General features: G+C 45.2%; 7 protein-coding genes, 1 long non-coding RNA gene and 1 other non-coding gene across 9 annotated transcripts; 5 read left to right on the top strand and 4 right to left on the bottom strand.

The window, feature by feature from the left end:
* Nucleotides 1–36,347: 36,347 nt before the first annotated feature.
* LOC144328481 (lens fiber membrane intrinsic protein-like) lies at nucleotides 36,348–42,768 on the top strand. The gene is made up of 4 exons (XM_077932142.1): nucleotides 36,348–36,582; nucleotides 37,514–37,654; nucleotides 40,294–40,416; nucleotides 41,216–42,768. Exons 1-4 carry the CDS (start codon nucleotides 36,402–36,404, stop codon nucleotides 41,368–41,370), a joined length of 600 nt encoding a protein of 199 aa, XP_077788268.1. The 5' UTR covers nucleotides 36,348–36,401; the 3' UTR covers nucleotides 41,371–42,768.
* A 1,838-nt stretch (nucleotides 42,769–44,606) lies between these two features.
* Nucleotides 44,607–52,297, top strand: LOC144328483 (uncharacterized). Its single transcript, XM_077932145.1, has 4 exons — nucleotides 44,607–45,063; nucleotides 47,545–47,685; nucleotides 49,715–49,837; nucleotides 50,492–52,297. Exons 1-4 carry the CDS (start codon nucleotides 44,880–44,882, stop codon nucleotides 50,611–50,613), a joined length of 570 nt encoding a protein of 189 aa, XP_077788271.1. The 5' UTR covers nucleotides 44,607–44,879; the 3' UTR covers nucleotides 50,614–52,297.
* Nucleotides 52,298–52,357: 60 nt separating this feature from the next.
* LOC144328482 (uncharacterized) lies at nucleotides 52,358–62,939 on the top strand. Its single transcript, XM_077932144.1, has 4 exons — nucleotides 52,358–54,554; nucleotides 56,220–56,372; nucleotides 57,878–58,006; nucleotides 62,439–62,939. The coding sequence occupies exons 1-4, from the start codon at nucleotides 54,377–54,379 to the stop codon at nucleotides 62,570–62,572; spliced, it is 594 nt and encodes a 197-aa protein (XP_077788270.1). The 5' UTR covers nucleotides 52,358–54,376; the 3' UTR covers nucleotides 62,573–62,939.
* A 2,673-nt stretch (nucleotides 62,940–65,612) lies between these two features.
* LOC114603496 (uncharacterized) lies at nucleotides 65,613–71,738 on the top strand. The gene is made up of 4 exons (XM_077932610.1): nucleotides 65,613–65,822; nucleotides 67,651–67,803; nucleotides 70,459–70,587; nucleotides 71,257–71,738. The coding sequence occupies exons 1-4, from the start codon at nucleotides 65,627–65,629 to the stop codon at nucleotides 71,349–71,351; spliced, it is 573 nt and encodes a 190-aa protein (XP_077788736.1). The 5' UTR covers nucleotides 65,613–65,626; the 3' UTR covers nucleotides 71,352–71,738.
* Nucleotides 71,739–73,276: 1,538 nt separating this feature from the next.
* LOC144328605 (uncharacterized) lies at nucleotides 73,277–78,950 on the top strand. The gene is made up of 4 exons (XM_077932611.1): nucleotides 73,277–73,625; nucleotides 74,711–74,863; nucleotides 75,676–75,810; nucleotides 77,822–78,950. Exons 1-4 carry the CDS (start codon nucleotides 73,448–73,450, stop codon nucleotides 77,899–77,901), a joined length of 546 nt encoding a protein of 181 aa, XP_077788737.1. The 5' UTR covers nucleotides 73,277–73,447; the 3' UTR covers nucleotides 77,902–78,950.
* Nucleotides 78,951–79,088: 138 nt separating this feature from the next.
* Nucleotides 79,089–86,472, bottom strand: LOC144328606 (uncharacterized). The gene is made up of 4 exons (XM_077932612.1): nucleotides 86,376–86,472; nucleotides 81,742–81,888; nucleotides 79,917–80,051; nucleotides 79,089–79,740 (listed from the first exon to the last, which is right to left on the bottom strand). The coding sequence occupies exons 1-4, from the start codon at nucleotides 86,431–86,433 to the stop codon at nucleotides 79,652–79,654; spliced, it is 429 nt and encodes a 142-aa protein (XP_077788738.1). The 5' UTR covers nucleotides 86,434–86,472; the 3' UTR covers nucleotides 79,089–79,651.
* On the bottom strand, nucleotides 85,895–85,968 carry TRNAE-CUC (transfer RNA glutamic acid (anticodon CUC)). The gene has a single exon. It is a non-coding gene; the product is annotated as a tRNA-Glu (tRNA).
* Nucleotides 86,473–93,504: 7,032 nt separating the features above from the next.
* Nucleotides 93,505–98,464, bottom strand: LOC114603495 (uncharacterized). Its single transcript, XM_028742532.2, has 5 exons — nucleotides 98,427–98,464; nucleotides 97,846–98,035; nucleotides 96,287–96,433; nucleotides 94,650–94,781; nucleotides 93,505–93,995 (listed from the first exon to the last, which is right to left on the bottom strand). Exons 1-5 carry the CDS (start codon nucleotides 98,448–98,450, stop codon nucleotides 93,907–93,909), a joined length of 582 nt encoding a protein of 193 aa, XP_028598365.2. The 5' UTR covers nucleotides 98,451–98,464; the 3' UTR covers nucleotides 93,505–93,906.
* Nucleotides 98,465–113,960: 15,496 nt separating this feature from the next.
* On the bottom strand, nucleotides 113,961–116,714 carry LOC114602646 (uncharacterized). The gene is made up of 3 exons (XR_013393832.1): nucleotides 116,563–116,714; nucleotides 115,335–115,536; nucleotides 113,961–114,100 (listed from the first exon to the last, which is right to left on the bottom strand). It is a non-coding gene; the product is annotated as an uncharacterized LOC114602646 (long non-coding RNA).
* Between the last annotated feature and the right edge of the window lie 3,654 nt (nucleotides 116,715–120,368).

Consider the following 120,368-nt stretch of genomic DNA (forward strand, 5'->3'; position numbering starts at 1 on the left):
TCTAATTACAGACAATTTTAAGCAAGGACTGGAGAACTAAGGCGGAGAGGTATCCCTTTTTTTTACAAAAGAATCTAACTTCCGCGATTTAACAAAAGAAGTGTTGTACTGGAGAGGAGATTGGAAGTTGGGGAATGTTTTCGTGAAATCCCCCCCCCTGACCAGGGGGAGTCCCGAGTTTGAGCCTGCTGGAGAGGAAAAAGGAGTTTGACAGCTGTCAAAAGAGCTGTCAAAGGGACAGATCAAATTAAAAGTGCATGATATCTCCCTGGAATAAAAGTGTTATAAATTGAAACAAAGTATTGGAAATTCGAAAGAAAGAAACAAAAAAGATTTGGACTGGTGGAAAAGTATACAAAGTAACTAGAATCCCTCTAGGGGGACTCTTGAGTCATTACAATGGCTGCAGAGGGAAAATTACTGGCAGAGATAGACAGGATGTTCTTTCTCGTGGGAATATTGCAGGAGCAGAGTTCGACTATGAACAAACTTACGACCTTGACCTCTGGAATAAGCAACTCTGCTGAATGCATGAAAGACCTAACAGGAAAGGAATCTGCAGCTGGAACAGAAGGGACATTTCAAGAATTGGAGGAAAGAGAGCAAACAGAGGACAAACCACAGATGGAAAATACTAATCAAAAGTCTACAATGGAGGAATACAAGGAAAAAGATTTCGGGAATACATGGATTACAACTCTGCAAAAGATGTTAAAGATGAAGGAGGGGGCCCCTGAAATACTTGGAATACAGGAACTATCAGGAAACAAGAAATATGATTGGGGCTCCCCCTTGGAATATGAAAGACTGGTTGGTTTGTGGCAGCAGTTGTTACCAAGTATCCTGGTGGGAAGAAAAATTGGAGTGATGGAGATTGGACTGACTCGAGATCTGATGACCAATAAAAGAGATTTCCAACAAAACCGACGGAGAGGAACGGAAAGGGACTTAAAGGCCTCGGATATCAGAAACCCAGGCTAAAAACTATTGCTGACTTTTATTTGGAAAGGGACCAGAACTGGGGCGGGGGGAGGGGGAAGCAGAATGGTAGGAATGTTTATGAACTGTGGGTTGTGTTAATAAGGCCTATACTTAATATAAAATTGGGGAATCTGTGGAAGGGAAATTGGGCCGACCTTAGGAAAGAATCTAAATGTTTATAAGAGATGGGGTTAAGAGAAACGGGGCTAATTAGGAGGAGTCACATTAAAAAATATATATATGTTAATTCAAGGAGGAGGAATTTGAACTTGCTGAGCCAATTATGGAAATAGGGATGTATGAAGGGGGGTGGGGGGGAGTCCAGGGAACAAGGTTAAGGAAAAAAGGTTTCTGTGTTTATTTTGTTTCTGATGTATCTTTGTTCGTAAAAAATGTGAAAATCTAATAAAAATTATATTAAAAAAAAATGTATGCTGCTATTACCAGTTAATAATGGTGATGAACATTATTATTATTATTATTATTATTATTATTATTATTATTATTATTATTATCATGTAAATTTATTTATTTGGTTTTTTAAATTAAAATTTTACAATAACATGTCAATATACAATATAGAAATAAGATTCCATATATAAAAGGGTTTGGATTTAGAATCAAGAAGTCTAATTTTGCTCCCAGCAGACTTCCCTGCAAAGTCATGGGAAGCAATGGAACCTCTCTCTTCTCCATCCCTTGATATGTGGCTCTTTCTCTCCCCCATGCAAGTTTTGGGAGAAAAGCAGTTGTTCGTGGATGTGACTTTCTCTTTGCGTGGACAGGCGGAGTCCCCAGATCCCGCGCGGTCCCCCCGTCATGTGGAATAACGACTCAAGACAACGTGCTATGGGATTAAATTGGCCACAACTTTATTAAATTTCAAATGTGGGTAGACCTTGGCTCAGGCATTGGCCGTTCTCCCTCCCCAGTCCCCCAGCCGGGGACCTAGGGAGCTTCAGGGTTATCCAGTGTGTGTGTGTGTGGGGGGGATGGGCCAGCTCTGGAGAACATATGTTCAAGCAGAGATAGCCGCCCCCGTAACGCCGCCGCCGCAGGGGAGAGCAATGATGACCTTTCGGCGTACGGTCAAAGCCTCCCTTCAGAAAACCCCTTTAACGGGGAACCCTGGTATCACCACCGCAAATTGGAAGATGGACAAATGGATTCCGCCCAAGGCCTGATACCGCCAAAGTTGTGACGTTTTGCTACGGGAAAGGCGAAACCTGCCAATGCAGGGAAATTCCTTTCCGGCCCTTTAACAGCGACCTTAACGTAGCAGCGCCCGCATACCTGTGAAGAAAAGTTAACCTGCAAAACCTGTGAAGAAAAGTTAACCTGCAAAATAAGACATTAACTGAGGGTGGGTAGGGTGGGAGAAGCTCTGGAGCCAAGTGAGGATTCCCGGTAAGATCCTCCCTCTATTGTGTGGGCAGGTAATCCCTCCCCTACCTGGCCTGGTCTCCTTGGCAACGCTTCCCCCAGGTGGGATTGGGCAAATGACTGAGGTAGGCGGAGACCTCCAGGTATCCCACCTGAGGGAAGGCAAGGCCAAGCCTATGCTGTTGGAGCCGCTCCAGATCTAGGGGCTGCACGCGTCCACGCAAAGGGCGCCCCCCGTTTTAAGCGGGGAGCGGTCATTAACAGAAGGTTCCCACACACAGCCTATTTATTCCTCCCAATATACTTGCAGAAAACTTATGCGGAAGTTAGATCATTCAACATCCATCCTGATCTTTTCTTGGGGAGTCATATTACAATAAGCATTCATCCTGCCTTTGCCCTGATTTGTTTGTCAGGTGTTTACATGTGTTCCCAGTAATAATTCACTCATTTCTCACTTGTCAATGCATTTCCCGGCACTCCTCCCCAATCACACAAAGTCTGGGTTATACCCCACTGAATTCCATTCAGAGTAGATTCATCGAAATTAATGAGCCTACGTTAGTAGGTTAACATTGGCTATAACCCTGACCCCTATATTTTTTAAAAAAAATATGGATTTGTTGTCCAAGGGGAATAGATGGCTTTAACCCACATTATTTATGTGCAACCCCAAATTTAGGGTACACTGTCTGGAGGCAGCTTGAGTAAGCTTTCTAAATTTACCTCACATGGAAGTATTTGAAAAAACAAATATCCACCATGCATATTGACGCTACCAATTTTGTATAAATAGAGTTTTTAAAAAATGCTTATTTTTTCTCTCAGTGACTGCTGTGTGCAAAATGGTTTTAAAAATAAATGAAATAAAAACAACATCCAAATACTCTCAGAGTTTCAAGGTAAAGGCAAAGGGACCCCTGACCATTAGGTCCAGTCGTGACCGACTCTGGGGTTGTGGCGCTCATCTCGCTTTATTGGCCGAGGGTGCCAGCGTACAGCTTCTGGGTCATGTGGCCAGCATGACTATGCTGCTTCTGGCAAACCAGAGCAGCGCACGGAAATGCCGTGTACCTTCCCGCCGGAGCGGTACCTATTCATCTACTTGCACTTTGACGTGCTTTCAAACTGCTAGGTTGGCAGGAGCAGGGACCGAGCAACGGGAGCTCACCACCGACCTTCTGATCGGCAAGTCTTAGGCTCTGTGGTTTAACCCTCAGGGCCACCCACATCCCCAGAGTTTCATGAGTTGCTCTCAGATGGGGGCAGGAAACCTGTGTTTGGCAGATTCTTCTGTTCATTTAACAAGGGTTGGCACCATGAAGCTTACAGTATCTGAATTATAGATAAGTGGAGAGACAGGATTGTGATCCGTCTCTAGACCAGGGTTTCCGAAACTTTGGTCTCCAGCTGTTGTTGAACTACAACTCCCATCATCCCTAAGTAGCAGGTCCAGTGGTCAGGGATGGTGGGAATTGTAATCCAACAACAGCTGGAGACCCAAGTTTGGTAAACACTGGACTAGACAATCGATTAGATGTTACAACAAAAACCAACCTGATACAAAGAGAATTGGGAAACACTGCTGTAGACCAAGATGGAGTGGGGGTGGGGTGGGGCTTCTTCAGTCCCATGGCCACAATCTCTTCTTTGGCAACCTTTTTGGGGGGCCGTGCCACTCTTACTTTCATAGAACAGACCACATTCCACCCATGCAAAAGGCAGAGGTTTCTACACTGCTAGAATCACACATGTTGTTGTTGTTGTTTAGTCATTTAGTCGTATCCGACTCTTCGTGACCCCATGGACCAGAGCACGCCAGGCACCTCTGTCCTCCACTACCTCCCGCAGTTTGGTCAAACTCATGCTGGTAACCTCGAAAACACTATCCAACCATCTTGTCCTCTGTCGCCCCCTTCTCCTTGTGCCCTCCATCTTTCCCAGCATCAGGGTCTTCTCCAGGGAGTCTTCTCTTCTCATGAGGTGGCCAAAGTATTGGAGCCTCAGCTTCACGATCTGTCCTTCCAGTGAGCACTCAGGGCTGATTTCCTTAAGAATGGATGCGTTTGATCTTCTTGCAGTCCATGGGACTCTCAAGAGTCTTCTCCAGCACCATAATTCAGAATCACACATGCATGGAGCTTATCACACATGCATGGAGCTTATTTCTCACTTGTTACTCAACATACAGTGGTACCTTGGGTTCAGGTTACAGACGCTTCAGGTTACAGACTCCGCTAACCCAGAAATAGTACCTCGGGTTAAGAACTTTGCTTCAGGATGAGAACAGAAATCCTGCTCCGGCGGAGCGGCGGCAGCGGGAGGCCCCATTAGCTAAAGTGGTGCTTCAGGTTAAGAACAGTTTCAGGTTAAGAACAGACCTCCAGAACGAATTAAGTTCTTAACCCGAGGTACCACTGTATTCAGGTAAGGGCTGTAGCTCAGAGGCAGAACAACAACTCTGCATGCAGGAGGACTCAGGTTCAGCCCCAGGTATCTCCAGGTAGGGATGGGAAGGGATGGGAAAGACCCATGCCACAAATTCTGGAAGACTACTGGTAGTAGACAATACTGAGCTTGATGGCAGTGGGTGTGTGGCCTAGCTGTTCTGCTTATCTCCCCATCTTCCTCTCTTGCACAGATACCATGAAAATTTAAGGACTGCCTTTTTACAAATACTTAGTATATAACTAAATTGAAAATGGGTCCCTGCTGTCACAGTCATTTCTCTGATGGGAGAAATGTTGTGTGGCGCCCTGGAAAAGAGGAGACTGAGAGGATATATGATAGCCATCTTCTAATATCTCAAAGGCTGTCACATGGAAGATGGTGCAAGCTTGTTTTCTCCAGCTCTGGAGGGTAGGACTTGAACCAATGGTTACATGAAAGGAGATCCTGACTGAACATCAGGAAGAACTTTCTGACAGTAAGAGTTGTTTGACAGTGGAAGGGTCTCTTCCGGGAGGTTGCGGACTCTCCTTCCTTGGAGGTTTTTAAGCAGAGGTGGGATGGCCATACGTCATGGATGCTTTAAGTTAGAATCCTACATTGCAGGGGTTCGGACTAAATGACCATCGGGATCCCTTCCAACTATTCAATTTCATGATTCTTATTCTTATTCTTATTGTTATTTTAATCATACGAGCTGACTTGATGTACTTCCCTTGCAAACCATCCAGAGAACCCAGAGTAGAGTCGTATCTTGGTTGTCAAACAGCTTAGTTCCCAAACGTTTTGGCTCCCAAAGTTAATGCCGTAAACCCAGAAGTGACTGTTCCGGTTTGCCAACTATTTTTGGAAGCTGAATGTCCGATGGGGCTTCTGCATCTTCTGATTGGCTGCAGGAGTTTCCTGCAGCCTATCAGAAGTCGCGCTTTGGTTTTCAAACGTTTTGGAAGTCTAACGGACTTCTGGAACAGATTTCATTCGACTTCCAAGGTATGACTGTATATGAACATTGGATGTATTTTTTAAACAACAAGAGACCATAATAATAAATACATTTAGGCTGAGTTCTGAATTACAACTCCCAAGATCTCTCACTGAGGCTGTACTATAGTCAGGGGCACCAACTATAGAGGGCTGAAGCCCCTTCAATATTTGAGGGCAGGGGGTGAGGCCCTCCCAGAATTAAGGGGGCTCCAAACAAATCAGCCTCTTGCCTGCACCCTCTGCGCTCCCCATCCCCTGCCACTGGCGGGTAATTGGTGGCACACCAGAGAGGAGCAGGATGCATGTAGGGTGATCTTTACTTTCCTTGCTTTGTAGCCCCGCCACTGTCAGGGCGCAGTGGGGATTTCTGCAAGGGGGGGAGCCTGAGTGTCGTCCCCCCACTGCATACCCGAGGCAACAGACCCCTGGCACCCTCCACCTGGTGCATGATGTTGTGTGTATGATGTCACACAATGCTGGACCCCCTCGATGTTGGCGCCCCTGGCTGTAGTTCAACGACATCTGGAAAGCGGAAGGTCTAGCGCCTGGGCCTAGCACAGAGCACACTGCCTGATGACATAATCTGTTTGTGACAGCACAATATTCAGAATGCATCACGTCGCACGTGCGACTTCGGAGCAGTGGCAGTTGGCCATTGGCTGGGCAAGCGGCACTTCAGCAGGGCAGCGCACACCCATGCTCAGTCAGCAGCACGCCTGAAGTAACGTGAAAACCTCCCTTCCCTGGGCTCATCATCCTGAATCCGCTTTGCAGTCGCAAACCCAGCGTTTCCATCAATGTGCAGCCTGGAGGTTATCACAGAGATTTTTGCTGCCCTCTGCTTTGTGCTTCATATCGCTGCTCTGTCCACAGAGCACTGGCTATCGAACGTCAATGAGCACATGGGGCTGTGGAAAGGTTGCCATGGAACACAGTGTGTGTTGTTTGGGGTACAAGTTCCACGTAAGTTCGTCTTTGCCTTGGGCTATGAGTACTGGAGATGTGGTACCCTGAAGTGGCTTAGAGCTGTTCTTATTATTTATTAGGTAAAGGTAAAGGGACCCCTGACCATTAGGTCCAGTCATGACCGACTCTGGGGTTGCGGCGCTCATCTCGCTTTATTGGCCAAGAGAGCCGGCGTGCAGCTTCCGGGTCATGTGGTCAGCATGACTAAGCCGCTTCTGGCAAACCAGAATAGTGCACAGAAATGCCGTTTACCTTCCCGCCAGAGCGGTACCTATTTATCTACTTGCACTTTGACGTGCTTTCGAACTGCTAGGTTGGCAGGAGCAGGGACCAAGCAACGGGAGCTCACCCCGTCGCGGGGATTCAAACCGCCGACCTTCTGATCGGCAAGTCCTAGGCTCTGTGGTTTAACCCACAGCGCCACCCACGTCCTATTATTTATTACCCCAGTGCTATTTTTCTAGAAGAGGAGATGCCACAGCTCCCCACGAATGCCTGCCTTGGTCTCTTATGATGTCAATGGTGCCCACCTGAGAGGTGCTGGAACTGAGTTCTGGCTGAAAAAAAAGCCCTGACTTACGCTATGTATGTGCTGCTCTTCAGACGGGCCTTACAAAGCGCTTTTCATAAGTTTATTACAAGAAGCATCACTTTACAAAATATTAATGTTACAATAGAGTGACTAAGACAACTTGTTTGCTTGCAAAAAGCTGCTTCTTTTCCTTCCCCTCAGAGCAAGATGGTCCTTCAGATACTTCTGTGGGAGCTGGGTGGTGACAGTTCCTAAAGCTTCTTTCCTCAGTCCTCTTCATTTTGAACGTTTCCTGCAGTTTGGTCCTTCAGTCTGCTGATAGTTCAGAGTGGCTAGGGATAATGCTACACAGACACACACACAGTGCCAGATGAAACCCAGTGAAGGCCCCTGGGCAGTTGAAATCAGGAGGGACCATAATTTATCTTGTGCGCTCTAGTGGGATAACATTGAGGGAGCTGATAAAAACTGACCTCTCTGTCCCTGGAGGGAAATATTGCATGGGAAGTCGGCTGCACTATCGTCTAGTCCCATTGATACATTTAACCCCTGTTCTCTCTTTCCTCCGTCTAGCATACATGCAGGCTACCCGAACCTTGATGTTGCTGGCGTTGTTAGCTGGAAGCTTCTCTTTGCTTAGCATTACTTCCATCCTCTTCCAGTGCCCCTTTGGCTGCATCTCCAAACCAAGGATCTCAACAATATTCAGCACCATCGCAGGTATGGTGGGGGTGTCATAAGCATTTGCTTCCACAGTCAGCCAAGCTGTAGCTCAGGGCTAGAGCATCTGTTCTGCATGGAGAAGGTGTCAGCTTCGGTCCTCAGCATCTCCATGTGGGGCCAGAGGAGACCCCTGGCCTCAATCCCCCAGAGCTGCTGCATGCCACTGTAGGCAGTACTGGGTGAGATAGGCCAATGGTTCGGACTCAGCATAAGGCAGCTTCCTGTGTTCCTTCGAGTTTGGTAACTAACTCAAAGCCAACCCTTGACTTGGAGAAATAAAACAAAATAACGCCCCACTCCCCAGATCCTATGCCAAGAAGGCTTGAGCTGAAATGGAAAGCTGAAATCAATACACATGGCAAACTTAAGTCCATTGAATACAAGGCGTCCCCTCTGATTAGGGCTGGTACCACCTGAAATCCAGCAAAAATAAATCTTAGATGGCCTTAAAGATGTGCACAGGATTACAACCCCTAAGGTGGCTTGAAAGGGGAATCCTGCAAATTCATGGACGATAAGGCTACCACAGGGTTGCAACAGGTTTGGCAGCCTCCGGGATTGGGACTGGAAAAAGAAGAACAAGAAATTTATTTACGATATCCCACTTCTTTCTCCAATTTGGATCACCCTCACAACAACCCTGCAGGCTGAGAGACTTTGACTAGATCAAGGTCACCCAGTGAGCTTCATGGTGGAGGGGAATCTGAAACCTGGTTTCCCGGGTCCTAGTCTAACATTCCAACAACTATGCCATACTGGCTGTCAAGCAAGCATAGAGCTGTTCTTATTATTTATTAGGTAAAGGTAAAGGGACCCCTGACCATTAGGTCCAGTCGTGGCCGACTCTGGAGTTGCGGCGCTCATCTTGCTTTATTGGCCAAGGGAGCTGGCGTACAGCTTCCAGGGTCATGTGGCCAGCATGACTAAGCCGCTTCAGGCGAACCAGAGAAGCGCACGGAAATGCCGTTTACCTTCCCGCCGGAGCGGTACCTATTTATCTACTTGCACTTTGACATGCTTTCAAACTGCTAGGTTGGCAGGAGCAGGGACTGAGCAACGGGAGCTCACCCCGTCGTGGGGATTCGAACCGCCGACCTTCTGATCGGCAAGTCCTAGGCTCTGTGGTTTAACCCACAGCGCCACCCGCGTCCCTCAACTATGCCATACTGGCTGTCAAACAAGCATAGGGGGTTACTATTACTGAGCTCAAAATAGGAAGCTTTATATTGAATCAGCCCAGTACTCACACCCTCCAAGTGTCCCTATTTCCCAGGGACGGTGCCAGAATGATGAAAGCTATCCCGACTTCTGATTTGATCCTGGAATGTCCTTATTTCCTCCCCTAGTCCTGTTGCCACTGAGCTTGGGGAGAAGGAAGAGCTGGTGCTTGCCCTGAGCAGCAGTGGTGGCTGAAAGGGAGCACCCCATTCCTCTCCATGGAGATTGCCGACCTCCTCCCTTTGACGGCTCTTAGCAGCTGTTGGAGAGAGGGCAAAGTGGAGGAGAGGCTGCTGCCACTGAGGCCCAGCTAATGCACCAGCTCTGAGGTGCAGGCAGAGGGCAGGGCTGCCCTGGGCAGGAAGAAAGAGGGGGAAGAGTGGAACGCAAAGAGCCTAGAATTTGTTTTTATAAATGCCTCGTGCATCCACATCTAATCTTGCCCCTTTCTAAAAGTTATGTACTGGTATGTGCCAAAGAATACAGTAAACTTGGGATTAAGGAGTTTTCTCAGGACAGCAGAGGGTGTGTCAGAGACCAGGCTGAGGAGAGCTACTCTGATGAGGAATGGTGTTCAGGATGCAGATGCCCAGGAGCAGTGGAGCATTATAGATTTGGAGCAGTGGTTTGCAGAGGGAACTAGTTTGGAAGACAACAGCTGGGCAGAACTCAGTGGGGAACAGCTAGGAGGAGAAGAACAGGGAGAGAGAGAATTAACAGACTCCCTTTCGCTGGAAAGTGTCCAAGTGCTCAGTCCAAGGTCAAGGGGAGCAGATAAGGTAGCTACACAGAAAACCAAATGGTTGTGAGATCAGGTTGCCAGATGAGGAAGTGATGGGGGTGGCTTGGGGGGAAGTGGGTGGAAACTTTAATTGGGAGCACCTTTCTTCCAAGAATAGAGACTTTGTTCTTTCACTGTGAACATTAAATTCTCTTTAACTGATAAGAGACTATTTTCACTTTGTTCTGCTTATCCATGGCCAAACGGAGGGAGGAAGCCGCTTCCTCGAAGCCTGACAGGGTTGTGTCCTGGTGGTGTAGTGTGGGTGGGGAAACAAAAATTGGGGAGGTTGAGGACGGTCAGTTGGGTGAGTGAGAAATGTCCCTATTTTCATCTGAGGACTGTTGGAGGGTATGAGTACTGTCTACACTGACAGGTAGCAGTTCTCCAGGGATTCAGGCAGGAAACATTTCCAGCTTGGATGAGCCCAGGATTGAACCAGTTGCTCTGCCTTACACATCAACTATACGTGTTTCTCAGAGGAATCAGATCGACACTGGGGGAAAGGTGAGCCTGGGATATGAGGCTCTAAGGAGTTTTATTTGCTCCTAGGCTTATTTGTTCTGGTTTCGGTATGCGTCTTCACCAGCCATATGCGACCAACTGATAATTCGGGGTGGTCCCTGTACTTGGCCTGGGCCTCGATTCCTCTGTGCCTTGTAACTGGTGAGTATGCGTGGCATGGGACATACTGAAATGTATTCACAGAATCTGAAATATACTCGGAGTCGAGTGTGGATTTCATGCTCTTTATTCAGCTCATAGTAGTGAAGAATGGAAGTTCCCCCGAAATGTCTGCTTTATATACATTATTTACACAATGGGCCCCACGTGGTTGGCTAATTCTGGGATTCTCCTGAAGGCCAATCAGGTTGAGGATTCACTTCCACCTGGAAGTTGGATTGGGTGGCTCCTGCAGACCAATCAGACTGCTGCATTCTGGATCCTATTGTTCTAGGACCAATCAGACTGCTGCATTTTATCATATTCAACTCAGTACATAACAGAATCGTGGAGCTGGAAGGAACCACAAGGGCCAGGGCCGTTTTTACCCAGAGGTGCAAGGGGTGCGGGGTACCCTAGCGTCGAATTCTGGGGGGCGCCAGGTGCCCGCCCCTGAAGCCGCTGAAGCTCTTAACTGTCTACCTGTGATGAAATAATTAGAGGCATCTTGTGTGAAGGCGTCACTGGGCTGGGAAGGGGTGTGCGCCGATGGCGGTAGCTGGGCTGTGGCCACGCGGCTGCACCCAGGGGACCCTGGCCCTCCTGTTGGCTTGAAGGAGGTGCTTCCCAGAAGCGCTTGTCCGCAGCTGAGTCCCTTCTTCTGTGCTGAGGCGCCGATGCTGAGGTAGGGGCATGAGCAAGTGGGCAGGAGCAGGTCACAGAGTACGGCTGGAGGAGCTGCAACTTGGTGAGCGTGAGGTGCAGCAGTGGCGGAGCAGCGCTCGCCCCACTGCCAGTGCCGCGCACCCTTCGGCTGGCATCGTGCGGGTAGCACTGAGTCAGCCCCACGCCTCGAAGGCTGCTTGCTGCTCCCCCTGGCTTGGCCCAGCCCCCACCCACAACCGGCGGGGGGAGAAAGAGGCACCTCCAGAACAAAGAAGGGGCAGCAACGTGTGCTTCCTCCTGCTTCGCCGCCTTCAAGGCCCTGCTTCCCTCCTCCGGCCCCGCCATCATATTAACAGGCCTCTCCCTGACACTTTCATGGGCCATAGATTATTTAATAGCCATAGGCCTAAGTAAAGAGGAATGTTTTTGCCTGGCGCCTAAAGACATGTAATGAGGGCGCCAGGCGAGCCTCTCTGGAGAGAGCATTCCGCAATCAAAGAGCCACCACAGAAAAGGCCCGTTCTCTTGTTGCCATGCTCGGGACGCCTTGTGAAGAAGGCACATGAAGAAGGGCCTCACCCATCCCTAGACACTTCCAGTTACCGTACTTTTCTGTCTATAAGACGCCCCCTTGTATAAGACTATTTTGGGGGACTAAAAATTTCAAAAATGGTGGTGGGGAGATTCCCCAAAGTTGTTGAGCTTTACCCGCAGTGGTTGCAGAGGGGTCTTTGCAGCCCACGCTTTGATCCTCTCGCTGTGCCGCTGTTGCTGCGCCCTCCTTTTCCCCCTCCTGTCTCGGTCCAGCCTCAGACTCACCAGGACTGTAAAAGCTATTGCAAGGCAACCTGCTCGCAAACCCTGTGCAAACACTGCATGTGGGAGACTTCTACCTGCACATCCAAACGTGCTTCCCGCTCCCCTTCTCCTCCACAGGGCTGGGGGAAATGCGCTAATTAGGGGGTTGTCATTAAAAACAGGGGAAAGAAAAGCCCTCCCCCCCCCCGTGCGTTTCCCAGGGAGATCAGGCCCCGGGTCTGCCCCAATCTTGAGTGCAGGTCTTTGCAAATGCTCCCTACCCACCAGAAGGGAGTAGTTTTCAGCACAGGAGGCCGGCTAATTAATCAGCCGTTTGCCTCAGTGCCTTGCGTATACTTGGCATGCTCGAATGGCCACACAAAAGCTTCAGTTAGATTTATTTTTAATTGCACAACTCCATCCATAGAAATGCACCAAGGCTATCCGCTGCTGCCGGCATTGCAAAAGCCACCTATCCTCTGTCCCCTCGCTGAAAAAAGCAGCAAAAGGCCGACCAATTGCCGCAATGACAGCCAATCAATACCAGCCCTTGACACAGCCACCAGTAACATTCTCTGACTCGTGGCAGCAACCAATCCCACAATGCACTACCCATGTATAAGACTACCCCCAATTTTCAACATGATTTTTGAAGGAAAAAACCTCTTATACCTTCTACGGTATATCCAGGACTAGCAGCTTGTAGAAGGATCAAAATGCACCAACTATGCAGAAGAGAATAGTCCTATCCAAAGATATTCTACTTGGAGATGCCAACATCTTTAAGTTGGACTAGCACTAGATTGGACTAGCACTATTGGGTTGCATTTTGGCCTGTCAGAATGGTAGAGTGTGGAGGATCAGAGCATGATCCTACCTGCGAGCCAGAGAAAGATTGCTGGGGTCACAGATCCACATGTCTCAGATGGTGTATCATTCTGCTCCACCTATTGCCTCAAATAACCCCTTTTCTCTCCTGACAGGTGGTTCTGCTTTGGTATTGGATACTGCGATGTTAGACTGAGCAAGACGATGTGACTGTTCTGCCATTTCCCATGACGTCTGAAGCTACATTGATAAGGTGTGGTGCAAAGATAGCCTGCACTGGGGGCGAGCTGGACCTGGAAGAAGCGGCTGTATTTTCCCCTTAGTGGCAGAATTGATGCATTATTTGCCCCCCCCCAATTATAATATTATTGGTATATATTTTGGAAAGTGGTTTGTCCCTTTGTCCTCTGTGAGTTTGAACGCTTCTAATGATATTGTCACCAAAAAGCAGAAGCCAGTTTTTGTCTGTCAGGATACCGCTGGGCACCATTTTCAATCCCGATAGTAGAGCACAATGGTCCAAACCGAAGAAGATGTTGCCAGATGTGCCACAGTGATTTCCAGGAATGAGGCGCTGTTTTTGGTCAATGTTTGGAAACTGCCACCTGCCATTTTTAATTCAAGATGGCACGCTGAAATGCTCCCAACTGCACTGGTTATATAATTTATAATAATAATTTATTATTTATACCCCACCCATCTGGCTGGGTTTCCCCAGGCACTCTGGGCGGCTCCCAACCAAATATTAAAAACACAATACAGCATTAAACATTAAAAACTTCCCTAAACTTACCTCTGGAGATATCATCGCCCAATTTCATATGGCAGTTCCTAAGATGGAAGAATGGGTTTTGGTTTATGTTTGGATACTGTTAGATGTTATTTTTGACCAAAGTGTTTCAAACTGCCCTGACTTGGGCACCTCTCAAGATATCAGGGCCCAATTTTGTGTGGATGTTCCTGAGACCAAGAAAGAGATTTTGGTCTATATTTGGATACCATTGCATTCCAATTTGAATCCAGATAGTAGACTGCAGTCATTTTAATCAGATTTGGAAGAAATACCTAATACGGTTGTGCACTGGACTTGCGTAAACTACAAATCTCAAAAAGAATTGGGCTAATTCGGACAGAACTGGGTTTCAACTAAGTCAGGTTAAGGCAGCCCTGGTTCACCCGAGGTTGGGCCTCCTGGAGCTAACCGAGGCTCTCTGGCAGAGGAACAGGGGAGCAGGTGGCGCACCATGCCCACGGGATGCACGCCAGCCATGCCCCCCCTGCTCTCTGCCCACTCCCCGCCAGAGCTTGAAGCTCCACCACTACTGAGGCTATAAGGGTTGAGATCTTGGGTTGGAAGAATGAGAGGCAAGTAACAACTGCAAAGTGGTGTTGTTGTAGTTGTTGTTTAGTCGTTTAGTCGTGTCTGACTCTTCGTGACCCCATGGACCAGAGCACGCCAGGCACTCCTGTCTTCCACTGCCTCAAACTCATGCTGGTAGCTTCGAGAACACTGTTCAACCATCTCGTCCACTGTCGTCCCCTTCTCCTTGTGCCCTCCATCTCTCCCAACATCAGGGTCTTTTCCAGGGAGTCTTCTCTTCTCATGAGGTGGCCAAAGTATTGGAGCCTCTGCTTCAGGATCTGTCCTTCCAGTGAGCACTCAGGGCTGATTTCCTTAAGAATGGATGCATTTGATCTTCTTGCAGTCCATGGGACTCTCAAGAGTCTCCTCCAGCACCATAATTCAAAAGCATCAATTCTTCGGCAATCAGCCTTATTTATGGTCCAGCTCTCACTTCCATACATCACTACTGGGAAAACTATAGCTTTAACTATACGGACCTTTGTTGGCAAGGTGATGTGTAACACTGTTCAAAAGAGGCCTTTGAAAGAGCCCCACATTGTTCTTTGGCTATGCCTGTTCTTGGGCACATGCACAACACATACATGCAGTCAAGCCAGTGAGCAGAAGGTACAATCCTGCTGGCTGAAGGGGTCTACATCACCAGCATGCCACCCACAGGGAACAAGGCTAGACAACCATACCACAGCGGGGTTGAAAAGGGGATGGCCAAGTCCACAGAGGTCCCAAGGAAGGAACAGTGGCCTAAGGGAAGAGGAGAAAATAACTGTGCTGGTCAGTCTCCCACTGTTAGTTATGGCTCTCATGGTGATGGCTGGTGCAGGAGTCAATTTGGGTAGGTGACTTAGGAGTGTAGGATCCAGCAGACTGAGTGGACGAGACCAACAAAGGGGGTTACTAGTTACTGTACGTTACTTAGCCTTACAAGGTGGCCAAAGGTTCTCATTTGTTCCCTTTGCTTTTTTAAATTTAAGTTTTAAAAAGAGTCCCCATGCTGACTTCCGGAGGCGGCGCGAAATGGTAATGGCGGTCCTCTTCAGTTTCTGAAGAGGGGCTCCGCAGAAAAGGGTCGTACGCTGCGGCACAGCGACGACCCATCAAGAAAAACCACGGGCAGAGCGAGCCCATGGCCGTGGTACTCGGCGGGCACCTAAAGCCCCCCCAGAAACGAAGAAGGAACCCCGTAAGGGGCTCCAGAACGTAGAAGGGGGAGCGGTGCTGTGAGTTCATCGCTCTTTCTGCGGAAGCGAAGCCGTGCGGCTGTTACTGATGAGCGCCGACCTTTCTTTCTGAAACATCTGGCTACAAGCAACATACCCGTGAGTAAGGGGCATTAAGATTTGAGACCAAATTGTTAAATTCGGCAGAAAACGGGAGACGAGAAACAGGAAGTGAGTCTTCCGGTTTTGCTTACAAGATCAAAGCAAAGACACTGAGAAGCGGGAAGCGCTTTAAAAGAAATTGTAAAAAGTTGGAACTATCGTGCATTTACCTAACTGGCTTTTAAAAGAAAAAGAGGATTTTTTCTAAATTAGTGGGATTTTTAAGTTGGAGTTATCCCCCTGACTGTGGGTTTTAAAGATCAAAGGAACCAAATCGGTGAGCTGCCAGACGTAAGAGACTTGTCAAACTGCGGGAACTGATACATGACTTTAAACTGTTTCTGTGGAGCACTACCGATTGGATACTGTTGCAGGCACCTTTCTGGAGACTTTGTTTAATTTAAAGAAGAGCTCTGGAGGTCCTTCCTTTTGTATTGGAATTATAGGAGCTTTGTTTGAAATTGCAGGAACTTTAATGGCGGAAAAGACTCCTTCTTTCTGTTAAACTTTTGTGGCACTCCCCCTAGAGGAGCTTGGACTTACAAGGGCTTGGGAAATACATTTTATTTTGACTTCTCGGTATTGGATTGTTCATACTTTGGACTTGTCTTTCCCATGGAACAATAGACAATTTGACCTTGAACAGAGGCTGGTGTGGAATGAGTGACACAGGGAAAACAAGAGCAGCTAAAGCAGCAAAGGCGGCTAAAGCAAAACAAACCACACAACTTGTCCAAACAACGTTGACCCAAGCACATAGATCATCTGTCCCAGCTGTGCTGGTAGCACAGGAGGTGGAAGCTGAACAATCCGCAGCAGAGGATATGGCAGTAGGAGGATCTGAAGCAGTCTTGAAACAAATTTTGGAGCAATTGTCAATCTTAAATCAAAAGGTGGATGATCAATCAACAAAAATTGACCAATCTATATCCTCGATCGGCAAATTGACTGACCAGGTTTCCCAGCACACTCAAGCAATAGAAAACTTGCAAGGAGCCACGACTGAAAATCATAAATTAGCTGTGGAAGCTATTCAAAAAGCTGACTTAGCAAATAAGAAGGTCGAGGAGATTAAGGGCGAAGTCAAACCCCTGCATAAACAGGTTAGTGAACAACAAGCCTACCTGTCAATGGTGGAATTGAAAAATCGGGAAAATAATCTCAGACTGAGAGCTATTCCAGAACTTGAACAAGGAGATTTGATCGGCTATTTGACAACAGAATTTTCCAAGTTCTGGGGCATAGAAGAAGAAAAGGATTTTAAAATTGTATCGGCATTCAGACTGGGAAGAGTGGTACGGAAAGACAGATCCAGAGACTGCCTGATAATTCTGAGATCAAGAGAAGAGAGAGACAAGATATTGGGCCTACACTTCAAAAAATCACTTGAAATACAAGATAAAAAGGCTGAAATTTACAGAGACATACCGAAACAGTTATTGGACCTAAGAGCCACCTATACAGAACTAGCAAAATTGCTGAGACACAACGAAATTCCCTATAGGTGGGAGTTCCCACAAGGATTATCCTTTACCCATAAAGGAAAGAAGGTTAAAATCAAATCAACAGAAGACCAGCAAAAGTTCCTGCACGAATACGGTGAAGACCTCCAAAAAGGAGCAGCAGCATCTTGGCCACCACCACTATCTGGATCAACACCGCCTGGAGCTGGACCAACGCCTGCACCCTCGGGATCAGAAGAAAAGGAAGAGACCCCACTATAAGAATAACAAATTAGTCCAGGATGTCTCTGCAGCTACTTAGTTGGAATATAAATGGTGGAAATTCCCCGGAAAAAAGAAGGAAAATATTTCACATTTTGAAAAAAGAACATTTGGACATTATTTGTTTACAAGAAACTCATGTGACTAGGCTCCACAGGAAGGTGTTAGTCAATAAAAGATTAGGCCAAGAATTTATTTCATCGGACAAAGTTAAGAAAAGAGGAGTGGTGATTTATGCAAAGGAGAGCCTGTCACCGAAATTCCTATTTAAAGATGATCAAGGAAGAATTTTGGCGATTGAAATTCAGACACAGGGAGAAAAATTCCTGATATTAGGAATATATGCACCCAATGATGGGAAATCAGAATTTTTTAAGAAGCTGCATGAGATTATGCTGGACTATCTGGACTATTCCAACATCATTATGATGGGAGATATGAATGGGGTGGTATCTACAAACATGGACAAGTCACAAAATCAAAACTTAACGACTGATGGAAGACTGCCTAAAACTTTTTTTGAACTAACTGACAATATGGACTTGATTGACATATGGAGGACAAAAAACCCCTTAGGTAAAGAAGGAACTTTCTTTTCTGAGGCTCATTTGTCATGGACACGAATCGACCAAATATGGACAACTAGAGGTCTGGCACCTAAAACCAGGAAAGTGGAAATCTGCCCAAAAACCTGCTCCGACCATAATGCCTTGAAAGTGGAATTGAGACTTACACCAACCGGTTCCTTCAGATGGAAAATGAATGACACCTTACTAAGAGATCAGGAGATTGTGAAGAAGGCCCAAAAAACTTTAAGAGACTATTTTGAAATAAACTTGAATACTACAGTAGAAAAAAGAACAATCTGGGACGCAAGCAAAGCAGTTATGAGAGGGTTTCTGATACAACAAAATACGATCAAGAAAAGACTCTGGAATGAAAAAAAGGAGAAGATCTTGGAGAAAATAAGGGAAGGAGAGAAAAAATTGAGAACCAAACCAAAGTCGAAGGAGGTGCTGAGAGAAATTAAATTCCATCAAGCACAATATTCGAAACTGATTAATCAAGAGGTGGAATGGAAAATTAAACAAATGAAGCAAAGATCGTTTGAATCAGCAAATAAATGTGGAAAACTGCTTGCTTGGCAGTTGAAAAAGAGACAAAAATTGAATACAGTTACAAATCTAGAGATTGAAGGGAGAATCGTCCAGAAACCAGAAGAAATTAGAAAGTGTTTCCAGAGATACTTTAAAGAACTTTATGCACAGGGGCCACAGAGAGAGTTTGAAATAGATCAATTCTTAAAAACCAATGGATTATCAAAAATAACCCAGGAAAAGAGAACAAGCCTGAATTGCAAAATAACTCAACAGGAAATTGAAGGTGCCATTCAGAATATGCAACTAGGCAAATCTCCAGGTCCTGATGGGCTTACCTCCAAATATTATAAGACCTTGAAAGACTATCTGATACAACCTTTGATGGAGGTTTGTAACCAGATTATGGAGGGGAAGAAGGCCCCGGAGTCGTGGAAAGAAGCTTTCATCACATTGATTCCTAAAGTGGAAACTGAAAAGACTCAACTTAAAAATTACCGTCCCATCTCACTCCTAAATGTGGATTACAAAATCTTTGCAGATATCCTGGCAAGTAGACTTTAAAAAGTTTTGAATGAAGTAATTCATAAGGACCAGGCTGGCTTTCTCCCTGGCAGGCATTTGTTTGATAACACTAGGAACATTATTGATATTTTGGAACTTTTACAAACAAATATCAATACGAGAGCAGTGTTAATCTTTATTGATGCGGAGAAGGCCTTTGACAACATTTCTTGGATGTTTATGAAGAAAAATTTGGAAGGGATGGGAGTGGGACGGGGGTTTGAAAATGGAATAGAAGCAATCTACTCAGAGCAGAAAGCTAAATTGATAGTGAACAATGTGGTGACAGAGGAGTTTAAAATTGAAAAAGGGACACGACAGGGGTGCCCCTTATCCCCTCTTTTTTTTATTTCAGTCCTGGAGGTGCTTTTGAACATGATTAGGGAGGACCGGACGGTACAAGGAATACAGGTCGGAGTGAAACAATATAAACTGAAAGCATTTGCAGATGACCTGGTTTTAACATTACAGGAGCCAGAATCTAGTACAAAAAGAGTGTTAGAACTGATTCAGGAATTTGGTCGGGTGGCGGGATTTAAGTTGAACAAGCAAAAAACTAAGGTTTTGGCTAAAAATTTGACATCTACAGAAACAGATGGGTTTCAGAAAGAGACAGGACTAAATGTGGTTAAAAAAGTGAAATACCTGGGGGTCCATTTGTCCTCTAAAAATCTGAATTTATTCAAAGACAATTATGAAAAATGTTGGGTAGAAATCAAAAAAGATTTGGAAATTTGGTCAAGACTGAAACTTTCCTTGTTGGGTCGAATTGCAGCTATAAAAATGAATGTATTGCCGAAAATGTTATTTTTGTTCCAAGCCCTACAGATTGTGGACAGAGTGGAATGTTTTGGAAAGTGGCAGAAGGATATTTCCAAATTTGTCTGGCAGGGCAAAAAGCCCCGAATAAAGTTTAAAATACTAACTGACTCGAAAGAAAGAGGGGGGCTTGCCCTGCCAGACTTGAGGTTGTATTATGAATCTGCAGCCTTCTGCTGGTTGAAGGACTGGTTTTTGTTGGAGAACACTGATGTCCTAGATCTGGAAGGGTTTGACAATGCCTTTGGTTGGCATGCATATTTGTGGTACGACAAGGTTAAAGCTCACAAATTGTTTAAAAACCATATTGTCAGAAAAGCATTATTCATGGTCTGGATGAAATACAAGGACTTGCTAGAGGGCAAGACCCCGAGGTGGCTATCACCGATGGAGGCCAAGGCTCGAAAAAGACCTAACATGGAGGCCTACTGGCCGAAATATTGGGAAATAATTGAAAAAATTGGAGACAATTGGAGGCTGCAGAGCCAGGAGAAACTAAAAAATAAGGTGCGAGACTGGTTACACTATGCTCAAATTCAAGAGGTGTTTAAAATAGATAAAAAAGTTGGTTTCCAGGTGGAAAAATCGAAATTAGAGACGGAACTGTTAGAACCAAAGACTAAGATACTTTCTAGAATGTACAACTTGCTGCTTAAATGGAATACACAGGATGAGACAGTAAAATCTGCCATGATAAAGTGGGCGCAGGACATTGGGCATAACATTATGTTTGAGGACTGGGAAAGGTTATGGAACACCGGAATGAAATTCACGGCATGTAATGCCTTGAAGGAAAACATTATGAAAATGATATACCGGTGGTACATGACCCCAGTCAAGCTTGCTAAGATATACCATTTGTCTGACAATAAATGCTGGAAATGTAAGGAGGCTGAAGGGACATTCTTTCACCTCTGGTGGACCTGCCCAAAAGTGAAGGCCTTCTGGGAAATGATACACAATGAGCTAAAAAAGGTATTTAGGTATACATTTCCCAAGAAACCAGAGGCCTTCCTCCTGGGCATGGTGGACCAGAAAGTGTTAAAGAAGGATAGAACTTTGTTTATGTATGCTACTACAGCAGCAAGAATTCTCATCGCAAAGCATTGGAAGACACCAGATTTACCCACGCTGGAAGAATGGCAGACGCAGTTGATGGACTACATGGAACTGGCTGAAATGACTGGCAGAATCTGTGATTTGGGAGAAGAAATAATGGAGGAGGACTGGAAAAAATTTAAGGACTATTTGCAAAAACATTATAAGTTGTATGAATGTTAAGAATGTGTACAATTTGGAAATTTTTGCTTCAGCAACTTGAATAGGTGAATTGGAAATTAAGCTATAAGAAAGATGAGGCAGATAACATGAAGTAACCATACTATGTTTATTTATAGGGTACAAATAACTGAGATACAGCATTTTAAATGTGGAAACATAGTATTTGAAAGATACAGTAAGACATGAAATAAGGTAACAAATTGCTGATGTTACAATTGCAAGGAACGCAGAATTCGGAAGATGTGGGGAAGTCCAATTGGAATTGTCAAAGTATTTTGGAAAGTTGGAATTTATGTATACTTTCTTTTTCTTACTTTTACTTTCTACTTTTTATTCTGTAAACTTCTGAATATCTGAAAGAAAACTTAATAAAATATTTATTAAAAAAAAAAAGAGTCCCCATGCTACTCACAGGCTCTCTCCGAAATATTCCACCAGTTGTGGGAAGTGTGGCTGGTGGGAAGGGGAAGGGGAAGGGGAAGGGGAAGGGAAGGGCTCTCTTCCTACCTTCCCACCAGCTGCATTTCCTGGTGACACCTAATAAGACCAGGAGCAAAGAACAACATGAAATTATACCCTATTTTCAAGAGGGAGAATATTATTATTATTATTAGAAAAATGGGGAAAGGGAGAACTAACCCCAGTTACTTTCAGTGACCCATGGGGAAAAAACCAAGAAGAATATAACCAAAAAGGAAGTTAAATTCAGGAGAACATTACATGATTTCATGAATATTAAAGTAAATGCTTAAAGAGCATTTTAACTAGCAGATTTGCTTACTCTGTAAAGATGCATACCAGAGTAAGGATCCTTATGCTGAAGCTTACATGGTCAATGATCATTTGAGGTTATTTCAGAATCACCAGATATTATCCCATCTTCCTAAGATACCACTTAAGAGAGCAGGGGAGGCGCAGTTTCTCCCCTTGCAGTACTTTTGGAGAAGCCGAAATATATGAATATTGAATGTGTGTGTGTGTGTGTGTGTGTGTGTGTGTGTGTGGCGTTGTTGTTGTTGTTTAAAAAAAAGATTCCAAAATGCTGATGTTTACTTACAAACCATCCAGAAAACCCAAAGTATATTGAATGCAATAATAAATTCATTTAGGCTGAGTTCTGAATCACATCTCCCATGGCCACTGGCCATAATTGCTGGGGCTGATGGGAGTTATAGTTCAGCAACATCTAGGGGATCAAAGGTTTTGTACCTGCCTGGGCCAATCGCAGTGTGGACAGCCTGATGAAGCCTTCTGTTTATGACAGCACAGTCTGCTGTAGGCCTCTCACCAGATGTGCAGCTTCGCCACTGGCTGGGCTGGGGGCACTTCAGAAAGGCAGCCCCCCCCCAAAAAAAACCCCAGGCAGTGACCAATCTAGAATAACACAAATGTCTCCTTCCACTGGATTCGTCCTCACAATTGCACTGCCCAGTCACAGAGCTTACAGTCATGCATGGAAATTAGCCTGGCAGTTTCCTCTTTCGCCAGCTTTCTGCTACAACTCATTTCCATGGGCTCATCTACTTGGTTAGGACATCAGCATGTAAGGACGGGGCTGTGGATACTTTGCGTTTCTGATTCATGTGCCAATATTGGAATAAAAGAGCTATCAGGTAAGATATTCTCCATCCGTATGGTATTGGAAAGTTTCTGTGCACCCATGTTCAGCCCACGTCTTCAGCGCCTGCATGGGCTGGGTGACGGGAGCCCCTTCACTGACCTTCCAATCACAGGAACACAGGAACAGCAACATAGCATTTCCGAGGAATAGGCCCTGGTGCCGTGGACTCACATTTGCTGATGTGAACACCTCAAAAGCAGCAGAGTAATGGAAGCAAAGCTGTGTAGGATTTGTGGGATGCCTAATTTATTTCTACTGATTAAAGAAAGAAAAGAACACAACAAACATGTACGAGAGAAACAGCTCTCATACTGCCATTCTGTCTCTAGAATCGAAACAGATCAAAGAAAAAGCACATAGTACTAGGGACGGAAGTCTGGAAGAGTAGCTTCCGCCTCCTTTCTCGCAGACAGAAAGTAAAAACAAACATGATCTGGTAATCCTTGCAATGGGAGGGATGAAAATACTGAGAGAAGGGGCCGCTAGAGGCGCCTTGGAAGATGGCTGCCAATACCATCTATCCAGCTTGCACGAGGTAATTAGCGGCTGATTATGGGGAGTAAATCAGTCTCCCTCATCTTTCCAGGGAAAGGGGAAGATGCTGCCCTCGCCCGCGGTTGCCATAAATCACCCCCGAGTTCGGATGAAGGAGGGGGTGAGAGGCACTGGGCGGAAAGCCCTCGTGCAGGCTCGGAGCTCCCTGCCAGCTGCTTTCAGGAGCGAGCCTGGTTGCGTTGCTTAAAAAGAAAAAAATTGGAGAAGTAAACGCACATGCTTCAAGAGAGGTCAGGAGTGTTTTTATCTGCTAAAATTTTTACCACTGAGATGAAGAAGATCGGGACGGAAGGAAGGAAGGAACAGAGATAACATCAGAGAATCGCTGACTTGTTGGTAGGTGGAACGGAACGGAAAGGGGGGGGAAGACTTTTTATTTTTTCATGTGATTACCTAACAACCCTCCCCCTTAAAGAACCGTCTCAACGACCAATTTGCAGGTGGGATTAAAAATGAACTGTGTGTGGGGAACATGAATTAAAGGTTTTGCTTTGTGAAAGATTTGGAAAGAAGGGGGCTCTCTTTGTGACGCAGCAAGAAATGTGACCCGATATGGACAGGCAGACCTTTGCTGCAAGATAGATGGTCTTAGGGAGGAAGAGCCGTGGATCTGTTATCAGGCTGGGATCGTAAATTTGAAAGGGCTGTTATCCTCCTGGAGAGACCAATTATGATGCAGCAGGTCTGGAAAGTTAAAGAGCGGACATTCAGACTGTATTTCATCGTAGCGACAAGATGGCGAATGTTTGCTCGAACGAAAGCCTGGACTGTTGGATTTCTGTGAGAGATCTACGCGAGAGCATTACAAAGCCCACACAGAGATATAAATAAGACTGTTTCTTTCAATCCACTTGTGGAGAGAACTCGGAGGTGACTGAAAAGGAAAATGAGTAACGACAAAGAGTTGAGAAGATGGGACAGAAAACATCATTGTAAACATGAAAGCAGCAGAAATATGGATGATTGGACTCCTGACAATCACGAAGCATGGGTACCCCCCACAAAAAAGTTTATTTGGAAAATATTTGGACTCTATGATGTGTATTGATATAATTTGGACTAATTGGTATGATATGTTTAATTTGGTAAATGGAAACTTAATAAAAAAAAATTTAAAAAAAGAAAATACTGACAGAAAGTACCTCGAGCTGTACTTCATGGCTAAGGTTTCCAGAACTTTGTGGGGCGGTTCATGGTCCTTCAATCCCCTATTGTGGAAAAAAGCAACAATCCATTGTTGATATAACTGCTGATATAGATACAGATAGGAATGAAAAATGCAACAGTTCTGCTTGCAAGAAGTCATTTTTGCATCAGCATGTCTCCTGAAGAAGCACCACACATCAGCCATAAACTCTTTACACCAGGCATAGGCAAATTTGGCCCTCCAGATGCTTTGGGACTATAATTCCCATCATCCCTGACCACTGGTCCTGTTAGCTAGGGAGTTGTAGGCCAAAAACATCTGGAGAAGAAGAGTTTGGATTTGATATCCTGCTTTATCACTACCCTAAGGAGTCTCAACATCAAAAAAATGAAGATCATGGCCACTGGGGCCATCACCTCCTGGCAAATAGAAGGGGAAGAAATGGAGGCAGTGATAGATTTTACTTTCTTGAGCTCCATGATCACTGCAGATGGTGACAGCAGTCACAAAATTAAAAGACACCTGCTTCTTGGGAGAAAAGCAATGACAAACCTAGTCAGCATCTTAAAAAGCAGAGACATCACCTTGCCGACAAAGGTCTGTATAGTTAAAGCTATGGTTTTCCCAGTAGTGATGTATGGAAGTGAGAACTGGACCATAAAGAAAGCTGATCGCCGAAGAATTGATGCTTTTGAATTATGGTGCTGGAGGAGACTCTTGAGAGTCCCATGGACTGCAAGAAGATCCAACCTATCCATTCTTAAGGAAATCAGCCCCGAGTGCTCACTGGAAGGACAGATCCTGAAGCCAAGGCTCCAATACTTTGGCCACCACATGAGAAGAGAAGACTCCCTGGAAAAGACCCTGATGTTGGGAAAGATTGAGGGCACAAGGAGAAGGGGACGACAGAGGACGAGATGGTTGGACAGTGTTCTCGAAGCTACCAACATGAGTCTGACCAAACTGCGGGAGGCAGTGGAAGACAGGAGTGCCTGGCATGCTCTGGTCCATGGGGTCATGAAGAGTCGGACACGACAACAACAAAATCATATCTTCTCTCAGTCTTATTTTTTCTAGGATAAACATACCCAGCCCCTTCAAGTGCTCCTCATAAGGTTTGGTTTCCAGACCCTTGATCATCTTGGTTGCCCAGCTCTGCACATATTCTGGGCACTATACTTCAGTTGATGCTACTTTGAAGAGCGTTCCCCCTCTTTTTTCTTTTTCTGCTGCTGCTGCCTCACACTCTTGGCTCATTTAAGTTTGTCATCTACTAAGACTCCTAGATCCTTTTCACATGTACTACTGGTAAGTCAGGTGTCTCCCATCTTAGATTTGTGCAGCTAGTTCTTCCTGCCTAAGTACCGAACCTTACATTTGCCCCTGTTGAATATCATTTACTAATTTTTAGCCCAGTTCTCCAATCTGTTAAGGTCATCTTGAATCCAAATTCTGTCATTGGCTACCCCTTCTGGTTTGGTGCCATCTCCAAATTTGATGAGCATCCCCTCAATTCCTTCGTCCAAGCTGTTTATAAAGACATTGAACTAAAGGTGAACTGAACTGAATCTCTCCCTCCATTGCTACCTACACATGCTTTGGATGAACGATATTGTGATCTGCAAAAGTGGAAAACAGGGAGGCGGGAAGCTTGGCTTTCTCCTGTGACTTCAGCTGAACTGCAAACAGTGGCTCTGGCTTTATACAGTGTGGAGATAAGCAGCAGCAGCAGCTGCTGCTAATGTTTGCAGATCACGCTTCTGCGACAGTTACAAGAGGAGCCCTTGTAAAACAGTTGGTGAGCCTCATAGGTCGTGGGATGAACAGGGAGGCAATAAAAAACTCACGCCCTTTTGTAACAGGATTGCCTCTTGGAGGCTTTAAAAGCAAGCAGGAAATAGCACTGTTTCCACTTGCAACTGCTATTCAGGGGCATAGCCATGCAGTGGTGGGTATGCCTGCGCTGACCAGGGTGGGCACGCTCCCGAGGGGGGCGTGGCATGGAGAGTGCCCTCCCAGGCGTGGGATAGCCACTCGGATGCCCAGAGTGGTACATGTGCCCTGCAGCCGGGGGCGGAGTAAGCCTCCCATAGGGGCAGAGCAAGCCGCCCATGGCGGACTTTTGGTGCGCCGCCTGCCAGCGACACCCAAGCCTCTCCCAAGTTGTCAAAATGAAGGAGGCACAGCTCCTCCCCTTACACCGAAGGCTCAGGGTAGGCTTGGGAGTCATGGGCGGGCGGTGCACTGAATATCACCCAGGGCAGTCCGGAAATGAGATGAAACCTACTTAATGTAGGCACAGCAGTCCAGGTTGTGCCATTAAATTAAGCCTGCCTTTACAACCATTTTTCCCTCCCTGTACAGTTCATAACATCAGAATCAGAAAGTATATCCGTACTTCAAAGTGTCTGACCTGTTTGTTCTAATCCGCAGTAAAATGAAACCTATGCATATATAGAATTCTGACAATCCAAATGGTATCTTTATTTCTCAAGCATATTACAGATGCAGGCAGTATGTGAAGGTGGGACTTGATTTTCCAGATTCTCTTCCAGGGAACCAAAATGCAAATCTCTCTTTACAGCCTCAGCAATACCCCAAATACATTTTGAGGCAACGCCGAAGGTTTCTCATCAAAACGTTCTTCTGTTTCCATCTCTAGCAGTATTCAGTACTGTTTTTTCTACGCTCCTGCAGCCATCATAGTGCATGGCCATCGTGACTAGCAGCCACTGACACCTTCTTCATGTGAAATGGCAAGGACGATAAAAGACGCTTTTTATCCAGTCTGGTTTGATTTCATAAAATATATAAATAGGGGAGCAAAGGGAGAGCCAGTGTGGCATAGTGGTTAGAGTGTCGGACCAGGAGCTAGGTGACCAGGGTTCGAATCCCAACTCAGCCACAAAGCATTTCCCCTCCTGCTCTGTGTTTGTTGCCACCAGGGCTGTTTCTACAGTTTGGCTTCAGAGAATACCTCCGCTGTCCAGCTTGCTATCTTCTGTCGCCAGAACTGACGTAGTTAATCGTAGAATCATAATGGATTAATGTAATTAGTTATGTAATCAATTTCAATGGAAAAGAACATCTAAAACAACGCACAAAACAATGTAATTACTTAAGTAACCACTGCAAACCCAGAAAACGATGATAGCGAGTATTGCTTGTCTTCTCTCGCAAAATTTCCATTCCTGATCTCCGGCGAGCAGTCAGATTGCATCAACATTTGCTGCTGTTTCCATCTCTGAGTGAATTCTCTGACATCCCTAGTCCTGTTCCAGATTCCTTCTCCCTCGCACTTTTCAAAAAGCATCCACGCAGTTGCTAACTCTGCGAAAAGAGTCTCATCCAGGCTTGCCCTGTATTTTTCGCACCATAGGACGCACCGGACAATAGGACGCACCTTGTTTTAGAGGGGGGAGAACAAGGGAAAAAAATTCTTCCGCTCTCTGCCCAGCGCCCCTTCAGTGAAGCGGCAGGAGGCGCTGCGCAGAGAGTGGGAGAATTTCCCCCCTCTTGTTTTCCTCCTCTAAAACAAGGTGCCGTTTAAGGTGCGTTCAGGCGGCTACCTTGGAAGCCTGGAGAGCGAGAGGGGTCGGTGCGCACCGACCCCTCTCGCTCTCCAGGCTTCAGGTTCCTTTCGACCTGCTCTTTGGGGCTGGCGGGGGGAAGCCCACCACCAGCCCCAAAGAGCAGGTCAGGGAGCAGTGGAAAGGCGCAGCAGAGAGGCTGCTACCATAGGCGCGCGTCACCTCTCCAGCCGGGAGAGGGTCGCGGGGGGCTGCTTTAGCCCCGCGCGCGCTCTCCCAGCTGGAGAAGTGACGCGCGCCTATGGAGGCTCCTGCCATAGGCGCGCGTCACTTCTCCAGCCGGGAAAGGGTCGCGGGGAGCTGGTTTAGCCCCGCGCACGCTCTCCCAGCTGGAGAGGTGACGCGCGCCTATGGAGGCTCCTGCCATAGGCGCGCGTCACTTCTCCAGCCGGGAGAGGGTCGCGGGGGGCTGCTTTAGCCCCCCCCCCGCGCTCTCCCAGCTGGAGAGGTGACGCGCGCCTATGGAGGCTCCTGCCATAGGCGCGCGTCACCTATCCAGCCGGGAGAGGGTCGCGGGGGGCTGGTTTAGCCCCGCGCGCGCTCTCCCAGCTGGAGAGGTGACGCGCGCCTATGGAGGCTCCTGCCATAGGCGCGCGTCACTTCTCCAGCCGGGAGAGGGTCGCGGGGGGCTGCTTTAGCCCCGCGCGTGCTCTCCCAGCTGGAGAGGTGACGCGCGCCTATGGAGGCTCCTGCCATCGGCGCGCGTCACTTCTCCAGCCGGGAGAGGGTCGCGGGGGGCTGCTTTAGCCCCGCGTGCGGTCTCCCAGCTGGAGAGGTGACGCGCGCCTATGGAGGCTCCTGCCATAGCCCCGCATTACCTCTCCAGCCAGGAGAGGGTCGCAGGGCTATGGCGTCTTCGCTCCATAGGACGCACACACATTTCCCCTTCATTTTTGAAGGGGAAAAAGTGCGTCCTATAGAGCGAAAAATACGGTAGGTCGTAGAGTGCAATGTGGCTTAATCAAGAAGCCTAGCTAAGTGGGCTTTTATAAGTCAAAGTAAAAATAATAATAAAGGGTCAGAGTGAAGTAACATGGTGCTTAAATCACCTTCATTTCAATGTAACTTCCTCATCAATCAAAACAAAAAAAATTCCTTCCAGTAGCACCTTAAAGACCAACTAAGTTAGTTCTTGGTATGAGCTTTCGTGTGCATGCACACTTCTTCAGATATACACACTGTGTATCTGAAGAAGTGTGCATGCACACGAAAGCTCATACCAAGAACTAACTTAGTTGGTCTTTAAGGTGCTACAGTGTATCTGAAGAAGTGTGCATGCACACGAAAGCTCATACCAAGAACTAACTTAGTTGGTCTTTAAGGTGCTACTGGAAGGAATTTTTTTTGTTTTGACTATGGCAGACCAACACGGCTACCCATCTGTAACTTCCTCATCAATGTCAGCAGCCGTTTTATTGATGCCCTGTGTGACTCTCACAGCAGGCTGAACTTCGCATGTTGGTAGGTTTTTGTACTTACTTATCTCTATGTTGTAAAAAGTTTCACCCTTTATATTGCAGATGACTCACACATTTATGTCAAATATTTGCTAGATGTACAGTACATTTAGCAGTTGCATATATTTTATCTCTTTTTCGCTACTGTTGATTTTTAATCCTCTTTTGAACGTTTTCTTTAAAATACTTGTGCTAACTGGCTTTTTAATTGATCATTTTAATGTTTTATCCTTCATTGTAAACTGCTTAGAGGTTTTTTTTGTTACAACCAAGCAGTATATAGATATCATTACACAAGAAATAAATAAATAAAACACCAGATGTGCAACACTGGAATCAGAAGCAAAGACAATAAAAAATTATCATGCTATCAGATTCCCTTGCAAACCTTAGAACAAAGCATATCTCATATTGGCTGATGAGGGTGGTTTATTTCTCCAACATTCCATAAATGTCTATCAGTTCTGCACAAAGCTGCCATATATGTTTGTCTTCATTATCTGCCTTCTTTCTCTACTTGATGTAAAAATTGGGGTTTGGCTTTTGCTGCTCAACTCCTCATGGGACTCTGAGTCCCCTAAGTCCATGATCAGTCAAAGAAGAATGGATGGAGGCAGGAGCCAGTGGGAACCAAGGCAGATATTTATTTTTCTGTGGCAACAGAGTTCCTTTCCCCTCCTTCCAAGGAGGGAGAGTCCCTGAACAAAAGTGTGCCTTTGACTTTTGACATTGCCCAACCCCCTTAGCTAAAGGCCACCCCAAAATCACCATGCATACATTATAGGAGGCAGTCTACAGCAGAAATCCTGTCTGCCAGAATACCTGATAATGGTCCCTGATTGCATTACCTGGGCACAGGACCAGATTTAGGTTTGATGAGGCCCTAAGCTACTGAAGGTAATGGGGCCCTTTATATGTCCAGCTCTCCTTTGTCAACAACAAATTGTCACTGTTTTTTGTGTTGAATACATACTATATGGTAATTTAGGGACATAATAGGTATCTAAAGCCATTTGCACATAACAAAATCTGTATTTTATCAAAGTAATTGTTGAACTGAAATACAATTAAGAAGTATATTAACAGTGAAATAATTATTAAGCTCTAACTGTATGTAGCTGTGGGTAAAACCTCAGCGCCTAGGACTTGCCGATCACATGGTCGGCAGTTTGAATCCCCGCGGCGGGGTGCGCTCCCGTCGTTCGGTCCAGCGCCTGCCAACCTAGCAGTTCGAAAGCACCCCCAGGTGCAAGTAGATAAATAGGGGCCGCTTACCAGCGGGAAGGTAAACGGCGTTCCGTGTGCTGCGCTGGCTCGCCAGATGCAGCTTGTCACGCTGGCCACGTGACCTGGAAGTGTCTCCGGACAGCGCTGGCTCCCGGCCTGTAGAGTGAGATGAGCGCACAACCCTAGAGTCTGTCAAGACTGGCCCGTACGGGCAGGGGTACCTTTACCTTTACTAACTGTATGTAGGTTTTATTTTATTTGTTTTTTATCTTATATTTTGGAAATGTACAGCCAGGTTGTTTTTTCTTTAGTTTTTTTTTTTTGGGGGGGGGGGCAAGAGAGTGAAGCCCTAAGCTATAGCTTGTTTAGCTTATACGTAAATCCGGCACTGCCTGGGCAGTCTGGCCATTCTTTTGTGATGGTTAATAGTTTACTACCTGAATCCAGGTCACAGTCTCACCCTATTCATACACAAATATGCCCTCAAAACAGGATTTGTAAGCAAAAAGACAATGGGAAGGTTTTCCCCAATTGCCTCCCTTACTGCAGAGGAATATTTGAGGTCATTGGGAGAGTCAAAATGGCTTCAGGATTGCTCTCCTGTACTATTTCAGACACATTTAGATATGTGAGCATTTATGAATATTTATTCTGTATTTGAGACCTTAGAATTCTTATAAATCGTGACCTCCCTAAAAGAGGGCACGTGTTGCGGTGAGACCTGGAGACCAAACTCCTGTGTTGTGGGTGGGTAAGATTGGATAGCCGCAACACCCAATTGGTAGGTCCCTCGATGTTGGGTTCAATCTGACCAATGGGGCGCAGTCTAAATGGATCGAGGTACCTATATATACCCATGCACGTGACCCAGAGCTTCCTCTTTTGGCTTGTGCATTCGGAACAGCTAAATGGCATGTCCTTTGTGCAACCGAGAAAGAGAGACTTACCCTCGATGGATTGTCTTGGTGATATCTTTCCGTTATCTTTCTTTCTTTAGCTTTCTTTTATTTATTTTGTTCTTTATTGTTTTCCCCATTTTAAGTTCCCCTTCCTTCCCCTTCCCTCTTGCTAGCGGGGCTTGCCCCACAAGGTTTCAGCCTCTGAGCGTTCCTTGTTGCGGAGCCTGCCGCTACACTCACCTGTAATCAATAAAGCTGTGGCCTAAATTCTGCCAAAAACCAAAACTAAAATTTGAGTCAAGTGTGACTTTATTTAGTGGGGAGGTCTCTGGGTCTGAACACGCAACAGTTGCATTCACACTTTTTTGTATCATCAAAGCATCATGGATATGTACTATAACTGAAGTCTGTGAAATGGGCTTAAAACTTTTGTAGAACTAATGACTGCATCTCCGGACTGTTTCAGCATAAAATACCAGAATTAGCCCAAACATGTATTTCCGCTGACCGAGTTTCCCAGACTTACATAACACCATTACTGTTGACTTTCTCTTTGATTCAGAAGCTTTATTTTATTCTGACGCATGTATACCTTGGGTTCGGATAAGTTCCCTAAACAAATACTTTCAACGATTAATCCCTCAGCAGGTGGGGCTTTCCTCTTAAATCAGAATTACTGGATGACAAAGAAGAAGAGGAGGAGGAGGAAGAAGAAGAAGGTACTAAAAATTGGACATATATCAAGAATAAAGAATAGCCAATGTAGTGCTATCCTGGTTTCAATTTCTGGAATCTCCAGATAAGACTGGGAGGGTCCTCTGCCAGATATTCTGCAGTCACTGCCAGTCAGTGCACACAATACTGGGGTAGATGGGTCAGTAGTCTGACTCTGTATAAGGCAGCTTATATGCATGGGTGCTAATTTAGAAATGGCGACTACAGTTTAAATAGATACATCTCACCTCCTTAGGGTATTATACCTGAGAACTGAAGTTAAGGCTGTACAGCCCTTCAAACAGTGCAAAGAGTCCCCTGCCTTTCTGGGCTCAGGAGCGCATCTGGAACTCTTAAGTGGCTGTTGCCATCATGACAAAATGCCCATCTCACAGGCACGAAACTGGCAGTGCTCAGAATCCCTCTCCCAAAACAACAGGTGAAACATCTACATGCAAGCAAAAACAAATGAAACACAGAGCAGAAAAAGCAGAGAACAGCCCCCAAAAGCAGGCAATCCTGCAAAAAAAACCACCACCCTCTAAAAGTAAAAAAATAAATAAAAAAGCAACTCGATATTTTTATAAAAAAAACCCAACAACTTAAAAAAATGGAGGGCAGGGAAACCTTGATGTGTGTCTGAGGGTGTCCACAGATTCTGTCCACAAGTGATACAGAATTTGAGAATATCTTCAAATTGAGAGAGGTCCTATGTAAAATAGGACTCATGACCACCCCTTAATCCAACTAGAGTTTTTGGAAAAAATAAGCCCAAACTGTTGCAAACAAGTAGCCTGAAATGCCATCCCCCAAAAAGACAACAAAATTCTTTTGCGTAAATGAAAAACAAACAACAGAGTTATTGAACACTTAAAATGTGAAGGGCATCATATCTTGATTTTCCAGGAACCGAGAACGGGAACTTTGACAAACAGGAAATCCTTGAAATTGGAAACGGCAGCAGTGTATTGAGGAGATATCAGTCTTTACATTAGATATAAACAAGGACTTCCCCTGTCAGATGACCATGGCCAGTGAGAGAACTTTCATTCACATATATATGCACACACACACACACACACACATCTCGCAGTCTGCTAGTATTGGTCAAGGCTGTACAAAAATGAAATGCTACAGATTATTCAAAGTCTTGAAGCAATTGAGGATTTTCCTGCAGCTTGGCATTGGACTGGCTAAGCAACGGATCCTAAAGAACAACACAGTAAAATAGTGAGAACAATGTATTAGACCACATCAACAAAATGGTAAGGAAAAGAGTGGTTAAATTTATGGAAAGAAATGCTAATTGAGATTACCTTGAGTGATATGATACAAAATACTATGGTATAATGGATTAATGTGATAGCCTTCCATGGCCTCACAGTTATGCTTGATGCTCAGTTATATAGGTCAATTCTCTCTCGCTTTCTGCAGATTTTTGGAAAGAGCATGTGAAAAGACTTCAATTAAATTGTGCACATTTGGGATAAGTTTTTAATGGGAAATGGGGGAATCGCCCATGTACACTAGGCTAGGGCTTAAATATTTTTTCTTCTCTGTGGTTTTATTTTAATTCTGGACACTAGAGGGCAATGTATTATTTTCTTTAAAAGCCATAGCTCTGGGATGTACCCGTTGAAACCAATGTGGGTCGAACACTCAAGAAGGTGGCTTCTGCACATACTGTAGAGGGAAGTTAGATTCAGATGGGGGTGGTCAACATGGGAAGGTAGCCCATTTAGGAGAAAGAAAGCTCTGATCCTAAACCTCTGCTACCTTATGGAAGAAGGAAAGGCTAAGGAGTAAACCCTATACAAATCCAGAGTCCCTAAGACATTGGATGGCATATTGTACACCTCCTTCTGGCAACTCGTGCAGCCAAGATGGTGCCAGGTGTATTCTGTATCCAGGGCAGCTGTCTACCAGCTCCATCTGGTACGCAGGCTGAGACCCTCCCTGCCTGCAGACTGTCTCGCCAGAGTGGTGCATGCTCTAGTTATCTCCCGCTTGGACTACTGCAATGCGCTCTACGTGGGGCTACTGCAATGCGCTCTACGTGGCTCTGCTTTCCTACAACTGCGATAACTTTGGTCCAGTCGTGGCCGACCCTGGAGTTGCGGCGCTCATCTCGCTTTATTGGCCGAGGGAGCCGGCGTACAGCTCCTGGGTCATGTGGCCAGCATGACTAAGCCGCTTCTGGCGAACCAGAGCAGCGCACGGAAACGCCGTTTACCTTCCAGCTGGAGAGGTACCTATTTATCTACTTGCACTTTGACGTGCTTTCGAACTGCTAGGTTGGCAGGAGCAGGGACTAAGCAACGGGAGTTACTCGGTGCTGTTTCCAAGGTGGAATAAAGCCACTGGGAATCCTCTACCATTATATTTTGGAGAGTATGGTGTACACACATTGAGTCCCTTTCAATTATTTGTGCCTTCCAGGACAGCTGCGCTACTAGCACACATGTTTGCGTTAATTAAAACACTGTTAAAAATAAACTGAATTATTTCATTTAAGGTCTTTCTATACACCACATTTTGCAGCAGAGCCTGATGATGGCTTGTAGTGTAAGCATTAAAAATATAATGTGTTTGCTTGTTTGTTTGTTTATCTGATCTAATATGCCCACCCTTTGCACAGGCCATAGGGTGGGGAAGGTTCACAATAAGATCAAGTCGATATATCCCATTTTTATACAGAAACTACTTAAGGTACCTTTTAATGGAATAACAACATGAACAACAAAAGAGAAAAGGGGCGGTGGATTTTAGCTCCAAGTTTCCCTCTTCCCAGTGGACTTGCAAATTGTAGCTCTGTCAGTGGAATCATATAGGTCTCCTAACTACTCTCAGAACCCTTAGCAAAGTAGAGATCCCAGAATTATCTGGAGGAAGCCCTGACTGTGTAAAGTGTTATGACACTGCTTTAAATGTACAATGGAGACTGGGTCTTTCTCTGGAGAAAGCCTTTTGCACTGCAACAGCTTCAGGATGTGCAGAAATGCAGTCAGGGAAGACATGCACAACACTATGTCAGAAACAAAACCCTTTGGGGAAGAGTGTTGGGGCTTTAGTTTTCAGTGACATGTAGGGACGGGACAGTAATATGGTTTGGTTCACACTTTCATGCGAGCATCCCTGATTCGCACCTTCCATCCAGCTCCATCAGGCTGTCCCAGTGGAAGAAGCAGGAAGCAGAGCTCCTTCTATCGGCTTTGCTGAAAGACCAGCTGCATCAGGTACCTCCTTACCCCTGAACTGTGCCAGCTGGGGATTATAAGAGCAGCTGTTTAGAAATTGGTGTCTGGGTTTGACGTTTTCCTCTTCCCTCCCTATTCCGTTTTCCTTGTGTGGCGTTTTTTAGCGGGAGGCTGCAGCTTAGACTGTAACTATCTTGTTTTAATTGATTGTATGTAAGCCACTCTGCGAGCCTTTTTGAGGGGTACATCTGTTCTAACAGATAAATAATAAATATATGTCACTGTCCTCTGAAATTCACGTGTCTCTGAATTTTGTGACGCTGTTATCCAATCCCTTCCCCCACAGATGGGAATAACACTCATGCTTATTCGTTCCATTTTCGAATCACTTCCTATCGGGCACCCATAAGTGATTTACAGTATAATAAAGCCTACATAAAACAGTTAAATATGTAAATATGTATATAAATATGTTAAATATGTATATAAAAATAGTTTAAAACAACAGTGGCACGTACATCAATCAACACCCAGAAAGAAACAAACAGAAATAAATGTCTCCATTTGGAAAGCTTGCTGAAAGAGAAGTTTGCTGAAAGGGCAATAGAGAAGGTGTCTCTCTGATTCCAAAGGGTATGGGACCACTCACTAAAGGCCTGATTCTGACATCATGCAGAATTTCACATTGCATACCCACTTTGCCATTTCTCCTTAGTCTGGTTAATGAAAAACTTCCACTTTGCACCAAGGTAATGGCTGCTTGTTCGCAAGGGGTGTGGTCCATCTGTAATGATGCATTTGCATCGAAGAGCTTTGCTCCAGAGCCCAGCTCAGCTTCCAGAGACCTCCAGCAATGTGGCAGATCCTTCTCCTGCTTGGCAGTCTGGCCTGCTGCTTGCTTGGCTCCACAATGCTTATTGCTTCTGTGTGTACCACTAACTGGATTATTCAGCCCACTCTATTCGGCTATTACTACGAAGGGCTCTGGAACTTCTGTATAGAAGAGCAATGTATGAGCCTGAATCGAGATTGGGGTGAGTCTTTCTCTGGTGGCCAGTATGCTAAACTCTCGACGGATGTGGGTGGGGTGTTGTTACCAGATCAGGGCTGGCTCACTGATGAGGCAAGGCAAGGTGCCCACCTTGGGTGCAGAAGCCAAGAGGTGGCAGCCACCTCACCCACCTGCCACGCTGCCACCTCCATCCCTGTACCAGATACTGTTCCTGTGCTTTTGACAGCAGCTTAATCTATATGCATCCAGAGTCCATAATGCTTATCTCTAGCCTGTGAAAAAGACATTGCTTGTTAACTCAGATGTGGCAAGCCTCTGGCCCTCCAGATGTTGTGGACTCCAGCCAGCATGGCCAACGATCAGGGATGATGAGTTGTGGCCCATCAACATCTGGAGAGCCAAGGGTTCCCATCCCGTGGGGAAACCCAGCCAGATCTGTGGGGTATAAATAATAAATTATTATTTTGAATTATGGTGCTGGAGGAGACTCTTGAGGGTCCCATGGACTACAAGAAGATCAAACCTATCCATTCTGAAGGAAATCAGCCCCGAGTGCTCACTGGAAGGACAGATCCTGAAGCTGAGGCTCCAATACTTTGACCACATCATGAGAAGAGAAGACTCCCTGGGAAAGACCCTGATGTTGGGAAAGATGGAGGGCACAAGGAGAAGGGGACGACAGAGGACGAGATGGTTGGACAGTGTTCTCGAAGCTACAAACATGAGTCTGACCAAACTGCGGGAGACAGTGGAAGACAGAAGTGCCTGGCGTGCTCTGGTCCATTGAGTCCTGAAGAGTTGGACACGACTAAACAAATAAACAACAACAAAAGTTATAACAATACCAAATACATATCCATATACAGAGATTTCTCTACACAGGGGGTAATGGTAGAAGGCAAGCATATCTGATTTTCCAGTATTACTAATTCACTGTTGCTTCTCTTTTGCAGCGTACAAAGTGTTTGTTTTAGGATTCCTGAACATGGGAACATTTTCTGGATTCTTGTGCAACCTTCTTTCTCCACTCTTGTGGGTGTGTGGAAAGAAGGAGCAGATACGAAGAGCTACCTTCAACTCAACTTTCCTGTCAGGTATTGCAGATACAGAACACCCCCCTCTCCAACTACTCCGTTTCTTTTAATATAGCCACGGGTCTTTAAGTATCAAGAATATGATACTTAAGAGCCACTAAGCTCAAACCAGATCCATAAAATTGTTCCTGTTTTGCCCTGCACTGGAGGGCAGGACCCAAACCAATGGCTTCAAGTTACAAGAAAGGAGATTCTAGCTGAACACCAAGAAGAACTTTCTGACAGTAAGAGTGAATGAATGAATTTACTTTATTACGGTCATAGACCAGCATAAGCAAAACATCTAAATAAATAGCATAACAGTATGAATCTAAGCAAATAATTATTAAATAAATGGGAGCAAGAACCATACATAGATTTAAACATATACATAGAATACTTAATTAAGCATAGATAATGATTGAGTAAAAACTGATAAGAAAAATTAAAAGATCAGTCAACACAGCTATATGGGGTGGACTTCAGAAGTGCGGGTCTAACAATATGGGCCTTCAGATTAGGACTGAGTTGTAGCATAGACCATTCTTCGTCAGATATCTATCATGGCAATCTGGAAAGAGTGGCTCATGTTCTCCTGTCCTGTCCCCTTTATAAAGATCTGAGGAATGAGATCATCACCCCACTCTTACTTACCATCCCAGGCTGCCCATCTGTGGCCACATTGTTCTTTCTTTCATCAGATCAAAATGATCAGACAACAGCAAAGGTTGCTAGGTTTATCCAGGGTGCACGATAATCATGGTCATTTGATCGCCATTTTACCGATTGTTGTCTTTTTAATTGTATATATTGCTTGTTTTATGTTGTTATGGCTGTTGGCTAATGCGAATAAAGTTTATCTATCATGGCAGCACAAAATCTGGTGACTAAATATGTGTGTGATGGCCTGGGATTCGGACTCAGACACGGAATCTGAGGAATCCCAGCCTGCACAGGATTCCCCGCCTCCAGAACCAGCTGAGCCGGGGCTGGGGCCTGAGCCTGAAGGGTCCTCACCTGTGCTGGATCCTCAGGTGCAGGCACCAGCTGAGTCTGCTCTGGCCCCTGAGGTGATGGAGGGCCCATTGCCTGCAGGTGCCCCACTCTCAGCCCCGTCAGGGGAAGAGGAGGTTGCCTCTGGGTCTGGTAACCCTCCAGCCTCTCCTGAGCTACAGAGGCTCAGGGTAAACAGGCAGAGGGAACTATGTTCCCGCTGGAGGAGTGCTCGCCTCCAGGCCAGGAGAGGCGAGTCACCTGAGGACCGGGGCCGCCCTATGCCTCGGGGCAGATAAAAGGCAGTCAGCCCCTGTCCCAGGTTGCGGGAGCAACGTGGTCACTAGTCTGTTCCTGCCTGCACCCTGTCCTGCTCTTCTGCCAGAGTTCCTGACCCCACCTGACTCCCTGCCTTGGACCCAGCTGCAGCTTTGATGGACAGCCTCCATACCACACCATTGACTTCGGACTGGACTCGGACCTCGCCTCTTGGTAGCCCCCAGGACCAGCACAATGTGACTTCTAGGGTCTTGTCCTGTAGTAATAGGGAGATGTTGTGTTGTTCTGAACGCCCAGGGAATTTATATAAGATGGGTTGGATAAACCTAGTTCAAATGTCTATATAATACTGGCCATGAAGAAGGGCATGCTCCGTTGTTTCCTGCTGCCCAGAGCCACATGGACATTTCCTCTCCTCATAAGGTATCTTCCTATAGTGGCCTTCCTGAATTGCTGAAGGGAGAGCCTGACAATGGGCCAAAGTGAAAGCCCTTCATTGTTTTGGTATTTCAAGATTGGCTATGTTTTGCATTTGGGAAGTCAAGTATCTTCTAGTTTCACTAATTAAAATTTTTGGGGGGACAGTAACAGGTGTTCAACAGTGGAACAGACTCCCTTGGGAAGTTGTGGACTCTTATTCCCTGGAGGATTTTAAGCAGAGCTTGGTTGGCTTTAGTTGAGATTCCTGCATTGCAGGAGTTTGGACTAAATGGCTCTCGGGCTCCTTTCCAAATTGATCAAAAGACCCAAGTGAATAACATCAACAGCCATAAGAATACCTTCTAAGCTAGAACCACAGATCAAAATGCACATCGACATGCCTGGGTAGGCTTCCTTAAGCAGAAAAGTTTTTAGGAGTCTGCTAAAGTCGGTGGAAGAAGATTGGAAGAAATTTAAAGACTATCTACAGAAATATTGTAAAATTAATGAATGTTAGAATGATGCTGGATAAAAAGTTAAGTGGTTTTTAGCTATAACGCTATAAGGAATATGAAAAAATGGATTATTAACAGGTAAAAATTTAGTGGTATAATATTTTAAGATTAAAGACTAGGATAAACAAAGAGGGAAAGGATTTGCTGAACTAATAAATTGAATTGGAATACAAAAAAGGGAGGTGTGAGGAGGTCTGGGAAACAAACAAATGAAAAATAAGTGATGGAAAGATGGAATTGTTTTTTAACTATTTTTATTTTGTATTTTTCTTTTTTCTTTTTTCATTCTGTAAAATCTTAATAAATATCTTTTTAAAAAATATTTCTACCCAGCTTTTCAGGTGAGATTGGCTCAACAGGGTGAGGTAGTGGGGGTGTGGTAGATAACAGTGCATCTGACTGCTGGCTCTGGAAAGAGTCACCATTGACATGCTTCCGTTTGCTCGTTCCTAGTGGTTACTACGTTGATTGGAATGAGTGTGTACACAGGGAAATACACTCGGAGTACACCTCTGGAATACCGTGGGTGGTCCTTCATCTTGGCCTGGTGTAGCTTCTCCCTCTACCTTGTTGCTGGTGAGTGCGACTAGCAGAAATATCCAGGAGACTGAGGTTTGCTTCCATTCTGATAACAAGAGTTCCTCTCCCCCCCCCCCCCCATCATTGCATCTGCTATTGTTTCCTGGGATGCTCAATCGCTATATCCTGGGGGAATCAACATGGAGGCCTCCATAGGTTGCGGACTTCAACTCCCATCATCCCTGATGGTCTGGCATGATGCCTGGGTCTGATGGGAGTTGTGGTCCAAATCCTCTGGGTGGCACTACAACAACTACTTCAGCTATAAACAAACTTGGTTCTCTTATTTGCTTGTTATGTGGAGTCATGGGAAAGGCAGCACAGGGAAAGATAGAAACAGATTATGGTGGTAAGCATATCACTTGATGTCAATTGGGCTTACTTTGGAGTAAATATGCTGTGGATGAGGCTGCCAATTTCTTTTCTGTTAGAAGAACGGAAGAGAGATCAGCGGCGAAACACCCACTGTGTATGCAAAATGTCCCAGATTCAATAGCCCCCGATAGCTGTTTATGTTGGGGGAGGGAAGAGAGAGAGTCTGCATTTCCAAAAAAGGAATAAAATATGGCCCAGATTTGTATAAAAATTGCATGTGTGAACATATGGCAAGGGAGGTGGAAGGTATGGTAAAAAGGAGTGTAAGAAATCTAATAAATAATAATAAATGCTTTCATTTTTAAAGTAATTTTAATTGGTTTTCATAAATGTGCAACAAAATGTAGCTAGATAACTAAGCATAACATAATCTTGCCAGTGACCAGTTTTCATGTCTTTATAATATTTGTTCCTCTTTTAGCTTTCCTTCGGGTTTCTCCCTTGTTGTTCGGTCAGGGTTGTGTGGATACCTCCATCTTCCAGAAGTCAGCTCCTCCAACTGAAGTATCAGCAATTACCAACGGTCATGACAACAAGATTTGTAGTAATGAGGCTGATGAAATATCTTCCATGTAGACCCTTTTGGTTCGTATATAAAATAAGTGGCCACCGGATGGAATAAAAGGATTCATTTTCCCGTTCTCCTTTCAGCACTATTACATTATCGGTAATTTTCTAAGCTATAGCCAGCTTCCATACATTTCTATACCACAGGTCTACTCCCAAATCCTGTAGATTTCAACACGTTTTGGTAATGGATAGCCTTGCTGCAACAAGCAAAATTTCAGGAGTTTTCTTCTTTTAATGGACTTATTGGACCTTCAGAAATTGACAATGAACACAACTATGGGGTAAATCAATTTCTTCCCATGAAATATGAGAAAATTCTGAGTATATTAACCCCCCCTCAAAAAAAATTGTATTTTGATGTCAGGGACTGGACAGAGGAGGAATGGTGGAGACCACCTCCCCAGCCTGACCCTTCCAGAGAAGAAGAAGACCGTTCAGAATTACAACAGGGGTTTGAGGGAGATCACAGCTCAGAGGAAGATGAGGGGGGAAGTTGGTAAATAATGGGAGAGGAGGAGGAGACAGAGCCGGAGCAGTTGGTTGACATGTTATCACTAGAAAGCATTCCAGACCCACCATCTCCCAGAACCCAGCGAGCCTTAAAAGTAGGAGAGCAAAGAGCTCAAAGACAGAGGGCCCTCAGTGCCACCCGTAGAAAGGATGACAAATGAGGAAGTGGGAGAGAAGGGGAGGGGAGATTTACCCAGGGCAACACCATTATTCCAAGAGGCAGCATTCCCAATCCTCTCTCTGTGAATATTGAATAAAAAGCAATTGATAAGAACTTTTCATTGTCTTATCTGTTCCTGGCGACCTGCCTTGGGGGTTGGAGCCACTGACGCCTGATGGTTGGGCAGCCCCACCGCAAGTGGTGGTACGATTGCAATCTCTGCACCACGTTGATACTGTTCCAGAAGTAATATGGGACAACTGCACTGGTGTTCTATAGATGCAAGTGGAGAAATAGCCACAATATATCTCACCACAGTGAGGAGGGCAACGACCAGATGAGCTGTGTAAACTTGCTCAATTTACTGTTGAAAGTGCTCACTGTGAGTGGGCAGCTTCAAGCCCTCCTCCTCACTTTCCTTTCATGGTGTTCTTTAAAAAAAATTTGAAGCCAATAAATCAAATCCATACAATAACAATAATAGTGTTCTTTAAATTTAAAGCCATCTTGAACTGGTCAGCCTTCAAAACAGAGGATATCTTCAAACAGAGCAACTGTATTCTGTGACGTAGGACATGCAGCAATCCTGCCCCTACCACCGAAAGAAACACAGCTAACAGGATTTGGAAATAAATAAAATAAAATAAAAATTGTCCAGTAGCACCTTATAGACCAGCTAAGTTTGTTCTGGGTATAAGCTTTCGTGCGCATGCACACTTCTTCAGATACACTGAAACAGAAGTCAGCAGACCCTTGTATATAGTGGGAGGGTGGGGTGGGGTATTTCTCAGAAGGGTAGTAGGAGATGGGTGATTGACTCAATGGGTATGGTAAACCTGTTGACGACTGTTAATGACTGCAATTAGTCCTACAGGAAAAAAAGAGATAGTATGCAGATGGCCAAAAATAGCTTTAGCATGTATAATGAGACAAGAATCTAATGTCTCTATTCAGACCAGGTCTCTCCATAGTTTTCAGTTTGGTAATAACTTGTAATTCAGCAACTTTGTGTATGCCATCAAATGCCAGCAGTGCCCTTCAGCTCTCTATATTGGACAAACAGGCCAAACCCTACGCCAAAGGATAAATGGACATAAACCTGACATCAGGAAATACAAGACAGAGAAACCAGTGGGAGAACACTTCAGTCTTCCAGGACATTCAGTACAAGATCTCAAAGCAGCTGTCTTACTACAAAAGAATTTCAGAAACAGACTTGAAAGAGAAGTTGCTGAATTTACCATACCCATTGAGCCAATCACCCATCTCCTACTACCCTTCACAGTGGATTTGCTCCAAGCTTAGGAAGGGCAGAGGCTAGACCCTAACACAGTGCGACAAGCCCTTCCTTCTGATCCCAGAGAATGACCCGTCAGCGGTAAGAAGAACACACTCTGCACATGCTCAGACAGAATATTTATTATAACTTTAGATATTCCAGGAATGAGCACTAGTGGATTCAAGAGGAGGGTTCTGGAGGAGGCCGGCGACAGCAGCCATTGAGAAGCTCAGGACAAGTGCTCAGCGGTGGCTGTGTTAGAGGGAAAAATCATGACATTCCTTGATCGAATCAGAAGCTGGGATGGCTTCTGTAATTCTGGGAGTGTCCCGGAGAAATTGGGACAGTTGAAGGGTATGCATCATTTGTCTAATGAAAAGATAAGGGCCTAAGGGAACAATGGTACTTGTCAGCTTGGAACACCATTTCATAAATGAGTGAAAGGTCAACAAGATATTGACAGCTGCTAATGCCAGCCTGAGAAAATGTGTCACACCCAGCAGCACTCAGTTCTCGACCTTCCACATGGAGAGTCTTATCAACAAGGCTCAGCTCTTTGCTGGAGACTTTCAACCCCCAACACGTGAGAGGCTGCAGCGACAGGTGTGTGCAGGTGGGGCCAATGGCTTCCCAGCTTCTCTCTCCCTTGTGTGATGTATCAAGCTGACTGGGTGGCGTAACCATGAAATAGGTCATAACACCTGCCAGAAAGCAAGAGCCGTACATTAGGCAATCCAAGGGCTGTGAACCCTGCTGCCAAACGGCTTGGAGCCCGTTTTGTTGGCAAGATGCCTTCTGCTATAAAGATCTGATGAGGGGCGGGGGAACCTTTCTGGCTGGATCCCGAGCTTCCCATCCCTGGCTGGCTGCTTTGACAGGTGGGAGCCAGATCACCTGCCTATCTAGTGCCCAATATCACGATACCAGGTGGAAACTGCGAAGGGGCTCACTCTTAGCATCGATCAGGTGGTTGAAGCTGACTGCAAGCCTCCCCCCCCCCCAGCTGTACTATGGGGTTCCCAAGCACAGCTAATCCCAGTGGGGATCTCTGTCAGTGCTGTTCCTTTATAGCCATGTTTTTATATGCCCCAGACCTGACAGATGTGGGGCAGCTGGGGGCGGCTTGTAGAAAACAGCCTTGTGGGTCGTGTTTAGCACTCCTGCCGGGTCTAATTTGTCTCATGGACTGGCGGTTAACCATGTTTAATAATCTATGATGATGATGATGATGATGATGTCTGCCCTGCTACCAACACACAGTGGTTTAAGGAAAGGAAGAGGGAACAGGACGGAAAGTCCCAATTCATACCGTTCCAATGACTTCCCTTTGCACCATATGGGCCGACTGTACGTATGTCTGACTTTGAAAAACTTTGCACTTTGTACGCAGCTAATGATAGCTTGCATCACACACGCCAGGGATATTCTCTGTGCTTAATATCTTTGCTGCTTCCTGTTCCTTTTCCTCCCTCTTGCCTACGGTGTTCCTATGCGATAGCACCGAAGAGCTTTGACTAGTTCTGCAGTTCTTCCGCCTAAAGATCCACCTTAAGAAGACCGCCGGCAATGTGGCAAGTCCCTTTTCTCAGATTTGGCTGCCTGGGTCTGCTAACACTCAGCACGGCGATGCTACTTACTGCTATGTTTACTGGGCCCTGGGTTGTTTGGCCTTCCATTTTCGGACCTGCTTATGAAGACCTCTTAAAGCAGTGTTTCCTATCAACCTGCACATCCCTGGAGCGAGATTGGGGTAAGTGGCTGGTTGGTGACGATCACTCCAAACATCTTGGATGAAATGCCCCCATCTAGGGCAGCATGCACTCCAACATTTCTCTGATGAAAATAGAGACCCCACCCACCAGACTGGGTTGCCCCAGCCACTCTGGGTGGCTTTCAACATACATAAAAACATAATAAAACATTAAATATTTTTTAAAAAATCTTCCCTATACAGGGCTGCCTTCAGAAGTCTTCTATAGGTTGTATAGTTACTTATCTTCTTGGCTTGGGGGGGGGGGTTGCATAACTCCATAACCTCCAACATTTATCCAATTAAAATAGGGACGTCCAAAGTAAAGCAGGACATTCCGGGATCAAATTAGAAACTAGGTTGGCTTCTGTAAATCGGATTACTATCTTTGGAAAATGGGGACACTTGGAGGGTATGGGTTTGCCAACTTTTCTTCTTCTTCTTGCCAGTCGCTGCTCCTCTGTTTTTTAACAGCAGCTAGATCTAGATCTTATCTTATATCCCTGTTCAGGGAAGTTTTTAATGTGTGACATTTTAATGTATTTTTAATCTTTGTTGGAAGCTGCCCAAAGTGGCTGGGGAAACCCAGCCAGATGGGCGGGGTACAAATAAATTATTATTGTTATTATTTACAGTGGTAGCTCCAGTTGTGCATGGAATCCGTTCTGGAGCTCTGGTCGGATCCTGAGGAATCCGCAACCAGAGGTGCTGCTTCTGGTTTTTTTTATATATATAATTTTTATTAACCGGCCAATCAAATCAAATTAAATCACATCACATAAATTCCGAATTACAAAGCCGAATTTTAAATTTTGTTGGGGGGACCCATATTTCAAGATCCGAAGGGGGATTCTGATCATCTTCTTGCTACTGCGTTAATGTCCAAATCAGTCCAAATCAGTCCAAACAGAGTTCATAATTCTATCCAGTCTTATCTTGCTGTTTCCACATCACATCTTGTTCATATATTTTCTTTTTTTTCTTTATGATCTCTTTTGATAGTCTCCTTAAGCCGATAAACAGCAATAATAATCCTGTGTGAATTTTTCCGTTCTTCCAATCCTCAAATCGAGATGGTTTCCATATATCATCGCCTTCATAGATAACATCGCTCTTTCCATCATTAATCTCGCAAAACTGTCGCTTTTAAGTCCCTCTGAGGAGTTTCACCCACAATATAAAAACAGCTCTATTTCTCTCTTTCTCCTCCCAGACTCAAGACCTCCGACAGAACTTCCCAATATGTCGACGGCATTTTTAACTGCGTCATTCCAAAGCTCTTATACATTCCACGCTCTTCTTAAAACATGCTTTGGTTTGAAAGTGTATCTCCACACAGCTTTAAATCCACAGCTTAAGTCCTTAAAACGACATTTCTTGTTTAATCACATAACGGGATTCTTGTTTAATCATATAAGGAAAGAAAGGAAAGTTTTTTCCCCCTCCCCCATCAGTCATTTGCCATACCGAGTCTTGGCGTATCTTCTCATGATTTAATGTTGTCTTGTTTTATCAGAGATCTCTTCTGTTAGCAGTCTTTACTCCCCCTCCTTCCTTGAAATATGTGCATTCCTTCATCCAAATTGTTTCTTTTGAAGTTCTTGCAGCTAGTGGCGCGGATCAGGGACGGCGTCCAGGAGCACCGAAATCCCACAGGAGGGCTTTGTGCCTAGTGCCCCCATCCCCACAAATTCGGGGGTGGTATAGGGCACAGCAGGCAAGGCAGTCCCCCCCCACCATCCTGGGGGGGTAGGGAGGCTAATTACTCCCATCATAGCCTCCAAATTACCTCGTGTGGGTTGGAGAGATGTTATTGTCAGCCATCTTCCGATGCGCCCCCTAGTGCCCCCCCAGAGGTGCTGCTTCTGTGCATGGTGCATAGAGTGCTTCTGTGCATGTGGAGAAACTCAGAAAAATACTTCTGGGTTTGCCACATTCGCATCCTGAAGGATACACAACCGGAGATGTTTGTGTCCAGAGGTACCACTATATATCTCATCTCCATGTCAAACAGAGCGCCCTTTGCTAATAATTCCTGCATATAAAGCTCGTCTCAAATGCACACGAGCAATTTCTAGCCTTCTCCTCCTGTTTCTTCTTCCTGGGTTTGAGCTAACGCAGAATCTCCCTTTCTCATGTGAGATAAATGTAATCCTGTGGCTAATTTCAGGACATGCTCAGTCCTCGGTAAAAGGGGAGGGAGAGGTAATGCCTGGAAGCAATTGACTCTGGAGATGAAAGGTAGTCACACCCACACCAGACATTTAAAGCACTTGTAACAAACTACAGTTCCCAGGATTCTTTGGGGTAGGGGGAAGCCACAACGGTTAAAGTGCTTTAAATGTACATGATGCTGTAGCATACTAGACTCATAAATTAACCTTGCAAAAGGGAAGGACAAAAACAAACTCCCCCTCCTAAGAAATTCCAGAGCATTGGTGCCACATGATGACAATGATTACTGTTGTTTCTCTTTTGCAGTGTACAATGTCACTGTCATAGGATTCCTTGTGCTTGGGGCAACCGATGGAGCCATTCTGGTTGTTGTTTTCATGTGGTTCTCCATCTGCAAGAAAAGCAAGAGGGTGAACAAGTTAATGAACAAACATGGTGCTGTGCCAGGTATTTCAGTCACTGAATGTCCCCTTCTGCCCAGTTCGGGGTTGACTTTCCTGACCCGTCATGCTCAGGAAGTTTCTAGGTGGGCCTGAACTGTACCTCCACTGTTGGAGATGACCTGCTTCTAAACACCAGTTGCTGGCAACCATGGAAGTGCCTGTTTGATCTCACATCCTATTTGTGGGTTTTGTCATCTAGTTGGCCATGATGAGAACAGGATGCTGAATTGGATTTGTCATCGGCCTGATCCAGCAGGCTTGTCTTACATACTTAATGTTAGCATTGCAAGTTGTATACTTCTGCCATGTTGGGGGTGGAGGATGGCTCCAACAAATTTTCCTAATCTGATAATGCTTGCAAAAATCCCAAAACAAAACCCTAATGCATAATCTCCTAGTCTGTGATACCTGGTTATTATTGCTCTTCTTTTTCTTCTTTTTCAAAGCACTAATTACACTCTGAAGATTGGCACAAACAGTAATGTCCAGATTGATAGTGGAGCAACTTGGGTGTATTATGTGAGAATCGTTGTGGGTTGTATTCAGCAAACCTTTACTCAAGAGTAGACCCATTGAAATTAACTCCGAGTTGTAAACCACTTTTTTAAAACAACAACTACAACACCAAAGCAGTGTATAAATTCAAATAAATAAATAAATAAAAGACTAACCTAGGTCCATTAATTTCAGCTTTTAGTTGTATTTCTAATTACATTTAATAAATTTTCAAAAATTTCACATATACATTCCAATGCAAAATATTTTTTTCTTTTGCTTGGTTGACTTCCCACCCTATTTCCCATGGTGTTTTTTTTATTACTCCCCCTTGCTGCACCCTGTCTTCCCTCTCTTATAACAATCATACAATATTCTCTAAATCCTTCTGATGCTCATAGTTTAAATCCTGCTTGCGAATTCATCGTACTGTAATATTTCTTTAAATAGGTCCAGTAATTTCTATGGTTCTGCTCTGAGTAAATGTTAGTTGAATACCAACCATCCTGTGCCATTAAAAAAATTGGGGGGAAAATGATTATAGGCTCCTGTGGGTCCAAAGTACTCATCCACCATATAAGATTATTTGCGGCGCTTCTGCATAGTTGGTTGCTTTGGCCTTGACTCCCTTCAAGCAGCTCCCATTGTGGGGATGGGGATGGGGAAGAGCAGGGTAAGAAGACGGCAAGGTGGGGGGCAGCAGCCCCACCATTGTGCACACACCCCAATGTGGCTGCTGTTGGCAACCCAGAACAACTCTCAGAACAACGCCATCCCCCTCCTGCCCAAAGTGTACAGTGCCACTTCTAGGAGGATCTCAATGCTTCAATCTCATGAGTTGCCTTTTCTGAGCTTCAGCTTGGACTCCATCACTTCCAGTGGGAGATGTCTTTTTGTGTCTTGGTGTGAGTCACTGGACTTCCTGCTTTCAACTGGAAGGTTCACCCAGGACCATGACTTGTGCAAAACCAGGGCAGGTTGAGGTTCCTCTTGGGACAGGTCATTTGGGCACTTGCCTGCTTTAAAAGCAAACCTCTGAAGTGTGCCACCTCTGACCATGTGTACCTGTGCGGCCGTTCCCCAAGTTTCTAGTAACAAGCCTTTCTGGTTTATCCACAAATGACAGTTGGAATGTCCAACTTCCCCTATATCTGCATCACTGGTTGACTGGACAGGACAACAGGGCAGCAGTCTGTAGTGAGTCAGGAGGAACCAAAAAAGCAATGAGGACCAGAGGACAAGGCAGGATTCAGGAGGCGTCAGATTAGAAACCAAGCCCCAAGTGCAAGACCAGATCTCAGGTAGAACTTGGTCACTCATGCAGAGTCCCTTAGCCTCCTTATACTCTTTCCTTCCCAGGAGGAATCGGTAGCCATCTTGGAAGGTGTCAGCCCAGCAGCTGCTGTACTGAGAAACTGCAGTGATGCAGCTCGCCACATGGGGCAATGGTCAGCATTTCCCAACAGGGACGGAGTGGGGCAGGGCAACTGTGTAAACTAAGGGGTATTATGAATACTCCTCTATTTACTCCTTCCTAGTGGTCGCTACGTTGATAGGAATGTCTGTATATACTGGGAAATACACTCCACAAGTTCCTGTGAATAACCGTGGGTGGTCCTTCTTCATGGCTTGGTCTTGCTTTCTGCTTTTCTTCATTGCCGGTAAGTTAAAAAAAGATAGAGCTATTGGGGGATGGGACATGGACTTGCATCTCTTGCAAGGGGTATGGAGGCCATGGCTTCCTTCTGGAGGCGGTAGCATCTCTTGAGAGGATCTTCTTGTTGGTTGCAAGGAAAAGATAGGCATTCCCTGGACGCCGTTACCTCTTGGGCTTTTGCAGATTTGGGGGTTCCGCCTAGTCAAGTGACACCTCTCTCTTGCATGCAGGGGTTGTTCAGGGTGGTTAGAGAATTGTGACAAAAACGGAAACAGAACCAGACCTTGTGAGCTTCTCTTACTCACCCTATGTCTGGAACGGAAATCCGTCCCTGGAATACATTTTGCATTTGCTGCTATTGCAGATTTCAGTCCCCCAATGATGGCATTGTCAAATATGTATATTATGTAAGTTACCGTATTTCGCCACACACTGGGCACACTGAATAAAATAGTTTCTGGTGGGAATGAACTGCAACAGAGAAGAAAGTGTACTGCATGCGATGAATACTGGGTGGAAGGAAAATGGCGCCTTCTTACATCCCTAGGGCTATTTCGGTGGCATAAGGATAAATGCTTACTGCCTGAACTTTGGAGCTGGAGGAAATTATTTCCTCTCCCCCCTGACATTCTGACGAACATTTCTCTCTCTCCCACAGCTATAGGAATCCTGTTTTATCAAGTGTACCAAGAAATAGAAGAAGAGCTTGAGGACAATGTTGTACCGCAAGGGATGCCAAACGGCAGCTATTCCTTGGAAACGGAAGGGGCTAAAGGCTGACCTTTCTCAGCATGGATGTGGAATGCATCCAGAATTATTTGCAATTTATTCTCGCCCCCACACCACCACCGAAGATTTGGAAGTTTAAAGTTACTTACTCCTTGCATTCTTCTTCTTCTTCCCTGAATTAACTATGCATAGGAATTCTCTGTCATTCTGTTCATAGATCCAAATTTTGTAGACTTTGCAGCAGGTTTCAGCTCCTTTGCATCTCTCTTAAACACATGTATTAATGCACATATAACATTATGGAGACTTCGGGGAGCCCTTGCTGATGCTGGCCTTAGGGTCCAAGCTCCCCAATGTGGCTGCAAAGCATCAGGTGGCAGAATTTGTCATCCGATGTGATTATGTGTATGGGGGCAGGTACCCACATTGAGGCATTTGATCAAGGCCTGTATTTTAAAATGAGCTTAAAGATTTGCAAATGTTTCATGCCAGGCAGAAAACCAGCTGGATAAGGACTTTGGCAGTTGTTTATCCTCCTGGACAAGGGCCCCCCTGATTTATAGTAGTAGCAGGAGACAGGTTTCTCAAGGTTGTAAAAGGGAAATACAGGCTGGGAGCAAAGGTTACACTGACCCTACATATTACAGAATACAATCAAGCTGCAAAAACACTAATTAAGAGTTGGTAAATAGTAAGATCTCTGTTTAGATAGAACTTAATACCACAAGCCATCTGTTTTAGCCATTTGTTTTGGAATGTAGGGGCAACAGGGCAAAAGGGGCAAAAGGTGACCTGGTAATTAAGGTGCCTTGTTGAGGCAAATGTAAGATATATGGCTACTTGTCTGCCATTTATGGATAGAAGGAAATATAGCTCTTTGTCTCCCATAAAAGATAATAGGAAATGGGTGTATCTTTTATGATTGGTTCTAGCAAACAGCCAATAGGAATTTCAACCAGGCTGATTGGACAGAGGCAGCCAAAGGAGGAGCAAGGGGGCTGGGTTGAGGAAATATAAGTGCTGGCCATCAGGGCTGGAGGGCAGGCAGAGCTTTGGTAACCATATACCACTGTGCCTATCATTTATTTGTCTGACAAATAAATTATTATTTTAATTTCTCTATTGCTGCATTGAATATTTCATTCCAGCTAAGCGTTAACCACAAGCAGGGTGCTACAACATGGCTTGAAAGGAGCAATAAGGAGCTTAAAGTGGGGCCTCTTGCTCATTTGCTGGAACAAGGTGCACTCCCCCCCAGCCATCAGCGCATGGGCAGTGGTGTGGAATGTTTTCCACTGGGAGCAGTCAAATACAACATTCCTTGTTTTCCTAGAGTGGACATGCAAGGGAATGTTTGGTACAGCCAGTTGAAACTTCCTGTTCTTCCTGGCCTGGAGCATCCTTCTTTGCATATGACTAATCGGTGGGCGTGACCTTTCCAGACCTGGTGAAAGGACAAGGCATGCTGCCTCTCTCTCTCTCTCTCTTTTCCATCTTCCTTTCGTCCTGCAAACTTCCTGGATTGAACTGCTGGCTGCCAGCCAAGCAGCCCCCCAGGTCATCTCCCTTATGGGGTAAACCTGTTTTTATACATTTGTAACTTTAAGCCTAAAGCCTGCCTTCAGGGATCACACTGTGCTTTGCTTGATTGTGAGTAAACTTTATTTTTATTGCTTATGAATAAGACTGTGGTGTCTTTATTCTTTTAGGATGGATTCAAGGGGTCTTACCAGGAAAATATGAGAAGACATTTTGTAGCCTTATGGAGCTTTGCCCTCGGGTGGGGAAAATATTGTGCCTGGGAAAGGGAAGTGGGAGTCAACAGACACTCAAGGAATAGTTTCGGAGAAAAAGTTTTTATTTCTACCATCCATGAACTGGTAGAAGGAGCAAGTGTGATAAGGCACAAAAAGCATGCAAGAAGTTCACAGTCCTGTGCACAAGCATATATACCCTTTTCTAGTTCCCTCCCCCTTTCTCCTCCCTCAGGAGTCCTGCCCCATGAGTTCCTCTGAGCATGAACAGAAAGCTGTCTTGGGACTATTGGACTCTTCCCAGGAAAGGGGGGGGGGGTGAGAATCCTTGCGTTCAGCTTGTTCAGATGTCTTGCAACTAGAATGAGATAAGATTCGTTTCTCAGGCCTGAGTATTCTTGGCAATGACAGAGTCTATTCATTAGCCTTTTGAAGCCTTCTCGTGCTGATAAAAGTAACGGTTTTGCCTTGCAACAGCAGAGCAAATGAGCAGATGCTTAGCTGCTGAGAAAATGATTTTGAAAAGCTTTGAGAAGCTTTGAGCCTGCTTTTGGGGGGGGGGGGTGACTTCAGGCCTAGGTGGTGTCACCTGTCTTCACCTTCCTTCAATTTCAATCCAGACAAGCCAGATTGAATTGTGTATTGTCTTAAGAGACACAAGCGAGTTTGCAACTAGTTTTCTGCTGTGTAAAGGGGCAGTGCACTCTGCTAAGTAAAGGAACTTGCTGGCCCAAGTTAGGAAGGATATTAATAAACACTATATCATCTCCTGCCACCCTGAGCCTTCCCACAAGTAGGAGTCTGCCTTGCTCCAGAATCAGAAAAGAGTTTGCATGGGAACTCCTTCTAAAATGGAGGGGGGAAGCTCTGTTTCAGCAAGGGTTTCAATGCCACCACCTTCCTAATCTTGGAGCAACCCTCTGCGAAGGTGTGCTGGAAGAGGGTCATTGTGCCGTCAGGTGATGGAATTTGTCATCCACCCAACTGTTAAATTAAACCCAGGATGGGTAGGTCAGAAACAGTTTTGGTCTGCTGGTGGAGGGAAAAGTTTCTCTATCACTGCATGAAATGAACTACAGGACGCGGGTGGCGCTGTGGGTTAAACCACAGAGCCTAGGACTTGCTGATCAGAAGGTCGGCGGTTCGAATCCCCACAATGGGGTGAGCTCCCATTGCTCGGTCCTTGCTCCTGCCAACCTAGCAGTTCGAAAGCACGTCAAAGTGCAAGTAGATAAATAGGCACCGCTCCGGCGGGAAGGTAAACGGCATTTCCGTGCGCTGCTCTGGTTCACCAGAAGCGGCTTAGTCATGCTGGCCACATGACCCCGAAGCTGTACACTGGCTCCCTTGGCCAATAAAGCAAGATGAGTGCCGCAACCCCAGAGACAGCCATGACTGCACCTAATGGTCAGGGGTCCCTTTACCTTTACCTATATAATATCCCCTTACACCCAGGCTAGTAGTTACAGTTCCTACCTCCTCCTTCTTTTTCCAATTTATATACCACCCTTTATCAAAAGATCTCAGGGTGGTATACAACATTCAAAACACATTACAAGACCTCAGTGATAAAAACACAGTAAAAAGCATATTGACAGACAGCATAATGGTGAAATTATAGTAATACCCACACTTCTACAGGACATAGATTATTTAATAGCCATGGGCCTGGGTAAAGAGGAATGTTTTTGCCTGGTGTCTAAAGACATGTAATGATGGCACCAGGCGAGCCTCCCTTGGGGAGAGCATTCCACAATCGAAGAGCCACCACAGAAAAGGCCCGTTCCTTGTTTCCACCCCCCAACCTCTCTTTGGCCTTAACTTGAGTGAAGCATTGCAGATATGCTCATATGAACCTGCCCAGGTTCTGTTCTCCCAAGAGCATGGAAGTTCCATGGCAGTTGGAGTCATAGAATGATAGAAGTAACGGGAAATAAACATTATCCCAGGACCCTTCTTGCACTGTACTTTACCTGCCCCCACCTCCTGTGTAATTCTAGGGCAAGGCAAGGATTGGGTTAAAGGCAAATACAAGCAAAGCCTGTCCAAACGTAGGCCCAATGTCTCTTCACAGGGCCATAGGTTTTTCACTTTCCCTCATCCACATTGTTCTGCTCTTCATCGTCCATGCATCTCATGGCTGGATGATGACTGACTCTCAAGTAGACGAGTATCATGCTGGCCTCTGGACCATCTGCTCAGAAAAATTTGGATGCAAACCCCTGAGACCTCATGATGGTATGATAGATGGGGCGAAACGAAAATCAGTATTGTGGTTTTGTTTGACATATGAATGTAGAATTTGAATTTATTGTGATTTGAAGCACCCTTTAGAAAGAAGAAAGAAAAGAAAGAACTCTGTTGCAAAGTAGCCAAATTATCCACAGCAGGGATGAAGAACTGACAGCATTCCAGGTTTTGTTGGACTATAGCTCCCATCATCCTTGACCATTGGCCATGCTGGCTGGGGCTGGTGGTAGCTGAAGGTCCCAACAACTATCAGTTCTTCACCTCTAGTCTGGAGGCCCAGAGCAAAACATTTTGCCTCTTCAACTGGCTGCTGTGTACGGAAGTTACTAGTCCAAGAGTTCCCTGGGAAAAAGGGTTGACTGTTAAGAGTGGGGTGCAGTAACATTCATTGCTGGGTCAAACCACGTCCACTGGTGCAAGAGAAATTTAGCATGACCTGCAGGTATATTGGTCAAAACGTCATGGCTCCTTAATGCCACAGTACTGCAATGTGAAAAGAATGTTAGAAAATGGTGCTGCTAGGGTTATAATCAGGAAAACTAACACAGTATTCCCCACATCTGAATGTACCCAAACGCTGTGGCTGAAGGAACTGGGCTATCTAGATTGGATTCCTTGCTTTTTGGGGGTGTTTGAACACTATAGGGGACATAGTCCCCTCTCTGACATCATGTAGGATTGACAGAGAGCCAAGCCACTGTATTGGAAGAGATAAAACATAACTAGCTGTATTTTCCGGCTTGCATCCTCTAACTTCTCTGCCTAGTGCCACCTGTTGGTTCGTGCCTGTGCAACTAATGTCTCCATCTTCTACTGTTGCCTGGGTTTTAGCTTCATGCTTGTTTGCTGCTGCATCGCTTACCACGATGCCCAGGACTCTGTCTCACCCAAAGCAGCAAAAAGCTTGCCCAAAGGTCCTAGCTGCTTATCGGAAAACAACACAGACATGACACAACGCCGTATTCACTGTACATTTGAAGCACTGTGGTGCCATTTTCAAAAGTCATGGCTTCCTCCGAATAATTCTGGGAGCTGTGATTTGTTATTATGGGTGCTGAGTGCTGTTAGGAGACTCCCTCTTCCCCTCCCAGACTTGCAGTTCCCGGAGTTTCCTGAGAAGAGTGACTGATTGTTAAACCACTCTGAGAATATCCTGTCTTAAATCTCAGGCACTACAAATGTTAGAAATCCTCCCTCTCTCTTAAAGCTGGCAATCTGTGGATTATGGTTCATCCTTTGCCAGCCCCCTTGCCCCCCCCACCTCTGTGGAGAGATATGCTCCTAAGTCCTACATGTTTTTTCATGGGAGATACATAGGCCCTCCCTTTATACCACATTATTTCAAATACCACACCTCGTTTTGACTGCTGCAGGTCTAAATTTCGTAGGAAAGGGAACTGCTTTGTATAATGACACGCTCCCACAGGGTTTTTCTTGGGGGAGGGGGGCAGAAACCCTGGGAAATATATTTGTTTAATCTGTGTCGTTATGAATTGATTCAGACCCATTGCCGACCACACCTCACAACTAGAGAGCCATAGAATAAAATCTTTGTTGCCCCACCTATCCAGTTACCCAAACCTCCACTCCTCCCCAACTTTGGATGATGGAAGAGAAGAATAACTTTCACAAACTTCCCCCTTCTTCTTTTAGTGCACCTGGACCTCATCCGATGCTTCATGGTGCTAGCAACACTTGCATCTGTCTCAGCTATGCTATGGACAGTGGAATGGGACCACGTCATCCACTGCAACTACTGCTTTCCTCCCAAATCCCTGATTACTTCCATCTTCAACTTCCTTGCAGGTACCATTGTGAACTGAATAAATTTTAGGTGGCCGTTGTTTGCGTCCTATCGCTTTTTGCATGGAATTAGTTTTGGTGTGGTGCCCTGGTGCAAGCCAATGATTCGTGCGAGAGCACGAACCTTCCCCCACCCCAGATCTTTTGGTCTGTCGCTCTGTCCCGATGCCAGACAAAAAAGGAGGATATTCCAGGATCCAATCAGAAGCTGGGGTGGCTTCTGTAATTCCAGGATGTCCTGCTCAAAACGAGACAGTTGAGAGGTGTGTCCTGCAGGCCACCATTTTGTCTGCAGTATATGAAGCTGTTGGGAGCAGTTATCTGGCATTTTGGAGCGCACATCTCTATTTCTCCACAATTTCTGAATCAGCAGAGGTTGTGCAAGCCCTGCACTGGTGCCGTATTGCAGCGGTGAACTGGATGAGGGCCAATAGACCCTACAGGTGGGTGGGTGATTCCTGAGTCTGCAAGATGGGCCCATCGCCTGTTCTGACATGGTTTCCATCCCTCTAAGGAAGCAGGTACAGAGCTGGAGGGTACTCTCCTGTTTACATACCTGCCATTAGAGGCCCAAGTGACCCCTGTGGCTAAGACTGTCTTTTGCCCGCTTCATCTGGCATGCCAGCTATGGCTATAACTGGAAAGTGCAGTGGCTGGACTGCTGATGGGGGCAGATGGCTATTGGCCAGTAGCATTTGACACTTTGGCTAAGACATCACTGGTATACTATGGGGTCAGTTTCCTGGTTCTTGTGCTTAAAGCTGGGCTCCAGGATACCTTAAAGACGGTTTGAGACCTTATTTCCCAACTCAGTCAAGGCTGTCTCCCATGTTATGGAGGTCCAAGTGGCTTCACCTAGATGGCGGTCATTTAGTGTCGCTAGTCTCATGCTGTGGAACGCTCTTCTAGCAGAGATCTGGCAAGCATCCTCATTTTTGATTTTCAGGTGTCTCTTGAATACGTTTTTGTGCCAGCAAAGCCTTTACAGCAATTTGATTTTTGTTTAGCCCATCCCCTTAATGATTATCTCTGTTAGTTTCTGTGAACGCCACTGAGCAGCGTGTCAGTACAATCTCAGTACAAACCCAATTTCTGTACATAGGTACAGTGTTGATCCCTTGGAACAACCTTGGACAATAAATCAGCAGGAATTTCGTTACCTGGTATGTAGGACACCATTACGAGTCCTTTCTGAACACATTCTCTAGCATGTTGCAGCTTCAACTGCAAGTGCTTTGTGCTTTGCTTGCAACCTGTGCTGGAAACTCTGCTGGATGAAGAATGTGCCTGAGGCCTTATCAAAGGCTCAGGTCGTTATTCATCAGGAGGCGATTCCGAACGGCTCGGGGGAAGAAAATGAGCTTTATCAGCTTGGTTGAGCGGAGATCCCGACAATCTCTACGTATATATGGTGCTTTATGTTTTAAAGGTGCCTTGATATTTAACGAGACAGGAATACCTCAGTCAATCAATCAATCAATCAATCAATCAATCAATCAATTCCACAGGAATCTTTGTGCTGGTTGCTGTGGTGGTGTTTCACATCAAAGTCAACCAGTTATCAACAGCTGTGCCTCCTGCTAAGAAATGGGCTTTCTACTTAAGCTGTGCCATCTGCATCCTGTGTTTCTTGACAGGTGAGTGTGAAGGGATGAACATTATTCCTGAAAGGCTAAAATTAATATTGTGAAATCTCCTGTGTTGGTATGTCACTCTCTGGTGGGCCAAAGAAAGGAAAGGGAGCCAGATTGGCTCTGTAGGCTGCTAGGCTACACAGGAAAAACCCCCACAATAAATAAGTCAGAAATTAGATCGTTTAAAAAATATATGGAAAAACGTGTATAAATTATGTTTATAGTGCATTCAAATCATTGTTTCTTTACTAATGTAGCTGAGTCCCCAGTTGCCTACCTGCTCTCAAGAGCTCAGCCCATTTACTTACAAGGTGGCCTATGAACTATGATTCTATGAGTTCAGAGACGGGACAATCCAACACACACTTTTTTAATGGATCGGGCAGTCTGTTTACATTGGTACCGGCATCTCCAAGGTCTATGCAATGGAGGGAGTACCACACAGTCTCCAATTTGTCACCAGGCACCTCTGAGGAGGAGAAAGGCTCAGTGCTAGCATGGTGTCCGGGGTGGCTCTGTAGCAGGAGGAGCCCCAAAAAAGAGTGCCTGATATAACACAGGGGTGCAATCTTTCCCTCACAACCGACTTGGCCCTTCTCCTGGAGCCACATCCTTGCTTCCCTGCCTGCAGACCTTCTCCTCTTCCACCGAAACTGTTTCACAGGCATTGCCTTCCAAACCCCGCTGGAACCTTTCTCTCTTTTTTTGCAAATAATTTTTATTAAATTTCCATTTACCAAACCAATCATATCATATTAATTATTCCAAATTATATCAATACATATCACAAAGTCCAAGTATTAAACCAAATTTTAATTTTTTTGTGGGGGGTACCCATGCTTCGAGTTCGGTAGGAGTCCAATCATCTTATATTTCTGCTGCTTTGATGTTCACAGTCCCATCTTCTCATCTCCTTGTCGTTATCCTTTTTCTTCTTAATAACCTTCGAGTTGTCTCCACAAGGGAGTTGAAAGAAACAGCCTTGTTTATATTTCTGTGTGAACTTTGTAATGCTCTCCCGTAATTCATCTCACATAGATCCAAGAATCCAAAAGTCCTGTTCAAGCAGCAGTCGCCATTTTAGTCAGTTCCGATGAAATACAGTCTAGGCGCCCGCTCCTTAATTTTCCCAGACCAGTTGCACCATAAACCAGTCTTTCCAGAAGGGTTATTGCCCTTTCAAATTTACGATCCAAACCTGATAACAGAACAGTGGCTCACACCCCCCCCCCCCAAGACTGCAAATCTTGCAACAAGGTCTGCCTCTTAATGGCGAATCGCTTTTGTAACTACGCCACAAGAAAGCCTCCCTTCTTTCCAGATCTTTCACAGAGTAAAACCTTTTATTAGTATTTTTTATTTCCGCACAGTTTATTTTTCAGTCTCACTTGCTATCAGTCATTGTGACGGTTCTTCTAAGGGGGGGGGGTTGTTAGGTAAATCATATTGAAAAAGAAGAAAGTTTCCCCCCACCCTTTCCGTTCCGTTCAACATACTGACATGGCTGTGATTCCTTGATGCAGTCCTCTGTTCATTCTGTTCCATCACTCTATCTTCTCAGTAGTAGATTTATTTAGCAGATAATACACTCCTGACCTCACTCGAAACATGTGCATTTACTTCTCCAATTTTTTTTATCTTAAGCAATGCAGCTAGTTTCGCTCTTGAAAGCGGCGTCCAGGCGCTCCAGAGCTCGCACAAGGGCTTTCCGCCCAGTGCTCCCACCCCCTCCTTCTTTCAAACTCAGGGGTGATTTATGGGCAACCGCGGGTGAGGCAGCCCTTCTCCAGGAGCCACATCCTTGCTTCCCTGCCTGCAGACCTTCTCCTCTGCCACTGAAACTGTTTCACAGGCATTGCCTTCCAAACCCCGCTGGGACCTTTCTCAGGGTTGTATGGTTCTCACATCCAAGCTCCTCCCAACCCTCCTCCTGATCTGACCACTCGCTCCAAGACACCACCACAGAGCTCATGACAGTACAGTGGTACCTCTGGTTACAGATGCTTCAGGTTACAGATACTTCAGGTTACAGGCTCTGCTAACCCAGAAATAGTACCTCGGGTTAAGAACTTTGCTTCAGGATGAGAACAGAAATTGCGCAGTGGCGGCGCAGTGGCAGCAGGAGGCCCCATTAGCTAAAGTGATACCTCAGGTTAAGAACAGTTTCAGGTTAAGAACGGACCTCCGGAATGAATTAAGTTCTTAACCCGAGGTACCACTGTACTGCCATATTTGTGTGCGTGCTTGAGAGATCATATAACACCTATAGGAAACCGCGGGTGAGGTCAAATGTGTATTTAGAGAAAGATGCCCTTCACTAGGCTGGCAATACACACCTCTTTTTCGTCAGAGGATGAAAGAAAGAGAGGAATGGGGAATGTCAGGTTCAGGGGCCAAATGTGGGCCCCAGGCATCTCTCATTGGCACTGGGCTACATCTCCTCCGCCTCAGACACATCCCCTCTCCCAAGGCTACACCCTTCACAGCCCCTGCTTCTCCTTCCAAGGGTTTTTGCCTGGTTGGAAGGTGTCTTTGAATTGGCCTTGAGAATGCCTCTTGCTTGCCTCAGTGCAGGACAGAGAGGGGTATTTGAGTGTGTGTGGAACCTGCCTCCTTTACAAAGGTAAAATTTACATTACAGTGGTACCTCAGGTTACAGACGCTTCAGGTTACAGATGCTTCAAGTTACAGACTCTGCTAACCCAGAAATAGTACCTCGGGTTAAGAACTTTGCTTCAGGATGAGAACCATAGCTGTCAACATTCCCTTTTTTGTGGGAAATTCCCTTATTCCAGTGCCGTTTCCCGCTGCTTCCTGCTGCTGTCCCGGATTGTTAGATATCCTGTAGACTGTCCCTGGGACAGGTGAGGCTGCTGATCCCTTATTTTCAAATCTGAAAGTTGACAACTATGATGAGAACAGAAATCACACGGCAGCGGCAGGGCGGCGGCAGCGGGAGGCCCCATTAGCTAAAGTGGTACCTCAGGTTAAGAACAGTTTCAGGTTAACAGCGGACCTCCAAAACAAATTAAGTTCTTAACCTGAGGTACCACTGTACAGTAGAACCTCACTTTGCGAACATAATCCATTCCGGAAGTCTGGAAGTTCGACTTCCGAAACATTTGAAAACCAAGGATCAAAGGGCTGCCACGAAGTTCAATGGGGGAAATTGAGAAAGCCATTCGACTTCCGAGGTGCATTCGAAAACAGAAGCATTCACTTCACGGTTTTCAGCATTCGGCTTCCAAAACAGACGAGACATTGAAAAACCGAGGTTTGACTGTAGTTGCTCTGCCTCTTTTGCCTCTGGTCCAGCCCACCACTGGCATGTTGCTCAGAAAGGACTGTGGCCTTCTATCTGAAAAGGTTTGCCTGCCCCAGGCTTAATATGTAATATGCAGCTATGCTGAGGTTCCCATCTGTCTGAGGTCTGCCGCTCTCCAGGCACCTCAAGTTAACATAAGAACCTGCTGGGTGAGGCCAATGGAAAACTAGCCCTGCTGTACATCAGGGAGGGCTGTGTGGAGAGAGTCTCTTCCTTTAAATTCCTAGGAGTTTATCTCAGTGAAGACCTTACTTGGAAAATCAATACAACCCAGGTGGTTAAGAAAGCCCAACAGGGACTCCATCTCCTCAGAGTATTGCAAAAGAACGATGTCAATCAACATTTGATGATCTCCTTCGACTGGTCCATAATAGAAAGTGTTCTTTCATACTGCATCACAGTGTGCTACGCTGGTTTGACCTCAACTGATAGGAAGTGCCTACAGAGGGTGGCGAATACAGCACAAGATATTATGGGCTGTCCCGTAAATCCACTGGATGACATTGAGGAAGAACGTTGCCTCAAAAGAGAGAGGAAAATTCTCAGGGATGATTCACACCCTGGCTGGCACTTTCTTGATCTCCTGCCCTCGGGCAGAAGATATAGAAGCATGATTAGTCGCACCAACAGGGTAAAGAACAGCTTCTATCCGTGGGCTGTTAGGCTGCTGAATGAAAAGATAACAACAGGGCAACTGACTTTCGGGTTTGATGCGCGTGCGTCAGTAAGGGGAATTAAGACTAAGAGAGCTGAGTGGGGGGTGATCGTGTAATCTCACTGTATACAAGTTGTACAAGTGACAATAAAGTATTTCATTTCATTTCATCTAGTTCAGCATCCTGTTCCCACAGGGGCCAACCAGAGCTCTGCAGGAAACCCGCAAACAGGATTTGAGCATAAGAGCCCTTTCCCCTCCTGTGGTTTCCTGCATGGCTATTCAGATGCATGGCTGCCTCCGACAGTGGAGGCAGCGCAATGCCATCATGGCTAGTTGGCTGCCAGAGAGGTGCCCCTTCATCTCACAATGGAGGCAGCCACTGTCTGCTGGTGCTAAACACCTGCGGAGTGCTCCTCACAATTTTAAGCCTCTTTCCACCACTTCTCTCCCAGGTATTTACAACTTCTTGTGCTACAAGTTCTCAGTGTGGGGGACAGGAACGTCAACCACTCACGTTGGCCCGGATATCGAAACACCTGTGCTGCTTCCAGAAAGACATAAGGCTGTGCGGCCTTCTCTGCTCTGAACGAACCAGGTTCTTAATGTCCAAATTCATCTCATCGTGTGCGCATGCTCAGTGGAGGAGCCTCATCCTTGCAGGGCAGTTCACCATCTGCACCAGCTTCTTTGAGATGCCCTCTGCCATCCAGTTGGGAGGACTCTTTGATTTTCTGAACACTTTGGGAACTACTGAAGATCTCCCTTCCTTGCTTTGTGCTACTCAGCAACACTGGAGAACATTTTACTTCAGGAGCACTTTTCTTGATCAATGAAATATTCCTTTTGTTACCTGGACTCTTGTCCCCTATGTTAAACATCCATTCACTCAATATGTTTCTGCTGACTGTACTTCAATGGATAGACGTGTACCTCCCACCCCATCTATTGCTATTAAATATCCCTTTACTGACCAGAACACTTTCATGTTATGCCATTGGGATCCTCTCCATTTTGTCTGTGTGATGGTGTGTGTGTGTGTGTGTGTGTGTGTGTGTGTGTAGGGTATATTTATATTTATAAATAACTAGGCAGATAGATGGGGACGCGGGTGGCGTTGTGGTCTAAACCACAGAGCCTAGGGCTAGCAGATCGGAAGGTCGGCAGTTCGAATCCCCGCGACGGGGTGAGCTCCCGTTGCTCAGTCCCTGCTCCTGCCCACCTAGCAGTTCGAAAGCACATCAAAGAACAAGTAGATAAATAGGTACCACTGCGGCGGGAAGGTAAATGGCATTTCCGTGCACTGCTATGGTTCACCAGAAGCGGCTAAGTCATGCCACATGACCCGGAAGCTGTCTGCGGACAAACGCCAGCTCTCTTGGCCTATAGAGCGCGAGGAGTGCCACAACCCCAGAGTTGTCCGCAACTGGACCTAATGGTCAGGAGTACCTTTAGGCAGGTAGATTGAACCTGCATTGCAGGTTCAATATCCTTCTAATATCAAACTTGGGTGAAAAGGGCTGTACATTTGTAGCCAAAATGGGGCCGCTGAGGAATATGAGGAAGTTGGAAGCATGCCTGGAGGATTCTTGAAATTCACAGAAGTATGGGAAAATAATATTTACAAGGTGAGTGAATCACATAATAAAGCATAATACAATATATACAAAAAAAAAATCCGATATAAAATCCGCCCCCCCCCCAAAAAAAACCCAAGTACAGTACCAACAAGAAAACCAAATCAGTTGTGGAGGTAAAAGGTAAAGGGACCCCTGACCATTAGGTCCAGTCGTGGCCGACTCTGGGGTTGCGGTGCTCATCTTGCTTTATTGGCCAAGGGAGCTGGATTACAGCTTCCGGGTCATGTGGCCAGCATGACTAAGCCGCTTCTGGCGAACCAGAGCAGTGCACGGAAACACCATTTACCTTCCCGCCGGAGCGGTACCTATTTAGGTTGGCAGGAGCAGGGACCGAGCAACAGGAACTCACCCTGTCGCGGGGATTTGAACCGCCGACCTTCTGATCGGCAAGTCCTAGGCTCTGTGGTTTAACCCACAGCGCCACCCATGGTACTTAAATAATTCCCCATCCAAATCAACCCCAATTAAAACAGTTTTTCCTCACAGTTCCTCTTCAGCTGTTTAGTGGAGGGAAGCAGTATCTGGAGCCTTCCAGATATGGCGAGACCACAGCTCCTATCATCTCTGACCGATGGCCATTCTTGCAGGGCTGATGGGAGTTGGAGTCCAACAATAGGTGAGGGCTGATTTAGCCCCTCATTCCCCTGAGTGCCCCCCCCCAAAAAAGCAAGAGGCAGGTAGCTGCTATTCACAGAAAAAACTGTATTTTAAGGGTACTTTGTTAACAGCACCAGGGTACTTTGTAAGCACAGCACAGAATGTACGCCTCTTGTTATCTTTCCCCTTTGATCTTCGGTTTGCAGATAAGTAACAGTGTGCACCTAGCCTGGGTCTTGATGAGCTTTGAGGGTAAGCTATGTAACTGTCACCCTCTTCTTCTCTCAAGTTCTCCCTCCACCGCTGCAGCTGGAAGGACACTGAGTTGTAATCAGTCATGGTGAATGAGCTCTTCACGGTTCCCTTAAGTGGAGCCCAACCAATCTTCCCAGAGACACACTCTCCTCTCTTTCCTTGACCTAAGCGGAAACCTAAACTACAGTTCCCACCAGCCCCAGTAAGCATGCCTAATGGCCAGGGATGATGGGAGTTGTAGTTCAGAAACACCTGGAGAACCAAAGGTTCTCCCACACCTAAGGGTTGAGCAAAGAGCCCTGTTAGTGAAAGGGGCCAAGTTGGTGAAGGATGGCTTAGCATTATGCACAGACCAGACCTGTGTCCTTATTGCCCATTGAACCTTTGGTGATTGAATTCCAGCTCCACACAAGTACTGGTGATTCAGCTGATTCATTGACAGCATTCAATGGAACGCCCTGGCAGGGCTTCTTTAGATAAGCCTACAGGAGGGTTTCTCTTAGGACAAGGGAAGGGAAGAGTGTGCATCTGTGTTGAGACTGCCTCAGCTCCACTTAATGCAGCTGTTCTCAACCTGTGGGTCCCCAGATGTTGTTGGACTACAATTCCCATCATCCCTGAGCTCTGGCCTTGCTAGCTAGGGGTGATGGGAGTCGTAGTTCAACAACATCTGGGGACCCACAGGTTGAGAAAGGCTGACTTAAGGGAACAGTAAACAGCCAATTGACCAAGTATAACTCGGTGTCCTTCCACCTGACGTGGGGGATTCACAGAATCTCCACCCCCTGTTCTAGGTGTTCCAGACTACAACTTCCAAGCTGGCTGGGGCTGATGGGAATTGTAGTCCAAGACATCTGCTGGGTTCCAGGCCATGTAGACATTGTAGAGCATTGGGTCAAACATGCCTAAGTCAGTTCCCCATATTCCTTACCAATGACCTGGCATCTCAAAGGTGGTTCAGTCATAACTTCTTGAGAACCATTCCAAACTGCTCTGTTCCAGAAGCAGAATGGAAGTTCCATGGCAGTTGGAGGCCAGAGTGGAGGGAGGTGTATAAAACTGCCACCCTTGGCAAGAACTGGGTGCTGCTATCCCCATGGTGGGGTGGAGGGTGTCCCTCCTGTTCCAGACCTTGGAAGGAAATTGTGGAGATGCCATTCGTGGCCTCGGGTCCTTTCTACAGGAGCACCAGCATTCTCTTTTCCATGATTAATTTTCTGCAACTCGTCATCGCCCATGCATCTCCCACCTGGACTTCGTATATTGCAGATGTGGACCATTTTGTTATAGGACTCTGGCTCCTCTGCTCAGACAAATATGGATGCCAACCCACAGGAACTCGTGATGGTATGGTATATGGCAGGGTTAGGGAACTGTTGTCAGCTCAACCTTTTTTGGGGGGGGCACATGTGGGAGTGGCCAGAGGCAAAAGTGGGTGGGGCACCATGTTATCTTTGTACAAGAGCCTAGCTTCCACAGACACCTGCACATCCCTCTCTGACCTCCATCCAGGCATGCAAAAAGACGTTATCCATGTTCAGTGACAAATTGCAGCCAGGGGTGGGATATCCAAGAAGGATGCAAACCAGGACCTGCGTCATTTGAGCGTGCATTTGAAAGTATGAGAGAGAATGGGGGCAGCATTTTCCTTTGCAAAATAAAGGTCTTGATCAGGTGTGGGGAACAAGCATGGCCAATGACTAGAGATGGTGGGAGTTCAGCAACATCTGGAGGTATGATGGTTCCCCACACTTGCTCTAGAGGTCCTCAAATGTTTTGCTACTCTAATTAGTGGCAGCATGTGGTCTGTCCTCCCAGCATCCCTTGCAATGTCCCAAAGGATGATGGGGGCACAACTCTTGGATTTCATGGGACTTTGCCAATGCATGTACAAATACTCTGGCCCTGAGCAGCTGGTTCCTACTTTTAAAACTCAAATGCAATCTGGGTCCCAAGTTGTTTACCCTTTCTGCATTAATGTTGGAGCAGCCATGTCATTGAACTCGATTTCCCATCAGCCCCAAACAGCATACCAGGCGAACAGTCAGAGATGAATAGGACCTGGATTCTAACAACATCTGGAGGGCAAGATATTGGCTGCCCCTACATTGATGTAAGCACCTTGAATTGGGCTCAGAAGTAAATGGGCTGCCAGTGCAGATGCTTCAGGATAGGTGTAATATGGGTCCTCGCAGTCATCCCAGATAACATTTGGCACAAGTTGCAGCCTCTGAGCCATCTTCAAGGGGAGCCCCACATAGAGTGCATTGCAGTAGTCCAATCTGGAATTTACCAGGAAAGGAATGCAGTGACCATCCAGTCATTTCTGTCCAGAAGGGTCTGTAGCTGGCAAACCAGTTAGAACTTGAAATAGGAGTGCATACATTTGATCATATGCGTCTCCAAATAAGAAAGGTACACAAGTTATTCTATTGCACATTATACAATGGGCACGGTAACTTCTGAGTCTTCCCTGGGAAGAGGGACCATTGGTTAAAGCACGCTGCCATTTATAGCTCTGTGGGAGAATCGGGGTCTCCTAACAACTTTCACCATCCTAAATGAACTACACTTCCCAGGATTCTCTGTGGGAAGACATGACAGTTAAAAATGGTGTCACGGTAGTTTAAATGTATAGTGCAGTTGGGTTCTTACAAAGATGAATCCGTTTCAATGGGTCTGCCCTTAGTAGGGCCAGCATTGGGATGTAACCCATACCTTGTGACTGAAAATCAATTGTATATTCCATGTGAAGTCGCTGAATTTGTTCTGTTTGAAGTAGCACCAAAGGAACAAGTGAATGTAAAGGCCAAATGACAGATCTGACCAATTTCCCCATGAGTACAAACTGATGTGAAGAGAAGACTCCCTGGAGAAGACACTGATGCTGGGAAAGATGGAGGGCACAAGGAGAAGGGGGCGACAGAGGACGAGATGGTTGGATAGCGTTTTCGAGGTTACCAGCATGAGTCTGACCAAACTGCGGGAAGTAGTGGAGGACAGAGGTGCCTGGCGTGCTCTGGTCCATGGGGTCACGAAGAGTCGGACACGACTAAACGACTAAACAACACAAACTGATGTGGCTGTGACCAGGCTCTTGCAAGGGGGGAGAAAAGGCTGAGAATTGGCCTCCGTTTTCACAATATCTCTCCTTTTTATCTCTCTCTCCTTATAGTATCCCTGAATATCACTCGGATCTTCATGATACTTGCTCTCATTATGTCCTTCGTAGCTTTGGCATTATCAATGCCATGGGAGTGGATTGTTCGCTGCTCCTCTCCCTTTCTTAGCAGACCTCTGCTTATTTCCATCTTCAGCTTCATTGCAGGTATCATGGAAAGTGCATAAATATACACATGACAAAGCTGTAATTTGTGACAGGCACCGTGAGTTGCAAGGAGCCTCCCTGTTCCCCTCAAGGAGCTGCAATTCCCAGAGTTCCCTGGTAAGAGGGATTGATGGTTAAACCACTCTATGAACTGTAGCTCTGCGAGGCAAATAGGAGTCCAATGAGAACTCCCAGAATTCTTTGGGAGAAGCTATGTCTGTTTAAAGTGGTATGACAGGGCTTCAAATGCAAGGTGTGGATGTGGCCAAAATTGTATCACATAATAATTTTGATTTAATAATAATTTATTAAAGTTATTATTGTGTTTTTAATATTCTGCTGGGAGCCGCCCAGAGTGGCTGGGGAAACCCAGCCAGATGGGCAGGGTATAAATATCTGGCTGGGTTTCCCCAGCCACTCTGGGCGGCTCCCAACAGAATATTAAAAACACGCTAAAACACCAGACATTTAAAACTTCCTGTTAAGTTGTGGGTGAACATATCAGACAACACAGCGATTCTTCAAACAGCTCTTGTTTATTCACAGGCCAGGACAGAACTGAACTGAAGGGTTCAGTCAGCCTGCTTATATAGAGCTCCAGTACAACGTTACTGTAACAACTTTCTGAAACTATCCAATCACTGAACGTCACTTTCGATCCCTTATTTGCATAACTATCTACAGTATCCCCCTGCTGGCTCAGGGTGAGAACTTCAGTACATAACACTTCCCTAAATAGGGCTGCCTTCAGATGCCTTCTAAAAGTCAGATAGTTGTTTATTTCCTTGACATCTGGTTGGAGGGAATTCCACAGGGTGGGCGCCACTACCAAGAAGGCGCTCTGCCTGGTTCCCTGTAACCTTGCAGTGAGGGAACCACCAGAGGGCCTCAGAGCTGGACTTCGGTGTCCGGGCTAAATTATACGGGGTGGAGACGCTCCTTCAGGTGTACTGGGCTGCAGCAGCGGAGCTTCAAGCTCCAGCAGGCGGCAGGGCGGAGAGCAGGCGGGGGCGTGGCTGGCACATGTCCTAGGGGCATGGCACGCCACCTGTGGAGGAGCAGGGCACCCTGTGTGGGAGGGCAGCCGTGATAGCACCCCACCGGGATCGTGCGCTCCCCCCCTGTTCCTCTGCCAGTGCTGGGCTGAGGCCATTTAGGGCTTTAAAGGTCAGCACCAACACTTTGAATTGTGCTCAGAAACGTACTGGGAGCCAATGTAGATCTTTCAGGACCGGTGTTATGTTGTCTCGGTGGCCACTCCCAGTCACCAGTCTAGCTGGTGATGCAGCTGTTTTTAGGGAAGAGCAGTGAAACATCTCTTCCTCCTCTGGGGAGTGGCAGGAATAGTTTGGTACACTATGGCTTCCACAACCACCTTGGTGTATTCAGAGGTCTGCAACTGCTGTCCTTGCTCCTTTGGTGTCCAACGTGACGGCATGGAACCAATTTCGCAGCTCCAGTGACACAGCATGGCTCCTGGCAGTCCTGCTTCCATGTGCCATTTTCCTCCAGGGCTTCATCACCTGCAACAAGCAATCTTCCTCCTCCCTGGGGCAGCTTGCCTGTGCCACTGTTCCAGGACAGTTGACTCTGCTCTGTTGAGAAATTCCACATCTTGGCCAGTAGCTTGAAATGTGGATAGGTGGACCTCAGGGTGCTGTACCTTTTCTTCCAACGAGGAAGCCAGCTTGCAGTTGCTGCGGGTGTAGCTTTGTGCCTTTGTTGGGTTTGTTGGATTAAGTTGCTCGCTTGGAGCTGTCTGCGATCCAGAAATCCACACACCCCGCCCCACATTGGTCCTGTTATCAAACCAGAACACAGCATAATCTCACTGAGGGCTTTTGCCAGGCTGCCACAGGTTAGATTCCCTCCACTGGAACTTCCACCCAGCCACCATTTTATTGTGTAGATCTGGAAGCTCAGTGCCAGAGGTGTGATGGCAGCATCACTCCATGGACAGAGGCCAGCAGAGCTGTGTTGGGCTGGCAGAGGTGGGGAGACCTATGTCCCATCCAAGCTCCACCTCACCCCAGTTGCAGCAAAGGGTTGAATTGCAGCCTTACTTTTTTGAAAAAGCAGAATTCTAAAACTTTGAGGGTAATGTATAATATAAAGCACATCTAAACAGAACAGTTTTGATAATCTTTCTAAAGGCTGGTGGAGAAAAGGTGAAATTAGCCCCCCAAGAGGCTGTGTTTGAGCCAAGGGGCCATCAGTAGGAAGGTCCTGTCTGTCAGATTCACGTTTTTCCAATCTTTCAGTTCACCCCATTTCCATATCAGCTTTTGTTGCTATTTTTTAATCATGAAAATTCATGAGCAAACATATTTGCAAAAAAAAATTCCCCCAAACATAATACATTTGGGTATCTTCTGCCCCTCCCGTTAATATAAGCACTTTCATGCACACTCTGCCTCAAAATTATACTTAGGAACCATGCATTAGAGTCTAAGAATTCCCCCTCTTTCAGGTCTCTAATAATATCACAAGCAGGCCAGAGGTGGGGAACCTGTGGCCCTCCAGATTTTGTTGGACTTCAGCCCCCACCAGCTCCAGCCAGCATGGCCCACAGTCAAGGATTATGGGAGCTGGAGTCAAACAACAGATTTCTCCATCACTTATCAAAATTCTAAGTATCTCCTCTGTGTTTTGTAGCAATCTGTTCGCTAACTGCTGTGGTGGTATTTGGGGTCCAAGTTGATCGGAAATCAGACTCCGCACATCCTTCTGGGAAAATTGCTTTTTACTTAAGCTGTTTCACCTCTGCTTTTTCCTTCTTGGCAGGTAAGTATCAGTGGGGGGCTGGACATCTTTTGCAACAAACCGGCTTCTCCCGAAGATCAGACTTTTGGTGATAAGAAAACTGATGGGAGAAATGCAGCATAAACGTCATCTCAGCTCCCCACAAACAAATCAGCATAAATGCTAACTCAGTAGCCAACATCACCTGATCTCCCTGAAAACAAATCTGGATGAATGTCCTACCTCCAGTTGCTGGGAATATCAAGTGTGGAGTGTGCTCTTGTGCTTGATGGTTTCTCCTAGGCCTTTGGTTGGCCACTCTCAGACCAGGATGGTGGGCTACATGGGCCTCTAGACTGACCCAGCACACCTTTTTCTTACTTCCTTATGCTCAATACACAGTTCATTTGGAAGTGCCCTGAGTGTCCCTCACAATTTCTAACGGAAAGACATTATTATGCACAGCGCAAAAGAGGAGAATGTGAGACCTCCTCCACGTTATAAAATATTTCGGTTGCTATGTTTGCATGTGGTAATGGGAGCTGCCACGTTAACTGGAATACGGCAACTTAAGGAGAAATAAGTTCTGATGTAATTCGACCACCACATAGGAGGTTGGGTTTTGTAGTAATGCTGGCTTTTTGTTCTTTTTGTAATATAAGAAAGCAAAAGAAAAAATTTCCAATTTCTTTTTGCTGCTTTCTCTTCCAGCTGTTTACAATGGTTTGGTCCACAAGTTTTCACTCTGGGAGGTTGCAAGCTCAGGCCGTGTTGAAGATACACAAAAGCCGGATGAGACAGCCTAGAAGCCAAGGCCTGCGAGCTCCATCGCTCTCCGAACAAAGTGGACTCTAAACCCCCAGACCTATTTGCTCCATGGACGTGTGAGGCTGTGGAGTGACCTCAAGCAGGGCAGGTCACAATCTTCATCTCCTTTGAGATCTCCTCTGCCTGGACTCATTTTGACAGGGCAATCCATCAAAAAAACTTCTTTTTGCCTACAACACTTTGGACACTGCTGAGTAATCCCTTTGTGTCTCAGTGCTGCTCAGTAATCCTGGAAAGAACATTACTTGGGGAGATATTTTTCCTCTTCAGTGAAATACCCCTCTCCCACCTGAACTCTTCTCCTCTTTGTTAAAATCAGTCAATATATTTCTCTTGGCAGAACTCATATGGACACATATTTCTAATGTTTAGATTGCATTATATTTTATAAATATAATTCTCATGCATGTGGTTTATTGTATGGTTTATGTATGTGCAGTTTCAATTTTTAATGGTGTGTTATTTTGAAATTCATAATTAACATGCAAACACCACGTCACTAGTGCAACCACTTTGCCAGTTCCCATGCAGTCTATCTACCCATAGGAGCCAACTCCTAACAGCTGTGGTGCCTTCGCCCTTTCAATAATTGTTGAATTAGGACCTGGGAAAGCAGGGTTCAAATCCCCACTTGGCCAGGAAGCTCTCTGGGTCACCTTGGGCCAGTCCCTGCCTTTTAGTTTAACCGCCAAAAGCAGCTTAGTCATGCTGGCCACATGACCCGGAAGCTGTATGCCAGCTCCCTCGGCCAATAAAGCGAGATGAGTGCCGCAACCCCAGAGTCGGCCCCGACTGGACCTAATGGTCAGGGGTCCCTTTACCTACCTTGCATGATTTTTGTGGGGATTAGTTGAGGAGGGGGAGAACCATGTGTACGACCTTAAGCTTGAAGGAAAAGATGAGGTATAAATGCAACAAACAAATATGGATGGGCGGATTCAGTTGGTTCACATTTTATTGTGGAAACCCATAATTAACAAACCCTACAACAATATGTTGTCTTTGTCCGTTGAGTTTTCTTGGCAAGGATACTGGAGTGGCTTGCTGGTTCCTGCTCCAAGTAGTGATGTATGGAAGTGAGAGCTGGACCATAAAGAAGGCTGATCGCTGAAGAATTGATGCTTTTGAATTATGGTGCTGGAGGAGACTCTTGAGAGTCCCATGGACTGCAAGAAGATCAAACCTATCCGTTCTTAAGGAAATCAGCCCTGAGCTCTCACTGGAAGGACAGATCCTGAAGCTGAAGCTCCAATACTTTGGCCACCTCATGAGAAGAGAAGACTCCCTGGAAAGACCCTGATGCTGGGAAAGATGGAGGGCACAAGGAGAAGGGGATGACAGAGGATGAGATGGTTGGACAGTGTTCTCAAAGCTACCAGCATGAGTTTGACCAAACTGCGGGAGGCAGTGCAAGACAGGAGTGCCTGGTGTGCTCTGGTCCATGGGGTTAAGAAGAGTCGGACAACAACAACAACAACAACAACAACAACATGTAACCAGAAATGCAACCTGCTTCAAAATTCTCACTTTTCCAACTGCTGCAATGCAGTTCTTCAATCCAATAATAATAATATTTTTTTAAAATGATACCTTAGGGGAAAGTGTGAAAACAACATACCAAAAAATGCATTATGTTCAGGGAAATGTGTTTGAAAAAAAGGGGGGGCTGTATATCCTGAGCCTTTCACACGAAGGGGCCTGGTTGAATTTCCAAGAGAACTATAGTCCAGTAAATGAGTCACAAACTGATCCATTGAATTGTGGAGAGCTGAACTTAAGCTCAGAGGAAACAAGAAGCCAAGGCGAACTGAAATGGACAGATTCGTCCAATTCTGAACTTCTAGCTACTCCCAGAGGAAGGTTCTCTCCCACCCACTTCAAAGGTTCCATTTCAGTTGAAGGAACGGAACAGAGGAATCCAGTAGAAACTGTTTGAGGAGCACTTTGTCTGGCGGAAACTGGATCTCAGTGATCTCCTCGGAGCCTCCTGGGGTGGCCTCGCTAGCACCACCACTAGCCTCCCTGCCTCTTCAGGCTGCTGCCAGCGCCAAAGATCAGGAGAAGGAACCCCACCATGCTTCTCTACAGGGGAATTAGCTGCATCCTCTCCTGCATCAGTTTTGTGCTTCTCTTGGTTGCTCAAGCATCCTCTGGGTGGGCAGTGCACGAAACAGATATCCTGGAAGCCTCATACACTGGTTTATGGACCACCTGCACAGAAGATGGCTGCAGTTTCTTGGCCATCAGAGAATGTACAGTATGCCTGGGTTGGGCTGGGTGAGGTTGGGTTCAACAGACATTGCCGCTGCTGTTTCCCTCAGGCTTTGAATTCCTCTTTCCACATGCACACATACTATGGGTGCTGCTACTAGTGACTTGTGACAGAAAAAAAAGATGGCTTCCCTCATAAATACAGCTAAAAATCTTTTTGTTATTTGTTTTAAAGAACAAACAAACAAACAAAAATGGAAAAGGAAAACCCAGAAGGCTCTTAGGCTGACTCTATGGGTTTTATAGTTGCTTGGGGTTTTTTGTAAAGATTTTTTAGGATATTATTATTATTATTATTATTATTATTATTATTATTATTATTATTATTATACCGCTTTATATTTTTCAGAAAAATCTCAAAGTGGTTTACAGCATATTAAACATCAGTAAAAAAAATGCAGAATCAAACATTTCTGAAGGAAATTCTGCCATTCAACAGAATGGGCTGGCCAGTCTATTCATGTTCGAAGCACATGAGCTGAATTAAGATCATTCCCTATACACCCCGGACTGGATCCTGCCCATGTTTATTCTGACTAACTGATATGATCGACATTTGCAATTATTATACAATCACGAAGGTGCATTTATTGCAGAAAGTGCTTTAATATGTCATTGCAAATCGCTGTTGCCATTATTATTCCACTATTCATTTATCTCTGCAACCATAGCAGCTGAATGAGTGCAGCTCTGTGAGGGGGATAAGGGGTCTCCAAATAACTTCCAACACCCTTCCAGCTACAGCTCCCAGAAATCTAAGGGGGCGGAGAGAGAAGCCATGACTGTTTAAAGTGTTTTTGATGTACTTTAAAAGTATGGCGTGAATGTGGCCCTATATTTTAATTGTCGCAACCTACCATTGTGGCACGCTCTTGAGTCCCTCCTGCAAAAACACTGATGATCTGGAGGCATCCATACATTTCATGTCCTTTTATTCCCAGTCACAGAATTTGGGTTGCAGAAAGGAGAGACTTTCTCCATGTTTCCTGGGTGCTGTTGTTTGGGTGGGGAAGAGCTGCCTGGGACCACCCTCAGCTATTTTTACAAGTCTCTTATTCCACTTTAGTGAAACTGGACGTCGTCCGGAGCTTTATGCTCGTGGCTCTCTTTTTTTCCTTTCTGGCCATACTGTGCTCTGTGGAATCGAAGTACTGGATGAACTGCACTGAGGACTTTTTCATGGATGGCCCTATGGCGGCTGTCTTCAGCTTGACCTCAGGTACCAATTTCGAGAGGAATCATTTGTGTCCAACTGGGATGTAGCTGAAGACAGGAGTGCCTGGCGTGCTCTGGTCCATGGGGTCACGAAGAGTCGGACACGACTCAACAACTAAACAACAACAACAACGGGATGTAGCTGCTTTTGGGGACAAAAGCAAGGAAACTGGCGGGGAGCAGGGGGAGCACAAGTACTCGAGAACTGCCTTCTGAAAACAGGACATTTATTTGTCTGTTTATAGCATTTATGCCTGTCTTTCAGCCAAAAGAATTCTCAAGGGTGGCTTACAAACACCAGTTCTAAGATGGCCGGTTCCCTCAGACTCTTGATCTAAAAAGACACAACGCATGAGGAAATGGGGAATGGGAGGGAGAAGGCAAAAGCAAACTGCTAAATTCCATAACTGCTAGCTCCTAGGGGCTGAGGCTTTTTTGGGGCCCTCACCAAATTATTATTATTATTATTATTATTATTATTATTATTATTATTATTCCCTGCCTCTCAGTCGAACCTACCACATGGGGTTGTTGTGAAGAGTATTTGAGGAGAGGGAGAACCATGTATTCCACCTTGAGATCCTTGGAGGAAAAAGGTGGGATAAAGATGCAATAAATGAATACATAAATGCTAACCTGCCGTCCTGGGCTCCGTTAGAAGGAAGGGAGGGGTATAAATTGGATAGCTAAAAAAGAACCACAGCACACCAGGGAGAATAGTGTGTGAATACCATCCATTCACCACGAGCACTGTTGCATTTGCAGGACTAACCAAATATAATATTTGAATGGACCCTAATCCACTGTTTCTTGTAGGGATCTGTGTGCTGGTCGCTGTGGTGGTATTTGATAACTCCGTCCGCGAGACAACAGAGCCTCAACTGCAGGACCCTTCTGCTAAATGGGCTTATTTCCTAAGCTGTGTTGTCTGCGCCCTTTGCTTGGGGACAGGTAAATGCAAAGGCTATAATGGTTATAATGGCTATTATAGTCCTTGGCTATAATGGCCTATAGCCAATTACACTTTAGAGTAGACCCATTGAAATTAATGGTCTTACATTAGCCATGTTAATTTATTCCAGTGGGTCTGCTCTAAGAAGAACTGGCCACAATTCATATAGAGATAGAGGTTCCAACTTTCTCCATAAGATCTCAGGTTGGGTTACAACCATTAAAACACAGTATTGAAAACAGTTTTAAAAACAACAAAAATTTACAATCGGAGAAAGCAGGTGGGTCGTAAAAATAAGGTCCATATAGTTAAAGCTATGGTTTTCCCAGTAGTGATGTATGGAAGTGAGAGCTGGACCATAAAGAAGGCTGAACACAGTGGAAGACAGGAGTGCCTGGCATCCTCTGGTCCATGGGGTCACGAAGAGTCGGACACGACTAAACGACTAAACAACAACAAGTGTCAAAAGCCAGGGTAAAGGGGTGTGTTCGGTGTTCAGTGAAACCTGTATAATGAAGGTGGCCAGACACACCTCCATGGGGAGGGAATGCCACAGGCTAGAGGCTGTCACAGAGAAGGCCCTTTCCAAGACCACGCACACACCCGTGCACATCTGAGGAACTGCCAAGAGGGTTAACTCTGCCAATCTTAGCATCTGAGAAGATCTGGAGGGATGGAGGTGGTCTTTCAGGTATCTGAAAGGAGACATTCAAAGTAACCAGTTCTCATGTTTTGACTCAGAGTTTCAGCATCTTGGAAGGGGCTTGTCATGCTGAAAAGTCAGAAACAAGGGAGGCTCCCCCTCTCTCATTGACTACGGAATTTGCTCTGACAAGACATAGGGATGGCCAGAAACCTAGATGGCTTTGATGGAGGAAAGGTCTATCAGTGGCGGTTGGTCACAATAGCTATGTTGTGTCACCACTGTATGCCTCTGAATGCTGGTTGCTGGGAATCACAAATGCGGGGGAAGAACTTTTGAGCTCAGGTCCTGCTTACAGGATTCCCAAAGGCATCTGGTCGGCCACTGTGAGAACAGGATGCTGGACTAGATGGTAAAAGCAACTTACGCAAATGCCTTATATTAGGGGAAATGGCCCAGTTAAACCTGCATAGAACAATGTGTTACCTTGCAAGAAAACTGTACTAAAACGCAAAGTGGGGTTTCAGGAGGAGAAATTCTCTTCGTTTTCGAAAATTTCAAACTGCTGCAAAATGTGGATAACTAAATTTATGATTGGAAAACAAGAAACCGAGAGAACGGAAGTTGATAGGCCTTCTACACCTCAAGCCCTGAGGCTTTTTCTGGTGCCTGCAGGGTCCCACCCCCTGCCCCTCCCCCTGCTGAAAGAAACGTGGAGATGCTTACGGATAAGCAAATATTTTTTCAGTGGCAGAACTGCATTTCAAAATTTGGATAAGTATGAATTTTGGAGGGTGGTGGTGTTTGGGTTAGCATACTGCTATAGAAAGTGTGAATTTGATAGATTTTTTACTTTAAATACAGTGGTACCTTGGTTCTCAAATGACTTGGTACTCAAACAACTTGAAACCCAAACACTGCAAACCCGGAAGTAAGTGTTCCGTTTTGCAAACTTTTTTCAGAAGCAGAACGTGCTCCATTTTGAGTGTTACGCTTCCGATTTGAGTGCCACACTTTTGTTTTGAGTGCCACACTTCCGTTTTGGGTGTTAACACTGAAGTCTGCCTGTTTTTGCTATTTATTTTGCTTTTTTGTTTTTGCGGCTTTTTGTTTTTTAAGAGTCTGGAACGGATTGATCCATTTTGCATTACTTTCTATGAGAAAGTGTGCCTTGGTTTTGGAACGCTTTGGTTTTGGAACGGACTTCCGGAACAGATTACGTTTGAGAACCAAGATACCACTGTATGTACTGAACCATATTTCTCCTCCCCCCTTCCTGAGAGTCCATGTGTGTCCACAGGTACCATGCTGACAAACCATGCCATTGCCCACTCATTTCTGTACCTCTCTCTTTCTCTCTCTCCCAGGGATATTCAGCATGGTGTTGTACCAGCTCTCCCTCTGGAAACCAACAGCTTATTCCTCACAGGTGGCTCCCAAAGGGTAATCAGACACCAAAGGCCAAAAATCTAAAAGGAAGACAGCATTGTATGCTTCCCCCATTTTTGAAGTGGCACTGGATCCTTGGAATCTACATTGACCATGTGCATTTTTAAATGGAGATGTGCACAACCGGGCCACAAGATTCACTGTTTGCATTGGATATCATCCTTCCAGCACACCTTGAATTACATACCCACTGGACTTAGTGAGATCAGAGTCTTTGAACAACCCACGTGCAGCGTACTGCGTTTCAGCAGCACTGAAGAAGAAACGACCCTTTCCCAGGTCTCCTCTTCATTCATCCCATTTGATGTGTATTTAGACAATTTTTTTCTTCCTTTCTTTTCTTCCTGCTCCAGTGCCTTGTCCTGCTATTAAATCATTGGTTTGTATGGAAGATTGATAGCCCTCTCCACCTCCTTGATCAAACGGAGGCCAAAGCAACAAGTTACAGATCTCGCATCGCAGGGGAGTTGGACTCGGTTGACTCTACAATTCTATTATTCTGATAGCAGGGCAAAGCAAATAGCTCATTCCTTGGTGGTGGAGCTGCTATTACAAAAGAATGCTATGGGTGAAGATGCTATTCATTGCAGGGATGGGGGATCTGGTGCCCTCTGAATGTTGCTGGACTCCAAAGCCCATCCTTACCATCCTCAACAGCAGCACTCTGTTGTGCGGGGGGCACACAGAGAAGACCACACGGCACTAAGGGGGGCGAGAATCTATGAATTTTGGTTCCCCTCAGCTTCTCATTTTTGCCATCTTAAATTCAGTTCACATTTCCACAGCAATTTGTAACAACAACAACAACACCACTCACAAACATTTGTCAACATTTCAGGGCAAATTTATCGCAATATATGTCTCTTTGTATGACACTTTTAACTAATCTTCTCAATTTTGCAAACCATTTCCTTTACCACAATGATTTTTTGTATGCTATCTTCAGTAATAGGTATGAGTAATTCCGCGCTCACTTTCCCCTAATATATGCTTTTCTATACCAAATGTTTAGTTACAGAGAACCACACTGCAAAATTCAGAGATGTGTAAATATTGAAGGATAATTGTATTTCGCTTTGCATATTGGTATGAGAAGTGTGAATTAGATAGTTTCTGATAAAAATACAAACAAAATCATTTTTCTCCCCTATCCCTACATAAGCACAACTGGCTCTGTCCTCTACCCCCTCACAGTTGTTCCCTTTTCCTTAGCATATGAGGCCTGAGGGAGCCTCTTCACTCTTCCTAATGGTAGGACTGGCCCTGATTTCAAGAGATTCATGAATTTCCAGTAATAATATGAGAAGCGAAAGTTGCTATAAGACATTTAATAATTAAGTGTTCATCCATAGCACCACATCTGACTGAGACATGGCCAGGCCTCACAATGTATACATATATTGTAATAAAAACTACAGCAGCAACAATTAGAAGCAAGTGGGGAAATGGGGCAGTCTTGGAAAGCAAGAGGGATATTCAATCCGAGGCAGAAACAATTGCTGAATAAAAGGTATCTTAGTAATGGATGAGATCATTTTAAGGGTTCCAGCAGGGCACTTGGGTAAGATGGCTTCTCAAAAGTGATGTCGCAGAGATGAAAGTGGGCATCTTTTCTGCAATCCAGGCTTATTCCAAACGGCTCTTGGTTAAGTGACATCACCAAACAGAACGCCCATTGGCCAGTCAGGTTTCAAGGCCCCACCTGACTGGGGAAAACCTGTGACAGGTGTCATAGCCGTGGGCTACACTCAAGGGTCACTGGGTGTTGATGGCTCTTCCTCTTGGGATGGTTTTACTTTTTTGTGGAACTTCCTGTCCCATAGCAGGTTTTGTGTACCTGGAAAAGAAATTGGGAAATGAGAAGACTAATCCTGGAAGTGTGAGAAAATGAAGCTTTTATATGAAATTGAAGCTCATTTTCTCATATATATATTCATTCATATATATGAGAGAAAACAAAGCTGACCCCACTTTACCAAGATTGTTATCTGACTCAGAATAGGATGTACTCACCCAACACTAAGCTGAGAGAGAAGGAGACACAAGCTATGCAGAAAGCCCAGTCTGGTGCCAGGTGTATAACATCTGCATCTATGGCAACACGGACCTCAAACAACACAATCATTAGAGAACTGACAGTGCAGAGTCCTGCAAGCAAGCAAGAAACTCTTATTAGACAGGGATGTCCCAAGACATTTTGCTGCCTGAGACAAAGGAATCTTCCACTCTTCCTCCAACCCCCCCACATGGCATGTACTAAGCCCTATGAGACTGGTGACTCGGTTTGGATGGACCTTTCAATTATAGTTTGGTTTAACCCATTGCAATTCGTTTATCTGAAGTGGAAATTTGTATGTGTTTTTGTGCATATTTTCAAAAATAGGTGCACTTTCTTACACAGTTTTGCCTAGTATAAGCATTTTTGCAAGCAATTTACCCCTCACCAACCCCACAAGTTGAATGTGTTTCTTTAGGCTGTTTTCAGTAATATGCACATTTTTGTAATCGTTCCTTGGTTGGAAGCCAACCACTATTCAAAATTGCAAAATTCAGAGAAGGGCAAAATTCAAAAGAGAGGTATGTTTTGGTTTGTATACTGATTTGAGAACATTGTATTAGAATGCGAACTAAATGAATCCCCTCCAACACACAATCCTTACTGGAAAATGAATCTAAGGTTCCACCAGCACTATACATTTAAAGCTGTGTCGCAGTGGCCACCAGGCCCATAGGTGTCACAGTGCCCAGGAAGGTTTTCACTACTGCTCCCAGACAAATGCCCCAGACTCTGAGCTTTCATTAAAAAAAATGAGTACATCTCTAGCTCTCCTAGAAAGAAAGTTACAAAGCAAAATGTGCAGGCAGCCTTCTAAGCAATCAGTGTTTTTAGCCAATGAATGAAGTCAGAGCTGTGATTGACAAGTAGGTTGTTTGGACACCAGGCAACAGGAATCCCTGGAGTCCTAAAGAGCTTCTGTTTCCTCCCCTTCTCATTAGTGTTCCTACTTTTGTCTTATTTTCAAGTAGTCCTTAGGATCTCTGCATTTTGCCCTTTCTTTGTCCCTTGCAACTTGCTAAAGGTTATTATCTTCAAATACCACTCAACAATAATTGTGTGTGGATGTTAAAGAGTGCTGCCCCCCCCCCCAAATTCCAAAAAATTAAATATGAAAACTTGGGAAAGAGACTTGGGCATGTTTCCTGCTATGAAGGAGCTGATGTCCAGTCACTCATTAATAATGTCCAGTCACACATGCCTATTTCTGAAGTAAGTCTCTTTGTGTTTAATGGGGCTTTCTTCCAGATAAGTAGATACAGTATTGGCATTAAGGAAAACAGAGTTCTTGTCCCATTTAGAGCTGTATCTTCACAACTTTCTATAGTTAGTATGGGGTTAACCAGGGGCAGGAACAATGAAACAGCAGTGGCTGTACTCTAACGTTATGCCATGCTGCCCACAGCAGCCATTTTGTCTTACACCATGTCCCCTCCATGGCAGCCATTTTGTGACTGGAACCCTCGGCACTCTCAATATTGCCCTCTGGTCCAAAAAAGTTTGGCAACCCGCTGCTGCATCATGCCATTTTCAACAGTCATGGCTTCCCCCAAAGGACCCTGGGAACTGTAGTGCAGAGAGTTGCTAGGAAACTCCCTATTCCTTTCACAGAGCTACAATGCCCAGAGCATGCAAACAGTCAAGCCCTCTTCCCAGAGAACTCAGAGTTCCTCCGAGCATACTCCACTCTTGCCCATGGCTGGCACTGTTTCTGCTCCATGTGGAGAAGCACTAAACTAAACTCACTGTTATGCTAGATAATGAAGTGCCCTGACACGATACCTGCGCAGTAGTTAGCAATGGATGAAATCATACAGTCGGGAATCTCCTTCTTTGTGATGCGGCTTAAAAGGTTCTGTCCGCACAGTAAGGCAAAGCAGGTAAAAATGAGGGCTATTATCATAAGGCCTCGGACAGCCTCCAGACTCTCTAGAAAAAAAGAAAGAAAAACAGTCCCATTGCAAGTGCATTCGTGGCATTATGCCAGTGCTTCTAAGAACAGATTTGCAGTGCATTCCTAGTCAGTGTATATATGAATGGGAGGTCCACATGCAACCAGGGTGGCAACTGCATGTTTAGTTAATGTAGTGCCAGGGAACAGGTGGTGCAGGTGGTGCTCCTGTGTCAATTTAACTGTTATTCTTAGGTACATGCTTTGATAGATGTATAGCCAGCATAATGTATTGGCCTGGCCAGCCACAGAGAAAAGGAGCATGAAAAAGAAGGGAGTGAAAGAGTTCACTTCAAAGATGAACTTTGTCTCAACTCTGTGTGAGACCCTCCCTGCCCGCAGACTGTCTTGCCAGAGTGGTGCATGCTCTGGTTATCTCCCACTTGGACTACTGCAATGCGCTCTACATGGGGCTACCTTTGAAGGTGACCTGGAAACTGCAACTAATCCAGAACGCGGCAGCTAGACTGGTGACTGGGAGTGGCTGCCGAGAACATATAACACCAGTCCTGAAAGACCTACATTGGATCCCAGTACGTTTCTGAGCACAATTCAAAGTGTTGGTGCTGACCTTTAAAGCCCTAAACGGCCTCGGCCCAGTATACCTGAAAGAGCGTCTCCACCCCCATCATTGAGGCCCACGGCCGAGGGCCTTCTGGCGGTTCCCTCACTGTGAGATGTGAGGTTACAGGGAACCAGGCAGAGGGCCTTCTTGGTGGTGGCGCCCGCCCAGTGGAACACCCTCCCTTCGGATGTCAAGGAAATAAACAACTATCTGACTTTTAGAAGACATCTGAAGGCAGCCCAGATTAGGGAAGTTTTTAATATTTAAAGTTTTATTCTGTTGGGAGCTGCCAGTGGAAACTCAGCCAGATGGGTGGGGTATAAATAATAAATTATTATTGTGATCATGAACACCTGTATCAGAAATGATGTAATCTTGGCACAGAGCCCCTACAGCCTATGTACAGGCCCTTTGCCAAGATTACAGCTCCAGCAATTCAATGAGACTTTAGCCACGGGGTTTCCGGGGGCTCTGCCCTGGCACATCAGACTGGCCTGTGCCAGGGGTGCCATTGTAACTGGGGTCTCTCACAGCAGGAATGATGGGTGGCTGAGCTAGCTTCACAGCTTACCTTTAAGTATTCTTTTATGTCCTTTAGTTATCTTTGCTTTGTATACTAGCACCTGTTGCTGTTTCTACACTTAGTATTATAGTAGTTAATAAAGTTTGCTTCTGCTCCTTAAGTGTTTGTTGCCCTCCGTTTACTGATAATCCAAGGGACCTGATACTGCTTAGTGGTAGCTACTGACCGGGGTAATTATTGAGCAGGCAGGACAGTTAAATACAAGGTGTTCATGTGAGCTGTGTTGGCAACTGCATATCCAAGTCCTCCAAACCACTGAGATTGCAGTACAGAGTGGATGATTCCAGGCAGCCCAGAAGCAGGGCATGAGGGCGATAGCGTCTTCCCATTGTTGGCCCTCTCTTAAAGAGGAAAATGGCCAGTAAAGGTTCAATATCAGCAGTGAGCAGAAAGCAGATAAAATCTATCAGAGCAGAACTCAGAGATTTTGAACAAACCAACAAGGATTTCTGGCTCTGCATTGTTTAATAATGGGGGAAAGGGACATTTGTGTATGCATTGTACATTCATTCTTATAACAAATTAGAACTCTGTTTGCTTTGGTAGGAAGGCTGGGGGGCAAACCAAGGAGACTGCTGAAATCTAAGAGGTGGGGGGGGGGGGTTGGCTTGGAATCCAAACCAGCCACAGCTTCATCTCTGACGTCTAATAGTAACAGTGAACTACAGTGCAAGGCTGCTGTATAATTTATGTATTTAATCATATGAAGAAGAAGTTTACGTTAAATAATATAAAACATAAGAAAACAACCCCTAAAATCAACAGAGTTTAAAAAGCAAGAAGACATAACAACATCACCAAAATTTAGATGAAACCAACAGTTTTACAAACAAATGTGCAAAACAAACAAAAATTGCATGTTCCTTTAGGCTTGTCTAAACAAAAAAGTTTTTAGCAAGTGTTGAAAACAACGGGCCGGTTCTTCACTAACTTTTACTCATAGTAGACCCATTAAAAGTAATGGACCTAAGTTAGCTATGGTCATTAATTTCAGTGACCCTACTCTGGGTTGGCTACAACCAAGGTGTTGGCCTAATATTAAGTTCCAGAGCATAGATGCTGCCACACTATAACTCCATCTACCCTGTACATTTAAAGCAATATCATACCATTTTAAACAGCTATGTCTTCCTCCAAAGAATCATGGGGACTGCAGTTTGTTAAGGGAGCTGAGAGTTATTGGAAGACCTCTATCTCCCTCTGCCCCAGAGCTACAATTCTCAAAGGGGTTTAACAGTCAACTTCTATCCCAGGAAACTCTGGAAATTGTGGAGACTCTTAGCAACTCTCAGCATACTTAACGCACTATAGTTGCCAAAATTATGTGTGGGAAGCCATGATTGTTTAAAGTGGTCTTATATTGCTTTGAATGTATAGCTGAGGTCTGAAAAAAATGCTACTTCTGCAGACAAAAGCTACTGAGTGGGTACCTAAGGGGTAAGACCGTCATTCAAGTCAACTCGTCCTAGCCTCCACTGCATGGAAATAAAACTCCTACCCAGAAGTCCGTTTGGCCCATGACCCTTAACCCAAGAAAGAACAGTAAACCAGTTGTGCCTCCTAACCGATGCTGTACGGGTGTGGTTTACAGTCCTTCTCAAAGCAAAAAAGCCACAACCCCAAATGAACATTGGATTTCACACAGTGATGGACCAGCCAGTTGGGAGATGCTATGCAGATGATGAGCAAGACGATATTGACGCAGCACATGACGCTGTATGTTTTTCTGACAAAAGGCATTGGCCGGACTTTGGCAAGGATCTGCAGAAAGAGGAAAGGCCAACATTCAGAAGCCCTAAGAATGATACTTGGAATCTAGGTATGAGGGATATGCTGGAGGGGATCATTTGCCAGCTTGGTGGTCTGTTCTACCCCAGCATCATCATGGCCTCCAGCTATGTGGCCTCCGGTTACAGGGCATGCCTTGGCTACAACCTGAAGAAACTCAACTAGAAAGAAGTCCTTTTCTATGGTGGTACCCACTCTCTGGGGCCACAGGGGCCAACCAGATGCATGTGGGAAACTCTCCAGCAGGACCAGAGTCCAAGACAATTCTCCCTTCCCGCAGTTTTCAACAACTGGTACCCAGAAACATTGCTGCCTCCAACTGTGAAGGCAAAGCATAGCCACGATGGCTAGAAGCCACTCCTAGCCTTCATGTCCATGAATTTGTCCAATCTTCTTTTAAGGCCATCTAAGTGGGTGGCTATCACTGCCTCCCGTGGAAGTGAGTGCAATGAATTATATGCTGCATGTCTAAGGACTTTATTTTATCTGTTCTGAGTCTCCCAAGAGTCCTCCTCTGTTTCATAATTTTCAAATGTGATGGCCATGGGGTAACCAAAGGAGAAGTTTGGGGTACAGAACCTTACAATCCTCTGCCCTTTCCTCCCCAAACTTGCACAACAGCAACAACCAGGTCAGTTGTAACTGCAGCAGGATTAAGAATGAGAAGGCAGACGTGCCACAAGGCAGGTCTGACCAATGAAATAGACCTGAAGCTTCTGTTTTCCATAGGGGCCATGCATTTCCCAGCAACCTTTAGTCAAGCTTTAGCATAGTATTGTCTTCCCAACCATTATGCATCCAGGGACACAAAATGGAACCTCAAGTTTAGACTTGGGGCTAAAGACTGGCCTTGGTCCTCAAGTCCCCAAACAACATCGCCTTGGCTATATATATATAATGCTATATCAAAACAGGGACCAGACTTCCCCTGCAATGTGGAACTCATACCATTGTACCTTAAGTTGGCAAGCATAGAATCACAGAATTGCAGAGCGGAAAGGGACACTGAGTGTCATCTAATTCATCCCTCTGCAATACAGGAGTCTTTTGCCCAACATGGGGCTCGAACCCATCACCTTGAGATTGAGAGTCTCACGCTCTACCAACTGAGCTACCCCAGGTCCATCATAGGTTTAGCAGAGCCCTCCATGGAAAACTCAATTTTCCCCTGCTGATTATTTGTGCCTGATCATCTGTTGCCTTTTTAAAAGCATATCTAAGGTTCTCAGTCATCCCTTCTTTCAACTGAGTATTTTACCTTCCCTTGAATATCCCTCCCTTGGAGGAATATTTGGGGGAGGTTCTTAAAAATGTTTTCAGTATTGTTTACAGTCATTTTGGCAAATCATATTGCGAGTTGTCTTGGGCCCTACTGTGTGGGGTAGAGAAGAATACTATTTACATTTCTATTCTATTATTTCTATTATTGATATTCTTCTTCTGGATATGTCTAATTTCCTTGTGGCTTAGGGCCTCAGTAAGTGGAGAAAGGGAGGCACAAGGGCCATCACTCTTGCTTTTGGACTCACCATAATTCAACTTGAAACATGAAAGCTTTGGCCACCCAACATTCCAGGCATGCACCATACCCTCTTCTTTGTTGTTGCTCCTCTCTGTTGCAACCCAAACAAAAAAAACCAGAATGGCCACCCAGCTTCTGAGAGTCTTGCTTTTCAACTGTCATGGAATTTTCCCTCCTTCCATGAACAGAGGGTTGTCTCCAACTAAGTTCTACTCAGAATAGACTGGTTGAAATGAATGGACTAAGTCAGGCCCATTCATTTTAATGGGTCTTTTCTAAGTAGTCAGGGTTCATAAATTCCAAATATTTCTCAAAGTGATATCAAAATGATATTTGAGAATCATTTGAAAAGAGGTCTGTACCCTAATCTCCTGTATAAGGAGGCATCTAGCTCCCAATTTTCTTTGCCTGGGTTGCAGATATGTCTGTTTAATGCAGGAAACATGATCCATTAAGAATTTAATTTGACCAAATTTGTATTACTGGCTTTTGGTGAAAAGCTAGGTTGTCAAGTTCTTGTCTGAATGTTGATATTTTGATCTATTTAAAGTTTAAGATTTATAAGGCTGCTTATTTTATTTTATTTATTTTATTGCATTTTTCTTTTTTAAAAAAATACGATAGCATACATTAAACATTACATTTGGGGGTGGGGATAAACAAGTATACCAAATTATTCAAAGGATACAAACAGTGATTTGATTTATCTATACGCCAAGTTCCCAGAAAGAAATTACATTTGTACTCCTTTTCTTTCTTTGCAGTCACCTTTCTGTTCCGGAAAACTATTTAAAATCCCTTCTATGTTAGTTGACTTCCCTCTATCTCTTTGCGGTTTCAATACTTTCCTTAGGTAGTAAGTGTTCTGAATTCATTTATTAATCTCAGTTTTTCCTGTATATCTGTGAAATTAATCTAAGCACAACCAAGTATTATTTTTGGAACCATATTTTATCAGGTAGTTTTTGAAGCAATCCCTTTTTTTTTACCTTTTCATCTGAGTGGTTTCTTACTAGTTCTGTCATTTTGGCTAGTTCGAAGTACTCGCACAAATTTAATTGCCACTCATCTTTTGTTGGTATTAACTCACTTTTCCAGTATTTCACAATTAGCACTATATACAAACTAATACAAACCTAAATAAGAGATCAAACAGAGGGAAAATCAATATATCAATGATAAAATTAATATAAAAGATGTTATGCACAATTACAGGCAAAAAGCAAGGAGATAAAGATATGGGGAAAGCGCAGAGAGATTTGATATTCCTGAAAAGAGAATTTTTTGAACATTGTAATAAAAATTCCAAATTGCTGGCTAGAGCTGTGTAGTCAAAAAAAGTAAAGAATTTAATTAGCCTAATAAAAGATAAAAGAGGTAATATTCACAATTTGATGAAAGATAAGTCGAGAGTATTTCAGGAGTTTTACCAAGAGTTATATTCAGCAGGTAACAATTCTACGGAAAAGAATTTATTGAGAGACACTGGAAGAAAAAGCTAAAAATAGGGATAGGTTATGAAACAACCAACTTCAGGAAAAGAAATAGAGGAAGTTATAGGGAAACTAAAAGGAGAGAAACCCCAAGAGCAGATGGATTGGGAATGGAATGTTAAAGTATTAAAAAATATATTAGTTCCTAAATTAAAAGCATTATATAATTCAGTAACAGAGGGTGAGAGGACCCCTCCATCATGGGAACAATCAATAATTATCTTAATTCCAAAACCAGGAAAAGAGTTGAAGGACCCAGGATCGTATTGGCAGATTTCCCTAATGAATCAATATGCTAAAATATTGACCACAATAATGGCAAAAAGGATGAATAATTTTATGTATAAATATATAAATAAAAATCAATGTGGCTTTGTAGCAGGAAGACAGATGTCTAGTTTAATAGTTGAAAAAATAGATATAAAAGATGAAATAAATAGAAAGCTGCTTTGTTGTTATTTAGTCGTTTAGTTGTGTCCGACTCTTCATGACCCCATGGACCAGAGCATTCCAGGCAAGCTGCTATAGTAGCATATTTTTAAGGCATTTGATTGTGTAGAATGGCCAGCATTAAAAAGGATTATTGAAAATGAAATTAGAAGATCAATCGATATGTGTGTTTCAATGCCACAGTTTGGAATTTAGAGATAGTTGAGGTATTCTATACACAGTGGGTAGAATCTGCCAGGGATGTGTTCAAAGGCAAACTGGTTGCTTGAGCAAAGTGGTTGCTAATGGGTTACAGCTGCTTCAAAACCCACACTTTAGATATCACATGCATATTTCGGGTGAACGCTGGACAGTGGGACCAAGGTGCCTTTGTTGGGTTTACAGCCAATCTCTCCCAGGAAGGAGGGAGTTGGTTCTTCTACTTCCATTGTTGGAAGCCACAGTTTGTGGCTGTCTTACAAGCCTGGGGGTCTGGGGAAATGCTTCCCTAGCAGTGCTGTATAAAATCTTCAACTGCCTGTAGTTTCTTTATTAAATTTATTTTGGTTTGCAGTTCCTCCAGGAGGTGGATATAAGGCCAACTTAAGGACTACATTACTCCTCTCAAGGCAGGCTTGTGCAGTCACATCAGGATTAAAAATCTTAGAGTACATTTTTCACATATGATTTGTTTTCCCCTATGCGATTCATGGTTCTTAAATTATCATTTATAAAGATGCCCTACTGAAATCCCCCCCCCCTTTTTTTTGTCTTGCCTCATTTCCATTCTCCTAATGCGATGGATATAGAAACATACAATGTGCTCCTTCGAGACATTATTGTTTTCATGCAGCAGGGCTACTGAAAGTCTTTCATTTTATTGATATTCTCATTTTAAGGATGATGGGTTTTTATTGGAAAACAGGGTATATTTAACATGAGCCATTGCCTTTGTCTTTGCTTTTGTTTTATGTGGTGTCTAACTTGGTTCAAAAGAGCATATATATTTTTATCATCTTCCAGGCCCTAGAAAAAAGCACTGCTGAGGTGGCAAAGCTAGACATTGTCCAGGGTTATTGACAGGTCCCAGGGACAAAGTGATATTCAGTGAATATTGTGCAATGATTCGAAAGGGATTACCAAGAGCTGAGGAAATCAGGTTCGGTAGTTTCATTCCTCCTTGTTCCAATTGCATCACATTGTTGGGAAAGAGTGGAGATACTTTGGGTCATCTGATATGCTTGCCTTCAGCCACGTTGTCTTCAATTGAACTAAGCTTGTTCTTTACACATAACAACCTCATCTAAATGTATTCTATTTCTCTATCGTCTGGAAACTTTCCTTATTCTCTGGTACCTGGACCATTTTTTAAGTGTATATTTTATTGATTTTCATAAACGTATAACAATCATTAAACAGCTGCACACAATTGAAGTATGCCACCTTTTCTGCAATCTCTCCAGCTACCACATAAGTATTCATATTTTTCTATCATTTGTTCTTTTAGATTTGCTACAAAATTATCCTACGTTATTTCATCAGCGTTGTATGGAAGCATCCATCCAGAGTGTGGTCATCTTGAACTAAAGAATCAAGAAGGTGATGGCATCCAGATTTGTTCTCATTCTACTGGTAACACATTGCTTAGATGCTTTTAGCTAGGATATGAAGTAAATGGCCATAAAATGTCAAAGAATGCACCAGTTGTTTCTTTCCTTATACTTGCCCTGACACACTGAATGGCCGTTCTGACAGTAAGGAAAGCATTGGGAATGCAGAACATGAATGAACTTTGAATTCTCATGTTAAATGTGAGGTTTCTGAGAAACTCACATCTCCATTTGAAGCGGTTGTTCCTAGCTATCGCCTTGAGGCTCATGTGGGCCTCATGCCACGTTAGATATGGAAGACATGTACTATCTGCCAAAATTACTCTGTGTTTCTGAAAAATATATTATCTGATTACAAACTGTATATATGTATTTAATAACAACAACATTCAAAATTCAGGAGCTTAATTGTAGCAATACCACTGAGGCTAAATGCACTTTATAATAGCTTGATTTGCACATTTAGAAGGTCTTTCAGCTAAACCATCTTGAGTCAATATTTACCAGCATTTTTGGCTTGGTCTTTCTTTCTTCAGCTGCTAGTCCGTAAGATATCACAAGGTGCTTCATTGCTTTCAATTCAACAGACCCACACAGCTGCTATTCTGGTAAGAAATATTCAATTATACAAACCTAAATAAGAGAGAAGGGACGCGGGTGGCGCTGTGGGTAAAAGCCTCAGCGCCTAGGGCTTGCCGATCGAAAGGTCAGCAGTTCGAATCCCCGCGGCGGGGTGCGCTCCCGTTGTTCGGTCCCAGCGCCTGCCAACCTAGCAGTTCGAAAGCACTCCCTGGTGCAAGTAGATAAATAGGGACCGCTTACTAGCGGGAAGGTAAACGGCGTTTCCGTGTGTGGCTCTGGCTCGCCAGAGCAGCGATGTCACGCTGGCCACGTGACCCGGAAGTGTCTCCAGACAGCGCTGGCCCCCGGCCTCTTGAGTGAGATGGGCGCACAACCCTAGAGTCTGTCAAAACTGGCCCGTACGGGCAGGGGTACCTTTACCTTTTTAAATAAGAGAGAACTTGACAATAGCACATCCTGCTATATCTTAACATATGACAATTCACTATTCCTCTATGTTACACTTATGTAGGGAAGTGCTAATTATAAGTTTGAAAAAGCAGAGAAAAAGAAAACTACGCAAATACTAGGGTGGTCAAACGGAGCTTCTTTATTTATTCCCCCCAAAATTGTAGTAATGTTTTTTTCTAAGGTCAAGCTAAGAAAAACCAAACAAACCCTTTATCTGCTCAGTTTTCCCCTTTCTGCATCCCAGCTACCCAGCAACGCTCTTTTATTTATACATTATTTCCTAAGATTTATACATGACTTGATTGTAAAAGAAGAAGAAGCAGTTACAAGCAGATAAATATCAGGGGGAAAATCAGAATATGCAAGTGTTAAAATACTAAAACATTAAAATGGCAACAACTTTCTAAGCATCTGAGTAGGCTTGTCTAAACAAGCATGTTTTTAGAGTACAGTGAGTGCCCCTGACTGTTCTCAGTGCTAGAGAAGGTACTGGCAAGAGATCCTGCGTAGCAACTGAATTAATTTACTGAAAGACTATTTCCCAAAATTCAGCCACTTAATGGTACTCCAACTAACAGTGGAAATATGGCAGAGTCACACTCCTCCTGCCTCACTTCTGGTAAATGTCCTACATTCTGGTGACCAAGGATGCATCTGTCCCATAACCACATGTGAACCCATGTTCGAATGAGTTTAGAACATTCTTCTCATTTAAGAATGCTTGCAGCTGCCCCTACAAAACCAACATGCCCTCGGAAGCATGACAACCATATAACATGCAAATAGAAAGACAGATAAAACAACAATATATGCTAAGTGTAAGTTTGATTTTGGCACTTCCAGATCACAACGCTCTTACCCCGGATGGTCTGCAGTGCCCAGCCTGCTTCACTTACAAAGACAAAAATTGTCTGAGTGATGAGATCATTGACTGCCATGGGAATGAAAATCAGTGTGTTGATATTTGAAGTTCCATGGCAAAAATTCCATGGCAAAAGCAAGCCCACCTCTTTCTGTCTCTCCCTCCCTCTTTTATGTTGCCAGAAAAGTAAGATGGAACCTTTCTTCTTCTTCTTTGAATGCCAATATCAGCGCGCGCGCACACACACACACACACACACACACACACATTTGGTCTTCATATGACTCTGATGTGCACTGCAGCCCTAGTCAGCATCAACAGGGGTTAATAATGAGAGTACATGTTGAGAATGGAAATATTAATCATTGGCTTTATTTTACTTTGTCCTTGTCTAACTGATCATAAAGTCTTTAGTTTCCGAAATGTATGAAAGAGAGAACGTAGTTCAATTCCTATTTGTGACAGCCAGGCCTCAATTGCACCCCTCTGGCACAGACATTGGTTTAGGCTTCATATGATTCTGATGAGCACTGCAGCCCTAGTTAGCATCGACAAGGGGTAAATAATGAGAGTACATGCTGAGAATGGAAGACAGATCTGCCTGATTAGGACAGAGGCACTTGCATTTGGGTTTGTGTGTGTTCATGCTACCATGTAAATTTAGCAGTAGAAGGAAGTGTTGCCAACGACTCTGGGGTTGCGCCATTCATCTCACTTTACTGGCCAAGGGAGCCAACGTTTCTCCACAGACAGTGTTTCCGGGTCATGTGGCCAGCATGACTAAACCACTTCTAGCAAAACCAGAGCAGTGCATGGAAACACTGTTTACCTTCCCACCAGAGCAGTACCTATTTATCTACTTGCACTTTGATGTGCTTTCGAACTGCTAGGTTGGCAGGAACAGGGACCAAGCAATGGGAGCTCACCACGTCGCAGGGATTTGAACGCTGACCTTCTGATCGGCAACCCCTAGGCTCAGTGGTTTAGGCCACAGCATCACCTGTGTCCCTATAAGGAAGTAGGTTTGAACAAAATACTATGTCAGTTCTCACACTTCCTGCCAAATACCCTTTCTCATCATTCCACACATTCTGCATATACAAAACAGATACAGAATACAGATTCTATGTGTCAGAAGAGTTTATTTTGATCATGAATTCCACCAATAGTAAAAAAGAAAACCCAGGAGGCGTGAGCCCCTCCTCTCACCATAAGCTGTTAATATATTCTCCTGGTACCATGAACGGTGGAATTGACAAGGAGGAGATCTTTCCTCTCTCCTACCTACCCTTCGAGCTCAATCTGCTTTGTGGCATCAGAGCATTGGGTTGCAATCCTATCCAAATTAAAACGGCCAAGTGTAATCTTTTTTCCATTAAGGGCACAGACATCTTCAGTTGCACAGCCTGGTGAGGTGACATGACTGCTTAGATTATGAATGTCTATTGTCCGTTTGGACTCCAAGACCCAACATTTGCCCCAGAGAGTAGAATGCCTGTGCTTGATCAGTGCCTGTGAGATGACCAATGAAGATAAGATACTATTAAAGATACTATTGGAGGCAAGGATTCCTTAAAAAAAAAAAAAAAGTATTGTCCAAACCACCACCAGCTCTTCAGAGTGTCCAAGATCTTCTTCAGGTCAAGCAGATGATCCCCAGTCCCTCACCATTCATTTGACAAGAGAGGGTTTTAAAAAAAATATTTAAAAATCTGATTTATTTATTGTGAATTTTGCAAATAATATACCCCAAAATGTGGAGAGACATGGACAATTGTCCTAGACACGGAAAGGGATGTGTTCTGTGTTCGGCAGAAATGGTTAGTTGTTAAATACCGCTGAAGAGGCCGCACCCCTGGGGAAGTTCAAGCAGGGCAGTTCCAGAAGACGGCTTTTCAGAAGTGACTTTGTGGAAACAGGCATCTCCCAGAGCCCCTTCCATCTCCAAAACATCAGTACTGTGCATTGTCCAAACAGGCTCCAGGACCGTTGAGCTTGTTTCAGAGAGCAGAATGCCTGTTATGGTGGGCATGGCCCAGCAAATATCTCATCACAAGACCCTGCTATCTGCTGGTGTGACGGACCAAGGGAACTTTATATGCTCTGCAGTTGTCATGGTGCTTCTTCTGCTGGGGTTATTTGGGTGGCTGCCTTTTTCTGGGCTGAGACCAAGTGCATGTACCACCATAGGTTGACTGTAGCTAGAAAAGAAACAGAAAAAGTAGAGGCCTTTGACCACCTGCCTACTTCCTTTAAAGCAGGTGTGGCAAAACCTTTGCCCTCCAGCTGTTGCTGAGCTACCACTCCCCATCATCCCTGTCTACAATTCCCCAGAATGGGTTAACAACCAATCCTTCATCCCAGGGAATTCTGGGAATTGCAGCTCTGTGAGGGGAACAGGGGGTCTCCTCCTGGGAACCTGAACAAACGACAATTCCCAGGGTTCTTTGGGAGAAGTCACAACTGCTTCTCCCAAGTGCTTTAAATGTACAGTGCAGATGTGGACTAAACACTATCTGTGTATGCCAAAGGCAGAAATCCCAAAGCCTGTCCCTTGCACTGATAATGCTTATTTATTTGGGATCCTTTGGCGTGGGTCTTTAATTAAGCCACAACAAATGCTTTGAAAATATTCTGCCCTCCCTCCTCGTTTAAGGGCAATTTAACTTTGTGTGCACATTAGCATGTGGAGCTTGCAGAATTTTGCCCTGACATTCCTGTCCGCCTGGCATTGCTTGACTACACAGCTCTGGATTCTAGCTTAAATTAGACATCACTCTGCTTTAGATTGTTGGGCCAGACTACTGAGTTCACCATCTCACTCCACACCCTCTGGCCTGCCAGGGTATATTTACCTAAGGCGAAGAACAGAACAAAGACAAAGCAACCAAGGAAGAAATCCTGGCATGGCGACAGGAGCACAGCATCATCTACTGAAGTTCTGAGCTTTGTGTATATAATCACTAGAGCAGTCAGCATGCAGATTGCTGCAGGCAAAGAAGAGAGTATTAGGGTTGTGGTGTCCTTCATGATCCCCTAACAGCTTATCCCCGCCTTCCCCAACCCAGGGCTCTCCAGATGTCATTGGACTACAACTCCCATCAGCCCCAGACAGCATGGCCAGTAGTCAGGGAGATAATGATAGGATCCGTAGTCCAACACATCTGAGGGGCATCAGGTTGGGGGATGCTGGGAGCATCACAAGCCTTTAAATTCCCCTCCATGCATTATATAGGGGAAGTTTCAGGAGGGAGGACATGGGAAATGGCACCTGACCTCTCCCCTTTCTGTTCCCAGAAACCTCCCCTCCTCCCCAATAAAAGATAGTATTATTGGGATAGTTCTTCAGTCACCATTCCGGAAAACGAAAATTGGCTCAGACTGGAGCGATCTGCTCTTTTGCAATGAGCACAGAAGCAGACTTCTGGTGGTTCCCTCATTGCAAGAAGCAAAGCTACAAGGAACCAGGCAGAGGGCCTTCTCGGTAGTGGTGTCCACCCTGGGGAACGCCCTCCCACCAGATGTCAAAGTGATAAACAACTACCTAACATTTAGAAGACATCTGAAGGCAGCCCTGCTCAGGGAAGTTTTTAATGGGTGACAATTATTCATCTACTACCCTGTTGTTTACTGGGTCTCAACCGTCCTCTATCAACTGTAAGGTTTCCTTTCCTCTCCCCCTGCGCTGTCACTGATTCTCCAGGGCATTTTTTGGTTTCTTTTTGTTTAATGCCAAGCCTAAATAAAATGTCTTTAAAGCTCAAACACTTACTCACTGTACGTGTGTGCACGCACACACCCCTCTCGCCCCCCGCAATATGGTGTAGTCATTAGAGTGCTTGACTAGGACCTGAGAGGCAAGGGTTCAAATCCTACCTCAGCCATGAAGGCTGCTGGGTGACCTTGGATCAGGTCACCGTCTCTCAGCCCAAACTACCTCACAGGGTTGCCGTGATAATTAAATGCAAAAGTTGAGAACTAGGAGCTCCCCTACCCTCCAACATTTCTCCAATGAAAATAGGGACAACCTATTCCATAATAACAATAATGTTATTATTTATACCCTACTCATCTGAATGGGTTGCCCCAGCCACTCTGGGTGGCTTCCAATATATATAAAAACATAATAAAAGGTTAAATATTAAAAAAATCTTCCCTATACAGGGCTGCCTTCAGATGTCTTCTAAAGGTTGTAGAGTTACTTGTCTACTTGGCTTGGGGGGTTGCATAACTCCATACCCTCCAACATTTCTGCAATGAAAATAAGGATGTCCTAAGGAAATGTGAGACATTCTGGGATCAGATCAGAAACCGAGATGGCTTCTGTAAATCTGGGACTGTCCCTGGAGAATAGGGACACTTGGAGGGTCTGAGCTCTTTGGAGGAAAGGTGGGATGCAAATGCAACAATAATGAATAAAATCTACAGCTGTAATATAAAGGCATGCTGTTACTCTACCACCCTTCGTAGGTGTATGGCATATACATAATACCTGCAATGAAGTTAGTCACAAACGACATCATGGCTTTGTCAGTATTCTCTTTCAAACAGTGAGAAAAAGAAGTCCACGATGTGATCAAGGCAGTTAAACCACAGCCAATGGCTATTATCAAAAGGGCCCGTACAAGAAACAGATATACTAAAGGAAAGAGAAAATAACAAGTACATATAAAGTTGTCTTACTATAATGAGTCATTCTACTGAGTGAAAAGAGTTTCAGACTACGACCTGGGCTGCAGTCTCCACCCAGTCATGAAAACTCATTGAGTGATCTTGGGCCAGTGCTCTCTCTCGTCCCCTTGACAGGTCCTTGTGAGGCTAAGAACGGGGAGTGTGGAAACAACTATGTCAGGATGGGGGAATTTGTGGTCCTCCAGCCGCTGGTGGTATCCCAACTCCCCGTCACGATGGTGGAAGTTGTTGTTCAGCAACATCTGGAAAGCCAAAGGTTTGCAATACCTGGGTTAACTCCACAAAGCCCCATAGCCCTGACCTGGGCATTTACAGTTCCACAAGAACACCAGCCATTGGCCAGGCTAGTCAGGAAATTTGTTTGTTTTTCATTTGGTTCAGGCTTTTGTCTAGAAAGACTGTTCTTTTTGCTCAGACCTATGGGTAAAAAGGGGACGCGGGTGGCGCTGTCGGTTAAACCACAGAGCCTAGGGCTTGCTGATCAGAAGGTCGGAGGTTCGAATCCCCACGACGGGCTGAGCTCCCGTTGTTCGGTCCCTGCTCCTGCCAACCTAGCAGTTCGAAAGCACGTCAAAGTTCAAGTAGATAAATAGGTACTGCTCCGGCGGGAAGTAAACGGCGTTTCCGTGCACTGCTCTGGTTCACCAGAAGTGGCTTAGTCATGCTGGCCACATGACCCAGAAGCTGTATGCCAGCTCCCTCGGTCAATAAAGCGAGATGAGCGCTGCAACCCCAGAGTCAGTTACGACTGGACCTAATGGTCAGGGGTCCCTTTACCTTTTTGTGGGTAAAAAGCTTCCCCCTAAGAAAGTAGCTCAGTTTTCGCTAACTGGAAGCTGATCTTATGATGAGCACCTGTGTTACCTCATCTAGGTGGGTACCTCAAGTCCACAATGCCAGTTTGATAATTCCTCAGTTGTGAGATAACACACTTCCTTTAAAGTTCTGAAAAGCCAAATCCTTCTGAAAAACTACATCCTACAGCCTGATTGGCTAGGAAGACAGACCAATTGTTAGGCCAAATTCTGGAAAGTTACTCATATCCCTTTCTTTGGTGCCTCACATTTTCCTTGACTGACACCTGGGCTATAGCAAATATTATAAAAGGTCAGCAGCGATCCCTCCTCTAGAAGGAAGCCTGGCTCAGAAAGGGCTGGTGCACCGCGGTGCCAGTGTGGTGTAGTGGTTAGAGTGTAGGACTAGATCTGGGAGACCAGGATTCAAATCCTGTCTTAGCCATGAAACCCACTGGATTGCCACATTGCATAATTTAGGCAGATTGTATAACTGCAACATCCCCGATTGTAACTCATTTGGCCAAGGACACTAAGCGATGTGAACACAAGTCGTGTCTCTTACCTGACCTTGCAGAAACGAGGCCACATTTTTTCTGAAAGCAATAAGTCCAAACCCCCATAGTAAAATTGTTTTCCTCTGCAGAATACCCCAGCCAGTAGGGAGATATGGTGATGATTAGAAGCACCAGGAAGTTGACACAGCCGGCACCATAGTGTAGTTTTTTGTAGAAACCAGGCCGGAGCTTGAAGAACTGCAGAGGGAGGGAGAGGAAAGCTCAACATCAGAATAGTAACTGGCACTGGTTCTTCAAAGCACTCCGCATATGTGATGGAGAGGGACATGTGCAGAGGAGGGTGACCAGGATGATGAAGGGTCTGGAAAACAAGCCTTCAATGAGGAACGTTTGAAGGACTTGGACATGCTTAGCCTTGAGAAGACTGAGAAGTGATATGATAGCCATCTTTAAAAACAATACCCTGAGACCTCTGGGTATAGGGCAGTATATAAATTCAATAATAAATTCATATATATATATATCTGAAAGGCTGTCACAAGAAGTGCTGTGAGATTCAAGGACCCTTCCAGCCATTTCTTTACTGAGGTGACCTGTAAACAGGAACCCACTGCCTTGGCAATCTTACCTCTTCTGTTGTGTCAGCTTCCATGTCAAATCCACTCCCTGTTTTCTCTTCATGCTTCTTTCAAAAGGGATCTAGAAGGGTTCTCGCCCTGCTCTTCCAGAGATCTTAGATAATCGACTGTTTCCCCTTAGGGATTTCTCACCCTTCTCACTACTGCACACACATGAAGTAAAGGCTGAAAAATATTTTCAATGTAGGCAGGTCACATGCGCATCAAACTTACTAGGTCTAACACATCCTCAAAACACACTCCCCACTCTGCGACCAGGGTTATAACTAGTGCTGTTTTTCTAGAAAAAGAGGTGCTAGAACTCATCACCATAAATGCCTCCCTTGTTATAAGGACGATAGTGCCCACCTGAGAGGTGCCGGAACTGAGTTCTGGCAAGTTCCAGCTGAAAAAAGCCCTGGTTATAAGCAACCTTACATGCCTCTAGTCAACAGAGGAAGGGGTTGAGTGTAACAAGTAGGGGGGAAATGCACTTTGTGGTTCCCCACCAAACTCTGGCCCTTCCTCTCTCCTGCATGAAGCAGCCATGAGAAACTCCTTCGTGCAGGTTTAGAATCCCAAGCCATCATTGTAAGTAAGAATAAGCAGTGAGTAAAGAACCTTTCTTCCCCCTTTACCAATGGGATCTTTGTGTGTTTTATTTTATATTTTTAAAGCAGTGTGTGTATGAGACATAATATGCAACATAATGGGTGATGACTACATCCGGCTTCCAAGCTCTTAACTCTGCTCTAAAATAGAAAGCAATTTTATTTTTTAAACCCAAGAATTTCAATCTTGCATCTTCAGCCCACAGCCCACAACCTCATGCCTCTGTTTACACCAAAAATGCCCATTCCACTCCCTGGCAAGGCAGGTTTCTTGATCGCAAAGAGGCTGGTGAATATGTTCAGGCAAATGCACTTACAAGGCCTCTCTGATAACCCATCGTGTTGCTTTCCAGGTGGGGCAGAGATGCTGTATAAGCTGTTATACTTAATATTTCTAGGGTTCTTGTTATCCTGGAAATGTCCTGTGGCTCAGGGCTGCAGTAAGCAGGGGAGCGGAAACACAAAGACTCCCCCCCCCCCAACACACTCTTGATTTTGGCTTCACCACAATTGAGCCTGAAAAAAGAAAGCTTCAACTATCTCCCATTCCAGCCATGCTCTCTACGCTCCTCTTTGTTTGCACTCCTCTCTTGTCATGACCCTAACAACAAAACGGCCGCCCAGCTTCCAAGAGTCTTGGCTTCCAACTGCCATGGAATCTTCCTTCCATCCAGCGAAAGAGTCTTGAGGAGAGAGACCAGAGCAGCTGCTTTTCATTTGTTCCTCAGGAGAAATTCACACTAAAATGGTGATTGACATAAGGGTTTTTAAAATAACAATGACAAAACAGGGTGTGTGTGTGCCAATTGCTGCAGAAGTGTGGAGAACTGAAATTTTCATTTATTTATTGTGTTTACATCCCCAATGTTTCCTCCAAGGAGCTCGAGGTGGCATACATGGCTCTCCCCCTCCTCATTTAATCTCTGCAACAACCCTGTGAGGTAGGTTGGACTTAGAGGCAGCGACTGGCTCAATGTCACTCAGTGAGCTTCATAACTGAGTGAGGATTATGAACTTTCAGATCTTAGTCGAACACTCCAACCACTAAACCGTACTGGCTATAAACTTGGAAATACGAGGAAACTGAGATAACTGGAATGGGCAGGTTCTTACATTCCTCCTGTTGGGAGGTAGTTGGGGGCTGTCCTGGCCATGAGATGTCACTAGATCCAGCAAAACCAGGTGCAAACATGGATGGGACTGGTGGTATGAGGCAGGCGTGGTTGGGGGAGCAGCCTGGAGATGGCAACTCAATCCCTGCCTACATATGAGGCAACAGGCAAGACTGAAAAATAAATAACCCTGAGTAGCACTGATTAGTACAGAGACAAAAAATAACCACGAGATGTTGGAGAATTATGTGATCATCTGTTGTCTTGCCTCTGACTGAGAAACATCCAGAGGTCAACTGTTTTTATTATTTTATTTTTCAATGCTGCTGAGTAAAAGTGATGTGGGTAAAAAGTGAGAGTAAAGTAATCGGCTGTTCCGGGAAGATGTGGAGGCCACCATGTTGGCCAAGGCAGACCATCCTAAACCATTATCCAATCATGTTCCAGGGCCCCATGTTTAGCTCCAATAGGGAAATGTCTGTAGTTGTAGATATGGACTATGGTCTACAATTGCAGCTCTGTGTGGTGGTGTGTACTCTTCTCTGGGGATATTTCCATGCACAACCTCTCCTCTGCTGAAGTGAAGCCCAAGTGCCGCAGCAGGCTCTGTGTGCCTGGAAAAGAGGGGAAGAGCAGATCATAACGAATCGTCCTGCAACTTGGCTGTTTCATGGTGCATTATTATTATTTTTGTAACTAGTAAAGATGCCCAGGTGATAGTGTCACCAAAGTAGTTTCAGGTGAGCACCAACAACTTCAGCCAACCCACCCGTGTTAAAGGACACTATCATGCTGAAATGGTGAGTCATAGCTCCGTGTGCAAACACTCAACAATCCTGCAAAAATATTCAGCATCCCCCAGCTGAAAAGTGGTGGAGGGGAAGTCCCAACTGTAGCCACTGAGAGTCACTGTCCAAGGGGAGAAAAAGCACTGAGTCAGCAAAAGGTCGCTATGGGTTCCTATTGTGCATAGTGTCATCTTTCCTAAAGGTAAAGGTAAAGGAACCCCTGACCATTAGGTCCAGTCGTGACCAACTCTGGGGTTGCGGCACTCATCTTGCTTTATTGGCCAAGGGAGCCGGCATACAGCTTCCGGGTCATGTGGCCAGCATGACTAAGCCACTTCTGGTGAAGAAGAGCAGCACATGGAAACACTGTTTACCTTCCCGCTGGAGCGGTACCTATTTATCTACTTGCACTTTGACGTGCTTTTGAACTGCTAGGTTGGCAGGAGCAGGGACTGAGCAACGGGAGCTCACCCCGTCACGGGGATTCGAACCACCGACCTTCCGATCGGCAAGTCCTAGGGTCTGTGGTTTAACCCAGTGTTTCCCAACCTTTTTTGGGCAAAGGCACACTTGTTTGATGAAAAAAATCTCGAGGCACACCACCATTACAGCCCCGTGACGTCAGCGCGCAGCGTCACGCCGGGAGGGACGCACGAGCTCCTTCTCCTGCTCGTTCAGGGCTGGGTCGCCGCCGTGAGGGAAGGGCGCCGGGGCGCTGCTGCTGCTGCTGCCGCTGCCGCTCCCGGCAGGCATGGGCCCAGCTGAGGCGGCGGCGGCTGTTGTGGTGGTGGCGGCGATAGCGGGCGGAGGAGGGGGCGGCGGCGGGGCCGAGGTGGCCGGCGGCGGCGGGGGAGGCGGCGGCGGGTGGAGCAGGAGGGCGGCCGAGGCTGGTGAGGGAGTAGGGTTGCCCGGGGCTTGAGGAGCCGTCGCCGGGAGTTGCTGCTGCTGTTGTTGCTGCTGCTGCCCGGACATGCCGGCCTCCTCCTCGTCCGCTGTCTCGCGCTCCTCCCTTTTGCGCGCGCTGCCCCGCCGCCGCCCCATTGGCCGGGTCCTGTCAGCTGATCCTGTGTTATTTCCTGTGTGTGTGTGTGAGGGGAGAATGGAGAGAGAAACCTCGGCACCACCACCGCGGAGCCGCCCCCGGCTCGACGCGGATCCTCGCCACCGCCGCCCCGCCTCTCGCCGCCCGACTCGCCCGCCTCCCTCCCACGGCACACCAGGCAACGTCTCGCGGCACACTAGTGTGCCGCGGAACACCGGTTGGGAAACACTGGTTTAACCCACAGCGCCACCCGCGTCCCTGTCATTTTTCCTAGGAATGCTGGGGAAAAACAAGCAACCTTTGCTTTGAAAAAGGTAATGGGAACCTATTTATCCCATACTAATGAAACTGCTAGTGATGTGTTTGTTTTGAAAGCTTCAACAAATCAAAGACCACTTTAATGCTCATCAATCTCTGCTCTTCTATCTGGCCAGCGTGGCAACATTCTGCTCAGTGAACAACTCCTTGTGGAAACAGGGAAACAGAATCTACAAGTCACTTCCATTCATATTGCAGTTTCAACAGGGAGCCTAGAGAAAGGTGAGCTTTTCCTTACTGAGAGTTCTATACAGACAACCCCTTGGAACTTTGATCTCTGTCTAATTGATTACTCTTTAAATTACTGACACGGCAAACCAAAACCCTTCTATCTTCAATAGCAATGAGGAAGTAGATGGTAAAGCAAGAACTTCCTTTTGGTATGTAAGTTCATCTCTATTCTTTTTATGTATTTCATGCTGTTTGTATCAAGTGGGACTTGATCAGTTGGGACTGGTCAGTTTCAGATACTCTCTGTTTCGAAATTTCCCAGCCTTAAGTTCCCTTTGCCCCCCCCCCCCCCCGCAATTTCCACATTAGTTTTGTGAACTTTTCTTCAAGAAGTCTGCCTGAACATCTGCATGCGTTTTCACAGAAGATGCCTTTTCACCTTGCCATGTCTCATTATGGTGCCCTTGTCTAGACTAGCACTCCAATAACAACAACATGAAAAAGAACAGCAACAACAATGCACAAATTCAGTCTCTCACTCCCACAAATTATGTGGAGTCCCTTGCATTTGGGTAAATCCCAGGGGTCAGCACACCCCGAGAAATCTACCTTCATGATCATGTCAGGTGAGGATGTAGACTAGCTCTCCTAGACTCCCAGCTTCACTTGCATCCCACTCCCTCCCACCTGTATACTCACCCAAGAGAAAGCACAAGATGCAGACAAAGCAAGCTAGGAAGAAACCACAGAAAAGTGTGAGGCGAGTGCCATCTGTATCTACTTCGGTTCTAAGCTTCATGTCTGTAATCACCAGAGAGCACACCAGGATGATTCCTGCAGGCAAAGAGAAAGAAGCGTTGGAGTGATATGTGTCCCTCCTCCCTTTGGGGCCTGGTTTCTCTTTTCACCTCCTCCACTCTTCCCACATTCCACCATCTTCAGCTGACCGGAGGTCTCCCTCGCCATTGAACCATTCCACCCATTATCCCTTGCTGCCCTGTTCTCATATCACTTATTTCAGGTCCCTCTGTGTGACCTTTGGCTTATCCCTTGCACCCTCATTCTCAGTTGCAACCAAACATAAATGATGCACAATCGCTCTGTGGTTTTTCCATGCTGACCATTCTAGATTGTAAGCTTCTTGGGAACAGGGACTTGTGTATTTCCTTTTTTATATACATAATTTTTATTAAGTTTTTCTATTTTACGTTTTTAGAATATTCATATAAACAACCTTAAAATATCAATGACTTACCTTCTTCTCTTTCCGTGGTTCATTTTACATATCATAAATCCCTGCATATTTTACATAAACTAAACCATTCAGTATTCCATTATTACATCCATCAAAACTTATTTACACTATTGAATTTATCTTAATGCTGCCAACGTTTTCAAATGCACACAATTACCCACCCCCATATATTCAATAAACATTTTCCAATCTTCTTTAAACGTATGTTCTTATTGTTCTCTTATTCTATATGTTAGGTCCGCAAGTTGCGCATTATCCATCAGCTTAAGTTGCCATTCTTCTTTAGTTGGGACCTCGCTCATTTTCCATTTTTGGGCTAACAAAACACGGGCTGCAGTGGTGGCATACATAAATAATATTTTTTGACACCTGGGAATGTCCATCTGAATTATCCCCAACAAAAAGGGCTTGTGTCTTTCCAAACATTCTGCCCCACTTCTCCTGTTCTATAGAATCAGAGAATTGCAGAGTTGTGAGGAACCCTGGGGTCATCGAATCCAACCTGCTGCAATGCGGGAATCCTGTCCTGGGTGCACTCAAACCACCAGCCTTCTGGTTAAGAGAAATATGCACTGACCCATTGTATCACCTCAGGGATTAGCTCAGGCTTCCTCAACCTCAGCCCTCCAGATGTTTTGAGACTACAATTCCCATCATCCCTGTTGACTGGTCCTGCTAGCTAGGGATCATGGGAGTTGTAGGCCAAAAACATCTGGAGGGCTGAGGTTGAGGAAGTCTGGATTAGATGCTCCCTCATCTCCCAAGTCTTTGTTCCTTATTGCAGGAGTGAGGAACTGAAGCCAACCAGTAGGTACCTCGCCTTTATTTCCCTGCAGCCCAGCCAAGTTGGACAGGAGGGTGAGGCCATCGCACATCACAATGATGTCAGGTGGCATGTTTTCACTTGCACGGTTTTGGAATTGAACCATGCAGGGTTGAAGCCACAACAACCAGCTGGTTGTTAGGACTTCAAAGCACCATGCAGGTCTCTCTTCAAGCACCCAACTGGCTGGTTGTCAGAGTTTGTAAAGAGCTGTGTGGGGTGCTGTTCACAGTGCTTTTCAAATCCTTTGTTGGCTCTGCACCATCTTTACCTGCACACCTGATTTCATATATGCATGCAACTCCAAAGTTCATGTAATCAAAATCATCACACGTCTGTCCAAGAGGCCATTCCCACCTTCCACTGCTGTTTCCTCATCAAATGTTTTAAATTCTAAACTCCCGTGGAGTAGAGACCTGTCTTACTTGTTGTTTGTGATGTTCTAGGTATGCAGCTAGCACAATATAATTATAATCGTCATAATGTACTTTGATCTATTATCATTACTATGGACATCAGACACTGTGTACATTTACAGCCAATGTGGTATAGTGGTTAAAGTGTCAGACTGGGACCTGGGAGACCAGAGTTCAATTCTCCACTCAGCCATGAAGCTCACTGGGGTCCCTTGAGCCAGTCACTGTCTCTCGGCCTAACCCACCTCACAGGGTTGTTGTGGGGATTAAATGAGGATTGGGGAGAACCATGTACACCCCCTTGAGCTCCTTGGAGGGGGAAAAAAGTGGGATATAAATGCAAACAAATAAAATAAATAAATAAATAAAATTTATAAATTAAATAAATAAATAAAACATTATAAGAATAAATAAATAATATAAAATAAATAATATAAAAACATTATAAGAATGTATTTTATCACTATTATCAAGAAAATCTGCCAATGTGTACATTGACTCAATTAAATCAACAAGGTTTATTTAATGTCCCATTAAAAATAGAAATTCTGTGCTCAGATGATCCTGATCAAGGATTCAAATGACCTCCCCCGACCTCTATATATTATGCCAATGGTGCAGAATTGCATATTTCCTCTGATTTAGTATGCTTTGTTTTTGTTTTGTTAGGAGCAAGGTGCTATATGAGGCACTGAAGGCATACATCACAGTAAATGGTGTTCATCTCTCCCTGGCCCCAACCCTCTGGTTTCTGAGGTTGCAGAGGCAGTGCCTCCGAGGTTTCAAATGTACCTGTGCTGAAGTTCGCCAGAGAAGAAATCAGGGCTTCACATATCTGCACGGTTGCAAGGCGAGAGAGGAGATCCCGTGATGAAACCACAGCAATAAAACTCATAAGGACAGCTAATATTGAAAGGATCTGAGTAGCCTCCATATATCCTGGAAGGATTTTTTAAAAAAACACACAAAACAATTATTAAATATTAAGCTTCCTTAGACTAACTCAGGCTATTGACCCACTGGTGACTCACCTGTGGCCCTCTGGTTGTCACTGGACTGCAACTCCCACCAGCCCCAGCCAGCCTGGGCAATGACCAGGAATGATAAGAGCTATAGCCCAGCAACCTCTGAAGGACCACATGTTCCTCACCCCATTTCTGCCCCAACTAGAATTTTGTGTGTCCAAGATCATCTGCATCCTCCTCCCTAGATTTTTGGAGATTTGTTCCAGGCAGTATCACTCCATTGCAATACTGAAAGGCACTCCTTTCCAATACCCAGGGCCAACCCACCCATGAGACAAGGCGAGCTGACTGCCTCAGGCAGCAGAATCACCTCCCACCTTGCCCCTGATGTAGATTCCGAAATGTCTTGGGCCACCCCTCCAACATCTCATTTCAGATCATTGGCTTTGACCCTTGTGCTGAGGTCCTGAGCCTTTTTCCCAAATGATATGTCCCTGGGGAGTATTTTATTATTTCATGATTAATATCTGTCCCGTAAAGCCATTCTTCTTGTCTCAGAGAGACTTACATTTTTTAAAAAAAAAAAAAGCAGTGAATGTCAAATTGAAATGCACAAAAGATTTTTTAAATTAAAAAATACCTAAAAATACTCATCCTGCAACAACTAAAAAAGGCCCCGTCAGATCCCAGCCCAGCTAAAGGATGGACACCAATTAATAGCAAAATGTCTTTGCTGATTGGATGTTCTGCCTTTCCATATAAAATGTGCAAAGCAGCAAACAAGAAAATGCATAGTGAAAGATAACCAATCAAAAGCAACAATAAACCTGTCAGCAATAGCTCAATGAGAGCTCCACCTCATTCCGAGAGAAGATGGAGGTGTTTAATGTTGACATCATGATGGAGAGGAATGAATCTGGCCTCCCCTGCCTGCTTGCTGTTGCTCTGGTGGGAGTTGCTCTCCCCACAACATCTGTTTACTTATTTAGAATACTTACATCTTCCCTGCATTGCCCCCAAAGGCTCTCACATGGCTTTCAAAGTATTTTCATGATCAAAACCATACTCAAGTCTGGTATCAAGAACAGGAGTAACAAGGTGTCTCTATAGAGCCAGAATTATCCATGTGACATTTTTCTGTTCTCTCTCTTTGTCCTCCCTGGTTGATGGCCTTTGACTTCTGCCTACTGGGTAGCAGAGCCCCCACAAATCATCTCTAAGAAAATAGATCAACTGGATCTTGCTCATGATGGAGGCACATGTTACCCTGTTGCTAGCTGAAGTGCTGGATGGAAGAGAGAAAAATCCCAGTGTGTCTCCTACCTATAATGATCCGACCCTAAATTTGGCAAAGTAGTAGAAATGTGCAGACTACAGTATGCAGTTTAAAAGGTGCATTAATTTGCTCAGTTGGTTGTTGTTTTTCTGGTGATAGTGTTGCTAACATAGGATGCATAATTTCAGCTTAGCATACTGCACCATTTATAGCCCTGGTAATCAATTAACAATTACTCATTTGGCCCAGGAACTCCCCACCCATCCCCAATATTAAACAAGCATGCCACTTACCATTTATGACAAAAATGGCATCGCATCCTAACTGATCACATATGGTCCACCATCCCAACATTAAATATTGAGCATCTTCATAATGGTGCCATAGCATTAAGGGAGATCCTATGACAATTACGAGCAAGGTGAGGTTGATGCAGCACAATGTAAAGTATGTCTTTTCCCGGAAAGTTGCCTGGCAGATCTTGAGGAGGACCTGCAGAAAGGGGGGGGGGGGGGAGTCCAGCATCATCAGGCATCCTTAAAATAGTAAGACATCACGTTGATATGTCAGAGCAGGTGTGGGGAACTGCCCTGCTCTGGTAACAGGAAGGAGGTGATAAAACAATACAGGTTGCTTGTTTCAGTACCATGGAGACCTCCTAGTGAGCAATGTACTCTAATAAGGCTTGGGATGATGACACTCCAGTCCACCTCGTCTAGGCTCTGTCTCCTTTTGAACAACTAGAGTCTCTTAAAGGATCATCCCTCTGGCCTGATGAATGGCACATCTCCTGCACTCCATAGGCTCCTACTCTGTGCCATTGAACTTGCAAGGTGGTTTGGGAGGTGCTCATAGGAACAAAGGAAGCTCCCTTATACGGAATGAGACTATTTGGTCCATCTCAGTAGAGAATGGTCCATTTGGAAGAATGGGGAAACGCCCAACAAACCTCAGTCTGCCCTCAGAAAATCCTCACATGCCTGCCTTCTTACTTGGAACCAGTTGAGAGGGTAGCACTATTCGTCAGCTTCCAGGCCTTTTAGTGTTTACCCTTGTAGAACATAACTTGTGAAGGCGATGGGGACAAAACTAGCCTTAGTTGGCTCTGCTCTGGGATTCTTCTGAACAGAGTTCCACCTGCCCTACCTGCACTACACATTTGAAGCAATATCATGACACAGCTTCCTCCAGGCAGTGGGTCTTCCCAGTAGTGGCGCCCGCCTTGTGGAACGCCCTCCCATCAGATGTCAAGGAAATAAACAACTGTCTGACTTTTAGAAGACATCTGAAGGCAGCCCTGTTTAGGGAAGTTTTTAAAGTTTGATCTTTTATTTTTTATTTTTTTAAAATCCTGTTGGAAGCCACCCAGAGTAGCTGGGGAAACTCAGCCGGATGGGCGGGGTATATATTATTATTATTATTATTATTATTATTATTATTATTATTCCTCCAAAGGATCCTAGCAGCTGTGGTTTGCTAAGCGTGTTGAGAGATGTTAGGAAAACCCCTTTCCTCCCCATGCAGAGGTACCATTTTCAGAGTTCCCTGGAAGAGGGATTGATTGTTAAACCCTGCCAGAGTGTGGGACGCTCAGCTCCTGGAAAAGGAGACCAACTGCCTGTGCTTCCCAGTTCATTTTCCACACATTTGTCCCTAGAGGACACTAGAAGAAAAGGGTAAAGAGGAAGGAGAAGGGGAGGGGATGACTGGAAGGCAGAGGGGCAAGAACTATATGGAACTTAAGAACACAAAAAGAGCCTCTTGGATCAGGCCACTAGCTCATCTAGACCAGCATCCTGTTCTCTCAGTGGCCAACCAGATACCTGAGGGAAACGTTCAAACAGGACCTGAGAACAACAGCCCTCTCCTCTCCTGCAGTTTCCAGCTACTAGTATTCAGAAGCATTACTGCCGCTGAAAAAAAGGTTGTGAATAAAGGAGCAGCTTGCCGGAGTCTTGCCTACTCTGTCTTCTTGACCAGATGCAAGATACAAAGTGATTTGGTAGCATATTCTCGGGTCTGTGGATTGGGATGTACCTTATTGCTCAATATCATCTCTCCCTATAGTTGGTTCTGTCCTTCAGCATCAGATCACAGGAACACTGCCTCCTTTCCTCTGTGCTGCTCATCTAGCAAGCATGATTCTGGGCGGTTTCCATGTCTGCCTTTGTGATATTTCCAATGATGTCACACACCCCTCTTTCTGCCTAGACCTAACAATCCCCAGCTCCCATGGGAACAATGAAAGCCATGTTTTAATAACAATGTACTAGCTGTCCTAGGGGAGTGGGTGGCGCTGTGGTCTAAACCACTGAGCCTTTTGTGCTTGCTGATCGGAAGGTTGGTAGTTCAAATCCCTGCGACTGGGTGAGCTCCTGTTGCTCTGTCCCAGCTCCTGCCAGCCTAGCCGTTCAAAAGTATACCAGTGCAAGTAGATAAATAGGTACCACTGCGGCGGGAAGGTAAACAGTGTTTCCATGTGCTCTGGTTTCCATCACAGTGTTCAGTTGTGCTAGAAGCGGTTTAGTCATGCTGGCCACAAGACCCGGAAAGCTGTCTGTGGACAAACACTGGCTCTCCTGGCCTGGAAGAGAGATGAGCGCCGCAACCCCATAGTTGCCTTTGATTGGACTCAACTGTCCAGGGGTCCTTTACCTTTTACTAGCTGTCCTACACAAAGTTTCTTCTTTAGAATGAAAGAAGCCTCTGATTTCATAGCACAGGTAGCCAATGTGGTGATTTTAGCACTCAGAAAGGTCTATTGGCAGTCTTTCAGATATGTGGGGCCTCATTTAGGAATTTAAATATCAATGTGAGCACTTGAATTGGACCTGGAAACTCTTCTCTTCTCTCCCTGTCCTCTCTCTCCCCCCCCCCCCCCACAATGCCAAAAAAAGCCTCCCTTGTAGTCATTGCTTGGCTGCAGAATTGTACTGCAAAATTCAGATAAGTACATGTTTTAAAGGATGGCTGTTTTCCTGCTCACATATCATTGTGCAAAAGGCAAGTGAGGTAAGTTTGCCTCTAATTGCGAACTGAATCAAATTTCTCCCTCATGTTCACCAGACTAAAAATAGTGCAAAGTTGTCCAGAAATATGGGTTACTGAATCTATCAATTCCAGTTTTTCTCAATTTCTTATTCACATTTCCACATCAGTTTGTGATTTTAAAAAAACAACAACACAGAGAAACAAACACAAAAATGTTTCCATATGAAACATGAAAACCTGGGAAATCCTCCTGAAAATTGTGTTTGCTTCATAGTTTCTTCGTAGTTGCAATTTTGCCAAATTATTAACATTATTTAAAGCAGCATCCTACTATGTAATACATGTTCTTCTGCCATTCTACCTAACATAAGCATTTTGATGCACACTTTGCACCTCTACACACACACACTTCTGTACCCATTGTTGTGGGTTTGGAGTCATATTACAAACTTCAGAGAAGCGCAAATTTCAAAGGATAGCTGTGTTTCAGTTCATGTATTGATTTGGAAAGTAAATTGTTCATGCTGACAACTGAACTGACTTTCTCCCTCATCCCTAGCCAGAAGTGAACATTTGGAGAGGTGTGGGCTTTTGAATAAAATTAACACAGAGATAAAACTAGCCACGAGAAACTGAATAATAAAGTGACTGTGCATAGCATTACATATCAGATTGAAAAACATCCATTTGACAAACAGTTTATTTTTAATGCTGCTATGTGCATCTTGCTGAAGTCCTTCAACATCTCCAGTGACTCTATTAAGTGACATCACCACACAGAATTTCCATTTTCTAGACAGGCTCCAGGAACTGGTATGTGGCTTATGGAGAAGAATGCCTGCAATGATGGGAACAGCCCAAAGACTGCACATGTGATCCAACAGTAATGCACTTTGAACCCACGGCTGGTGTTATTTAGATCTTCATTATTTTATTTCCAAAGAACCACCTCCTGTGCTGCAGCAGACTCAGGGTTCCTGGGTGCAGGGAGAGTAGAAAATAAAAAAGCCATCACTAATCCGACAAGACTGCTGTTCAGAATCCACTAAGCAAGTAATAATAATTTTAGATTTTCAGCTATATGATTAGATTTATTTAGCAAGCAAAGGTGTCAGAGCTACAATTCTCAGAGTGGCTTAACAGCCCACCCCTCTTCCCAGAGAACTCTGCGAATTGCAGCACTGTGCAAGGGTCTCCTTACAACTCCCAGCACCCTTAACAAACTACACTCAGTCTGCTGAACAGGTGTTGCAACCAGGGGTGCCAACTTGAATAAAATAAGGGGGTGCCCAGGTAAGCCCCACTCCACATAATCACAAGATGACACACCGTTTGAATGGCAATGGCCACCAACTTTGCAGGGGCCTGGATTCCTCAAGTATTTTATTGTGGGGGTGGGTTGAAGGGACCTCAGCTCCTAGGAGTGCCATGGCTGCTGTGCTACTCATTGCTGGTGGGCAACGCCAAGTTTCCTGCAGCTCTCCCTTCTGACGGCCCTTAATCTTAAAAGTGGGTTTGTGCCAGTCAACTCTTCAAGTAGTGGGTTGCTCTCTGAAAAGTAAGGTGCCTGGGCAGGGTTGGAGTGCCCTGTTTTGCCACCTAACGTGAAATGGGAAGGTGCAGCCAGTATGGTGTAGTGGTTAAGAGCGGTAGACTCGTAATCAGGTGAACCGGGTTCGCTTCCCCGCTCCTCCACATGCAGCTGCTGGGTGACCTTGGACTAGTCACACTTCTTTGAAGTCTCTCAGCCCCACTCACCTCACAGAGTGTTTGTTGTGGGGGAAGAAGGGAAAGGAGAATGTTAGCCACTTTGAGACTCCTTCGGGTAGTGATAAAGTGGGATATCAAATCCAAACTACTACTACTACTACTACTACTACTCTTCTTCTTCTTCTTCTTCTTCTTCTTCTTCTTCTTCTTCTTCTTCTTCTTCTTCTTCTTCTTCTTCTGTTGCTCCCATTGCTGCCCCCTTTACCTGGGCGTCACGGCAGCTCCCACAATGACAACAATGGCAGCAGGCTTGTGAGATCTTGCAGGGTAACTGCCATTTCTTTGCCGCCTGTGGGGTGCCCACTGCAGGGGAGAGCCGCTCCTGTGTATGGGCTGTACTTACCTAAGAGGAAACACAGGAAACAGGCAAAGCACCCTGCGAAGAATCCCAGGTATGGTGCTGCATGAGTCCCATCTGAATCAACCTCAGTTGCAAGCTTGCAGTATGTAACCACTAAAGAACAGAGCAGAAAGAAACCTGCAGGCGGAAGGAGGACGAAAGAAGACTTTGTGGTGATCCCATTCTCCTTTCTCTCTTCTTCTGGATGCCTTAATTTTATTTTCAGAATTATCTGGTATGGACACCTTAAACATACATATCCATCAATAGTCAACATAAAGCTTTCAAATACCCAAGATCAACTTAAAATCACACTTAGTCAGCCCTATACTCCATGGCTGAGCAACCTTGGGCCCTCCAGATGTTTCTGGACTGCAACTTCCATCAACCACTGGCTATGCTGGCTGGGGCTGATGGGAGCTGGAGTCCAACAGTGTGAGGACACAGATACTTGACCCCTGCCCTACTCTCACTTCCTTGAAAGTAAGTCTCATGGACCTTAGTAGGCTTTATTCTCAGCAGACATGAATATGATTGCATGAGCAATACACATACAACAACAACAACTTTCTTATTTATACCCTGCCCATCTGGCTGTGTTGCCCCAGCTACTCTGGGCATCCCTGTCAGTGATAAAGGGAAGAGGAGGAGGAGGAGGAGGAGGAGGAGGAAGGCACTTGACATAAGAAATGACCAGCTCAGCCTGGCCTTGTTCACTCACATGCATGAGTTTCTGACTGAAATAGGAAACCCAAGGTCTTCACATAGGTTGGGGGGAAGTGAAAGGGCTTCAGAGATATCTGATCAGGAGACGTAACATACAGACATGTGCATACAGATGTATTTTTTATATCTGCCACCATTCGGTGTACAAAGCTGGGGCTTAAACAGAGAAAGGAAATGAATTGTATGGACTATTTTCTTTTTTAAAGATGCATTTTTACTTTTGACCTTCTTATTCCAACTTGTTTAAATAATAATAATAATAATAATAATAATAATAATAATAATAATAATTTTTATTTATACTCCACCCCAGCCAAGGCCGGGCTCAGGGCGGCTAACAAGCAATAATAAAAACAAGTTGAATTCACACACACACACACACACACACAGAGAGAGAGAGAGAGAGAGAGAGAGAGAGAGAGACGGGGGGGAGGGCGGGCTTAAACTAGAGACAACCCCTATCAAAGTAGTGTTCAGTTATTTATAAAGCCAATTTGCTTGACATAACGGCCTTCATGAGCCCTGGGAATTTAGAGGCTACTGGCCTCCCGCTTTCCAAGCCAGGTGAGGAGAACCTTTGCTCCCTCCACCCAGATGTTGCCAAACTGCAGTTCTCATCATCCCTGCCCATTGGTCATGATTGCTGGGGCTGTTAGGAGTTGTAGTTCAGCAGTATCTGGAAGGACAAAGGCTCCTCACACCTGCTCTAGAGAAAGACTATCACTCAGGGAGGAGGCCTCACCGTATGGCACAGGATTCCTGTCCCCTTTCGCATTTGCTCCCTTTTGCAGTGTTCACAGCTGGTCCTTTCTCTCCAATCCTGAATCAACACTCTTCCAAGGCTCACTGATCTGTGATTTTTAGCTGGTTCAGGGGTGGGGGGGGGTCAGGAGTGCTGTTCTATCATATATTGCTATTATGGCTTACACAATACCTGCGCCGAAGTGGGCCACAGAAGAAAGCAGGCTTTCGGATACCACCCTTCTCACGATCTGAGCAAGAAACTCCCATGACAAAAAAAGGGCAACGAAATCACTGATTAAGGCCAGTATCAAAAGGAGACGGACCACATGCAGATATTCTAGAGGAAGTGAAAGGAGTGGGAAAGAATTAATGATATATAAAGCTGCATTATACCATATCAGGTTACTTAGAGTTGGAGTGGTGCAGTGCTTTAGGCCACATGCAAAGCACACATTTAAAGCGGTATCATAAACAGTGATGGCTTCTGGGAGATAATTTGGGGAGCCATTGTTTGTTAAGGGTGCTAAAAGTTGTTAGGAGACACTTATTCCCCTCACAAAACTACAATTCCCAGAGCAATTGCTCTGCCCAGGGAAATCCAGGAATTATAGTTTGGTGAGGGGAATAGGGGTTTCTCCTGAAAACTCTAAGCACCCTTAGCAAACTGGAGCTCCCAGAATTCTTTGGGGGAAGTTATCACTGTTTAAAGTGGTGTCAGATACCCTCCAACACTTCTCCAATGGAAAGAGAGATGTTCCCTCCAAACTTTTCTCCAATGAAAATAGGGATATCCTATTCCCTACCCTCCAACACTTCTCTGATGAAAATGGGGATATCCTAAGGAAAAGCGGGATATTCAGGGATCAAATCAGAACCTGGGATGGCTACTATAAACCTGGGACTGTCCCTGGAAAATGGGGGCACTTGGAAAGTCTGGTGTCATAGTATGTTTAATGTGTGGTGTGAACATAGCCTAGGAGTGGACAGGTGAGGGTTCAAGTTAACACTCAGCTATGAAGCTCTCTCACTGGTTCATTTCACATATCGTGTTGTGTACAGTGGATGCTCGGGCTGTGAATGTGATCCATGCAGGATGCACGTTCGCAACCCGCAGCGTCCGCAACCCGCAGCGGTGCATCTGCGCACGCGCAGGTTGCGATTCAGTGCGTCTGCACATGTGCAAAGTGCAATTTAGCACTTCTGCGCATGCACGACTGCCAAAACCCGTTCCGGTACTTCCAGGTTTCGGTGGTCAGCAACCTGAAAAAACACGACCTGAAGCATCTGTAACCCGAGGTATGACTGTACTGGTAAATTCTGAATGGCAGGAGCTAATAATGAGAGACTGTGTAGCCACACCCCCAAGGAAGGTCCAAAAACACAGCAAACCTCCCCCCACCCCCAGCTCAAAGAGCATCAGTACTATTATAGCATGATAGCCAGTTTCTTGTGAACAGCACATCCTCAATCCCCTGCAATTTACCAAGGAACAGAATGTATACAGCCCCGATCATTCCTAACTCATTTGTCCTGGGACTCAAGAAAATGGAAACCTGTCTTGTGTCTCTCACCATTGACGGGGAGAAAAACGTCGTCACACTCTAGCTGATGGTTGCATATGGCCCACAATCCAAAAACAAAATAGCCGTCCACATAGTCGTGTCGGAGCCATAAGGGAGTTGCCATGACATTCACGAGCAGCATGAAGTTGATAAAGCACAAGGTGCAGTAGGTGCTTCTGTAGAAGGATGCCGAGCATATCTTGGCAAGGATCTGAGGAAAGAGGAAAGCCCACATCCTAAGAGAACAGTAAGGCTTTCATGGTGGTGATTGGTACAATGATGGAGAGCATTTATTATTTTGATGGGAGGCAGCCAGAGTGGCTGGGGCCACTCTGGCAGATAAAGTTGATGGATTATGCTGAAATGGCAAAAATGAAGAATCAGAAATCAGGAAGACCAAAATTTTAAGAAAGAATGGGGGAAATTTATAATTTATAATTTATTTATAAATTTATAATTTATAAAACCATTGTAAATCATTAAAATTGTTAGTAGGATTGGAATAAAACTTGTAGACTAATTGTGAATTTTAGATGTAAAAGATTTGGATTATTATAAAAGGTGCAGGAGGAAATCACTAACAACAGGACCCCCAAAGCGGAGGAAGGAAGTCCAGGAGATTCTTTGGAATCTTGTTTTTAAGTTGTATGTGGGATATGTGATTGTAAAACTGTAATTTGAAAAACCAAATAAATTAAAAACAAAGCAAAACAGAGTGGCTGGGACAACCCAGTCAGATGGGCGGCTAATAATAATAATAATAATTTGTTGACTGACTGACTGACAGACTGAATGACTGTTTTTAATATATGCTTTCAGCTGTTTCTATTTTATCTGTAAGTCACCTTGAGTCCCTTCTGAATAAAGAAGGGATATCAAGACGATGATATCCCTCTGCTGCTGTTGCATCCTTACTTTTCCAACTTTGTATTTCAGACACGTGTCTCTTGAGAGCTGCAGTACAGGTGTGGGCAGCATTTCATTTTCCAGAAGTTGCTGAACTATAACTCCCATCAGCCCCAGCAAGTGTGGCCCATGACCAGGGGTGATGGCCGTTCAGCAACATCCAGAGTGCCAAAGGTCCCTCACTCCTGACCCCATAGGAAGAATGAGAGGGTGGTGAGAGAAAGAGAAGGGAGGCGAGATCGAAAGGAAGCAAGAGGCAGAAGAAAGAATACATGAACGATAAAGGAACCGTTTGTTTGTGTCCGAGCCTTGCCGACTGTGTCCTGCTTACCAGGGGCAACGAAGCAGGTAATCTGGCAATAGATCTTTGGATCCTATGTATTGTCAAACACTTCTTAGTCACTATCATCTCTGCCAGGAGTTGTTATGGACCTTAGGCATCAGAGAATAAAAAACTGGTTTGAGACCTCCTTCACTCTGTGCTGGTCACCTAGCGACCACCACCTGAAGCTTCCACGCCTGCTTTTGTGATGTTTCCAGTGATGTCACACACATTCCGCAGAAGCGGATTTAGGGGAGCACAACTGGTTCTGCCACACTGGGTGCTGAGCCGAGAAGGTGCCACAGGGGCTGCCGCAACAATGACTTAGAATGGAAGGCGAGAGGCAGGGGACTCTGAATTTTGGTGTTGCATTTGGAGCTGCTGAAATTTGAAGAAGCCCACCACTGCATTCCTGCTTATTCCTGGCGTTCCCCAGCTTCCATGAAAGCAACTGAAGTCATTTTTTTAAATATTTATGTTATATTATTATGCTATTCCACAAGCCCATTGGCCATCATACAGCTACATGGTGCCAAGTGACCTCCACCTATTTGTTTATATGCATTTATAAACCACTTGATTACAAGGCTGTTGCAATTCTGCAAAAGCGTAAAAACATGGAGCTGGATGCATAATCCACTATCTTGAAAAACTCAGTTTCTGGTGCTCACCTACTGGAATGATACAGAGAAGACCAGCAGGAAACTCAGGTTTCTGTTTTAAGGACCAGGCAGGTTCCCAGTCCTTCCTGTTGTGAATATATGCTCGCAGGTGTCTGGGGAGTGCTTGTAAAGGCCTCATGAGCCATAGGAGCTGCTCAGCTTGTGCATTTGTTACATCTGAAGTAGCAATTAAGAGAGAGTTTGGATTTGATATCCCGCTTTATCACTACCCGAAGGAGTCTCAAAGCGGCTAACATTCTCCTTTCCCTTCCTCCCCCACAACAAACACTCTGTGAGGTGAGTGAGGCTGAGAGACTTCAAAGAAGTGTGACTGGCCCAAGGTCAGTGGAGGAGCAGAGATGCGAACCCAGTTCCCCAGATTGCAAGTCTATCACTCTTAACCACTATATCACACTGGCCATATCCATCCCTTACTGACTGTCTCAGGCATTAAGCTCTGCAGTGGGAGCTTAGTTGGTGGTTGCATCACCCTCAGAAGGGCAGAGAATAGCAGCCCAAAGAGGACATCCTCCATGACAGCCCCTATATTGTGGAATTCCCCCTTATTGGAGGGGCATCTAGCAGCTTCAGGATACAGTTTTTGGCACATGCTTAAGATGAACCGTTTAAGCCAGTGTGGTGTAGTGGTTAAGAGCGGTAGTCACGTAATCTGGGTAACCGGGTTCGCGTCTCCGCTCCTCCACATGCAGCTGCTGGGTGACCTTGGGCCAGTCACATTTCTTTGAAGTCTCTCAGCCCCACTCACCTCACAGAGTGTTTGTTGTGGGGGAGGAAGGGAAAGGAGATTGTTAGCCGCTTTGAGACTCCTGAAGGGGAGTGAAAGGCGGGATATCAAATCCAAACTCTTCTTCTTCTTCTTCTTAAAAATTAATATTTTGTTTTTCATGACCCACCTGAATTTATGTTGTTGTGTTCCATCCTGGAACGGTATTGTGTGTTTTAAAATTGCAGTGATTTTTATCCATTCTAAAATCGCGTTTTGTGTTTGCTGTCACCCACCCTGGCAATGTGGGGATAATAAAGCTTATCAAGCAATCATATGCTTACATTACTTAGACCAGTGTTTCCCAACCTTGGGCCTCCAGTGGTTTTTGGACTACAACTCCCATCATCCCTAGCTAGCAAGACCAGTGGTCAGGGATGATGGGAATTGTAGTTCAAAAACAGCTAGAGGCCCAAGGTTGGGAAACACTGACTTAGACCATGGACACAAATAATGCCAGCTCTGTCCCTATATCTGCTCTGGCAACACTCATTACAGGACCTAACCATGTCGCCCATAGCATCAGGGGATTCGTTTGCCTGCTCATCTTCACAGATCACCCCCAAAAGAGGAAATGTATCACCAGGACAAATGAGGACACAAATGAGGCAGAAATCTGGCACACACCAATTTATATGTACAGCTGTAAACTTAGAGATCATGGCTATCAATTAAGTAGAGTCACAATGTGTCCTATTGCAGTGAGTAAGACCAGGTGATCTGTGTGCCTGCTCAGTCTGAAACTTCAAGGCCTTTCCTGCATCTCCCCCTTTTGTTGGTTTATCTCTAAACCAGACTTGGGTTGGGCAGTCCTTCAAATAGACGGCACCTTCAAATGGAGGACCATCCGATGAAAAGTAGGACACGTGGACATCATTGCCATAGGCTATGGCTCTAGTCTCTCTTTCCCTTGGTAATGTCTACCATTACAGAACATGTGGTGTGACATGAGACCACCATGGAGAGAATTTCCTGGCCATACTTAATGAAGCGAGGTTGAGATATGGCATCACATGTTTTCGGTTTTGACACCATCGATGGGAGCCAAGCTTGATTCTCATTCACAATGTGCTCCATCACCCACCCACCACTAAAACACAGAGCCGGCTGGTGCCCATGGGGTCTAATAGGGCAGAAGGCAAGGAGACCAACATTAGTTGGCGCCAGAACCAATGACAGCCAGAGCCAACTCACTCTAATTTTGCTCCCTTTCTTCTGCCTGCTAAGTTCTATAAGGGCAACAGTGAGCTTGAGGGGGAAGAAGCTGACAGGCAGTTCCACCCACCTGAACTGGTTGCAAATACAAAGGTAGACAGGTGGGGACTGGCTGAGGGCACACTGACATTGGCAGGGCAGTGGCCCATTTACCCAACTGGGCCAGCCTCCCCTGCAAAGCTGTCATATTGAGAGTTGGGTCTGTGTGTGGGGAGGGGGCTGAGGAGGGAGTGTGGCCGGGAAAGAGTCCCCAGGGGCATATAAGGAGGCCTGGAGGGTCAAAACTGGGCCGCTGACTCCCACCCCTACTCTTGTGGAGAGAAGTTCTTCTGAGAGCCAGGTGGGTGAAGAAGGTTCTATGGCAGTTACAGACATTTGGAACCTGGTTAGGAGATTCCAGAAAGCTGAGCTGAGCTGGGGATGTTCTATGGAAGAAGGGGTGCGTCCCACTGAGCTTGTTGCTGTGGCCAGAGGAACTGCTGACCCCAGAGGGTGAAAGCAAGCATCTAAGAAGCAAGCCTAAGTCATGTACATGGGAAACAGAGGACTGGTAAGTGGAGAGGAACCAGAAAAATAGCCACAGCTGTTTATCCAGTGCTAAAATCTCTCTGCTGAAAACTGAACCTGTTTCCTTTGGTTGTGCCTCTTGACAGTGCCTCTGCTGTGTTTGTGACTCTTTCCCACCACTTAAAGATGCATTTTACGAAGAAAAGTAAGTATGAACAGCACAAAAGATTTTGACGGAGACATCTCCATTTATTTAATGTGCCTACTATTTAATATGAGTTAGATACAGAAGTGTAGAAAGAAATAGATCTTATGATAAAATAATAATAATTTTATTATTTATACCCCACTCATCTGCCTGGGTTTCCCCAGCCACTCTGGGCAGCTTCCAGCATATTAAAAAAACATAATTAAAAAGCTAAACATTAAAAACTTCCCAATACAGGGCTGCCTTCAGATGTCTTCTAAAAGTTGTGTAGCTCTTTATCTCCTTGACATTTGATGGGAGGGTGCTCCCTGGGCAGGGTGCCACTGTCTGTCTGTCTGTCTGTCTGTCTGTCTATCCTATCTCTATGACTTCATCTGCGTTATACATTTAAAGCAGTGCCATGACACTTTAAACAGCAATGGCTCCCCCCCCCCCAAAG

Source organism: Podarcis muralis, chromosome 7 (assembly GCF_964188315.1).
Source record: "Podarcis muralis chromosome 7, rPodMur119.hap1.1, whole genome shotgun sequence".
In the NCBI taxonomy this organism is placed as follows: Eukaryota; Metazoa; Chordata; class Lepidosauria; order Squamata; family Lacertidae; genus Podarcis; species Podarcis muralis.

Bases quoted from the DNA above. Each gene is read 5' to 3' on its own strand.
- LOC144328481 (XM_077932142.1), top strand. From the start codon at position 36,402: ATGTGGCAGATCCTTCTCCTGCTTGGCAGTCTGGCCTGCTGCTTGCTT. The intron at 36,583-37,513 runs GTGAGTCTTTCT...TCTCTTTTGCAG, and splicing joins GAGCCTGAATCGAGATTGGG to CGTACAAAGTGTTTGTTTTA. The intron at 40,417-41,215 runs GTGAGTGCGACT...TTCCTCTTTTAG, and splicing joins CTCCCTCTACCTTGTTGCTG to CTTTCCTTCGGGTTTCTCCC.
- LOC144328483 (XM_077932145.1), top strand. From the start codon at position 44,880: ATGTGGCAAGTCCCTTTTCTCAGATTTGGCTGCCTGGGTCTGCTAACA. The intron at 47,686-49,714 runs GTATTTCAGTCA...ACTCCTTCCTAG, and splicing joins CAAACATGGTGCTGTGCCAG to TGGTCGCTACGTTGATAGGA. The intron at 49,838-50,491 runs GTAAGTTAAAAA...TCTCTCCCACAG, and splicing joins TCTGCTTTTCTTCATTGCCG to CTATAGGAATCCTGTTTTAT.
- LOC144328482 (XM_077932144.1), top strand. From the start codon at position 54,377: ATGTCTCTTCACAGGGCCATAGGTTTTTCACTTTCCCTCATCCACATT. The intron at 56,373-57,877 runs GTACCATTGTGA...TCAATTCCACAG, and splicing joins CATCTTCAACTTCCTTGCAG to GAATCTTTGTGCTGGTTGCT. The intron at 58,007-62,438 runs GTGAGTGTGAAG...CTTCTCTCCCAG, and splicing joins CATCCTGTGTTTCTTGACAG to GTATTTACAACTTCTTGTGC.
- LOC114603496 (XM_077932610.1), top strand. From the start codon at position 65,627: ATGCCATTCGTGGCCTCGGGTCCTTTCTACAGGAGCACCAGCATTCTC. The intron at 67,804-70,458 runs GTATCATGGAAA...TGTGTTTTGTAG, and splicing joins CATCTTCAGCTTCATTGCAG to CAATCTGTTCGCTAACTGCT. The intron at 70,588-71,256 runs GTAAGTATCAGT...TTTCTCTTCCAG, and splicing joins TGCTTTTTCCTTCTTGGCAG to CTGTTTACAATGGTTTGGTC.
- LOC144328605 (XM_077932611.1), top strand. From the start codon at position 73,448: ATGCTTCTCTACAGGGGAATTAGCTGCATCCTCTCCTGCATCAGTTTT. The intron at 73,626-74,710 runs GTACAGTATGCC...ATTCCACTTTAG, and splicing joins TTTCTTGGCCATCAGAGAAT to TGAAACTGGACGTCGTCCGG. The intron at 74,864-75,675 runs GTACCAATTTCG...TGTTTCTTGTAG, and splicing joins TGTCTTCAGCTTGACCTCAG to GGATCTGTGTGCTGGTCGCT.
- LOC144328606 (XM_077932612.1), bottom strand. From the start codon at position 86,433: ATGGTGCATGCCTGGAATGTTGGGTGGCCAAAGCTTTCATGTTTCAAG. The intron at 81,889-86,375 runs GTGAGTCCAAAA...CTTTTTTTCTAG, and splicing joins ATGTTTCAAGTTGAATTATG to AGAGTCTGGAGGCTGTCCGA. The intron at 79,741-79,916 runs GTGAGTACATCC...TTTCTTTTCCAG, and splicing joins CTCTCTCAGCTTAGTGTTGG to GTACACAAAACCTGCTATGG.
- LOC114603495 (XM_028742532.2), bottom strand. From the start codon at position 98,450: ATGGAAGCTGACACAACAGAAGAG. The intron at 98,036-98,426 runs GTAAGATTGCCA...CTCCCTCTGCAG, and splicing joins AAGCTGACACAACAGAAGAG to TTCTTCAAGCTCCGGCCTGG. The intron at 93,996-94,649 runs GTAAATATACCC...TTTCTTTTCTAG, and splicing joins TGTTCTGTTCTTCGCCTTAG to CTACAGTCAACCTATGGTGG.